Source organism: Phyllostomus discolor, chromosome 4, assembly GCF_004126475.2.
Source record: "Phyllostomus discolor isolate MPI-MPIP mPhyDis1 chromosome 4, mPhyDis1.pri.v3, whole genome shotgun sequence".
Lineage (NCBI taxonomy): Eukaryota > Metazoa > Chordata > Mammalia > Chiroptera > Phyllostomidae > Phyllostomus > Phyllostomus discolor.
Genome location: NC_040906.2, coordinates 197,995,614 through 198,139,792, shown reverse-complemented (window position 1 = coordinate 198,139,792; position 144,179 = coordinate 197,995,614). Strand labels below are relative to the sequence as shown.

The following is a 144,179-nucleotide window of genomic DNA, read 5'->3' as shown; positions in this document are numbered from 1 at the left end:
TCGAAAGAGTGGGTCCCATCACCCACCCCTCCGCACCAGCACCTGCCAAAGGGCAAAAGAGAAAGCAGGGCGGATGCAGGAGGGTAGTTTCATCATAACCTAAAATTAAAAAGAAAAGACAGTTATAAGATCTTAGTCATCTTTTCTGATTTCAGTTCCTCTCGGCAAAGGTGCCAACAGTAGTTTCATCTTCAAAAATGGTATGAAACCTGCCTCAAGCGTGCTATAAAGCACGCTTCAGTGACTCAGTCTTAGATAAAATACGCTAAGAAGAGAAGCCGGCTGCGGCTAGACCCGCTCACCGCTGAGAGGTGTGCTCCTGTACGTCAGCTCTAAGACACGCCCAGTTCCTTGCGTCACACAGCCTACCCGTGGCTACACACAGTGGGCTTTTAGGGTCACTTCAAAAGGGTATAAACTCCAGAGGTTTCCTTTGAGATAAAAGTATCTGGAAAAAATAGCCCTGGCTGGCATAGCTCAGTGGATTGAGCGTGGGCTGGGAACCAAAGTGTCCCAGGTTCGATTCCCAGCCAGGGTACATTCCTGGGTTGCAGGCCATAACCCCCAGCAACCGCACATTGATGTTTCTCTCTCTCTCTCTCTATCTCCCTCCTTTCCCTCTTTAAAAAGAAATAAATAAAAATCTTTAAAAAAATTTAAAAAAGATTAAAAAAATAATTGTGATTCTAATTAACTTCATTAAAATAAACCTGTTAAAAAAAGTATCTGGAAAAAATAATAATAATCTGAGTATTTGGGAAGAAGTATCATCCCAGACCCCATCCAAAGGCAGTCGATCCTACTGATCTCATCATCAGATACCACCCGTGAGGCTGGAGGAACGGAGGGGAAGGGGTTGGCCGAAGAACATATGTGTACGACCCATGGACTTGGATGAGAGTGTGGGGATGGCCAGAGGGAAGGGGGAGCGGGGGCTGGGAGGAGGGGGCAAAGGGAGGGAAACGGAGACACCCACACTAGTTCAACAATAAAAATAAAGGATGGGGGAGACAGTGTCCTGGGTGTTTCTTTATCTGTGCCCTGGAGCACAGTGGATCAGATACCATCTTCCTTTAAAATTTATTTTTATAGAGAGGGGAAGGGAGGGAGAAAGAGAGGGAAAGAAACATCTATTGGGAGAGAGATATGGATTGGCTGCCTCCTACATACTCCCAACAGGGTCCTGGCCCACAGTCACAACCCAGGCCTGTGCCCCGACGGGGAATCAAACTGGTGACCTTTTGGTTCGCAGGACAAGTCTCGATCCACTGAGCCACACAGGTCAGGGCTCAGATACCATGTTGATCACTTCCTTGAACCATCTGGGACCCTGGTCAAACAGCCCATGGTCTCCGGGAGTCAGGGTGAGTCATATTTTCAGTTCCTGAAACAATAGCTGTTTATATACATTTACTACTAAGCTTATTAACTGTTATTTAAAACTAAAATGTTCCAACTCTTGCGTCAGAATGATTCAGGAAATTTCTCTTAGTGAAATTTTAAATCAGCAGTCTAAGTAATATTTTGTACCACATGGTCTACTGAAGGAATTTGAGACAACTTAAAAATTAAGGTAAGTATAAAGATACAAAAAGATATTAAACACTGGGAGGAAAAAAAAAGACCAGATTGTACCTAAAGTAACGAGTACTCACTCCCCAGAGTAAAGCAACATGTTACCCTTGGTAACAATATTGGGTTTTAGCAAGTTTTCTGCCTACAACTTTTCTACCCTATAACTTATGGGCTTAAGCAAACAGGAAAGCCCACAAAAAATACAAATTTATTTCTCTCTAGAGGTAGAGTTTTGCCCATTCACCATATTTTTGAAAAGAGGTAAGAGATGCATGTAACACAAATTTAAAAAGACCAAGGCTTGCGTGAGGAATGTCCCCTCCCCAAAGACAACTACAGCCAACCAGTGTCTCTCCTGTTCCAGAGGTGCTCTGTGGTGACACAAGTACATAAAGTTCCCTCCCCAACCTCCTTTTCTCTCTATTTTATTTGGGTGGCATGCGCAGCCACTGAGTCTCAATGCATTTGCAGATTTTGCCAGCCCTGCTCTGCTTCCTCCGGAGCTGGGTCCAGCACCCAGGGGTCTCCCACCGTGCGTACCCAGAGGGATCCAGACAGAGGCTAACCCATTGATTCAGCCACTGGCCTTCTAAGGTCACTGCTGAGCTATCCCGCATCTCGTCCACATGGGATCACACGGCCAGTGGCTGAATCAATGGGCCCAGCAGGCTCTTTTGTCCACTCCCCAGCCTTTCTGGGACACGGTCCAAGACTCACCCAACAGGCCCGGCAGCTTCCCAGCTGGGGCATGGTTCAAGACCTGGCCTGCTGGCTGCCACCTGACTGGGACATGTTAACACCCATTACCCTTCCCCTTTCCTTTATCTCTCTTCCTTTGTCAGCCCCAAGGAATTCTTTTCTAGTCGGAGGGAAGGAGACGTTCTCTGTCTCATGACACTTCTCTGAACATTTCGCCTGAGCTCAGAGTCCCTTGCCTGCCCCTAACATTTGTATGGAAACCAAAGCCAGGTAGGGTCTTGTCAGTCATTTTCTGCTTTCCGCCTCGTCATGTTCCTCATCATGTGAGGGAGGAGATGAGATTGCCTGGGCATCCGAAAGCGGGGCATAAGAGCACAGCATCCTAGCCATTCCCTCCCCAGCGTGGTCCCGCAAGCCCTGCATCCTCCAGCTCCTACTCACCATGCACTGTCGTGTTCACTTTTCATGATCCCGCTATAGAACTTCCTATTAAGGCAGTTGACCTGATTACACGCTACTACACAACGGCGCATCCTGTCCCAGAGTTTTACATAAAATACAAACCCAGTGGCATCGATGGCCCCAAGGGGGCATGGTCTGCCCTGAAACGTGCTCCGTGAACGCTTGTTGAACTGAGGTCTTCATCATCAAGAGGACGCTTTGAATCCTGATTTGGCCCTGTTTGACCTAACTCCTCTCCTGGGTCCTTCCCTTAGTTAGGGGCTGTGTCCTTCAGGACTAGAGTACAGGAAACCCCTCTAGGCCTTGGTACCTGGGGGGCCTGGGAGACTGGGGGGACCATGTGCACTTGGCAGTCAGCAGACCTGCAGTTTGGTACTGCACTGGGCGCTTCAGCTGGAGGCAGGGGCGCAGCCTGGGTCTCTCTGGCTTTTGGTGTGGTCACCTACCGCCCTGCACCTCAGGCACAGAAGAAAATGCTGTTCCAGTTTAAATGCTGCTGCTGTTTCTGTGTTCAGCCCATAACTCACTGAACCTCCACAAGTCCTCACTCAGGATAGTGCAAAGCCTCTGAAACCCCAGCTCCTTCATGTGTGAGCTGATTCACTGAGGTACAGTCTTGCTGTTCTGAGTGTGGTCTGAGCCCAGTGGCAATGGCCCCACTGGGAGCTCCTTCAAGTGTCAGGCCCCACCCAGGCCTACTGATGCATTTTATAAGGTCCCAGGGAAACTGTGCAAAAGTTAACTTTGGAGAGGCTCGGAGACAGGCCTTTGCGGGCAGTGATCAGCCTCTCACATGAAAATGCTGGACTCTTAGGTAATTGTCCCCTCCCCCACCTCTCTCCCTTTGCCCTGTGGGCATCTAGCCAGGGGGGTCTTCACAGGTGAGGTCTGTCACAGGCGTGCACCTGGCCTACTAGGCCTCACCTCATGTTGCAGTGCAACCGACACCTCGAGGCCTGGCAGGACTCCCACCTGGCCCAGTGGGCAGCTTCTCCCCAGCCCCAACACAGGCCTGCTTGTCCCCTGCTCTACAGAACCTCCCCCAGCAGGACCCACGGGTGATTCCAGCAACTTGAAGGTTGTGCCTAGGTCACTTCCGAACCTCAAGGGAGCTGGATAGAACCATTCCTGAGAGCTTTCACCCACCCGACTACACCTCTCCCAGGCTCTCCAGCGAGTCAGAGGGCAGGATCACCTGACCTCCATGAACTCCTCAGCTCATCCAAAATATCTTCCCTAAAAGCTCAGAGCAGGAAAATCAGGAGGCACGCTGGGAACGCTTCCTATTTGCGGTCCTGCTGTTTAGTTCTAATCGTCCCAGATGAGAAAACATGGGTGAAATGGGATGTGGGTGGATGCCACACTCACGTGTTCAGGAAGTGTGAGTCAGACACTCATCATCGGTGCGGACTGGCACAGAGCTCGCGTCCCCACTGTGGATGGCACCTCCCTTCTCCTTGCTCGCGTTCCTTACATCAGGATCCTGGGCAACAGCAGGCACAGCAAACCCTCGCTCCCAGGGGTGCAGGGGAGGCTGACTGAGATCATGCATGTCGAAGCACTTTGTGGACTGCCAGCTGCCCAACGAGTGGAGCCACCTCTCGCTGCTTGGTGCCTAGAGTTTAGAGAGCAATTTCTCATGTTTATATTTCATTTGAGCTTTACACTGATTTTTGAGTTGGGTAGAACAAATACAGTCGATTCTTATTATTCCTGGTAGTCAGGGTCTACGATGTCTCCGCAAACGCTGATCTGGTGACAACTGAATGTTGCCCTGGAGGAAATTCTGGCCTAGGTTCCCACCGACCCCTGGTCACACTGTTTACACCAACCAGTCATCACATAAACCTGCTTTATGTATGCTTCTGTTCAACACCTTATTTAACATGTAGTAGTGATTCATAACGTTGAACTCTTGGCCATCAGCTCTCTCACTCACACCTGGATGACGCTTATCTAAGACACGCGTTTTCCTCATAAGGTTCATCGGGGCCTTCTTGCCCATAGGAACAACAGACAGCACTTCAGGCTAAAGCACTTGGGCCTCTTTAAACAGCAAAATCACCAAAACGCAAGCAAAAATTTTTCAAAAGAAATCTGGCCCAAAGTCAGCAGCGAGAGGGCCACTTGTTTACACCAGGGCACCAGGAACAAGACATGAGTCAGCCATGTATGCATCCGGGGCTCCAACTTCCCACAGCGCTGCACAGGCCCTTCCATGACGACAATAGGGCTGTAAGGGAGGGTTTGGGGGCTACGAATCAATTTCAGCCAGCGGGCAAAGTCAGAAACACGGAATCCACGAATAATGAGGAGTGAGTGCACTGGCATCCCCACTGCACAGTAGTAAAAGCTGAAATGGCAAGTGCCTTATGCAAGGTCATGTCACACGTGAGTGGCAAGACTGGGGCTTGCACCAAGCCTTTTCCGGTCCAGCTGCAGGTGTGCAGGTTTATCCACTTTGTTATTCTTCCCTCCAGCTGCCAGCCACCACTCACCAGGTCAGCAGTGTAACTAAAGAAATGCCTGAGGAACCGCAAGTCCGAAGCCCTGATCTAATCTTCCAGGAAAGGAACTCCTGTGGTCACCTGAATTCCTGCCTGGTGTGTGGCAGGCTGAGATAAGCCAGAGGGAGCCTCAGGGATCATTGTTCTTTGATTTCCTCTTGGATGTCCTATAAAATATGGGCTGAAGTTCTTATCTATAATCTGTGTAAGAAAAAAAAGCAGTAATCTGATGTTGTGCTGGTTCTTATTGTCTTTGCGTCCTCTTCACACCGATTCCTAGTGGATAAGAATATTCTGCCCCTCGAGGGAGAGCAGGAATATAAAAACAGATCAAAAGAGTATGAAAACAGGAGGACGAGAACCCCACAGAGAGAAGTCTCTCCCAACTCTCAGGCTCTGTGCAGCTATACACTCATATTTTCTTGCTGCTGTATAGAAACATTATCCCCCAGTCACAGTGTGGGGTGGGAATAAGCGATCGGGTATCCTACGACTTCGACCCCATGGCACACTGGCCAGTCTCAGTGCTGGCCCGACCTCCAGTCTTGTCTGGCCAGGGCCTGCCTCATCTGCCCAACCCTGCCCACAGGGAACTCCTGGCTCTTTCCTGCACCTGCTCCGTCTGTGGTCTTCCCCACGGAGGCTTTACCCAAGTCATCGCCCTCAGGCATAGCCTCCTAACTGTTCTTCCTTCTTCCACCTTTGCCCTAAATGCAATTCAGACAGCATTTATCAGTTCATGACAAATCAGCAGTGTGGAATACATCTTAGTAAACCTGGAGATAACCAGACAAGCCCCATTGCATCAGGAGCGGAAGGTGCTGACCTTGAGGGAGACCTCAGCCCGGGCCCTCGGCCAGGCCTCCTTCCCTGACGTAGTGGGCGGTACCAGGGCCACACTGAGCTTCCAGTTCTTGCACCCACCTCTCTCTCCTGGACCTGGAGAAGCTGGCAAATGCAACAGAAAAACCCAGGAGGTTTTTTTTTTTAAGGAACCACACAGCACCTGCTGGCCACACCTGCTGCTGCAGGGTCAGGAGAGGAGGCGAGTCAGCCCTCAAGGGCGATTTAAGGGCCTCGCACTTGTCCCAGGGCTTGTCCGCAGCAGGCCTCAGTAGCCAGCTTTGATTTTGTTCAAAGGACCACTTGGAGGAAGCCGCCTTTCTCAGAGGTCATAGCTCTTTCCTTTTATGCTTCTCAGCGGCCTTTGCGGGGTCATCTCCCCCAGGCCTGTTGCATAAGAATGCAATAGGAGTGTCTACATGACCAGAACTTGTACATTCATATCTTTTATCTGCTTGTCTCCGACACTGCACCTGACCCACAGGAGTGCCGATTCACGGGTGTTGAATGAAATAATGGGCCACCACTAGAGTCTAGTTGCCCAAGGAAATGGGAGCAAAGGAGAGCCGGTCCCTGCTGGTGTGCTGCTGATAAAGAGGAGGCTGGAGAGAGCTGAGTCACCGGCCCTCCCGAGACAGAATGAGGGAACCGAGAAAGTGCCTGTGTTTTCCCATGGCCTTCAGCAGAGTCCCTCAATTCAAAGTGATAGGAAGAAAAAAACAAAACAAAACAAAACAAAACTCCCTCTGTCCCAATATTGGAGGCTTAGTGCCTTTTGTGGCAGCTACATTTAAAAAATTCCTCCATATTTTAAATTATATGAACGCGTCCCACGGGCTTGTGATGAAGAGGAAAAGTTTTGTACATATGAGGTGCTAAGTGCCAGGTTGCTGGCCAGTGGCAGGAAGCCTGCAGTGCGTTTGCTTAACGCAGGCCTGCTCTGCAGCCAGACGCTGGGGACCACACCTAAGCCCTGTCACCTGTCCTGAAGCCCTGGGGGGTGGGGGGGGGCGGTGAGTGGCAAATGCTCCAGGCAGCGTAAACCAGTTCCAAGCAGGGACTTTTGCATTCATAGGACTGGGAATGTTGACACTTAGTTTTTATAGAAAGGGGGAGGGTTCCACACTCTTCTTAAGGATACAAATATAATGCAGAAAAAGAAACAGAACTATCCTAAGCATTGACCCAAAACAATAGAAAGTCCAAAAGTATTGGATACAGACTTAAAAAAAATTGCATTACAAAAAATAGGAACCTTTGTTTTCCTACAGTACTACTTAGATTCAGTAGGAGGCAGTTATCCTTTTTAAAACATGAGATTTTTCTCCACGCATGTAACCATGTGGTCCTTTCCCGTCACATAAATCAGCCCCAGAGTGGCCCAGGCTGACTCGGCATTAGGACGGGGATGGCGCAATCATCGCCTGACTCATTTACTGGTGCCAGGCCCCAGGGTCAGTTCTGAGGGAAGAGCTGTTGGCAAGGCATCTGCTCCTGTGCTATTTACAGCCTGAGAAAGGAAGAAACAAGTGAGCAAGCAGCCTGAGCAGGGCAAACCCTGGAAAGTGCCGCAGGGCGGAGGCCAGGGTGCCAGTGGCAGAGGGCCAGGCAGGCAGCCTGGGCCGTGAGGCCTGGGGGAGACAGTGAGCCAAGAACAAAGCACACGGAGAAGCAGCAGCGGGTTCAGAGGCTCCGGGCGCTCTGGAGGCCCCGCCCTGCGGCAGGACGAGGGCACCCTGGTCTGGGAAGAAGCCGGGAGGGTGTTTGGGGTGGGGGAGCTCGACAGTGTTCTCGAAGGATGGGATGCCACTGCAAGGTTTCAGCGGGGGAGAGGCCAGGACTGGCTTGCAGCCTGCCTTCGAAGATCATTCTCTCACTTGTGGCCCTGGTCACAGAAAACTACACATGTCATAGGGCTGTACACACACACACACACACACACACACACACAAGTGCACATAAAACTGGTGACACCAACCCTGGGCATTGCCCCTGAGTCCACTTCCTGCTTTGGCACGTCCCTGCTGGGGGACACCGGGGGAGGGGTACCTGCAATCCCCCTGGACCTCGTTTTTACAATTCCTATGCATCTATAACTATTTCAAAGTAAAAAGTTAAAAAACAAATGAAGAGTATTGTGGCTCCATCCAGTGTGGAGGGTCGACGGGAAGCTTTGCAGACGGTGCAGGAAGATATGGTTGGGCCTGGGGCAGAGGAGGGAGGAGAAGGATTTCAAATGTGTATCAGAAGCGCAGCCGGCAGGCCCCCTCAACAGATTTCATGTTGCCAGGGCCTGAATGGGAGGGCGGATCAAGTATAGCTCAGACGTTTCTGGCTTCCGCAAATGGCGATGGAGGTGATATTCTATCATTTTTCCTTCTGGGAAAAAAAAATTGAGAACAGAAATTCCCACCTGCTGTCACTTCAAATAAGAAGCCTAATCAAACACCTTGGAAACATCCGTCATTAGTAATATTGGGGACAAGATTTCAAATGAGCGGAGACCTTAGCCCAGGAGTTGAAGATACTCTGGGCCCTCATTAAGGTGGCGCTAGGACCTACGTGACCCTGGAGAAGTCACTTCGCTCCTCCAAGCCTCAAATTCTCATCTGCAAAAACTGGACTCGACAGAAGAGCCCTGAGATTCTGCCTTTCAATTCTGTGAAACATGGGCTGTTCACAGGGAAGCCCGCAACCCTATTTTCTGTCTTGACTGAACTTGGGCTTGGCCGCTAGCACGATAGTGTGTGCTTTCTCTACACACTGCTTCTCACAACACAAACTGCTTTTAATTTCGTGCCTATGCTAACTTTGCATTCCAGGAAGAGCCCCCATGTGGCTTCTCGTCCTAGAAAAATCAACAGCTTTGCAAGATATCACAGCCAACATGTGGGTGATAATAAAACACACCGTACACCCGGGAAGGCCCTTCTCTCTGCATGAGCCGTGCAAGCCCCACGTGGCCCGCACCAGAGTGAGCAGAGGGACACGGAGAAGCCAGTGCCACTGGGGCTGACGGAGGCGGTAAATGTGGATGTGGTGCACGGCCCGGCTCAGTGCCAAGGCACGCTGCTGCCTGCAGCCCTCGGCAGCTGTGACCAGACCACGTTCCTTCCTTCTCGTCCCAAACGATGGGCAGGGTCCTTTCCCTGGAGCCTGTGTTTAGAGCCTGATTTGCTGGATGCATTGCATGTATCACACTGTGTAGGTGTTCCCTTTCCATGTACATCTCCTTTGCAGAAATCAGCGCTCTGCCCTGAACAAAATGATGCACTTCAGCTCTCCCTTTACTCAACAGACTCTTATGGAGGGTCTGCTAGGTGACAGGCATATGCCCGGGGACCAGGGAGCAGCTGCTGCTTCAGCGGGTCTTGTGGAGGCTACTCGCCCTAGACAGAGAGACACCCAGAGAAACTCGGGGTCAGGAGCTCCTTCCCCCGAGAGCAATCACTCTTCACACTACACATAATTAGGTTTCGCAGGCGGGAGTCCCAAAGGACATTCACAGTTCCAACACAGCCCTCTGGGCGGGAGGCGTCACTCTCGAGCTTAGTAGAAAGAAACTCGGAGGATGAGAAAGAACCAAACCAGGATCCTTACAGTCCTAACAGCCCCACATACTGGTTCCCACTCATTTGTCTCTGATGTTTTTCCGATATGTTCCATGTTAAACACTTGCGTTATATCTGGCATAAAGTCCTTATTTCGAAAAGCCCTCATTACAATCCTTTGAGCAAGATAGCATTGTTACCCTGAGGAGGAAACCGAGGCACAGGGAGTTGAAGGAACCCACCCCCGGTCAGGAGGCAGCTGAGCGAGCATCTGGCTCCAGTGTCTGTGGATACTGCCCACCGGGCAGCCCCGTCGTTCTCTGGCAAAGCTACCTCTCACTGCAGCCCTGTGGTTTCCCGGGCCTGGAGGCAGATGGAATGCAAAGCTAAAAGCCTTTGGGGTTTAAATGCCGCCTGGACATGTGAAAACCACAAGCAGCTTGGGCTGCTCTGAGCTGAGCTGCAGAAACAGTGTTCCCTGGGTGGGTGCGGGGGTGGGGGCAGGGGCGAGGGGACCAGAGGTGTCGCACAAGCCACCAGTCACTGTGTGCCGGACTCCGTAAGTGCTTTGCAGCTTTTTTTTAAAAAAACATTTTATTTATTTATTTTTAGAGAGGGAAGGGAGGGAGAAAGAGAGAGAGAAACATCAACGTGCGGTTGCTGGGGGCCATGGCCTGCAACCCAGGCATGTGCCCTGACTGGGAATCAAACCTGCGACACTTTGATTCACAGCCTGCGCTCAATCCACTGAGCTACACCAGCCAGGTGCTTTGCAGCTTTGAACTACCAAATGTTCCAGGCTTGCCTCTAACCCTTGTTTCCAGCTTCACGTGCCCAGGTTTTGGTTAAATCCAGAGATGGCCCCCCAGGAGAGCTCAAAAGTAGGGGGACACTCACATAGCCACTCGTAGCCCCTGCTGTGTGCTGCTCACGGTGTCACCTCCTACCAGACATGACAGGGAAGACCCTGAGGTGGGAGGACTGGTGCATTTGGTGATTGCACAGCAAGCAGACCCCAGCGGCTCGGGGCCGGGCCTCCTGGAGGGAGGGGCCCAGGAAGGAGCCACTCATGAACTCCAAGGGGCCGGTACTGGCCACAGCCTGGCGTGCTTTTTTAAAGGTGGGGTTTCGAGGGCTGTGAGAGGGTAAATAGCAGGAGGTCACTGGGGAGGAGCCTGTCACCATGATGCTGAAGAAGCCCCAGGCAGCCCCAGGCAGTGAGGGCTCCCAAGCCCCGCCAGGAAGGCACAGGCTGCCCGCTCGGCAGTGAATTACCCCCAAGAGTCCTCGGACACGACCCCACTCTGATCAGCATAGCAGACAACCCGCATCAGGAGCGATGAAAGGAATCACGGGTGAGGTTGTTTACCCTGAACAAACACGAATGACATTCAGAGAGTTGACTTACCGGAGCTTTGGGACCCTTGACTCCTCAGAGGTTTTATTCCAGAAACAACCTGGGCAAGGCAATGGTTGGATTTTGAGAACTGGACACAGACACCCGGAGTCTGTTTCACCTGCAGCAATGACAGGGGTCCAGGAGCGCCAGGCTCCTCTCCAGGGGGCCACATGTCCTTTGAGCAAAGCCCAGGAGGCCTGGGGGACAGCTGGCCCACCGCGGGCCTCGGCTGCAGGTGATAGATTCGGCTGACCACGGTGAGGGCGGACCAGGGGATGTTCCTCTCTGAAGGGCCATCAGTGGGCCATTATCTTGAAAATGCTGAACACTCCCTGGCTGCTTCTGGATTTCATTCTCCGATTGGCTCCCCTGAAGGCCCGTGCCCTGGTTTTTAAAGCAAGAACAGAGAAAAACAGACAATGGCTCTGCAGCAACTTCCTGCGATTCTCTGATGAAACCGTTGCAGTTTCCGTTTCTAACCCGACCATTGCTCAGAATGCCAGCTTCCTAAAATTCTAAGCACATATCTACTCCCTCACACCCGCCAGCACTTTCCTTTTCTTCTAGACATTAACATCATCCCACATCCCTTTGATTAGTAATGCTATAGAAACACTAGTCATTAGCAATCCTGACTGGTGCTCGGGTCACATTGCCGAGGTGCTCAGGAACCCTTGTTGAACAAATGAGTGAATGAATTAATAGACAAACACCAAGTCAACCGCAGATGGACTCAGAGGCCACCACTGGCTGGGTATCAAGGAGTTGTTTCCCTCTTTGGTCCCTACTGTGTCCCCCCACCCCCAAATTCACATACTGAACCCTTTACCCCCAAGTGTAGCTGTATTTAGAGATGGGTCTCTAAGAAGGCAATTAAGGTTAAATGATGTCATAAGGTCTAATTGGATCTTATTGGATTAGTACCCTTTTAGGAAGAGAGCTCATTCTCATTCATTCTCTCTCTCTCTCTGTCTCTGTCTGTGTCTCTCTCCCCTCCCTCCCTCTCTGCCATGTAAGGATACAATGAGATGACGCCTACCTACAAGCCAGGAAGAGGGCCCTCACTCAAACCCACCCAGGCGGGCCCCTGATCTCAGAACCATGGGAGATAAATGTCCATTACTGAGGCACCCAGTCTCTAGACCCAGGCAGTCGCTGCCCCCTGCCCTTGCCGCCCCCCCCCCCCCCCCCCCCCGCTGCTGCTCTTGCACTGTGATGGCCACAGGAGCTGACTGAGGCCACCCCCCTGCACCTGTTTGCCTGTTTGCCTCTTCCCTCCAGCCTCTCTGTTTCAGTGCCCGGCCCTGACCTTGGGCACCTGGCTGTTGGTCCCTTGGTATCAGCCTGGAGAGGCCTAGGAGGCCTCTGAGAACTCTCAGCATGACTTCAGTGTGTTTCTCCCTGCAGAGTCTGGTGGGTTTTCTTTTCTCCTAAACCCCCAAAAATCACAGCAGAGGGAGAAAACATCGGTGAGAAGATGAGGAGCCCCCAGCCTGCCATACCCCACCCCAGGTGGGCAGAACCCACTGCCCTGGGGTCTCTTTGCTCACTGCCTCTCTTTGCCTTTTTCAACAACGTGATAATCCAAATCACAGCCACACTTTAAAACCCAGCAGAATTGCCATCTCCTCCCAGGAGCCTTCCTTGCTTGCTCTAGCATTCATTAATTTCTCTCTTTTCAATTATAGTACACATTTTGTCCTTGGTACTTTCTAATCTTGCATTTCTCTCTGTATTTTTTTCCAGTTGTTTCATATGTCATAGTTGTCTCTCTAACAAGATGGAAACTGTCCTGAAGCTAGGGGTCATGTCCAACTCACTTTTGTGGTCTCCTCTGCAGTTCCAAGCACAGGGCTGGATGCCACATGCTAATCAAAGGGTTAACAGCAGGTCCTCAATGAACAGGCAGTTCTTGTTTGAGACTGGGGCTTCAGTGATGGGGGACACCAATTTGTCCCAAGTCACTCTGGGTTGCTGTAACAGGTTCAGAAAGTTTCTAGGTTAGCAAAACTGCAGGACAATCATCTGGAGGTTTATAGCCTTTGGCAGGGAAACCCAGGAACTGTTCCTCCCTCCTCCCCCGCTCCCTCCCTCCCTCCCTCCTTCCTTCCCTCCCTCCTTCCTCCCCTCCCCCTTTTCCCTCCTCCTTTTCTCCCTCCCTCCCTCCCTTCCTCTCCTCTCCCTCCACACCTTGTTTTTAGATTGAAACCACTACCCACATCCAACTGGTATGGGTGAGCTGATGTCAGTTCCTGAAAAAGCATTACTCATTTACCCAGAGAAGACCATTCCATCTAAATCCTTTTCAGTTACTTATGAATTAAGGCTTCCAGTTTCCTAAATTGTATTTACTTTACTCCAAACACTCTCCAGTATCTAAAAATGAACATATGTTTTATGAAGCTATAATCAGTGTGTTCATGCTATTTAGAATTCTAGGGTTTGTATTTTTTTTTTAGCTTACATTATTTCAAGTGCCGTATCCATATTAATCAACATTTGCACGCAGCATCTTATTAGCTATCTCATATTCCATTATGTGTGGGCACCAGTGTTTGCTCAGTTGACAGAAATACCCTTTAAAATGTATTTTCAGCATGCTGAGTGGCGGGGCTGCCATCTGCAGGGACCCAGGGCTGGCCCTGCCAGGAAGGGAATCCTGATATTTCATTTCCCTCCCACAGTTGCTGCCACAGATCTTTTCCCGGTAGCTGTCCCCAACTGACTGCCCGATTGCACCTCAAGAGTCAGGGGAAGCCAATTTCCACTCCTGTCATTCACTCATCTCTTTGTGTTAGAGGTTCAGGGGAGGCGATTTTAGCACTGGGAAAAGGACATCAGGATGCTTGCTGGTGGTTTATTTTTATATCCACTCCTGCCTTTTCATGGTAAATGTCCTAGCAAGGCCTGGCTCTGGGGTTCATTTCATCACCACGATGCTGGAACACCCTGGTGCTCCTCTGCAGTGAGTAGCTGGGAGGCCCACGCCCTGGGTGTGCCTGGGAAGAAGAGCCCGAACCCAAAGGCCCGGGCAGTTGCTGCACCCCCTGCCACCCCCCACCTGTACTTTGTGTCAACACTGCTACTCCACCCGGACCTGAAGTCCAGGGTCCCTGGAGCAGCCGGGAGGCACCATCTGAAAGTGAAGAGTGCAGAGACATCTGAACACACCGACCACAGGACACCGCCCCTGCACACGCTGCATGCCGGGCCCTGGGAGTGCGGACCCAGGTCACACAGAGTCACGAGTTCTCTCTCTAAGAGGAGGACAGAGACAACTGCGCGTGAAGCAGGCAGCGGCGGATGCTGCTCACCAGGTGGGAAGGGGCTTGCGGCGCCTGCCCCTGCTCCTCTCTGTCACCTCGATATCTGAGAATTCACGGTTTCCTCATCCCCAGCCAGGGAGGTGGGTGGAGCTGAGCTCATCTCCAGCTCCCAGGAGGCAGGGAAGCTTGCGCAGCTCATGCTAATCATTGTTACTATTTCTCATCATCATGCTGGCCTTCGTGACTCAGAGGTTAGACACTTGACCCAAACAGTCAATATGGCAAGAGGTGTGCAGGGATTCCTGGGAAAGGAAGAGTCTTCCTTCCAATGGAACCGCGGGAGGAAAGGCCCTTGTTGCTTTTGGAAGTGACAGAGGGCGGGTGTAGCCACAAGATGCTGGCGGTCATCTCATGTCCACCTGTGAATGGGGCCGACGTCATGAGAGGGGAGAAGCTGGGGTCCAGTCATGTGGACCACGTGAGCCCCGGGTCCAGCCAGACCTCAGGCCCGGCCTACAGCTGGACCCTCACTGACACGAGTCAATCAGTTGTTCCTGAAGCGTACTTGATTTGAAACTTCTCTTACTTGCCACACAATGATAGAACCCGGTCACCGTTGGTCGGGAAACCATGCGGGCGAACAGCTAGCTCTAATGTGCTGTGACAGGTGCCATCCCGCAGAGTTAAAACCAGGCAGAAGAAACGACCGGCTCGGACTCCCAGGGGAGGGGTTCGTCCCTGCCAGAGGCCAGAAGGAAGAGTCCCCTGGAGCCATATTCCCTGTCAGGCGCCTTCCTGAGCAACCAGAACAGGTCTGGGCCCCCGCGCTGTGTACCTGTCGTGTCACACTCCCACGAGCAAGCTCCACGCCAGAGGGGCGTTCCTTGCCTCAGGAGTCAGAATAGAGACTTGAATTTGTAAAAGAATTTCCCTAATGTTAATCCAACAAAGCTTCAAATTGTTTATTATAAATTCAGAAAGTGGCTTGTTATTTTAAAATTATTATTATTATCATGGTCACTTGCTAGGCCCCCAGTGAAGCCTTTCTCTTTATCTGGACTCACCTCCGTCAGTGAACTCGCGCAGGAGGGAGGGCGGGTGCCTGGAGATCCTGCGTGGAGCAAAAGCAGCTGTCTGGGCAGCAGGTCCGAAGGACCCCACTGTGCCTCTGGCGGGGCTGCTGTTAGAGTTTTTATGTCTGGATGAGCCGGGGAGGAAGACTCCATATCCCAGAGTAGTGAACAGAAGGATGGTCTCAGTCCTGGAGTGCAGCCTGGAAGAGGCAGTACGTATTAGAGCCGAAAGGAGGGAACCGGTGGCTGTGGAGCATTCTCCCAAATCCTGGATGGAGGGGAGAGGGCCCAGTAGGGGAGGGCTACCAGAAGACCTGACCGGTCACCAGGCCCCAGGAAACATTCACTATGTCCCCTTCGTGTATAGTTTTATAAGGAGAAGGAGCAAGCGGAGGAGAAAGAGGAAACGAATCCTAGGAATAGCATTTACCACATCCCAGGGGACAGACAGGATGATAATGATGGAGAAAAACAATGGAGGGACCCAAGTTGTGAAAGGCTGAGAAAAAATGCAAGTTAGGATGAAGGAAAATCAGTGAAGGGCAGCAGTGTCTGCTGCCACAGGACGTGACCGCTGGAGTTCAGGATGTGCCAGCGCAAAACACACCGCTTTGGCATGTTGGTTATTTTGAGCTGTGGGCACTGGAAAGCAGCAATGCGGGAGAAGGCACTCTCTGGACTCCCGGCATCTGCCTGAAGACAGGTCTTACAAAAGGAACTCCGTGGTCATCGGTCCCCTCCCAGGAGTTTCATCACCCAGGGAGCCTTGGCTGTTATTGCAGGGGAGGACACCAGAAGTGGGCAGCACACCCAGACAGACTGTCACACACCGTCTCGCCTGCCTTATATTCTTCCAAGGCCCCATTCACCTTTCCTAAAAATCACTCTTCCCTGAGAAACCTACTTCCCCTCTCAAGAATATATGTAAGTTGGGATGCTAAGCCTCCTCAGGGAGTTACTCTTTTTCCCCGGGTGTCCCCCATAGTGTCCAGAGAGTACATGTGCTAAGGAACTTCTGTTTGGTTTTTCTCTTGCTAATCTGTCTGTGATCACAAACAAGGGTCTCAGCCAACAAGTCGGAAGGGTAGAGGGAAAGTTCATTTCCCCCTGCTGCTGAAGAATGTGTGTGGACCAGGTATGAGCCAGGGTTCTCCAGAGAAACAGGACCGATGGGACAGAGAGAGAAACAGATAAAAGGAGGCTGAGCCCAGAGGCTGGCTCACGTGGTCATGGAGGCAGAGACGTCCCGCGGTCTGCCATCCGCACGCTGGAGAACCAGGACAGCCGGGGCTGCAGTTCCGCCTGAGTCCCAAGGCCCAGGAACGGGAGCTCTAAGGTCTAAGGCCGAAGATGGTCCTCCCAACTCAGGAAGAAAGAGAGAGTTTGGTCTTCCTCAGCCTTTTTGCTCCACTTGCGCCTCCAATGCACTCCTCTCACCAGTGTCCACCCACTTTGGTGAGAGAGGATCTCTTGACTTGCCTTCTGAATCAAATGCTAATCTCGTCTGTAAACACCCTCGCAGACACACCCAGAAGTGTCTTAGCAGCTCTCCGGCTGGGCTCGAACCTGAGCCAAGCTGACACGTGAAATTAACATGCAAAAGCCTGAAATTAACATGCAAAAGCCTGAGACCTAGGCTGAAAGAAACACACACACTTCTTCCCTGAATAGAAAGTTTGTACCTGCTGGCCTCCATGTTTTCTTTAACCAAGAAAGTTCTTCAATCAACAAACGAAGAGTAGAGAGTTTTAAGAAGAAAACCGAAGGTCCAAAGGCCCCAGGTGAGTGATTAAAGAACACCCACCAAGGCCCAACAGCCCCACCCTGCCTGCACCTCCCTTGAGTGAATGGACGGAGGTGGGGGGTGGGTAAGCAAACCCTTCCCCGCCTCTGTGATCCTGGAACTCAGCGTGCAAGTCACGGGCATCTGAGATCCACTCAGAGGCCAGGATCTCGGCCACTGGGAGATTCTGAACTGGATACCTGGGGTGATGTCTGCAGGGCGAGTTCCCGGTGATACATGGTTTCCTAAAAAAGAAAACAAATCTGTAGCTTTATTCATCAATTCCATGCAGAAAGAGCCAAGCATTTGGAAGGAGCGTTACAGTTTCCAGAGTCCCACATCACTCTCCACATAAAGGAGACGCAGATGCTGCTGTGTGACACATACACACGCACGGAAGACAGAGCGGGCTCTGACTTCCCCCAGGCCCCTGCCTCCCGGGGGCCAGCCCCACCCCTTGGAGGGCCTCCCGTTGGGTTCTGTGTCCTCAGGCGCTGGCTTTGGCGGTGAAGAAAATGAACTCTGTCCAAGTGCCGTTGGGCGGAAACTGGCTACATAACTTGAAACATCTTCTCTCCATTGGCCACGGAATTGGGAGTTGTAATGCCTCAAAGTTCCAGCAGGTTCCATTCCGAATAAGGAATGAAACCCTCTCTGTGCTATAAGCTGTGTAAACAAGCAGATGGAAGAGAGATGCAATGATGATGCTAAAACCCTTGTTAAATTCAATATTTCCCCCCTCCAAGGATACAAAGCAAGTAATCCCTAGTGATGGTAGGTAAAGTATTCAGTTTTCTAAAACAAAGATAAAATGTATCATCTTTATCCTTGGCATTCAGAAGGCAGATAAAATGACCCAAAAAAGCAGCGTAGATGATAGCCCCCTGCGCCCTGCGGTGCTCCCGGGGGTCACAGCAGACTCTGACCCCGCTGCCCTGATGTGGATCCAGCACGTCCGTCTGCAACACGTACCCCGGGGGGTTCTGTGCAGGTGCACAGCGTCCATTCTCTGGAGAAAACTCACCCAGAACAGTCCCTGGGAGAAAATGTTAGCCAACCAGTGGACTGCGGGCTGGGGAGAACCCATCGGAAGCAGCACGCACCCTCATTCGTCCTCCCGGGAGTCAGTAAAGACACATGCCTGTGATTACATTGCGACGGTGTGCTCTGTTTTCCAAGCTGTTTTATTTAGAGTGACAGCCTCCCACCTTTTCATTGTGAAGTGTTACTTTTATTATTTCCTTCCGGACAACGTACTCACAGGCAAACGTTTGTCACAGGCAAACAGAGTCTCTGACCAGCATGACACAGGCAGTACTTCTGAGCAGCCTGACAGAAGTCAGGACCAAAGCAAAGAGTCTCGATTTCAGTTCTGGGTTGTAAACTCGGGTGATATATATAACCGATGTATATCACGAACTGCCAGGCAATATTATATGTAACCAAGCCTCCAAGGGTGTGAACCCAGCAGGGCCAGAGTCATAATAAATTGCAGCTGACATGGTCTTAGTGCCGGGGAGACAATAGGGAACAGTGGGGCCTGTAGCAAAGCAGCACAGCCTGTACCCCACCTAAAGAAAACTTCCATGGCCAGGCAGATTGCCCAATTTTTCAAGTATGGGAAAAAAAATCAGTCATTTTTTAGTGAAATCTCCTGTTTTGAAAATGTTGCTAATTTTTGTAAAACGCAGCTGTCTGCCCCGAGAACACATATCCACAGGCCAGATTGGACTCCGGGCCACCAGTATGACATCCCTGCTGTGGCCAGTCTCTGGAGCCATATCAGCAGGAAATGCCCAAAAATTCCCATTGGAGTTTGGAAATAATTGAAAAAAGCTGGTCCAGACTTCTGGCCAAGATGGAGGTGTAGGTAGATTCGCTTTGCTTCCTCACACAAGCAAAAGAAGGACAACAACAAATTTAAAAATAAAAAAAACAACCAGAAATGCCAGAAAATCAAACTGTATGGAAGTCTGACAACCAAGGAATTAAAAAAGAAACATTCATCCAGACCAGCAGGAGGGGCGGAGATGGGCACCCAGGGCAGAGAGGATGCGAGGCAAGGTGGCAGACCAGGTGGGCAAGGCAGCAGCTGGCAATCCAGGCAGTCCCACATGCGAGTGCAGACAAACTGGAAGGAACAACTGGGGAGGGAGACAGAGTGCATAACCCAGGGTTCCAGCGTGGGAAACGGAAGCTTTAAAACCTCTGGTGGCAAAAACCTGTTGGGGTGGAGGCAGCAGGAGGAACTCCCAGACTCTGGGAGGAGAGTTTATGGGAGAGACCCACAGGGTCCTAGACTATACACAAGCCTGCCACCCAGGAATCAGCACCAGAAGGGCCCAGTTTGCCTGTGGGTAGCAAGGGAAGTGTCTGAAAGCAGGGTGAGAGCCAGGCAAGCATCATTGATCCCTCTCAGACCCCTCCCCCACATACAGCACCACATCGCAGTGAAGTGGGTTGCCCCGCCCTGGCAAATACCTAAGGCTCTGCCCCTTACTAAGTAACAGGCCAAGACAGAGAAGTATGGTCCAAATGAAAGAACAGATTGAAACTCTAGAAAAAGAACTAAGCGATGAAGAGATAGCCAACCTATCAGATGCAGAGTTCAAATCACTGGTAATCAGGATGATCACAGAGATGACTGAAAACAGAAGCAAAATAGAGGAAAAAGTGAAGGCTATGCAAAATGAAACACAGAAAAATATACAGGGAACCAACAGTGAAGGGAAAGAAACTGGGAATCAAATCAATGGTTTGGAACAGAAGGAAGAAATAGACATTCAACCAGAACAGAATGAAGAAACAAGAATTCAAAAAAATGAAGAGAGGCTTAGGGACCTCTGGGACAACTTTAAACAATTCCAACATCCGAATCATAGGGGTGCCAGAAGGAGAAGAGGAAGGGCAAGGAACTGAAAACTTATTTGAAAAAATAATGAAGGAGAACTTCCCCAATCTAGCAAAAGAAAGAGACTTCCAGGAAGTCCAGGAAGCCCGGAGAGTCCCAAAGAAATTGAACTCGAGGAGGAACACACCAAGACACATCATAATTACCTTACCCAAGATTAAAGACAAGGAGAGAATCTTAAAAGCAACAAGAGATAAGGAGACAGTAACCTACAAAGGAGTTCCCATAAGACTGTCAGCTGATCTCTCAAAAGAAACCTTACAGGCAAGAAGGGGCTGGAAAGAAGCATTCCAAGTCATGAAAAGCAAGGACCTACCTCCAAGATTACTCTATCCAGCAAAGCTTTCATTTAGAATGGAAGGGCAGATAAAGTGCTTTCCAGATAAGTCAAGTTAAAGGAGTTTGTCATCACCAAGCCCTTATTATATGAAATGTTAAAGGGACTTATCTAAGGAAAAGAAGATAACCAAACATATGAACAGTAAAATGACAACAAACTCACAACTGTCAACAAGTGAACCTAAAAACAAAAACAAACTAAGCAAACAACTAGAACAGGAACAGAATCACAGAAATGGAGGTCACACAGAGGGTTATCGGTGGGGAGGGGTGGGGGGAGAATAGGGGAAAAGGTACAGGGAATAAGAAGCATAGGTGGTAGGTTCAAAACAGACAGGGGGAGGTTAAGAATAGTACAGAAAAGGGAGAAGCCAAAGAACTTCTATGTACAACCCAGGGGCATGAACTAAGGGGAGGGGGTGTGGAATACTGGTGGGAGGGTGCTGGGTGGAGGAGAATAAAGGGGAGAAAAAAATAGTACAACTATAACAGCATAATCAGTAAAATATACTTAAAAAAAAAAAGCTGGGCCTGAAACCAGTGCTCTGGGGCAGGGACCAGAAAACTTCCTTACAAGGCCAGATAATAAATGTTATAGGCTTTGCGGGCAGTTCTGTCTCTTATAACCCCTCTTCCTGTGTGGCTGGAAAGCAGCCTCATGTGGTTTATAGACCAATGGGTGTGGCACGTCCCAATGAAAGTTTATGTACAAAGAAGGGTCTGCAGGCCTGAGACGACAGTTTGCTCACCCTACTGTAGGGCGTCTTATTCTGGGAATCTCTGACATTGAATCAATCTGTTTCATCCTAGGTGAGAAAGAGAAATCTCTTTTTAATTGTCTAAGTTGAAATTCACTGTGATAGGGGTCTTCCAGAAGTAGCCTGGCTCCCTCAGCACCCTGTTGCTGATCTAGGTCACACAGGTGGTCCAGCAAAGAGGAAAGTCGGCCCCCAGAAGGGCCCCAGCTGGCCTGCCACTGGCAGCACCGGCTCAGAGACTGCTCATTAACACCCAGCTCTGCCTGTCTCCCCGGGCCCGGAGAGCTAGCTGCCCAGCTCCTGCTGTCTCTCCCACCTTGACACCGGGCCACCCTGCTGGAAACTCCTCTGAGCATCTTGCATCCTTGGGATGCTCCAGGTCAACACCCGTAAAGCAACACATTAAATTTAGCACAGCCCTGCACGAATCAGACAAAACCAGACTGATACTCAGTGATTGTGGTCTGCCACGCTTCCTAACTGCTTGATCCTGCTGGTTTCCCCAGGTGAGAGTGAAACTCACACTCTCAGTTGCAATAAACCTGCTACCACTGACTTCGATCGTTGTTCCCAGAGCTGTGCAGGCCAGAGCCCCCACCCCTTGCTGTGCCCAGGGGCAGACACCCCAGTGCTACGATGGCCACAGCTACACACAGAAAGAGCACAACAACTTGTTGGAGACAATACATGCCGAGACTCAGTTAGGACCACTCATTAAAGAGGATCTCAATAATTATCTTACACGGGATGCCAGCTTGAAGGTGAGAGACAAATTGTGGCCAGAACTGAGGGACAGTCGCCAACATCGAAAGCCACTGCCACCCTGCAGATACACCCAAAGGGCCCATCGGGCCGGAGCTGCATATACTGACTTCCTTCCCTGCTGGTCAAACCACCCAGGCCCTGACACAGGAGCAGCACAGAGAAGCAAGTGCTGTCACGAATGACTCACTTTTTAAGCGCTTGGTTCTATGTAGCCTCTGTTCTCCTGGCTCGGCCTTCAAAAAGCACGTTGTTAATGCCAGATTCACTGTGGAGACGGATGTGGCATGAACATGTCTTAATGCATTTCTGAGAAGCTGACACTAACAGGTCTGTCCACTCAGCCTTGCCAGGGCATAGCCTGGAGTCCCTGCCACCCACGTGAAGGCTTGGAAGACCTGGGGACGCAAAAATGGGGGTTCTCCTGGCAGCAACAGGGTCAGCCTGGCTGATCCGAGGTGGCCACGAGGAATGGAGTAATTTACATGGGCACCCAGAACCTGGGGCGGGGGGGGGGGCGGGGTCACAGGGAGGCTAGTTTCCGGAAAGCCAGGACAGCTAGAGAGCTGCTGTGTGCCCCAAGCCAAAAGCTTTTTGCACAAATCTTTATCCCTTCAGAAGGGCTTGTCGGAGTCAGCTGAGTCCTGGGTCGCAAAGCGAGCAAGGCGTGGCGTGTCTTGGGACACGCTAATGGACTTCCTAAACAATCCCTTTCCATCTTCGTGCCCTCAGGTCTGCTGAGAAAAGGGGGTTTCTGGTGATGGAGCAGCTGGCAAGGCCTGCACTGTCACTGGGTAATTGGAACGGGGCTGTCATTATCTTCTAAAACCTTGCCTGAGTCTCCCTAGCTATACAACGGACAGAGTGTCAGCCTCCAGGGCAGGAAACAGGATGTTCAGATTTGCCACTCAACTCAGCCTGTTAACCTCACAGAACCTGGGTTTCTTATTTACAAGATGGTGTTGTTTGGACAAGAATCATCCTTAAATGTCATACTAGGAAAAATTCTGCTAACATTCCAGGCCCGTTAATGCCCCTCCAGGGTTCCCAGCTGTGTGTCTGATACATAAAATTGAGAATATGCTGCTACATTGCACAGAACATAGAAAGCAACCGTTTAGTCCAGCTCTTTCACTCACCAGCAGTTTTCACTAAACTCCTTCTGGCAGGGACTTACACGCGGTTCGGCCTCTGCTCCGGGCCCACAGTTAGCTGTGAGTGGGGGACAAGGACGGTGGGTTCTTCTCAAGCTCCTGTTGCCGGTGTGGGGGCCTTTCATCACACCCAACATCCTCTGCAGCAGATCGCCAAACCTCTCGCCCAGGTGTGTGCTCTCACTTCGACGTGAGATGGCTCTGTGCCCGGGAAGACAGCAGCTTCGTGACGATGCTCTTCCGGACTGCCTCACCTACATTCATCCCATCGTCCCTCTCAGGCCGCCTGCACTGAACCCTGCCCTTCCCATGATCCATGCACCAGCGACCTTCCTCTTCTCTTAGATCCACCATGCTGAACCCTTTATTAGCCCTTGAAAGAGGCTACAGAGGGACACTTCAGTTTAGGTTTTCTTTCAGTATCAAAGCCCCACGATTGCCAGCAGTCACAGGGGGAAGCCCCATCAATCAGATTGCCAAGCAAGCCCAGGCCGACATCCTGACGGGAACGTCATGAGAAACCCTGAGCCAGAACCACCCAGAGAAACCACCCTTGGATTCCTGACCCACAGAAAGCTACATGCGATAAGAAACGTTTATTGCCAAGACATTTAGTTGTAGGATAATTTGTCATGCAGCAATAGATAGTGGATACACTCCAGTGAAACTTTTCAGAGGCTAGAATCTGGCCTCTTGCCTGTTGTCTAAGAATGTTACTGATAACACTAACTCCTCCAGCAGGGTGCAGCACACCTCTATTAGGGGGAGCCAGGTATTTCGAGTGAGAGTCCTAAAGGAGCTGGGCATGGGGGTGAGAATAGTGTGTAGCTGGCGCTCTCCACCAGCTATTACTTCTATGACTTCCTTTTCTGTGAAGTTGAGTTTCACAGCAGCTGTCAAGCACCCTAGCAGAGTCCCTGACAAATGCATTCTTGCTCTTAAGGTGCAGGTCTCTGATATGGCCTACTGAAGATTCCTGGCCCAACCATTTCCGGTTGTTACGGAAACTGAATCTAAGGCGGCAGCCCCAGGCCTGGGCCCTCCCTCCGAGGACCACAGTGGTTTCTTCCCACGACTCCCTGCCTGAAGCCCAGGAAGCAGATCGGAATGTGGATTTCACAGGTAGAAGAAAAGCGCAGTTGCATTAAAAAGTGTCTGCTCACACCATGTCAGGGGGGACTCAGAAGCTGCTCTCCTCCATCAGGATCTCCGTGAGAAAAGGAAAAGAAAAATATTTTTTTTCACACACAGCCATGAAGTGTGAATTGTTTTTGCAGCGTGACAGGAGGGATCAAGGGAAATGACAGCAAAAGCAATATTTAGCATGACTGAAGACTTTTTTTCTAGCTCTGGTGGTGTGTGACATTCTGGATACAACGGCTGACAGTCTTGTTTGGTCACTGCTGTCCTGTCCCTGTGGGCTCCCGTTGGCCTCTGGGCCCTGGGCTCTGCTCCAAGACACACAGAGCGTGCTGTGTGGTTACTGGCATCGGGAGAGGCTGGAGTACAGTCAATGAGCCCTTTTTCCTTTTTGCTCTCTCCCTCTACTCCCTACCCCTCCCGCCCAGAGCTGTCAGCCTGCTGTCCTTCTGTGAGTCTGTCTCTGTTTCACTGGTTAGTTCCGTTTGTTCATCTGATTCCACACGTGAGTGGAATCATAGGTATTTCTCTTTCTCTGACGGGCTTATTTCACTTGGCATAATGTTCTCCCGGTTCACCCATGCTGTTGCAAAGGGTAATATTTTCTTCATTTTTACAGTCGAGTAGTATTCCATTGTGCAAATGTCCCCTAGTTGTTTTATCCACTCATCTACTGATGGACACTCGGGCTGCTTCTGAATGCTGGCAATTGATTATAAATAATGCTGCAATGAACCCAGGGGTGCTTGTGTTCTTTTGAGTTAGTGTTTCAGGTTTCTTCAGATAAATTCCCAGAGGGGGAGTCCCTGGGCTGTAAGGCGGTTAGTTCCATTTTTCACTTTCTGAGGAAATTCCATACTGCTTCCCACAGTGGCTGCAGCGGTCCGCAGCAGTCCCACCAGCAGTGCCCTGGGGGCCCCTTTCCCCACGTCCTCTCCAGCACTTGCTGTCTGTTGATTTACTGATGAGGGCCCTTCTGACCGCTGTGAGATGGTATCTCGTGGTGGTTGTAATTGGCGTCTCTCTGATGGCCAGTGATGCTGAGCACCCCTTCATCTGTCTATTGGCCATCTGTGTGTCCTCTTTGGGGAAGTGTCTATTCAGGCCCTTTGCCCATTTTTTAACTGGATTATTTGGGGGTTTTAGTGTTGAGTTTTATAAGTTCTTTATAAATTTTGGATATTAACCCCTTATCAGATGTATTGATGAACACGTTCTCGCATTCAGTGGGTTGTCTTTTCATCTTGATGATGGTTTCCTTTGCTGTGCAAAACCTTTTTAGTTTGATGTAGGTAGCAGTGCGGTGATTGTGGGGGCAGGTATAAGGGGGGTAAATGGTAATGGAAAAAATACAATGAAAAATAAATTTAAAAAGAGAGAGAGAGAGAGGCTGGAGAAAAAGACGTTCTTCTGTGAACTGTGTTTTCCAGCGGTTACAGGGAACCGAGCAAACAGAGGGGCGGAGACGGAGGGAGGCAGGGAGCAGCTGCATAACTGACAACACGGCCTTCTCTCTCATCTCGGAGTTCCCTCTAGATCTCCCACGGGGCCAGGAGGACTGAAGGGTTGCTAGTACAAAGTGCTTATTTCAGGGGTCTGGAAGGGGTCTGGAGAGGGTCTGGGGGGTCTATATTATATAAATATGTCTTTTCTGACCCCCAAGAAAATTTTTAAATAGAGCCCCAGACTTGCTCTCAAAAAATGATTCTACAGTACAAACAGAACTGCCCTCACACCAAAGAGGGGAGAGCAAGGTAAAGGTGAGGAGTGATGAAGTCATGGAAACCTGAAAAGCACAAAAGGCATTTCAGAAATCAGTCCATCGGCAAATCTCTACCCTGAGTCTCCTATGCCTGTGTATGCACGTTCCTGTCTCCTGTCTGTACTTGCTGAGCGGTAGGAAGTACAGAGGGCAAAAGAGTCTGCTTTGGGGGAACGCCTGGCCACGTGTGTGCCCTCCAGTGATGACCCCCATAGCACCCCTCAGGTGCCGGCCTCTGCCTGTCTCTACCTTGCACCCGGGCTGTCCCACCATCTGGACCACCCTCCTCCTGCTGGTCAGCCAGTGGCCACTGCTGCTCCAGTCACAGCCTCCACGTGACTGCCTCTACCTGTCCTCCCCTGCTGCCCACAGACCTGTCTCATGGCCCCTGCTCTGCACATGTGCCCTGGCCAGAGAAGTCCTGCCCTCTCTTACAAGTACTTTTTAACCCTCTTCTTATGTCCCATTTGCTATCATCCTAGTAGCCAAACAAGTCACATGAGTATGACTAGACTCCCTTGGGAAAGACCCACCCCGGATGTGAACACAGAGGCCAGAAAAAGCTAGGGCTACTCAACAGCAGGCTGAGGATTTCCTCTCTTGTTTCTGAATCGCAAATGGCCCTCCCGTATCTCCTTAATGAATGCAGATGTTCCTGAGCTTACGATGGGGTTAGGTCTTGATAAACCCGTCCCAAGTTTACAATATCATTAGGTTGACAATGCACATAATACACCTAACCTGCCCACATTGTAGCTTAGCTCGGCCTCCCTTAAACGTGTTCGGAACACTTACCTCCGCCTACGGTTGAGGGATGATCTTGAACTGCCTTCCTGTTCTCCTTCTCGCCAGAAGCAGGGCGCACAGAAAGGCCTCCTGTAGACACGACGGGAAGAGAAAACACAAAGGGCCACGTCCAAACGCTGGGAACGCAGTGCCTGTGGAGTGTCTGTCGGCTGTTGACCTTCATGGTCACACGGCTCCCGGCCGCTACCCAGCATGGCAGGGGACAGCATCGCTAGCTCGAGAAAAGATCAAAATTTCAAGTATGGTTTCTACTAAATGAGTATCTCTTTTGCATGATCCTAAAGTAGAAAGCTCATTGAATAGAACCATTGTCAGTCAGGGACCCTCTGTAAATCTAGCTATAATCCAACAGGAGTAAACATGACTAATTATTTATTATAATTAAATACTAATGCTTCATTTGTGATTAATAACATCTTTGGAATCAGGTCAGATATGCTATCTATGTGCTTAGGACGAAGGGGATTGGCTCGATGAGGAAAAGCAGGACCTGTACTGGTCTCGGAGGGCGGACACAGGCTGAGGAGGAGGCGGAGCAGGAGGGCCCGGCCCCGGGGAGGCGTCTGCAGGCTCTGCCCACAGGCCGGGTCTAAGTGATGATGCTGTGTGTGGGACTGAACTTTGCTAAGCGAATAGAACTGAAGAGTTTTCACCCCTGGCCAAAAAAAAAAATTAAGGTAAATATGTCAGGTAATAAATGTTTTCATTAACTTGATGGTGGGAATCCTTTCACAATTATCATGTATGTCAAATGATCCCATTGGCCCTGGCTGGCATAGCTCAGTGGATTGAGCGCGGGCTGCAAACCAAAGTGTCGCAGGTTCAATTCCCAGTCAGGGTACATGCCTGGGTTGCAGGTAATGACCCCCAGCAACCGCACATTGATGTTTCTCTCTCTCTCTCTCTCTTTCTCCCTCCCTTCCCTCTCTAAAAATAAATAAATAAAATCTTAAAAAAATAAAGTACATTTGATTCTTACAAAAAAATGATCCCATTGTATGCTTTAAATGTATTACGATTGCATTTGTCAATTATACTTCAGTGGACCTTAAATATATAGAAATAACAATATCCCGATTTTAGTATTTTATTTGAGACTAAGCTATATTCCAATAACATCACCTCTAACTCTGTAGTGGCTCATTCACCTGCTTGGTTATGCACCTGCAGCATCTCCCTGCACCGTAGAAATGCTGCTGGTCATCTCCAGCAGGTCACCAGGGCCAGCCAGTGGCCTTCACGGAGTGAGGATTTCCCCTTTGTCTCTGGAAAAGGACCTGAATGTTCTGAGGTAAGTTTAACGGATCAACTTTTAGTTTCTGTAAAGAGATGAGTCAGTTCTTTATAAGCTTTAGCTCCCACAAATTTAGACTTGATACTGTCATCCACTGGGAAAAAACACCAGAGATGTGGGTTCTACCGACGTCACCATTACGTACGTGTTCTCGAAGCTCAAGACTTAGAATGACCAGAGAAAACCTTCGAGAAGCCATTTCCAAACTTGCAAGATTGACAACTACCACCACCACCGCCACTCCGGAAGAAAGCAACATTCTAGATACACCCTCTCTTCTCGTCGGAACGAACAAAGATGAGGCTCGGACTCAGTTTTCTGAGGCTGACCTGTGACCCCGCCTGGGCTTTCTGGGTGCCCTGGGCTGGCACGGCTCCACTTTGGGGAGGAAGTGAAGGGAATTTTTCTTCTACTCTAGGTTCACGTGGGACAGGCTTTTCACAAGACTCAGAAACCAGAGATGCAGCTAAAAGATAAATACTCACTTTTTTTTGGGGGGGGGGTCAGATCTGGCATGAGAAATTATAATTTAAAACAAGAAAAAAAGAGAGACGTTTTTAAAAGTTGCTAGGTCACACCACGAGAAATGCAAACTCAAAGGCTTAAGGCAGGAGCCCCACCAACAGCTTGGGGTCTCCCATCCACTCCTGCAGACTCATGCACACAGTTCTGAGTCATGGGCCTTCTACAGGGCCTCCTGCCCTTCATTTGCTCCTGTCTTGTCAGGAAAGGAAGACCGCATCTTCCCCACAAAATAACCCTGAGCAGCTCTGGCCTGGTATACCACAACACCGTCAAGTCCCTTTTCCTCAAAGTGCCAGGGACTATTAGATCCCATCCGACCCTGGCTGAGGCCAGAGCTGGACCCCTGTCTACAGCCCGGCACACGCGCTGCGATCCCAGCTCGTCCGCTTCATAGAAAACATTCTCTAACGCGATCCGAGTGTTTGTTGCTAGGCCATTACGTTCTAAGGCCCTTCTTCTGGGCATCTCCCTTGCTTCTAACACCCAAGCCAAACAGTGTGGTGTAACTGGAAAGGCCAGGGGCCACTCCACAGAAATATAGGTGTGTCTTACTGCTCAACAAAGTGAACATTTTTTGAGGACCTAATATGCTAGGTGCCTGTAAGGCACATAGAGATGAAAGAGTTAATTCTCCCCCCACCCCCCGCCCACCCACGAACTTTTATAATTGTGAGGTTTGTGTCATCCTCTCATCAGTCTCAAAACAGCAGCACACCAGGGGCAGATGGGAGTTCCTTTCCTGTAAAGGCTGGAGCCTGAGGCCCAGAGGGGCACAGTGACTTCTGGGGCACCTCCTGGACCGGAAGCCAGTGGCTGACTCCCTGAAACGCCAGGTGGCCTGCAGTGAAAGGAAGCATGCAAATTAATAGATTCATTGTTTGCTGTTTCTTTAGGCCTTTAGACCTTGTCACCTCCCTTCTCCTCATTTGTCACTACGTTTTGCCCACAGGAGTTGGCAAACCCATCAGTGCCACCAAATGCTTCGGTGACATGGGATTGAGCTCCTCAGGACTCAGTTTCCCCATGAGGGATGTTCCCACTGGCATCCCTATGGGGCTTCGAACAAATGGCATCAGGTTCCCAATAACTTCTGATGAAATCGAGTGGAAAATGACAGTTTAGAAAAAAAAGAGAGAAAGAAGGCATTTCATCATGCTCTTGATGGTGCTGAAAAGAGGAACCTCTGCTGTTGCCCGGCAACCTCCCCACCCAGTGAGCTTCAGGTTGGGGCCCCCCCTCCGCCCCCGACTGTGGGAGTGACTTCCTCTGCCCCCACACGTGCCCCTGTCACCGACAAAATGTTCTCTGGCTGCTGAGAGCCCGTCGAGCGTGACACCGGACTCTCTATCCTAATTCCTGCTGCTCTAGAAACGTCTCTCTGAGCCTCTTTCCTTCCCAGGAACCCAAAGCCCTTGTCTGCATGTTGTGACTGCTATGTAATCTATATGCAGACAGCGTACATGAACACATCACGCGTGCAGACTGAGCCAGCTCCTCGGATGTTCTCGGTTCCTTCCTTGCCGGCTGCCAGATTTGGCAGGCCAGCTGACACCCAGCCAGGCCATTTTACTCATCGCTGCACAACACCAGGGGCTGGCTCCTCTCTTCCAGAGAGTCATAGGATACAAAGGCTGGGAGGGGGTGGGGGCCCCTCAGTTCTCGGGTGACAAGGCTGAACCTTTCCTGGGGGCTTTAATCAAGCATTTGGCCCGGCTATTGTAAACCTGTCCTCCGGGTGATGGAGTACTTGTGACTGTACTCTCTGGGCGGCAGGACAAAGCAGGGTCCGAAGAACAGCTGGATGGAGGAGAGGAGGGGGCAGTCTCGCCGCTGGGGCAAATGTCCACCAGGACCCCAGGTGTCTGTGTGGCAGATAGGTGTGTGGCATGATAAAGGTTTCATTTCACAGGAAAAAATTATGGTGTAATTCAGTGTCTGCTCCGGATGTCAGTTCCCAAGTCTTTCTTCTGGGCATGTCACTCTTTCCTCTAACACCCAGGAAAAACAGCTTGAATCCACCCACCCACATTCTTTATGGAGCCCAGGAGCTGTGTGTCCAGGGCATCGCAGAAAGATTCATTCCTCTTGGATTTGCGTTTTTTCTCTCTGTCTCTCTCACATCCTCCTTTTCCACTGAATTCTCCACCCTCGTGTGGCATCACTTCACCCCATGCTGTCCCTCTTCCTTCATTCACCAAAGCATCAGCAGCACAAGAACAGTGTGTGTAGAAGGCTGTTAGTGAAGGGGGGGATAAGGGAGGAGAGTTACAGCACAGTGCAGACGACGTCAAGCTGGGCATTAGTCACCACGGTCCTGCGTTTCCCCAGCCACCCCCACCAGAGACCTTCTCACTGCCTGTTAGGGCTCCTGCCTGCTGACACTCACTGGGATCCCGTGGGCATCTGCTTGTCTTCCAGATCCTACCAGTTACATCTTCTCCCTCAGGTTATGAGGCCCTAATCCAGAAACCCTGCTACTTGCAATGCAGAAAACATTGGTTGTTTTACTGAGCAGTACATATTTTATTCCTACTTATTATCAGAAAAATCTATTCAATGAATGTATGATGTTTGCAGCATAAAACACGAGGCATGAAGCATGATGTCACTTGCAAATCCTTTGTTACACTAAACATAGCAATCCTCACCATTTCTTTAGATCTCAGGTATCTTGAAAATAATAGAAATTCTCTCATGAATGTGGAAAAGGGCTCATTAGAAAATAAACAAGTGAAAAATGCTTTTGAAAAGACAAGTCAATTTTTTATCTCAAAATGTGTTTTTCTAGTGTTTGTATTAGTTGTTCCTGCTAGATAGTAAATTACACGAACATCTGAGACAATACACATTTGCAGTCTCACAGTTTCTGTGAATCACAGGTCTGGGAGTGGCCTGGCTGGGGGGGTTCCGGCTCAGGGGCTCTCACGAGGCCACAGTCAAGATGTCGGCCAGGGCTGTGGTCCCGTGAAGGCTGGACTGGGGTGGAAGGATCTGCCTTCAAGTTGGTGCACCCACATGCCTGACAACTTAGTGCTGGCTGCGGGCGGAAGCTCCTCATCCCTTGCACGGACCTCTCCGTGGGACTGACTGAGTGTCTTCACAACATGACAGCTGGCTTCCTCCAAAATGAGTGGTCCAAAAGAGAACACAACGGAATCAGTAAGGCCTTTTCGGACCCAACACTTGGAAGTCACACTGTGTCATTTCCATAATGACCTGTCGGTGGCATAGATAAGCCTTATTCAGGAAGAGGGGACTCACAGGCTAAATATCACAAGGCAAGAATCGCGGGGATTAGGAGGCATTATGGACACTGGCTACCACACTGCTAGAAATGAATGTCAGCCCTCGATAAACACTGTATTTCATTGGATCTGAAATATCATTGACAGAAAGACACATCTTCATTTTATGTAACAATCAGAAAGAAAAATCTGTCCAATATTGGGAGAATCTTCAAACAAAGCTGGTTCACCAGAGGCTATGCCTTTGATATGGGGCCAAATAAGAAAAACTCCACTCCACAAAAAGTAACAGCAGAAGACTTGCCCTTCTCAACTTGTACTGGGTGAAAAAAATATTCCCTGGAGAATATGAATCCAAGCAGGTAGCACCCCCAAACAGAGACAACTTGAAATAGAACTTAAGAGCTCCTCATGAGAAACTTGATTTCAAGCCAGGTCGAATGCAACTGAAGAGTCATTTAAATTTTAGGGGATGTTAATGTCAGCAAGTGTGCACCTTAAAGTCAAGAAAATACAGTCATATCAGTGAAGACTGATGTAAAATGTACAGAAACAGTTCATAGTTAGCATTCTTTTGGGGAGATTACAAAAATGGAGCCTTATTTTAAGAAAAAGAAGAACAGAAACTCAGTCCATCTGCTATGAGTTGTTGGCCAGTACTGTGTCCTTCCTCGTATCCCTTAAACTCAGCTGATTACAGAATCAGAAAATGAAGAAAAGCAGAAAGGGAATCAGTGTAGAATCAGTAGAAATAAAATGAACATTGAGTTAGACCCACCTAGGTCTAGGTCTTTATAGCTGTGTGATCTTGAGCAAGTTGCTTTACCTCTCTTGGTCTCTAGTCATAGGACCTTCAGGTAAGGCCCAGGCAATAATCTACCTTGCCTGGTTGTAAGAGTTTAATATCACATGTATGAAACATCTAGCATGGTGCTTATCAACAATGATAGCTATTATGGTGATTACTATTTATCATTTCTAAGACTATACCCCTTTTTTTGAGACATTTTTTGAAAAGGCTCAACCAACAGGAAGACTAATACCCAGAGGAGATGACCTTCCTTCTACTGCTCATTCAATAATAACATTAATGGAGTCCTGAGTCTGAACTGAACACGGGTCCTGGATAGAGTAGTATTCCAGCTGTACCAGCTAGGCAGCCCTCTCTCCTTCCCAAGGAGCTGCAAAGAGAATGGATGCCTTCCTCAAACCATCCCCAAGGATGGTCACACTAAGTCTCCATCCTGGAGGAGGCAGGCAACCCTCACTGATGGGGAATTTGGAGTGAATGGTCCTTTCATTCTGCAAACATGTACTAAGCAGCTTCTGAATTCCAGACTCTGAGCCAGGTTGCAGGGACATGGAAACCAACAGAACACGGCCAGTGCCCTCGAGGGGGTGACGGTCCTGTGGAGGAAAGAGCAAGGAGAATGGTCAAGCGAAGGGTCCCACGAGATGTGTGGAGATTGTGGGAGCACCTAAAAGGACACATCGACTCCACTTGTGAAGATCAAGGAAGGCTTCAAGGAGGAGGCAATGCTTGGGCGAGCCTTAAAGGCTGAGCAGCATTTTGCCAGATGGATAGTATTGAGTTGTTAGATGGCATCCATTTATTTCTTCCTTTCTCAAGTGTGGAATCAACGGAAAAGTAAGACACAAGGGATAGACAAAATGTCAGCTTTATTGCTGGGAAAGCCAGTTGGAGAACACGGCTTTTTTTTATGGTTAAAAGAGCATGCCAAAAAAGTAATTTTACAGTGGAGAAAACTGACAGACACTTCCTCAGACAGGTGATCAAGGTCAGCAGGAACCGTCATAAATCATGCTGACAGCAAGGCAAGCCTCGGTACGATGGGAATAACACTCCACCTCTGTGTCTTATTCTGCAAAACCCATAATCCCAGCCTAATCATGAGGACCATTTCGGCCCAATTCTGGTCGACGGGCTTTCTGAAAAACACCTGACCAGTACTTCTCAAAACGGTCAAGGTCATCGAAAGAAGGAACATCTGTGAAACTGCCACAGTGAAGAAAAGCCTCAGGAGACGTGATGGAAAAATGCAATGTGGCACCTTGGAGAGAATTCTGGAACAGAAAAAGGACATTAGGTAAAAGCTAAGGAAATCTAAATAAACTGCGGGCTGCAGTTAACCGAAATACATCAATCTGGTTCATTAATTTTAACAAATGTATCATACTAATGGAAATGTTAGTAATAGGGAAAGTGGTGTGGTATGTATGGACCTCTCGTACCGTCTTCTCAAATTTTCTTTAAGTGTAAATGCAGTGTGACTCTCAGCACGGTGACACTCAGTTAATAAAGGAAGTAAAGAGAGGAATTAAGGACCCTCGCTGCTTGTGGCAAGTTTTCCAGGGTGTGACCAGAGGAGCCCTTGAGGGGCGTGTTGAAACGCTGATTTCTGAGATCTGAAGTCAGAGACTGCATCTAGAAATAGGACCCAAGGCAGTTGCTGGGGAGAAGCTGACTCAGAGACGTGGTTCTGTCAACACCCTCTACCCGTTCTATCCTCTTACCTCCCACACTGCTGTGTCATGATGAAACAATCTTTTTCTTAGGACTAAAGGGGAAATCCCTGAAGAGAGATTTTGTTTGCTATGGGAAAGAATCAAAGAAGGGCAAAGCGAGCCAGGAAGGGAAAGGGCGTTACCAGTTCAAGGTCTGTGTTGTCCAGTGTGTTGAAGGCCAATATTCAAAATGTCCTAATTTGGAGTAAGGAAAGTTTTTTGGATCGAGAAGGTGCCAGCTTGAGAAGATGGGGCCTGGAGGGCTTCCCCAAATCCATCTTAAGAGAGCCCAGAATTCAGGCTTCTTTTATGTCAACGGAAGGGAGAAGAGGCAGGGCAAGAAGGGTGTGCCCACCCACCACAGACATCTGGGTGCCAACGGGGATTTAAGGGAGTGGAAAAAATCTCTAAAGTGCTTTATTTCCCTTTCCTCAACCCAGGCTGCTCTAAATCCAGTCTTGAGGCTTTCCCCATGTGTCAAACTCTAATTCCTCTAATAATTAGGGTATCTATAGCAGGAACTATTAGTCTGAAGGCCGGGGGTTGGAGGGGGGGGGGGCGGGGGATGCAGGCTAGAATCAAGAGCCAGAGAAAGCCAGCACTTTGCTCTGTTACAGGAGGAATCAATCACAGGAAAGTCGGTCTCTGGGAGAATGCCAGCTGCTCCTCCCCTCCTCAGGCAGCACAGCTGACTGGGCTCCCGAAATTCAGAATGTTCTCCTGTGCCGTCCTGGTGGGTTACAGGTCTGTTCTCAGAAGTCTCACCTTCAGCTCATCCACTGCACCAGTGTGCCATCAAATATCTTTTTTCTGCACTTGCCGCGATGCAAGAAAGTGGAGACGTTTGTACTAAAATTAGTTCAGCACAAACATATTTGTCAGCCTTCTAATAATGCTGCACCCAATTTTAACGTGTGTGTGTGTGTGCGTGTAGCAGGGGGTTCCCACCACCAAAAGCGGGTTTATGCAATTCAGTTCAACTCCGTTCTCATGCTATCTGCCCCAGATAGCAGCCAACTGACTGTGCAGGTAGGCTGAGGGCTCAGCCCTACTGCTGACCCCACCACTTCTGTTGACAATCACAAGCCCACAGTGTCACGTGTGCTTCTGACCAACACGCTATAGATCAGAGGTGCCGATGACCCCTCCCCGGGTTTCATTCGTTTGTTAAAGCAGCTCCCAGAACTTAGAGAAACATTTTACTTACTATGTTATTTGCTTATTATAAAAGGATATTAATTCAGGAACAGCCCATGGAAAAGATACATAGGGCAAGGTACGTGGGAAGGGGCACCCAGCTGGTTTCCATGATCTCTCTCTGGGTGTCCCCTTCTCCCAGCACCCGCTGGTGTTCCCCAGCCTGGAAGCTCTCTGAATGCCGTTCTCTTGGAGTTTTCTGGGGGCTCCATTACATAGTTCCAATCATGGCCATTGAAGATCAGTTCAGCCCCCATCCCCGCTGTCCTCCCGAAATCAGGCGGTAGTCCTGAAATTCCAACCAGCTCACGGCAGGGTTGTTTCCCCTGGCAACCAGTCCCCATCTGCAAGTGACCTAGGGGCTTTCCAAAAGTCATCTCATTAACATAACAAATGAGCTTTTATGGCTCTCATCACTTAGGAAATTCCAAGGCTTGCAGGAGCCCTGTGCCTGACCTTGGGACTAAGACCAAATACATATAAGAAATCACAATATCGCACCTTCTGTTCACTGGCTGATTTGAGGGTAAAGCACCTTCCATTTGTTTGCTATGGAGTGGGACGAGGGAGCATATCCATGTGTCTTTTGTCCAGATCTCACCATCAGTACGGACTGGTTTACCACCCAGAACAAAGGCAAGGTTCGCTCGAGAGACTACAAAGCTCACAGAGCTAAGCTGAGCTGAAAACCACCATCTTGGCACCTCCCCTCATCTCCTGTTTTTCACTTCCTTGGGCGCTGGCCACGCTTCCTGAATGAATGGATGAATGAAAGAATGAATGAATAAATAAAAGGGAAGTATGGTGGAGGAATCAGAGTAGAGAGAAAGAGAATGGAGGAAAACACACATTTCATTTCAGGTCTCTCTCCTGGAAACACCCGTAAGGTCATTCATTTCGGATTTTTCATGTCAAGGCCAAGAATAGACGTGTTATTGTTCCCTGAGGGTATTATTTGATGACCAACTTGCCCTTTTAACCTACCCCAGTGTGGCTTGAAAAGACATTTGACCTGCAGCCCGGGCAAGTGCCCTGACTGGGAATCGAACCTGCGACCCTTAGGTTCACAGGCTGGCACTCAATTCACTGAGCCACACCAGCCTGGGCTGCAGGCCAAGCCCCCAGGAGGGGGTGCATGAGAGGCAACCACACATTGATGTTTCTTTCTCTTTCTCCCTCCCTTCCCTTCTGTCTAAAAATAAATGAGATATTTTTGAAATTAATTTTTTTAAAAAAGATGTTTGAAGCTTTAATTTCACCTCAAATGGAAACAGCAACTTTAGCCGCTGTGCTGTTGATTACTCAGCCCAGGAATTAGCCAGATTGGCCCTCTGCCCTTCCCCACACAGTCCCGGGCAAGCCTTCGGGGACCCCTAAGGAGACCATCCCCAAGCAGCGATGCCCCTGTCGCTCCTTCTTCCAGAGTGAGAGCTGCAGCAGGCTGCACAGACATGCTGGTGACCTGTCATTTTCCACTGGGGACAGAGAAGGAAAAGCCATATGCTAACTTTCTGCGGGTGTAAGTAGCAGAGTCAGAACGTGTGTCAAGGGGGTCGTATGGAGATGCTGCCTGTTTCCCACAGCTTTTGTCCACTCACCTTTTTTTGAAAACAAAAACCCCTTCTTCAGTGTGCTCCCTCACATCCCCCAGACTCACTGGCAGGCCTGTGGTGAGTCTGCCGTTTCTCCGTGGTCTGAAGGAGCCTGTGGGCCTTTCGCACCAGCCAGGTTGGTCTTCTCATGACCTCTTACCTGTCTGCGCTCAGATTAATCCTCAGACCTTGCGGGTTCATCGTCACCCATCAGAATCTGACTCCTCCTTCCTCTCCTCTTTCTCTGAATTCCTATAGCCCTTGGGGCCACACGCAATCTCCTGCTCAGTCTTCCCCACGTGAGGCTCCCCACGTGGGGCCCGTATGCTGTATGACTGTCACCCTTCTGCTCATCCCGCTTCACGGGCCCTTGGAAACAAGGGCTGTGCAGTAAGCACGTGACTGTCTCCAGGTAAGACACTGGATATCTGATTTGCTGCACCGTGCATCTGCTTATTGAAGAGGTTCTCACCCCTTGAAACAGGAGTTCAAGGAAGAGGGGAGATCCGTTTAAGGGTGAAGAGAGGACAAGAAGAGGCAGGGAAAGGGGAGGATAAAGCACAAGAAATTAAATGAAGATGGACAAAGAAATAATAACTTGCCTTCAGGCTAGCCAACACGTTTTGCTCTCCATCTGGTGGCATTTCCATCCTAGAAGGTACCAATTTGACTTCGTAAGCGCCTGTTCAGATTATAGGAGTCATGCTGGGTTTTTTGATGCTCACACGAGTGTGACAATAGAGTCCAAGTTCCCAGTGATACCTCCACATTTTAAAAACCTATCTGGCACCTGCCCTCCCCATAAGCTGGGTTGTGCAAATGACTGACATTTTATAAGCATTTGCTGCGTTTTCATTGTCCTAGTACCCAAAACAAAACCCTGTCTATCCTTTGCCCTGTGCCGTACTGCTGGGAAGACGGACCTGCCCCTCTCCCTCTAGGGCAGGTGGTCAAACTCATTTTCACCAGGGGCCACATCAGCCTTGAGGTTGCCTGCAAAGGGCGGAATGTAATTTTGGGACTGTAGAAATGTAACTACTCCTTATCAGTTAAGCGAGAGCTCGGCATTGCTGCCGGTAGAAACAAGGTGCCGGGCCGGATGAAACAAGGTGGAGGGCCGGATTCGGCCCTCGGGCCTTGTGTTTGCCGCCTGTGCTCTAGGGAGCTCAGGAAAAGACAATCCTTCTCCCAGGAGCAAACTGGGGTTTGGAAGGCTTTCGAATATTTATTTAACCTACTCACCCTCCAAAGGAGAGTAGAGTTATTAATTCACCTGTACTGAACCCCTCCATGTGCCACAGATCACTCTGATAACCTTGCCTTTTGACATAATGTTGATGAAAAGTCACATTTGGGTAAGTGAAAAAATAATTACAATCAGTTAGTGCTCTAAGAGGAGTTTACCTGGGAGCAAACTGAGGTTTGGAACACTTTGTAGTATTTACTTAATCTACTCGCTCTCCACAGTTTTCCATATGGAGTACAGCAAGTCCTCCAAGAGCATTGCTTTACTGCAATGTTGATGAGGTGCTGTAGGAACTTAACTCTTGTTTATAGCAATTAGCCTGTGGTAAAATTGGCGTTGCTATACATCATGTTGCTTAAAGTCGCAGAACCTATTGGTGATGTTAAGTGAGGACTCACTGTAGCACATTTGACTGATGAAAAGGTCTTGTCAGCAGCTGACCTGACTATGCGTTGAACAAGAATAAAAACCAATAGCACGTAGAGAGAGATGGCTCTTAAATGAATCCAAAATTTTTTAGGTCAGAACTCCATGGTTCTTGCTTTTTAAAAAATATATTTTATTGATCAAGCTATTTTCCCCCTTCACTCCCCTTCACCCAGCACACCCCCTCCCACCCACATTCCCACACTTTAGTTAATGTCTGTGGGTTGTACATATAAGTTCTTTCACTTCTACATTTCCTATACTATTCTTACCCTTCCTCTTTCTATTTTCTATCTATTTTCTATGACTTATTCTCTGTACCTTTTCCCCCTCTCTCCTCCCACGCCCCTGGTGATAACCCTCCAAATGATCTCTATTTCTGTGTTTCTGTTCCTGTTGTAGTTGTTTGCTTACTTTACTTTATGTTTTTGTTTTAGCTGTGGTTGTTAATGATTGTGTTTGTTGTCATTTTACTGTTCATATTTTGTATCTTCTTTTTCTTAGGTAAGTCCCTTTAACATTTCATATAATAAGGGCTTGGCGACGATGAACTCCTTTAACTTGACCTTTTCTAGGAAGCACTTTACCTGCCCTTCCATTCTAAATGATAGCTTTGCTGGAGAGAGTAATCTTGGATGTAGGTCCTTGCCTTTCATGACTTAGAATGCTTCTTTCCAGCCCCTTCTTGCCTGCAAGGTCTCTTTTGAGAAATCAGCTGACAGTCTTATGTGAACTCCTTTGTAGGTGGCTGTCTCCTTTTCTCTTGCTGCTTCTAGGATCCTCTCCTTAATTTTAATCTTGGGTAATGTAATTATGATGTGCCTTGGTGTGTTCCTCCTTGGATCCAACTTCTTTGGGACTCTCTGAGCTTCCTGGACTTCCTGGAAGTCTATTTCTTTCACCAGATTGGGGAAGTTCTCCTTTATTATTTGTTCAAATAACTTTTCCACTTGTTCCTCTTCCTCTTCTCCTTCTGGTACCCCTGTAATTCGGATGTTGGAACATTTAAAGATGTCCTGGAGGTTCCTAAGCCTTTCCTCATTCTTTTTAAATTCTTGTTTCTTCATTCATTTCTGGTTGGATGTTTATTTCTTCCCTCTGGTCCACACCACTGATTTGAGTCTCAGTTTCCTTCCCATCACTATTGATTCCCTGTACACTTTCCTTTATTTCACTTAGCATAGCCTTCATTTTTTCATCTAATTTGTGACCAAATTCAACCAAACCTGTGAGCATCCTGATTACCAGTGTTTTGAACTGTGCATCTGATAGGTTGGCTATCTCTTCACCACTTAATTGTATTTTTTCTGGACCTTTGATCCGTTTTCGTTTGGGCCATTTTTTTTTCCTTGTCACAACTGTTACATAGTGAGGGGCAGAGCCTTAGGTATTCACCAGCGTGGGGCAACCCAGTGGCTGGGTTGTGACGTTGTATGTGGGGGAGGGGTCCAAGAGGGAACAATGGTGCTTGCTCTGCTCTCTGTCGGACCTCAGTCCCTTCTGCCGCTCCCCCCAAGCAAACTGGGCCCTTCTGGTGCTGATTCCCATGTGGGTGGGTTTGCGTACGTTCTGGGACCCTGTGGATCTCTCCAACGAACTCTCCTGTGAGGCTGTGAGTCTCTCCTGGCACCTCAACCCTCACAGGTGTTTTCAGTTGGTGGTTTGAGGCTTTATTTCCACGCTCTGGGGCCCTGGTTTGTGTGGTCTGTCTCACTCCCCAGTTTCACCTGGTTTATCTGTGCACAAATGTGGGACTGCCAGGTCCGCTAGTTGCCCAGCTGCCTGTCTCCACCATTCCTACCGGTCTAGATGAATGTGTCTTCTTTAACTCCTTGGTTGTCAGACTTCCATACAGTTCAATTTTCTGTGTGTTCTGGTTGTTTTTTGTTTTTAAATTGTTGTTGTCCTTGTTTCGGTTGTGTGAGGAGGCACAGTGTGTCTACCTACACCTCCATCTTGGCCAAAAGTCCTCTCAGTGGTCCTTGCTTGCTTTTAACACAGAGACTTTTGCTCATGCTGCTGGCATTGGTCCCCAGGGAATGTCCCTAGACACCACTCACTCATCTAGCTGCTACCAGGATAGAAACTCTGCCTTTGTGCTGGGCACTTGGGGAAGGCATGGTCACTGGATGACATGATGCCACTGGAGACTGTCCACCACATGCTGCTGACTGTCACATCTCGGCATGGCTAGTCCACGTCCAAGGGTGAGGTGACCCCTCTCCCCACTGGCCCTGCCCCAGCTCCCATCACAGCCCCAGCCCGCTTCACCTTGCACAGCAATGGCACTTCCCGGGGGATTCTCACAGCCATCCTAGAGAGATACTTCCCACATTCGTCTAATGGCAGAAAACAAACAAAACAAAACAAACAACAACAAAATCCAGGCTCAAATACCCTGCCCAAGGTAACCCTGCAAGGCAGAATCCAAAGCCTCTTCAATGGCCCCAAATTTGGGTCAAGTCCAAACTGAACATGTATGTGAAGCTCTTTGTGAGCAACTTCACCCCTCCCAGCCTCCAATCCTGCTGAACAATGATGGTTGTGACTCACCCCACCCCAAGCCCATGCTTGGCCAGACCCCCGAGTTTGCCGTTACCCCTACTGCAACCCCCTTCTCTGCCTTCCGACCCTACTGCCTCCTAGGCCTCCTCCTGGCTCTTTCCCATTTGTCCTTGGGGTCCCAGCACCTCATTCATTCTGCTAGTCAGTCAGTTGACTGGCATTCTGCTAGTACTCACCCAAGGTGCTCCAGGCACTGAGGGCATTGCCACAGATAAGCAGAAGTGCTCTCTTCTGCCCCGCCGAGGTTACAACCCAGTGAAGGGACACAATTAAAAGGACAGTTTATATATATAAGAAGTTCAGTGGTATAATACAGGATGAGAGCAGGGTGTGTGTATTAAGTGTTCTCTAAGAAACAGCCAAATGGGCAATAGAAAGTGTGTGTGTGTTGTGTGTGTGTGTGTGTGTGTGTGGAGAGAAAGAGAGAGAGAGAGAGAGAGAGAGAGAGAGGGAGAGAGAAGAAGAAGAAGAAGAAGATTTTAACAAAGTTTATTATAAGTAGTTGGCCCACAGGATCATGGTGGTGGGCCAGTCTCAAGATGTGCAGGGTGAGCGGGCAAGCCGGAGACCCATGTGAGCCAGCCAGCAGGCCAAAGGTCCAGGAAGAGCCCAAGTTGCAGCCAGTCCAAAGGCAGAAAGTGATCTGGTGGCCCCATTCAAAGGCAGCCAGACAGGAAGAATTCTCCCTCCCTTACTCAAGGAAACATCAGCTTTTTGTTCTATTCCTACCTTCAACTGATTGGATGAAGTTGACCCACACTAGAGAGAGAAATCTGCTTCACTTAGTCTACCAGTTTAAATATTAACCTTATCCAAAAACACATTCACAGAAACACCCAGAGTAATGTTGGACCTCCTATCTAGACATGCAGCGGATAGTCAAGTTGACATAAAGTTAACCATCACAGGGTGCCATGGGGACACATAGCTAGAACCCCTACTCTGGAAGTGCTCCCATAATTCCCCCATCCCCAGGACTCCATTCAGTGTCCTTTCTCTCTGTTCTCATAGCCTTCATCACAGTCCTTACATCATATTCCTGTGGCACGGCCTCCCTCCTGATGGACCATAAGTGCCTTGATGTTTATATGGTGCTTTAAGACCTTGCTTTGAAGTCAGACCAAGTAGATTTAATTTTCTGGCTCTTCTTTTAACTGTATACCTGGACACATTTCTCACCAATCCCAAGCCTCATGTTCCTTATCTGTACAAAGGGATAGATTTAGCATCTACCAGCCTCACAAGAATGTTGTAAGGATTAAATGAAGTAATATTATACATGGGAAGTATTTAGAGCTGTGTTGGCACATGGTGGGGCCTTAGAAAATAGAAGCTATTACTCTCACTCTCCACTGAACTTGAGCACCCAGCACGCTTTCCAGCAAGTGATAGGCTTTTGATTCGACTTGGATGGCACCACTCGGACTCATTTCCTGCCAGCGACTGTGTCTGTGTCCAAGGGCATCTCAGGGACTCGTTCTTCCAGAACCCTGCCAGCGTGGCTCGGTTCCTCCCAGACAGGTGCTGTGGGAAGGGAGAGCGTCTGATCTTGTCTGAAGGAGGTGTCTTGAGGGTGATGACAAGATAGATAGTGGTGGAAGGCTGCAGAGTGCCTGGAGCAGAAAGCCGAGAACTATTCCCACAGGCGACCTGTTTTCTTTAGTGACCAGCACCTCCCAGCTTGATCTTCACTTAATAGCAAAACCGACTCTAATCAGGCAATTGATTTTGGGCCAATCGCTTTCCAAAGGAGGAGACCTCAGGACAACTCATTATCAAGCATTTGATTTCCACTTCAAAGATAAAGAGTACCCACTGGGATGAACTGACATTGGGCGGTTGCGTCTTTTGCTGTCAGTAAGGATTTTCCTGCCTTGCTGGGAGCTTTGGAACCAGTGCCTTGGACTGTCTGACTCAGCAGTGTGCAGACATGGCAGGGTTTTACTGTTCTCCTGCAAGGTCTTCCACCTGTGGCCGGGGGAGGCAAGCCCCGGCATGGGGCCTCCATCCAGGCCTCCCCTCCCTTCAGCAGCTCAGTTCCTGCGCCTGGGAAGTAGGGACCATCATCCTCCCTCTATACTGCAGGGTGACAGTGTGTGATATGACACCTAGATCAACCAGGTGATAAAACACTTGGAAGACAGAGCAGTGTTACACACCTACAGGGTGGCAGCCTGGCACGGAGAGATTTGGCCTGAGGGCCTTATGTAACCCACACTAATGTTTACATGGAAATACATGTAAAGTGGAGGAGTAACTTCCCACAGCATGTAAGCCAACAACCAGGTCGCCATGCTTTTTAAAAATTATCTTGCATCATCTTTGATATCTCGGAGAGCTCTCTCTCTTTGCCAGTTAACAGCATGAGGCATCACGGCGTTTGGCCTTCCTGATAGTTTTTATTGCTATTGATAGTTTTTATGCCAACCCATCTTTCAGCACCAGCACCACCAACTGACTGAGTATACTGCAAGGCATACAGTATAACATTAAAGTATAACAATAGCAAACATTAAAATAATAGCACAACGGCCCCAACGTCACTCTGGTGGTGGGGACTTCCCTGCACATACCACAGTGCAGGTAGGACCCGGGCATTCGGTCTGCAGCCACATATGCATCTGGCTCAGGGCCAGAGCAAAAGCCCCGTTTACAGTTCCCTGGGCCCAGATTGAAAGCTGGGTGTTCTGGGTTTAATTGTGTCCCTTGCCAGAAGATTTTGAAACCCTAACCCCCAGTACTTGCGAATATGACCTTATTTGGCAATAGTCATATTCCTAGGGGGATTTCTCTAACATAGTTGTGATGGTTCGTTTTATGTGCTGACGTGGCTAGGCTTTACCACCCAGCCACGTAGTCAGACAGTAGTCCAGGCGTTGCTGAGAAGGTATTTTGTAGATGTGGGTAATGTGGGGAAGCCTTGTTCAATCAGTTTGAGATCTTAAGAGGAATCCTTCCTCAAAGCTGCAGTATTAACTCTTACCTAAGTTCCCAGCCTGCTGGTCTGCTCAGCTGACTTTGAACTTGCCAACCCTTCCAATCACATAGCCAATTCCATAAGATAATAATAATTCCCTATTTATATATGTTGTGTACATATAACATGTAATATTTAAACATTTATGTATATATATAAAATTCTGCAATCCCTTAAATAACAAGTTTCATGTATAGTCACACACATGTATGTAGGCATATATGTGTACACACATATTCACTTGTATAGGTATATGCATATGTGTGCATGTGTGTGTGTGTGTCATATGGGTTCCGTTTTTCTGGAGAACCCTGATCTAAACAATGGTGTAGTTAGAAATGACAGGATTTTCCCAGAGTTCAGGTTTGGGTCTGAGTCCCCGATCCACCATGCTGCCAGCTCTGGGCACTTTTGAAATTTCTGGAAGGCCTCAACTTCTCTTCTTGCTTTAAATTTCTTTTTTTTAAAAGATTTTATTTATTTATTTTTAGAGAGGGAAGGGAAGGAGATAGAGAGAGAGAGACATCAATGTGTGGTTGCTGGGGGTTATGGCCTGCAACCCAGGAAATGTACCCTGACTGGGAATTGAACCTGCGACACTTTGGTTCGCAGCCCCCGCTCAATCCACTGAGCTACGCCAGCCAGGGCTCTTCTTGCTTTAAATTTCTCATCTATAATGTGACAATAAAAAACCCAATAATACTTGCCTCACCTACTTCATAGAGTTTCTTTGAGTATCAAATGAAATGGATGAAAATACTTAATACAATGTCACTAATATCAGCCATTCAATTCAAAGGGCATATTTCCTACAAAGGATAGGCAACTATCTCTTTTTTTTTCAGACTTTGCAAAATTGGCCTCTATGTAGGGCCATAAAAAGGAGGCGCTTGGCATCAGCTGGAATGCATAAAGACGAAGTGCTTGAGGTCACGTGAGTGAATTCAAGGAGGTAATCAATACTCTGCCGCCAGGGCTGTCCTTGCGGAGCTCAGGAAGGACAGAGAAACACAGACAGGACCTGTATGCTCCCTGCTGGCATGGGGACAGAAGGAAAGGAGGTGTTTCCACCCATCCTGCAGTCTCCGTAGGAGACGCATGACCAGGTCAAGGAACAGACAGTGTGGCTGCTTCTCAGCCCTGCAGTGGGAGGAATTACTCTCCCAGGGCTGGTGTTAGGGTGTCTGTAAGCATGGCTGAGCAGGCCGCCGTGGGATAGAAGAGGCAGGGAGGCAGCCACCGGGCCTATCAGAGCAGAGACAGACTTCAGAGATGTGCCTGCTGTTTTCTGTGTTAGGGGGCTGTCACCTGCCAGGAGTGCCACCCTGCTGCTGGTGGCTCCTTGTAGGTCAGCGGACATGGAAAAACGGGAGTGCAGAATGCTGGCAGAACCACACCGAGTGCACGCTTGTGAGCGTGGCACCCGTGCGTGCATTCAGCAGTGCAGGATGGAGCATGGAGCAGTGTGCACAAGGCGCTGCTAGACTGCCCAACAGCATCCCTCCTCTCTGTGTCCCCGTCTGGGACTCGCTGCAGCCTTTTCCCTGTCCACACGACACAAAGCCAAAGGCTGCTTTTGCTGAGTCTGCTCCTCATGCGTGCATCACCAAGAGCTCAGCAGCCACCACGGGTGTTCCCACAGTCACCAAGGGCGTTCCCGCAGCTTCCACCCCAGCCAGTCCTTGTTCACCTCTGTAACAGTTAAATGCCGCCACGCCCGTCAGGCCACAGGGTGCTCTTGTATTTCCCTGGTCTACCAAGTGCTATCCAGACCAACACATCAATTCAGAGAACAAAATGCTTTCTCCTGAAGTCCAACAGACAGCCCGTTCCTCCAATATTATAATTCTAACTTAAGAAGTATCCAGCGTGCCTGGCGTGAGCTTGTTCCCAGTCTCACTGACCATAGTCTGGGACCTCCCTGTTTCCCAGACCTCCTTGTGATACATCTTTCCTTACACATACGGGCTTTACCCTCACCCTCCCTCAGGATCTGTCATACTTTTTGTATTTTCAAGACTGCTCTGCATGAGTATTTTCTTCCTCTTCCAGGGTTCCTTTTATTTCCCATTTGTTTCCTCCTTAGATAACCATAAAAATCCAAAGCCTGAATTACTATGCGTCATTAAGTGGGCCACGTAATTCTAGCATGTTTATGGCCAGGTGTGCGTGAGCACCGCCCACTCCGCACACCCCCTGCCTGAGTGTCTGCCCTGGAGCTCTGGTTCCCAGAGGCAAGAAAGAGTTCCCACGCTGGCACACCTGCCCGGGGCCACGCCCAGGTCTCTGGAGTGGGATGAGCCTCATTCCGTAGGAGTTTTAGACAGGAGGAAAGACTGTGGCACTCTTCCTCCAGCACACTCCATACACACCTGAGTTCAAGCAAAAAGTCCCAGAAGTCCCATAAAGAAGGATAAAACCTTTGGGTGAGCAGCACCTCAAAAGCAAGGAAGGATCCACCCTGTTGTATTCTGTTGTACATCTGAAACTATTATAGCTCATAGAATATTTATAACTATGCTTACATTTACATACATAAATAATTTTTAAAAATTTAAAGCAAGGTAGGAGGGAGGGAGGAAGGGACTATCAAGGAGAAAGGGGATGGGACACCTTGCAGCTCTCCAAAGTCACCCGAGGTCATCTGACAATACCCAGTAGGGTCAGAGACTCGGAGACCTTCATTCCCCCCGCTGCGCTCAGAGCAAGGCTGGTGCACTGTGCCAGGGCGCCAAACAACCCCCTAGCACAGCAAGCGGTCCTCGGGTTAAAAATCATTTTTACGGGGTTATGAAGAAGCTGGCATGGTAAGGGGAGGGTGGGAGGTGTTAACAGACCCTGTTCAAATTTAAAATATTTATGATCTGGCCCTTTACAGGAAAAGCTGGCTCTGGAGCTTTCTAAACTTACCGGATCATCTTGGGACTCACCTGTGGAGACTGTCACACATACAGATCCCCACCTGTGGCCAGTCTACTGGAGCATTGTCCGGAATCACTAAAGGTCAGGGCCGGCCTAAATGTCCATCCATGGGAGAATAAATGCGGTGGCCACAGTTATTAACCCGGGAAATGCTCACATGTAAAAACCACACTGCAGAGAGATACACAGAGTATGATACCCTTCATACGAAGTTGTTAATGTAGTATTGTTCACGGATCCTACATAAGTAGTGGAAGTATCAGGACATTCGTGGGAATGGTAAATATCAAATTCAAGTTTGTAGTTATCTCTACAAAGGGAGAGGGAAGGGTCAGCGAGAGCACAAAGAGGGTGACGATTTTAACCATAATGTTTTACTTCTTATGCTTCCTGGCAAGCAGGTAGATAGATGAGAGGTAGACACAGATATAGAGACATATAATCTCACCTATAAGTGGACCCTAATCAATAAAATGAACAAACAAGCAAAACAGAACCAGAGGCATGGAAACAAGGAACAGACTGACAGGGGTCAGAGGGGAGGGGGGAGGCAGATAAGGGGGGACAGAAGGGAAAGGTCTAGTTACAGAACTAGTATAAATGACCCATGGACAGGGACAACAGGAAGGGGACTGACTGTGGGAGCAGGGGGAGGGGGGTGGGAGGGACAGGGGAGAGCAATGGGGGGAAATTGGGACAGCTGTAATAGAACAATAAAAAAATAAAAAATAAATCAATAAAGAGAAATATAGATATTTCAATATTACCCCTTATATTTTTTTGTATACCAGAAACATTTTATGGACACGATTTTTAAACATGGCTGCTAAGTAATCTACAGCTCTAAATAGACATTCCAGGAAGCTGAAGTCTTTTAGGGTTAATATATGGGTCATGCAAAAGAAACTCTATACTTTCTGGTATACTTTTAAATGGTTCATGTATCAAGTGATGAGGACTTAAAGCACCAACCGACTTTTTCTAACCATTTTAGGGGGAAGGGTCCGCAGGCCTGTGTTCCATTAAGCAGACTGTTCCCCCTCTTCTAGAAGTGTTTTCAGCCTTGGCTCTTCCTCTCTGAAGGAAGAACCGTGGCTTCCATGAGCTTCTTTCTGGAAGCAGCGGAAATGCTGGTCAGCAGATTCGGACCAGAAGCCGGGAGTGGTGGCTGCGGGGCGGCGATGGGCAGATGCGGGCAGGCTGCGGGGTGGTCTTGGGATGGAGCGGGCTGTGGCCTTGGCCGGGCTCCCAGCAGAGATGCACCTGCGGGGGGGGGGGGGGGGGGGGGGGGGAGCAGTGCAGCCCCAGGCGGCGCACAAAGAAACCCTGTGGATGAAGCTTCCAGAGAGAAACAGATGGAGCTGCCAGAGGATGGCGAGACCTGCAAATAAACCTGCAGGCCGGCAGAAAGGGCTCTGCTAATTGGAGTGTATGATTTAGGAGGTGAACCCGGCACACAGCCCTGGAGGGACTGACAGCAGATTTAATTAAAGATGATCTTCCGTAACCTTGTTCCTGTTTTAAAAATCATCAGCCCTGAGATGCGCTGGAAAACCACGTGCACCTTGTTAGCTGGGCTTCTCCTTCTTTAGAACCTAGCTGGGAAGGGCCGTCTTCCCACCTAGAATCTGACCCTCTGGGACAGCTATTGGATTTGGGACTTTTCCTCAACGGCTACCTGCACCCCCAAATATGACCCCGGGAGAGAGAAATGATACAAACACATTTGGAAAATCAAGAAGTCAAAAGTGTTATACACGGACAACAAAGGTTAAAACGTAAGTTTTTCAGGTTCCTACATGTCGAACGAGGGAACCCGAGAGCTTGAGAATTCTGAAGGCAGACACCTCTCCCAGAAGCAGGGACTCCAGTCTTGCTCCTGGAGACGTTGCCTAATTCTGGTCCCACAGCCTTGGGGGGGGTGCTGTCGGCTCCCCTGGACTTCCTGGGCTCTCACTTTTGGTTGAGCCGCATCAGGTGAATGATGGGGGAAGACCAAGAAGTACGTAGGAGGAGGAAGGCCTGCCCGAAGAGTCGCGATCATCATTTTTGAAACTAAGAATGAGGAAGAAAAGCATTCGAAGTAACCACATGCAGTATCTGCCTGTTATGTAAATAATATGCTGCTGTAGTGTGTGTATATGCGTACCCAGACTCAAAGTCTAATCCTGTTACTTTATCACTTTCCAGGCAGAGATAAGCGAGGGCAGAAGCTTAAACGACAGCGCCGGAAATCACACCCCACCCGTAAGCAGCAGCACAGCGGGGCGAGTGTGCGGGACTGGTTCCAAGCCCAGGGCTGTTGACTGACTGACCGATGGATTGGTGGGCGCCCTATCTTTGCAGCTACTCAAGCTTCCAACCTAATGAACAGGCTCCGTCGGTTCTGTCGATGTTGACACTGGGCCGGGCCTTCCACATTAATTGCTCATTTGCTCCTCTCTAGACCGTGGGGGAGTCTAAGCCGATGTTCTTAATTTTGCAGAGCAGGAGACTGAAGCCAGACGGATCCGCTTGCCCGAGGACACCAGGCCGGGTTATGACAGATCCCAGTGTCGTTTTCAGTCTGCCAACATCTCGGAGTCCACCTGGAGCCCGCGATGTCTTTATCAAAAGGAAGATCGTGCCTGTCCCCATCTGTGCCCTTGCAAGCTTCAGATTCACGGTCCCTCGGGGGCTGTTCTGAGCTTGACGTTTCTTAGAAATATTTGCATTGTGTGAAGCATTCTGTGGAGAATTACTCAGATCAGGGAGCCGGAATCACAGACTGCTTAGTATGTCTGTGATTATGTCGAGGGCCTGCCTCAAGGCACATACGTTTTGCTATTTTTTATTTTAAATACCAAGAGATGCTTATGTCCAAAAAATGGGAGCCACACCGTTGTGACTGTCCACACTTCCCCAGCCCAGATCACCGTCTCACCAGGAACCTGTGTGACCTGCAGCCACCAGCTTCCCACAGGCTAGCGGAGTTGCCTTTGTCATCGGATTTCCTGCTTTGATATCGAAACTTTGTCATCTGCTGGATGGTCTGACCTCAGGCCACTTAACCTCCCCAGGCCTCGCTTGCCTCGCCTGTACGGTGGGTAGAACGACAGCCCCGTAGCAAGCACAGCCGTGAGAATTCCCTGGCAAACGCCTCCCAGCACACCGTACCAGCACAGTGAGCACACAGGGACAGGTGGCTGGTGTCACTGTCACCTGCTCATGGGGGGTTGGGGGTCATGACAGCATCCCTAAGTAAAAGCACTTGGACTTGGAAAGGGTTTCTCTGCTCCTACTGCATGTAGTCACGTGAGCTAGACAGACAGATGGAGCAGAAGCTAGACGGACACCCATGATTCATAGTGCAATGGAAGGCCTTTCCTGGGCCCATTCTAGCTACCGCTGCTTTGGACCATTCTGGAGCGAAAAGATACTCCCCTTCCCCTTTCTTAAAAATGTTATGGGAACAAACCAATCCCAACTCCCCTCCCCCCTGCCCCCCGCAACACTTCAGCATATCTTTAAGGATATCTTTTTACCACCCTGCACTTCCATAGTCTACTTAGTTCTTCCTGCTGGAGTTTGACTCTGTCTTGTCCTTTTTCCACATTCCCCACAGGCCCCGTCTGTGGATGGGGGGACTGGGTTCCAATGTACCGTAAGCCTGTTCTCTCAGAGGAATAAGGCTCTGGCTAAACCTTCTCTGCCAGGGCCTTTTGGAAACTTCCAGACACTCTGTGCAGTCATGTGGGCCCCAGCACACAGGCCAGCCCGTGCTGACCACCCTTGGCCGGTGCTGGACACGAGCGTGAGGTTCCCAGAGGCGCCGGGCGAGGACACCTCCTCAAAATGTGTCTCCTTTCCCAAACTTTGTTCCCTGGCACAAAGACTGAATGTAACTCTTACTATGAAAAAGTACTCAAATGTTCCAGAAATGTAATAGCTAAGTGGTCTTCCAACTCCTCAGCCCATAGTTTCAACCCAAGAAAACTGCTGACAATAGAATATTCTCCCACTTTTTAAAAATGTATAAAATCAGACAAACACGCTGTTTTTAAAAAGTAGAATTACGTGCCATGCTGTCCTGGGATTTCCGTTCCCCTCTGCACAACCAACTCCATGTCGGTAGCTCATTCTTTTAAAAATTACACGTTTATTGATAGGCACGGGTTGGTTTCCGTTTTTCCCCGTTATAACCAATACCACAATAAAGATGATTTACTTATATATTTGTGCAGATACTGAGTACATTTTAAAGAGGGTCACTGCTGAACCAAAGGGTGTTAGCAAGTGATAGTTTAATCAAGACCTCTACGCTGCCCTCCAAAAATATGGTTCCAGCTGATACACCTGCTCTGTGCCGTCACTGGGCAGAGCTGACCCTTTCTCAGTCCAGCTCCTCATCGCAAATGTGGACACCACGCTGCTCACGTCAGAGGGTCACTCTCAGAGTTGACTCAATCTGCAAACAGCCTTATGACATTCAAACGACCTTTGTTATGGTTTTTCTCCCACTAAGTTTAACCATGGCCTCACAGCCCTCATACACCCTGACCCTCCTCCTTAATGGGGAGTTTGACCAAAGCAAAGATGATTAAAGCCAAAGATGCCAACCGGAAGTAGGAGCTGGTTAGCCTAAAGGAGGAAGAATGACCGAGAGTGGTGGGGCCTCACACTCACGTGGAAAGGGCTTGCGACTTGGTAGGAGAAGGAGGGCAGGGCGCAATCTCAACCCTGTGGCTGCTGAAACCTCACCCTAATAGGCATGTGCAAACTCCACCGCTCCTAATAGCCCAAGCTTTTCCCTTTGGGATTCTTTCCTCTAAAATCAGTGGCACTGTCGCTTGGCCTCAGGGCCACAGTTTAAAACGGGAGGAGGGAGGCCACAGGCAGCAGCATTTTACGAACCTAGGACGCTGCACAGCACAAGCTGCATCCACCGACCACCGTGAGGAGCCGATTTCCTCTGACAGCGACAGGTGACTTCAAAACTTTTCAGAAGCCTTGAAACTTCATAAAACCAATGAAAGGTCCCAAAAGAGCCAGTTCTGGATAAGCATATGAATGGTGAGTCTTGAAACACTTTCCTAATCCAAGACAAGCCTCTACATTAACTTCCCCAATCATCACCAGTGAAAAACCCACAAGGACTTCCCTAAAACGCAGATCCCCTTCGTAATGACGTCTGTCTCTGAGGGACGGGATTGCATTAATGGTGAGTTATGATTTTGAAACCCCTTCATTTCTGCTTGTTTCTCCCTGGACAATGATCACTGAGCCAACATTAAGTTTGATCCTTTATCGTTGGCAACAAAATGGGAATTTTCATTTGTAAAAAGGTTTTGCCCTCGAGTTCTAAAGTGCCTTAAAAATGTGGCTTTGCAGCCCTGGCTGGTGTAGCTCAGTGGATTGAGCATGGGCTGGGAACCAAAGTGTCCCAGGTTCGATTCCCAGCCAAGATACATTCCTGGGTTGCAGGCCATAACCCCCAGCAACCGCACATTGATGTCTCTCTCTCTCTCTTGCTCTCTCTTGCTCTCGCTCTCACTCTCCCTTCCCTCTCTAAAAATAAATAAAAATAAAATAAAAAAAAGAAAGGCTAAATCAGTTTAAAAAAAATGTGGCTTTGCCTGGCTCAACCCATGGTGGGTGAGTCATTCGCAGGGTACAGGGCTGAGCGAGCGCTGGTGCAGGGGCAAGGTCCGCTCCCGGGCTCTGCGTGCAGCCTGTGTGTAGGGTGGTACTAAAAGTGCCATTCTTGCTCCCTCCACGTGAAGATCAGGAATTACAGAGCAGCGCTTTGGGTGACAAGGGTCTCATGATAAAATGTGAGCTAAACGGAGCCATTAAAGGCATAATTCCTCCTAGAAGTTATAAAATGTTTTATAGAATTTAAATTCCCAGCCCAAATAGGACACCATAGCTTTCTTTCTTTGCACGCCTATGAAACAACAAAAGAATGCACAAAAAGTGGTCCGTCCCTTTTAGCAACCAGGGTGCACCCAATAGGCAAAGAAAGGGCCTTGCAATTGAACCTGAGAAGCTGACCAAGTTGGCGTTCAAACTGCGCAATCAGCTCGTGATCATCGTGAGACCCCCTGGGCGGAACCCATCACAGAGAGCAGACGAAGAAAGAGACGTGGCACTCACCTTCCTGAGCGAGCCAGGGTATGTGTGTGGGAGGGTGCAGAACCGGTCCATTCCAGGCTTCCTCGCCAGGCAGGCTGTCACTCACCCCTGCCTTGGGAGAAGTCGCCATCCATGGAAGGAATTCAGCATGGTGGAACATCTGGGGATAAAGTAGGGAGGAAGGGAGTCAGGAAATCCAGTTGGGGAGGTGGGCTTGTCCCCAGCTGTTTTGGGACACCTGGTAACCCTGGCTTCCTGCCCGGCATGGCCTCTAAAGTTCGAAGCCTGGCTCTTCAGCTGTTCTAGGTATGAATGTTTGAGACCCTGATGACAGAACAGACTCCCTCCTGAAATGTTCACGCCCGCCAGTCTCCTGTCTCGGTCCTTTCTGGCTCTCTCTCCCCAGCACACCATCCCTCTCCATCTGTTCTCTCTCCTGCAAAGCTTCGGAGCCTGTGAGGACCCCCGTGAGCCTACCTGAGTTGTAGCTTTAAGGACTCGTAGCTTACAGTTATGGGCAGGGAGTTAGCTGTAAGAGGGGCACAGATGCTTGAAACAGAAATAACATTCAAAGGGAGAAAAGCCTATGCTATGTTTTTCTAACACTTTGAGAAGTTTTGTTCAAATCGTCACCCATTTCAGAAGTGGGTGCTTCTCTAAGGCTTTGGGGGGATTCTCTGAAAGCCACGCCAGCCCACGTGATAGACCGTAATGTTGGTGCCCCACGTTGGGATTACAGCTGAGAAGTGAGGTGCGGTGCTGAGTGCTGTAAAATATTTTTTAAACATGAATTATCTTATTTATACCCTTTCCATGAGCTATCAGAAAGGGGGGTTGTGCCCTGGCTTGTGTAGCTCAGTGGATTGAGCACGGGCCTGCAAACCAAAGAGTTGCTGGTTCGATTCCCAGTCAGGGCACATGCCTGGGTTGTGGGCCAGGTCCCCAGTAGGGGGTGTGTGAGACACAACCACACATTGATGTTTCTCTCCCTCTCTCCTTTCCTTCCCCTCTCTATAAAAATAAATAGAATTAAAAAAAAGAAAGGGGGTTTGTATCTCCCTTTTATAAATCTAATCAGCACCTGTCACTAACAATGGAAAAACCAGATAGTAAATCAATCAGTGACAAGCAACTTGTGACACAGAAGGGGGTGTTGGCGCACGCTTTATATAGACAGGTCACTTTTTGACCTGACAAGAACCAGTCTGGTAACAGCAGATACTCCGTGAACTCACTTTCTGTTTCTGGTTTCGGCTTCCACTGGTGGACTGTGATACTGTAAATAAATTACAGTCTCAAAACTGCTTTTGGAGTTCAATTTAGAAACTTGAAAATAGCAAGTGAAAACAGACTGCTCATATCATTCAGGCACATGTTTTAAAGAGAAAGATGCATGGCGAGAATTGCCATTTGCTTGTGTTCTCCAGCTCACTCTGGGGTGGCACTTTTCTGTAAACTAGGTGTGTCTCTCCCATCACCCATGTGCCCAGATCTTCAAAAGGCAAGTATTCCTTTTTTGTTCCTGACACGGAGAAAAAGAGAGAGTGGTTTTTGTCAAAGTAATTTCAGCCCATGGAACAGTCATTTCCAGGCATGAATTGCTTTAAAGGAAACTTCTGACCCTATATAGTTGAGAATGATCCGTCAGAATAGGATCTAAACAAAAGAACGTACCTTCTAGCTATGAGAACGCTACAAGTCATACTGAAAGAGACCAAGATGCGGATATGTTCTAACAAATGTACGGTTAGGTGATCATGTCATCCTGTGAACATCATTCCACAAGCCTAGATGGTACAGCCTATGACACACCTCAGCTGTGTGGTAGAGCCTCTTGCTCCTAGTGTTCAGTACACGTGACTGCACTGAATGCCGCAGGCAACTGGAACGCAGCAGCAAATGTTTGTGTATCTAAACACGGACGAGGTACAGTAAAAATACGGTACACAGACAGAAATGGCACACCCGTACAGAGCACTTACCATGAATGGAGGCGGCAGGACCGGCAGCTGCTCCGGGCGAGTCAGTGAGTGAGTGCTGGGCAAGTGCGCAGGCGCGGGACGCGACTGACCCCCTGGAGACTTTATAAACACTGTACGCTTAGGCTACACTCCAGGAATATATCTTTTGTGTGTCCTAAATAATAAATGAACCTTAGCTTACTCTAACATTTTTACTTTGTAAACTTTTATTTTTTTTCACTTTTTCATTCTTTTGCAATAACACCTAGCTTAAAACACAAACACACGGTACAGCTGTCCAAACATATTTTCTTTCTTCCTCTCCTTATCCTATCAGCTTTTTTCTATTTTAGAAATTTTTAATTTTTTTTCACTTGTAAAGCTTTGCTTGTTAAAAACTAAGACGTGTGAAGAACGACAGATTCAGTGCCGGCCGGCTGGGTGTGCAGCGGCGCCCACTATGGGGCGGCGCCGGGGCCGCGTATCTGGCTCCTGCCTGCAGCCTCTCCTGCACCGTGCAAGGGAAAAGGGTCATGCATCGCCCACCTGCTCTCGCCCACCTGCTTCTCCAGGTGGTGGGCTTGGTGCCTGGGCCAGTCTGGCTCTAGCTTTCCTGTGGCTCCCCCAGTCAGTGTCCCTTGAGGAAGGGGTAATCATGATTCAAAAAGACCTCGTGCTCCCAGCCACTGCATGTTCGTGGAGAGAGCCAGAAAGAACCACATACTCTTACTGTTGAGAAGCTGATTCTGCACAGTCTTTCACGGGCACTCTGGGTGGTAAACGAGAACCAGATGCCTGTGTGTTACAGGGATTGAGCACCAGCTTGCCCTGAGCTGCTTTTTCTCCCCAGGTCGCCTCCTCAGGTAACTGATGAAAGGATGCTTCATGCCCAGCAGCTAAGGCCGCGTCCAGGAGCTTTTTGTTCGGGGAGAGGGCACGAGCCTGGGAACAGAGCGGCGGCCTTGCACAGCCAGCCACACTACAGCTCAGGAGCAGGGAGCTCCTCGGGTCTCGGTCTCGGGGGTGAGGGAGAAGCGGCAGGTGGCCAAGGGCCTTCTCCAGTCACAGAGCACCCCAACCCCCACCCATAGGCTTGGGGGTTGGCTCCCCTCAGACGCAGCTCCCGTCTTTCACTTGTGTGGGTGGGGATGGAAGTAACCCCCATAAGAGGCAGGAAACCCCAGTGGTCAAGGGGTGTGGAGGCCAACAAGTGTGGGTTTGAACCTCAGCTCCTTAACCGTATGGCCTCGGGTAAGCTGCTCGACCTTTCTGAGTTTATTTCCTCATCTCTAAAATGAGAATCATGCACTTTACTTGGTAATATTAATGTCGAGATTAAATGAGATAAGGCATGTAAGCCCTTAGCGCAGTGATAATAAATGGGAACCATTATGATTGTTGTAAATGGACACCAGTCTGCAAACTTTAAACCTAGATCACTCAGCGATCAAAGGAGCACGGGGCTAGAAGCTGGAGACATGAAAGTCATCCCCCAGGGCAGCGCTCTCACTCCTCTCCAGGAGAAAATACAACGAGAGGCAGTCAACGTGCCGATGTCAAAGCTGCCACCTGCTGTAACAGCATCAACATGGTGAGCTGAGGTCAAGCTCGTGCATCTGGGGACACAGGAATGGCCCCCCAGCCCAGTGGTGCTCAACCTGGTAGCTTGTAGAGATGGAGGCCTGAAATCTGCTCCTACGGCTTCTGATGAAACTGGTCAGTTTGATGAACTTCCGGCCAAGATGGAGGCATGGGAGATACACTGTGCCTCCTCGCACAACCAAAATGAGGACAACAATAAATTTCAAAACAAAACAACCAGAAATGCCAGAAAATTGAACTGCATGGAAGTCGGACAACCAAGGAGTTAAAGAAGAAACATTCATCCAGACTGGTAGGAGGGACAGAGACAGGCAGCTGGGGCAGAGAGGACTCAGGGCAAGGCAGTGGCTGGAGGATCCAGTGAGGCAGAGGCTGGTGGAGCTGGTGGTCCCACATTTGTGTGCCAATAAACCAGGAGGAACAAATGGGGAGCAAGACAGCTGACTCAACCCACAGTTACAGAGCAGGGAGACAAAGCCTCAAACCTTCTGACTGAAAAAACCTGTGGGGGTTGAGGTAGCAGGAGAAATTCCCAGCCTCATAGGAGAGTTTGTTGGAGACACCCATAGGCTCTTAGAGTACACCAAGCCACCCACCTGGAAATCAGCACCAGAAGGGCCCAATTTGCTTGTGGGTAGAGGACGAAGTGACTGAAAGCTAGCAGAGAGCTGAGCAAACAGCATTGTTCCCTCTTGGACCCCTCCCGCACATACAGTGCCACAGTGAACACCTAAGGCTCCACCTCTTACTATGTAACAGGCACGCTGAGACAAAATAAGTGATGAAGAGATAGCCAACCCATCGATGCAGAGTTCAAAACACTGGCAATCAGGATGCTCACAGAAATGGTGGAGTGTGGTTGCAACATAGAGGAAAAAATGAAGGCTATGAAAAGTGAAATAAAGGAAAATGTACAGGGAACCAATAGTGACAGGAAGGAAACCAGGGCTTAAATCAACAGTTTGGACCAGAAGGAAGAAAGAAACATTCAACCAGAACAGAATGAAGAAACAAGAGTTTAAAACCATGGGGAGAGGCTTAGGGACCTCCAGGACAACTTTAAACATTCCAATGTCCAAGTCATAGGGGTGCCAGAAGGAGAAGAGGAAGAGTAAGAAATGAAAAACTTGTTTAAAAAAATAATGAAGGGGAACTTCCCTAATCTGGCCAAGGTAATAGATTTCCAGGAAGTCTAGGAAGCTCAGAGAGTCCCAAAGGAGTTGGATCCAAGGAAACACACACCAAGGCACATCATCATTACATTACCCAAGATTAAAATTAAGGAGAGGATCCTAGAAGCAGCAAGAGAAAAAGAGACAGTTACCTACAAAGGAGTTCCCATAAGGCTATCATCTGGTTTCTCAAAAGAGACCTTACAGGCAAGAAGGGGCTGGAAAGAAGCATTCCAAGTCATGAAAGGCAAGGACCTACATCCAAGATGACTCTATCCAGCAAAGCTTCCATTTAGAATGGAAGGGCAGACAAAATGCTTCCTAGAAAAGGCCAACTTAAAGGAGTTCATCATCACCAAGCCCTTATTATATGAAATGTTAAAGGGACTTATCTGAGAAACACAAGAAGATCAAAAATATGAACAGTAAAATGACAACAAACACAACTATCAACAACCAACCCTAAAAAACAAACAAACAAAAATAAAAGCAAACTAAGCAAACATCTAGAACAGGAACAGATTCACAGAAATAGAGATCACATGGAGAGTTAATAGCAGGGAGGGGAGAATGAGGGGAAAGGTGCAGGGAATAAGAAGCATAAATGGCAGGTACAAAATAGACAGGAGAGGTTAAGAATAGTATGGGAAATGGAGAAGCCAAAGAAGTTATACGTATGACTCATGGGCATAAACTAAGGTAGAGGAATGATGGTGGAAGAAGGGGTACATGGTAGCAGGGAATAAAAAGGGAGAAAAAATAGGACAACTGTAATAGCATAATCAATAAAATATATGTTAAAAAAGTAATTACTTTTAAAAAAATTGGTCAGGATGAAGGTCTAGGCTTCAGTTGTTTTTAAAGCTTTCCATGTGAAACAAATGTCCATTCAGGTCTAAGAGCCACTACCCCAGCTGGGAAGGACATAGCTGAGTTTTTCTGAAGAATCTTTTATTTATTCAACTGGCAAACACATACTGATCCCTTTGACAGGCCAAGCACAAGACCAGGTGCTTGATTTATAAGCCCCAGACCCGACCTCAAAGATTCTAGAGTTTAACAGAAGGGACGAACAGGGGAAAGGACCGTAAGAGTACTGTGGATGCAGGAGCCACAAGGGGTCACCACTGGTAGGTCTTGGGTAGATCCTGTTGGTGGAGACGGTGCACCAGACTGAGGCAATAGTTTCTGCAAAGCCCCAGTGGAGAAAATACATAGAGCATTCTAGACACCCCGAATAATTCTGGCCATTAGTGCAAGACCAAAAGGTGAGGCTGGAGATGCAGAGACCAATTCCTCATAACACATGTAGAGATATCTGGGTTTTTTGTGGGGAGGTAGAATGATCAGAGCGGTCTTTCAGAAAGATTATTTTGGCTACTGTGTTTAGATTAGAGAAAAGCAAGACTGGGCACACAGAAACCAGTTCCATGATGGCTATAGCAACTGAGGCGAGATTTAACAAGGTGCAGACCTGAGAGGTATTAGCAGAAGGGCATGGTGACTGCAGGTGTGTGGGGGGCAGAGATGGGGGGCAGAGAGGAAATCCAAGCTTGTGGTTTGAGCACTCAGAGGAAATGGGGTAACGCCAGGCCCTGAGCAAAGGAAGTGGGGAAGGCGGGGGTGGTGTTGCATGGGAGAGTCAGAGGCCTTTGGGGAAGAGCTCACTCAGGCTTCATCTGAGGACCATGACTTGGACAAACCTAAGGAAAATCCTGCAAATCCCCAGTTTTCCTCTACTTACAGGGTGCATGGCCCTAACAGTAATGGAAATACCTGATTAATTTGAAATCTCAAGGATTCATAGCAGATGGGTCAAGGGTCGTTTTAATGAAAGGAAAGGGGGGCACGGCCTAGGAGAGGGTTGGAATAGAAGGGGGGTGGGACCAGGTGCATAGAGCTCGTCCTGTGTTTCCCGCCCAAACCAGGGGCGTGTTCCAGCTCCTTTGCTTTTCTCAGGGGACCCATAGGATCAAACGCCTGAAAAGGCAACACTGCACAGAGCAGCTTGGGATCCTCCCCTGCAGGGCGCCCGACCGAGCCACGTCAGCAGGTGAACCTGTATTGTTGAGGTGAACAGGTAAGCAGGGTTGTAAGCAGCTCCATTTATTCGAGTAAATAGCTTGTCAGGAAATCATTGGTAAACATTACAAAATTAAATACGTTTTCAAAAGCTTGCCAGTATACGGAAAATTCACAAACATAGTTCTTTTAAAAAATAAAATATGTTCGGAGCACCCTTTGATAGACAACGCCTGACCCCTGTGCTTGGACAGGGCCCCGCAGAGACATCTCCCCACAGGTGGGGTTTCCATGGGGGGGCAGCGGGGCCCTCCTGGGGGGGAGGGAGAGTTGCTGCTCTGACCTTTGACCCCACCCACTTCCATCTGAAGGTTGAGCCTCCCCCAAGGAGCTGGTGTATCATTGAGAGGGGCAGGGCAGGTACCCCAGGCTTAGCTCCAAGCAAGAAGACCGAGGTGTAAAGTTAGGGCTAAGAGCCAGTGTCCGCACCATATGCTGCTGAGAGAAGCCAGAAATGCAGTCTCCACCACGCTTCCCAACCAGCGCATGCTCCTCTATCCGCTCTCCCACCCTGCCACCGGCTCACCACTGCATTCACCCCCTCGGGTCAGGTGCTGCCCAGGCACAGAAGTGACCAGAACCTACTTCTAAGAAGGAAGATGCATAATCTGCTGATTCCCTTAGGACCTGCTTTCGTGGAGAGAGGACAATACACAGTACTTGGTTGAAAGCAGAGGATTAATTGCTACACAGTGCTTCCATTTCCCGTTGCAAAACACTGCTCAGGTCGCCTGGGCCCTTCTCTAGAAATCCTACTCGTTCTTCAAAGGAAGGGTTCCTAAAACTCGAAAACACCACAAACGAGGCAATAAGTACATCACCTGGCAAAGCATCCCAATTAATGCAATAATATAAAGTCCATAAATTAAGCCCTTGACCAACTGAACATTTCTGTAGTGCAGCTCACTCAAATAACGGATACACTGAATTCTTTCACTTTGGTGCATAAGGTGGAAGTCGGAGGTCAACAACACTCACGCGAAGACTACCCAGTCGCCTCTTCAAAATATGTGCGCGGTGACGCCCAGCTAAAGGACAACCACGCGTTCATTTCATCAGTGTGAAATAAAACTCACATCTATGTTGGAACTCGGTCGTGTGTAGATACATATTAACGTATATACAAGTAGGAGAAATTCGACATCTGAGTCCAATGAACAACTGAAGATAAAAGGATTATGAAACTAGTTGTAAAAAAACCGTCATCCCTGTATTGTTAGGCCCTAAACATCAGATTTCTCAAAGAAAATCCTGCCTGGCCCCGTCCATCCTTGGAAGTCTGCCTGGTTTGATAATCGCTCGTTGGGCTGAAACCAGAGTCGTGATATCTTGCTATTAAAATAGTACACTAATAAAACCTTTAAAAACAAAAACACTCTTGAATAAGTGTCTAATAGATGTGCATCCTCCCCCCCCCACCAAAAAAAAAGTTCCTCGTAAGGACAACTATTCTTTAATAAAAGTCCTCGTGAAGTCCAAATCCCAGGACCTGGTCCTGGTCTCCAGGCAAGTTCTGCCCTGCGCCAGAATCACACAGACTTCTTCTGGGGGGGACTCAGTTTCCTCATGCCTCTGATCCGAGAGAGCAGCTCCTTGATAAACTCCTAAAAGAGACCAGAAGAAATTAATATTGGGGGAGGGGGGTCCCTTTATCACAATTCGGGTGTAAAATCTGCTTGAAGTAACAGATGCCAAATGAAGTTAACCTTCATTGATGAGTTTGTAAGGATGGATTCATCCCAACTGGTAAAATACAGGAGCTTTTTGAACAAATGAAGAGTGCTTAAATTTTATACCGCAATGCCTTCCAACTGCTATACAGATGCTGCTGGGTGTATGATGGGTTTATGTGGAAAATTCTGTAAGCTGAAAGTGCACTGAATACACCTAACCTACAGAAGATCGTAGCTCAGCCTGGCTGCCTTACACGTGCTCAGAACACTGACATTAGCTACAGCTGGGCAAGGTCATCTGCCTGCCGCTGCCCGGCACCACGAGAGTGTACAGTCCTGCATATCCCTAGTCGGGAGAATATCAAAATTTGAAGTAAGGTTTCTTCTAAGTAAGTATAACTTCCGTAAAGTGAAAAATCATAAGCCGAACCTTCATGAGTCAGGGACGGCCTGTACACTTCAGGGAGAAAACCAGGCTGCCTTCATTCACTGACATTGTCTACCTGGCCCCTGCCAGCAGGCATATGTGGTTTGGATCAATGCTTCCAATCCTTTAATACACCTTTAATCCGAGCCTACAAATCACCCAGGAACATGTCGGCTCTGATTTAGTAGGTCTCAGCTGGGGCCTGCAATTCTGCTTTTCCAGCCAGCTGCCAGGTGATGAAGTGTTAGTCTCTGCACCACACCTGGAAAGCAAGGCTGGACCAGTGGTTCCTGAATTGGAGCGTGCACCAGAATCACCAGGGGGCCTTGTCAGAGCACAGAAGGCGGGGCCACCCCTGGAGTGTCCCATTCAGCAGGTCAGTTGGGGGTGGGGGCCTGAGAACTGGCACTTCCCAGAAGCTCCTGGGTGATGCCTATGTTGCTGGTCCTGGGGTCTTACTGAGAACCACTGGTCTAGACCACAATAAGAGTCTGGTTTTCTCTTTTTACTGCAAATCATAGTTTAAAAAAGCACAGACGTTTAACATTACAGTCTAGTACAGTAAACACACACCTAAAATAAAACTTTTAAGAACAAACACTATATACAATGTACTCCATATTTTCTATGTATTCTAATTTCACTGACCAGGTAATGCTGGGGAAAACCCGCTAAAATGATTCTATGATGCATGGATGAGAACCCAAAGACTGAAGGACAGTCTAAACAGCTTTCAGTTTGTACCATCATCACATTTTACAATATTTGGTATCAACTGACAGAAAAATTTAATAAATTAGCAATGAAACACATTTTACAATGCTTGTGGTCTTTTTCAGGGCAATTTCAGCAGGTGAAGAACTTGGAAGAGAAAAAAACATGCCCATAGGTTGCATCACTCGTAATGAAATAAAAGCCAGAGTTTGAGCTCACACACACACAAATATTTAGCTGTTTAAATAAGTCACATTTCTTAGATAATAATTACTTTGTCTTCCTATCTAGTGTTTGTAAAAGATGAAGCTGACGGCCAATCAGACCTTTTGGTCAGCAAGTGACAGCCGGTGAGTGGCAGAAATGAGCAAAAGTACTCAGAGACCCTCCTCCCCATCACGGGTAGCCTCTGTGGTGATACAGCCCTCGGGTGACCTCCTGGACCAGTCACAGCCCTGGCCACGGGCTCCCCGCTCCTGATGCTGCCCGCACCTACTCTCTGGTCCAAACACAATGAGCTCAGATATTTCATATTTCATTAGACACCTCTATTTCCCTCTCTAGTCATCTTTTCTCTAGTATAAAAGTAATATGAGCTTTTCCTAGAAGACCTGGAAAATACAAACTAGCAATAATTACTCCTCAGAATCAATCACCATTAACATATTTTCTTTTATGGAACATTTTTTTTTACCTAATCAAGATCTTACCATCCTTTTTTCCCACTTAGCATCACGCCAAAGCTTTTCCCGACAACATTAAATTGCCTTTGTAAAAGTTAACTTTAATAGTAATACAATCCTTTATTGCATAGATTTCTACAGTCTGCTTAATTCCCCCATCAGTGGATATTTGATTGGTTCGTGGCTTTTCAAAATTATAAACAACGCCACTGTTGACATCTTTGTCAGCCTCTGCCTTCAGTTTGGATTATTCCCCTTGGAGAGCAATCCGGAAGTGGGTCAAAGGACAACAACATTTTAATCACCACCATTTTTGTTTTTTAATAAAGATTTATTTATTTACTTTTAGAGAGAGGAGAGGGAGGAAGAAAGAGGAAGAGAAACACCTATGTGTGAGAGATACATCAATCAGTTGCCTCTCATGTGCCCCATACTGTGGACCTGGCCTGCAACCCAGGCATGTGCTCTGACTGGGAATTGAACCCGTGACCCTTTGGTTCACAGGCCGGTGCTCAATCCACTGAGCCACACCAGCCAGGGCAAGTCACTACTATTTTTGAACTTGGACAGAATGAAATCTGCACGAGGAAAAGGAGACCCTATTTTACATCTCTGAACATTATTTTATTTAACTTAAAGAATTTTCTAGGATAAAATAATGCCAAATATTCCTCCTGACAGCCAGTTTCCACGTTGAAAAGTTAAGTGCATTTCCTATTGCCCCTTTTACTATGTGATTCAAACAACACGTACTGTGCTGCACATACAATTTCTAATTTTGTGGTTTTTGGAATCTGTTACTCAGCTGACCACTGTGAGAAGTTCCTGTATTTGGGTGTAGATTTCCTTTCTCTCTTTTTTTAAAGCAAAAGTCAAAATTACAAACTCTATCATTTATCTTGGTAATAAGGCTGGTAATTTTTTCTTCACTATTTTAATAACATTTTTCATAAAGATCATTATAAAAATAAAGACTAAAATCATATAAGGACTAATGTAACCTAAATTACAGAACTTTCTTCTTTAAGGCAAGAGCAATTTGGTAATTTAAATCAAATTTCCTCAAAATATTCATTACAATGTGTATAAATCTCAGTGATTAAAAAGTTAAAGTAAGTAACTCATCTTATACTTATGATACGTTAACATTAATGAGTTTCATTTTAAAATTTATATTAACATAATTTATGTCTATAACTTAATATAGTCTATTGTGCATATTTTAAACTGTTCATTAAATTTGCATAATGAGGTGCTCAGCTAAGTTAAAAAATAGCAGGATCAATATTTATTTTCCAGATAGAAACTTGACAACACCACTTGCAACAGAAGGATTTTGTTGATTGCAGATGATTCACAAAGAAAATTCAAGGATCTCTAACCAAAACTACTGGTTGATGGCTCTTGGTTCCTATTATTCAAGAACACTCTATATTTGTAACAGCAACACATCTGATTGACTTCCAAAACAGATCACTCACACTTGGGTCAGGGACCCTCATTCAGTCAGAGAAGGGCTGCCCCTTCAAAGAAATGACACCTGAGTTATGACCTGAATTGACAAAACGAAGCCAGTTTGGAGAAGATCTGGGGGCCCAGGTCTGGGGGTGCATGTGCAGAGGCCTTGCAGAGACACGCGTGAGAAAGTGGGCATGCCTGGCAAAGAAAAGCCCAGGTGAGCATGGTGGGAGCCTTAGTGGAGATGCTGGGGCCAGGCCGCTAGGGCCTCCGTGGACACAGATGGTGAGAGGTCATTCCTGGTGCAACAGAAAGCCACCAGTGGCTTTCGAGGAGAAGAATGCCACCTGGTTTGGGTTTTCAAAGATCCCTTTGGCTGCTGTGTGAAGAACGGCTTTGTGGAGACAAGTGTGAAAGGAAGGGCAGGCTGGAGCTGTTGCAGCGGTCCCGGCCAGGGATGCCGGTGGCTTGGCGTGCAGTGGGCAGAAACTGAAATGGAAATCAGCGGGTGGATTTGGGATCCATTCCCGAGGCAGAGCCCGGAGACCTTGCTGGTGGGCTGAGTGTGGGGGTAGGGTGCAGTGGAGGTTGGGGACAGGAAGGAAGGGAATTAAGGACTTTCATCAGAGGGATATTAGGAGAAAGGTGGTGGCATTTGGTGAGACTGGGGATAACTTCAGGGAAAAAGGGTTTGCAGGTATGAGATGCCTGCTAGGCCCCTGAGGGGAGATATCATGGGACAGATAAATGTGACTTTGGGCTTCAGCTCATGGCTGAATGCATTCATCTGGGCCCCACCAGCACCTAGATCAGTGGCTTTTAGCTAAAAACAAACAAACGAGATGAAAATATTACATGTGACCCACATGTAGTTATAACAACCTAGAAGACAGAGATACAAGACAAAAACAGAAGTTTTGTGGAAAAAAAGATAACTCTTACTATATGTAGTACCTCTTGATATTTTCCAGTCTACTTTATTTTGGCGAAGGTGGGGGGGAACCCACAGGCCATAACCAGCTAATGGCTCATCATCCATAGTTTATAAACAATAATCTAGACCAGAGCTATTCAAAACAGTAGGCCTTAACCACGGGTGTCTATTTACATTTAGGTTAATTAAAATAAATAAAATTTAAAATTTACTTCCTTAGTCATACTAGTCACATTTCAAGTACTCAGTAAACACATATGCCTCCCGGCTACCATAATGGACTCTGCGAAACAGAACATCACATTGTCTCAGGAATTTCTATTGGATAGAGCAGACCACAACATTCTGCATCACAGGACTAGACGCAAAACGTTGGAGGAAAGCATAACTAGAGAGGGAAGGAAGGCCAAGACCAAGGCCAGAGGCCCTCTGACAAGTGAGATCTGGTAGAGCAGTTTGGGCCAGCAAAGGCTAGGAGAAAAATAAGGGAGAGAGACGGGGAAAACCCAAGAGAGTGTGCTATTAAGAAGCCAAAGGAAGTGCTGTCTAGAAGGCTTTCTATTGTTTTGGGAAGAAAGACATGCCCAGTACAGTCAAGATCTGATAAAGGCCGGGTAAGTCAAACATGGACGAAGCTATTAAATTGGCAACAAGGGGCCATTGTGTGTCCATTGGGGTGGGGGGTGGAATTGTGCAAGTGACCGACTGGCCCCAGCTACTATGGAGGCAGCTTCTGGAGGTTTTCCTTTCAGACCTAAAAAACTAGCTGACCTGGGGAAGGTGGGGAAAAGGAGGAGCATTTGGGGAAGAGTGGAGTCTAGGATGCTTGTGCACGTGTGTGTACGCATGCGTGATCAAAGGGAACACACATTTCCAGTGACCTTGGAAGCCCGACTTTGCATAACATGCAGCCACCTGACTCTTGAGAGATTTCTAAGAAAGGAAGAAGCCAAAGCCGGTCTCTGAGGGGACCTGGCAGCCGCCGTGGAAACAGAAGGTCCTTCCTCGCTCCGCAGTCTCAGCCGTGCAGCACTGTCGGAGGGCTCGGCACACACGGGAGAGGCCACGCTCTGCCCTGAGCTCCCACCCCTCCATCCCTCCTGGGCCCTGAGGCTTTCGGGCTCCCGCCCGCCATGTCTGTGCCAGAGCGGCAGATGGACACGCGTTTTGTAATTATCGCCAGAGCCAGGCGTCTGGGAACCTTCCCTAGCCACTCCGAGTGATTCAGCTGTCACCCTCATTGAGGCTCCTGCCCTGCTCAAATGAAACTGGCCCCATCAGAACGCAGGAAAAGCAGAAACCATGGCATCAATGAGAATCGCTGCTTGGTGCATAAACCGCACTTGGGCCATTCCATCAGCTTTTCAAATCACACAAAAAGATAAAATAAATGGACATGACGTGGTAGCCCTTTGATTAGAAATATTTTCTGACAAAAGAACTTTTGAAAGGAATGTGGAAACCGCTACTGAGTGACCGGTGTCACCAACAAAAGTAATTATATAGGCCACACCGGCTCCCATAAAGTGTGCCAACAGAACTCTGGATGCTCAAGCTGCTTTTCAAAAAAAAAAATTACCCACTCCCTCCACAGAATACAGGGTGGAGTGAAGAGAAAGAGCAGGTGAGGGTTCTACAGGCTGAGATTCACATGCATCAGCAACTTCTCTCTATCCTGTCTCCTCTTTGTCACCCCAGTCCACACACTGGCCATTTCCTTAAAAATCCATATTCACAGGGACCATCTGCTCCTGGTCCGAGTCTCCTTGCTGGATGACAGCAAATCAAGTCAGCTTGCAGTCCTCCCACCCCAATGTCACTTTGTGTTACTTTCAGGTGCACAGCATAGCGGTTAGAAAATCGTATGCTTTACAAGGTGGTCCCCACGATATTTTCAGGACCCACCTGGCACCACACAGGATATTATTGACTAGGTTTCCTGTGCTGTTACTTTACATCCCCCTGATTCTTCTATAACTGCCCATTTGTACTTCTCTCTTTTTTAAAATATATTTTATTGATTATGCTATTATAGTTGTCTCACTTTTTTCTCCCCTTTATTCCCCTCTGCCCTGTACCCCCTCTCCCACCATCATTCCCCTACCTTAGTTTATGTCCATGGTCACACATATAACTTCTTTGGCTTCTCCATTTCCCATACTATTCTTAACCTCTCCTGTTTATTCTGTACCTACCATTTATGCATTTTTCCCCCATTCTCCCCTTCCACTTCCCTGCTGATAACCCTCTATGTGATCTCTATGTCTGTGGATCTGTTCCTGTTCTAGATGTTTGCTTAGTTCGCTTTCGTTTTTGTTTTGAGGTTCGGTTGTGGATAGTTGTGAGTTTGTTGTCATTTTACTGTTCGTATTTTTTATCTTATTGTGTTTCTTAGATAAGTCCCTTTAACATTTCATATAATAAGGGCTTGGTGATGATGAACTCCTTTAAGTTGGCCTTTTCTAGGAAGCACTTTATCTGCCCTTCCATTCTAAATGGGAGCTTTGCTGGATAGAGTCATCTTGGTTGTAGGTCCTTGCCTTTCATGACTTGGAATGCTTCTTTCCAGCCCCTTCTTGCCTGCAAGGTTTCTTTTGAGAAACCAGCTGACAGTCTTATGGGAACTCCTTTGTAGGTAAGTGTCTCCTTTTCTCTTGCTGCTTCTAGGATCCTCTCCTTAATTTTAATCTTGGGTAATGTAATGATGATGTGCTTTGGTGTGTGCTTCCTTGGGTTCAACTTCTTTGGAACTCTCTGAGCTTCCTGGACTTCCTGGAAATCTATTTCCTTGGCCAGATTAGGAAAGTTCCCCTTCATTATTTTTTTAAACAAGTTTTCAATTTCTTGCTCTTCCTTTTCTCCTTCTGGCACCCCTATGATTTGGACATTGGAATGTTTAAAGTTGTCCAGGAGGTCCCTAAGCCTCTCCCCATGTTTTTGAACTTTTGTTTCTTCATTCTGTTCTGGTTGAATGTTTCTTTCTTCCTTCTGGTCCAAACTGTTGATTTAAGCCCTGGTTTCCTTCCTATCACTGTTGGTTCCCTGTACATTTTCCTTTATTTCACTTTTCATAGCCTTCATTTTTTCCTCTATGTTGCAACCACACTCCACCATTTCTGGGAGCATTCTGATTGCCAGTATTTTGACCTCTGCATTTAAAAAAACAAAACAAAATAAAATAAAATAAAATAGAATAAAATAAAATAAAATAAATAAAATTAAAATTAAAATTAAAATTAAAATTAAATTAAATTAAATAAAGAAGTACCAATGGGCCTTTACAGGAGAGTCAGGGAGATGTAAAGTAACAGCACAGGAAACCTACTCAGTGATAGTTGCATTTCTCAGTCCCTTCACCTCTTCCACCCCGCCCCCAGCCCGCACATTTTGTGCAGCTACTGGATACTTCTTCCAAAAAGCCTGACATTGAGCACATGACTTGAGAATGAGGCAAGTTGTGATCAGGCAGAGGAAGAGAAGAATTTTTTTTAATTTGTGACACAATGGACATACAACATTAAATTACTTTCAGGTACATGCATACAACATGATTGATACAAGTATATATTGACATAATCACCACAAAAATTCTAATTAACGTTGATCATCAGGTAGTTACAATATTTCGTCTGTGGTGAGAACTTTTCACACCTCCTCTCCTAGTGACTTTCACATAGACAATACAGTAGTAACTATAGTCAGCAGGCTCTGCAAGAAGAATTTCTACATCCAAGGAAGTTTAGATAACAGCAAACTCACAATCGCTAACAACCACACCTAAAACAAAACCAAAAGAAACTAAGCAAACAACTAGAACAGGAACAGAACCACAGAAACGGAGATCACATGGAGGGCTAGCAACAGGGAAATGGGAGGAGGAGAGAGGGTGAAAAGGTAGGGAGGATAGGTAGCATAGATGGTAGGTAGAAAATAGACAGGGGGAGGGCAAGAATAGTATGGGAAATGTAGAAGCTAAAGAACTTATGACACATGGACATGGACTAAAGGGGGGAATGTGGGTGGGAGAGGGTGTGCAGGGTGGAGGGGAATGAAGGGGGGTAATGGGACAACTGTAATAGCATAATCAATAAAATATATTTAAAAAATAAGATAAAATAGAAAAAGAATATGAAAAAAGTTGACATAAGTGAGGACAATGGAAGTGTATTAGGTATCTCTTAAAGCATGACAGCAACCCTGAAAGCAGTTCTAAAGGGCAGAATGTCCTCACCCGAAGAACGTGCTAAGCATTCGAAACCACACTGTAAACTTTCATCAGCCTGAACATTCAGTACGCACAGGAGGCCAACGGGGCAGGCAGTGAGTCAGCACCAATGAACACAGCTGGGGGCTGTCCCCAGCCCAACCTGACACTGGGGTTTGCTCCCTGCAGGCACAGGCATTCAGCACCATAAGCACCATCATCACTCCCCACGGAGACATTTAATTTCTCCCCTCTTGGGGAGGGGGCAGACAGTGTTGTTTACCGTGGGAGAGGTGCGTTTGCTGATCCAGCACACCAGAACTGATCCTATTTTTCATGATCTGCAAAAAGGCCTATGAATCTGTTATGGGTCGGGGTTTGTGCCAGCCGTGGGTGTAATCAATTCTGTCAACAGAAATTCCTGCAGGTCTTAACTGCATCCTGGATGATCTATACCCCACCCCATGTCCTTTAACTTGAAACCACTGACACTGTTTTGTCCATTTATTTTCTTGACTATCTGCCTTTGAAGATTAATTTGTTCTGCTGCTGAGAGCAGTCCCCATAATCTATTTTAGAGATTCGGACCACTGCTCTTAGGCTAATTTATTTTGTACCCAAATTCATTTTTCATTTGTATGCAGAACAACAGATCCTTTGCCCTCACCGTATTCAACCTTACAAGGATTTAATTCTTCACTTACTAATAGGTTTCTCAAAATCCATACACTTGCAATTCAGACAAGATAAAATAAAATCCACACAAGTAATCCAACCAATGCAAATAATCAATGGAGTTAGTTCAGCAAAATTATAATCTCCCACATCAAGTATCTCATTATCAATGAGGGGCAATAGCATTTGCAATGAATACCTCCATCTTATCTAAATAAAAGAAATCCATCTGCAAACTGTTTGAAATTTGGTTTTGTGACTCCATTTGCTAAAAGATGTAGAGATCCAAAAGTCATTTGTGGAAGTGCCCTTAACTCACATGGTTTCTTCTGTCTAGATAAGCCTAAACACAAGAAGAGAATGTGGAGCATTTAAAACATGATCATTCCTTTTGAATTTAATGGAGGAAAAAGGGCCAAAACCAATCACAACCAATCCTTTAGAAATGCCAACCTTTTTAAAGGGCCACCTCCCTTTAAGGCCTGCATCCTCCTCCATCTCTTCCTTAAAAAACCGAAAATCATTAATTCCTGGAAGAAAAGCATTCCAAAGGCAGGATGCACGTGGCTCTTCCTACAATGGCATCTCCTTTTTCTTATGTTACACCACAATTATTGTTCTCAACCTCTCCGCTATTCTCATGGTCCTCCTGCTTCTAAGACTGTGGAGTAAGGAATTTAACCTTGCCCAGGAAGAGATCTGGTCTTTGCCTTCAGCTCCTAGGAGGCAAGCTCTAAGCCCCTGGAATGTCCTGCCTAATGAAAGTGTCTTTGTTTACCTGGGGTCTTGGGGCATGCAAAACAGTCTCATGATGTCATTAAGGATGGGGGCTTTGAGTCGTATGGTACTAGCTCAGTATCCCGAGGGGCTGCAGACTCAAGGTTACCGAGGTTACCGTGGGCAGTCAACCATGACCATGAAACCAAGTCCCAGTGAAAAGTGTGAACCTCCAGGCTCAGGTGAGCTCTGGTTGGCAATGCTCTCTACATACTGCCACACACCATAGCTGAGGGTGAACACTGTCTTTGACCCCACTGGGCGAGGGCAGCAGGAGGCTCTGCATTTGGAACTTTCCTGGACGCGGTCCCATGAAGCTCTTCCTTCGGCTGATTTTAATCTGCATGTAGCCTTTGTCTATAATAAACCGTAACTGTGAATATGACAACTTTCAGTGAGTTCCGTGGGTCCTTCTAGCCAAATATGAAACACGAGTATGGTCTTAGAGACCCGTGAACTTGCAGTTAGTGTCAGAAGTGAGGATCGTCCTATGGCTGGTTCCCTACCTCTGCAAGAGTGCTGAATAAAGACCAGGAAATAAATGCAGTTTTGCTCCATAACTACATGCCTTTAGCAGCCTTAGCTAATATTTCTTGGTTGATTTTTCTCAATTAAGACAATCTTTTTTTTTAGGCTTTATTTATTTATTTTTAGAGAAAGGGGAAAGGAGGGAGGAAGAGAGGAAGAGAAACAACGATCGGTCATCCCTCCTATGTGCCCTAACCAGGGCCTGAACCCGTAACCCAGGCATGTGCCCCGACCGGAAGTCAAACTGCTGACCCTTTGCCTTGTGGGACGATGCCCAAACAACTGAGCCACACTGGTCAGGGCAGTGAAGACAATCTTGATCAGGTCTATAAATATTCCCAAGTGGAGCTAGTGCTCACCTAGTAAGAATTCAGAGAAAGGCAGCGAGAAGTCGGCAGAGCACAGGGTGTCGACCCGCTCGTGGGTCCAAATGCCAGCTGCACATGTCCTGGCTCTTTTTCCTGCGCTGAGGAGGCTGGCGTACAAAGAGCCCTAATTTAAGTGCGTGAGCAGTTGGCATACTGGGACCAAAATCTTCTTGGCTACTAGGTAAGTTTACTCGTGTTTCTGGTCAGTAAATCTCACCTGCCTAATCACACAAAACATAATAAGGCTCTCGAAGCCAGTGGCTACAACCACGCAAATGGCGTTTTCGTCTGATTGCAGTCTTTCTCTGGAAGCTCCCAGTTTTCTCACTATTCAGAAATATTGTTCTGAAGGTTGTATTTCAAGTCGCTAATCTAGTGTTCAGGCTCTATTCCTCACCCCAGCCCAACACTACGCTCTCTTTGGAGGAAGCCCCATGAAGAGCCAGATGGAAAGGCTCCGCTATGTGCAGACACTCAGACCCACTAAACTGAAGCTCAGCGGCTGCCACCTGGGCTTTTTCCAGCGAGTCCAAACGCCCTAAAATCACATTCTGTTAAGTAGTTTGGTTCCTAATTTAGAGAACCATGGGAGAAGCTGACATTGCTGTCCTTTTATATCCTTTCATTTTCATATTCTTTGAGCATTCCAATTCTGACCATAGTTAGCTGTGGCCTTACAAGAGATTGTTTTCTAAATGGACATACAGCCCTGGCCAGTGTGGCTCAGTTGGTTGGAGTGTTGTCCTGCAGCTGAATGGTTGTGGGTTTGATTCCTAGTCAGGGCACCCATACCCAGGTTGCGGGTTCAAACCCTGGACCAGTCGTGGGCACATGGGACCCCCAAATCCAGATGTGTATGATTCCTTTATTGGGGCACCAGTCCCAAGTCTGGGCATATACAGGAGGCAACCAATCAATGCTTCCCTCTCACACTGATGTTTTTCTCCCTTTCTGTTCCTCCTCCTCTCTCTCTAAAAGAAATGAAAAAAAAAATGTCCTTGGGTGAGGATTAAAAAAATTAAATAAAATGGGCATACAGATTCACTGCTTTATGTAAGTCCCTATATTAGTCACAGGTACATACGATGTTCAACAACCATTCATTGAGCAAATGAATAACAAGAATACATCAAAATGCCAAGCCTTGTCTCCCCAATCACCCACACAGACTCTCTGGGTTGTAAACACCCAGTTCATTTTTTCTCTCCTCTGCAACTGACTCAAGTGAGCAGGGGCTGTGGGTACTACCATGCATGCATAAACTCAAGAATACTTTAAATGGGTGAACGTGCTAAATGGATGAAGAGCTTTAGTGATCAGGAAGAGTTCAGAACAGTTGCCGCCAAAGCATGTCAGAAAAGTGAGATACAGTCACCATGACACTAAGGCAAAAAGTGGGAAATCTGCCTTCCTACTGTCACCCAAGGAAGAAGAGCAAAGCAGGCCCGCCTCCTCAAATTCTTAGAAATCACGATCAGCGTCATCAGAATCACTGAGAGTTTCAGACATCCCTTTCATGTGGCCATGACATTTTTGTGACCTGACAGATTACAGATACCCAGAACACACTTCTTACCAAATCCTCCTAGATTTAATCACCTACACGAACCGCTGATGTGCCGTATTTTACTGTGTATAATGCACACTTTTTTGCCCAAACTTTTGTGGAAAAAAATAAGGATGTGCATCATACATGGGTTACATACCCATGTGCATTATACATGATTACATACCATGGGTATAATAATGGGTATAATAATCCCGTGTATAATGTGCTAAAAAACATGGGTGTGCATTATACATGGCAAAATACAGTATGTCAAGTTATACACTTTGATTGCTAGAGGGGTAGGAAATACCCCAACTGCTATTTCACAGAAATGGAATAAGTGCACAGAAAGAAAAATCTGGTTTTTATCAGAGAACAATGGCATAGCCGCTTTCAATTACAAAAAGAGATTTCTAAAAATCCTTTGATTGCACTGGTAACTCCCTCAACAGATGCCCTCCATATTCAATACATTTTCTGTTCACCATCCCAATACAATGGAGGCAATCTTATGTCATCCAGAGATTTGAAAACCATGCAAAGTTAGAGTGAGAAGCAGGACAAGAAGCTCCTCCCCATACTCCCGGCCCTCATTGCTACCATGTCCACTAGGGCTGCTGCTACTGATATTTCAAATTCAAGTAATAACCCAAACAAAAATACTCCTCTTCTTCTTGTGTTACATAAAAAATACCCTTTTTCTACCTTTAAATCAGCCCTCTTTTAATACCAACTACATCAGAAATGGCATTCACTCAATTATACCGCTTGTTTCAAAAAGTCCAAGTCTGAAAAAATTGACATGTCACTCACTGACAGTTTGGAAAAGGGGAAATCACAACTACTTTTTTTACTAGTCCACGACTTCTGTATATGACAGAAGGTCAAAAGTCAGTTCCATTTTCAGTTTTCTGAGGAAATTCCATACTGTTTTCCACAGTGGCTGCACCAGCCTGCCTTCCCACCAACAGTGCACTAGGGTTCCCTTTTCTCCACAGCCTCACCAGCACTTGTTTGTTGATTTTTTTATGATGGCCATTCTGACAGGTGTGAAGTGGCATCTCACTGTGGTTTTAATTTGCATCTCTCTGACACAAGTGAGAGAAAGTGATGCTGAGCATCCTTTCATATGTCTCTGGGCCCTCCGTATGTCCTCTTTGGAGAAATGTCTGTTCAGGTCCTTTGCCCATTTTTTAATTGGATTGTTTATTTCCTGGTGTGTAGTCATGTGAGTTCTTTATATATTTTGGAGATCAAACCTTTGTCCAAGGTATCATTGGCAAATGTATTTTCCCATATGATTGGTTCCCTTCTCATTTTGCTGATGCTTACTTTAGCCATGCAGAAGCTTTTTAATTTAATGTAGTCCCATTTGTTTATTCTTTATGTCCCTTGCTCTAGGGAACATATTGGTGAAACTGGTAGATTTTTCAAAGTCTACTCTTCACTTGAATAATTCAAGAACATCATTGTTGGTGAAGTTTGGCATTTTGCATATTTACTACATCATGGAGAAGCATTACCTTATATAGAACCAGATTAACTAGCATGTGTCAAGCTTCATGTTACCGTATTTTTAGGACTATAAGACACACCTAGGTTTTAGAAGAGAAAAATAGGAAAAAAAATTTTGAAGCAAAAAATGTGGTAAAATATTTAATAACCTGTGACCCCACTCTACTGCCAGCCCCCACACAGTGAGCCAGGTAGGCTATATTCGGACTATAAGATGCACCACCCTTTCCCTCCCAAATTTGGGGGGAAAGTGCATCTTATAGTCTGAAAAATACGGTATGTGTTTTATTTCACACCCTGACTTCTCCATCAGTTATTTTACTTAGATGAATTACAGAGCTTTCCTATGTTTCAAATTCCCTGACAACAATAGTGTCAACCTCATAGCTTTGTTGTGAAGATAAAATGAGTTAATACGCGTGATGTGATTAGATTGGTGCCTAACATGTGCTTAGTAATGGTTTAGAAATTTTATTGTTGTTGTTACTATCACTGAAATTATTATGATTGCAACTAGTCCTTGCTAAAATCCAGGGAGGTCATTATTAGCTCCGTCTTCAAGGCTTGGAGAGGTTGAGAACAAAGTCACACACACTGAGTACTGGTGCCGGCAGATAAGACTCTCGATTCAAACTCTGATCTTCTTTCTACCACCTGCCCTGCCTCTGCAATAAGACTATAAAAATGTATCTGAATCAGTAATGATATCTTCCTTATGTTTCTAACTTCAAATCAGCATAATTGTATATAAAATCCTTTTGATCAAAAAAAAAATAGCACTCCCAGAGAAAGCTACTTGAAAAAGAGCATTCCTCATTATTAGGCATTTAGTTGAGATAGAACAAAATCCTTTAATGTCCTGAAAATATTACTGAGTCACGTAGCTTTGGAAAACCAGCAGGATGGAAAGAAAGGGTACACGGTCAGCAGTCAGGGCCTTGGAGTTAAGTCCTGGCTTCTTTGCCTACTTCTGTGAGGCCTTAGATAAGTTACCCAAACTCATCAAGTGATGATTGTGAAGATTAAGTAAGAGAGTGCTCATTACCACATTGTGAACTATAGAGCCCTGGGAAAATAATGGCTATTTTTCAAAATCATCACAATGCAGGTGCCAGTAAAATTGATTTCTTATGAACATCAGCTCAAAGGCAAAATTATCCAACATTTTCTGAAATGATCCTTTAATAGGCAGATATACTTGGCTGAAAAATTGGGGGGAACAGGGCTCATTCAGATGAGAACTTGAAAATGACTTCTTACTGCTTCCTGGCTGAAGAGCCAATCAGAAGAGAGAGCAGCAAGTCCAACCTTTCCCACCTAAATAACCAAAACATGAACTTCTCCATCTAGAAGAACTGAAGAAAGGGGAAATAAAAAGTGAGTAAATGGCAGGACTACACCTACCAGTTCAGCCTCACTCTCAGCCATAACCCTCCCATCCCACATTGCATACTGTCATCAGCATAATCTTATTATTCTCTGTCTAATCCTTCACAATAACTTAATATGATTCTCCAAATAAATAATTGTTTCAATTCTTACATTAATCCCCAACTGTAAGTAAAGAAGTTCTGTTTCCAAAGAAACTAAAGGGCATGATCTCTTGCCTCCTTCCCATTCTTGGTCCAGGACAAAAAAAAAGGTCCAAATAGCAACATTTGAGTGGTCCCCTCGCTCCATACTCACATGCCATAAAAAAGTCTTGTTTGTAACCTAGTGACCCCATGGGGAGACCCACCAATGGACAGGCTGTGCTCACACATGCAGATTTTAATCAGCTTACTGGCTCCCTAACGTTCAAACATGAGTCTTCTCCTGAAAACCAGCAAAGACAGATGAAAATGAACAGAAAAAAAAGGCAGATGCAGGGAAAACAGAGACAATATAGAGAGCACAATATTCTTAAAATGTGAAAACAACAACAAGAAAGAAAACATCTGATTAATGTCCTAAAAGCAAAAAAGAATAAACTGCATCAAGGAAACAAGAAGAAATACTAAACCAAAATAATGACCAGAGATCAAGAAGGAGCTCTTCGATATAAAAATAAAATAGCTGAAATTTTAAAATAGCAGTAAAAAGGCCAGAAGATAAAGTCAAGGAAATATTTCAGCAGGGAGAACAAAAAAAGATTAAGAAGATGTAAAACCAAATAGAAAAGTTAAGAAATTAGACACTCCGTCCAGAAGATGTACCATCTAAATAACAAGAGAATGAAAAATACAGACTTCTGAAGAAAAAAATAATACAACATAACTTTTGAAGAACTGGAAGATATGAATCTTCAGACTAAAACAGCTTGCAAACTACCCAGCATATGAGTAGAAAAAGACCCACACTACAGCATATCATTACAAAATTCAACATGCAGAGAAAATCCTAAAAGTTCACAGAAAGGGGAAAAAGAGGTCACATACAAATAAATGTCTGAGGATAGAAATGGCATCGAACTTGTTAACAACAGAAGTACTACAACAATAGAGTAATGCCTTTGAAATTGAGTTTTAATAATGAATTTTATTCTGGAGTTCTATATCATCCCAACTATACGGATCAAGATTTATTTTCATATATAAAAGGGTTCAAAAGAATTACTTTCTGTGTGTTGTTTCCCAAAAAGCTACTGGGCGATGCACTCCAACTAAACTGAGGATGTCTGGGATTTAAGAAACAAAGCATCTAATATAGAATAGCGGTAAACGGAAATCTCAGCACAGTAGCTACTCAGTAAATCCAGAGAATAACTCCTCCAGATTGTTGCACAGGGGCTCCAGAAGGCAAGTCTGGAGTGGGGGGAGGATAATGATGTGGTAGAGCATACTTAAAATTCATTATTACATGTTTAACAAAGATATTTGAGAGTTCAACAAAAAATAGCAGTAGATAGCACGAAGACAAAATAAAGACAAGGTAACTGTCGACTCCAGGAAAAACAAAGGGCTATATAAGAAAGGGGCCACGGTCATATCTTACTGTTTGGTTTAATCACATTATGATTATACTTGACTATTAACAGAAAATGCTAAATAACTTTACAAAGGGGATGAAGGGAAATAAGTTGTGTGGAGAGTGACAGGGCTGCTACATTTCCCCTTAAGTCATAAATGGAAAAAAAAGGGTTGCAAATGCATAGTTAGAAATATAAGAGTAAATAGCAGGGAAACAGCCAAAAGTGTTGTTACATAAAAAACATATAAATATAATAGATGAATATGAAGTACATACCTCTAGGGAAGGATACTGATGGGTGGGAGAGGCACTGCTATTTTTTCTTTATAAGCTAATGGTATGTTTGACTTTCAAAATTATGGTTATGTATGACATAAAGTATATTTTCATAACTAAAATTAAAGTTAAAAACTCTATAACTGCAAGACATAATCAATATAAATATAAACCAGAGATAGTATGCAAAAAGCTCAAATAAGTAGCAACTGGTTGCAAACCAAATGATCATAAACATCCCAGTCATTTAAATCTTAAACCCTCTTCTAAAAGCATGCTTTCCCCCACTTTGTAATAATACCGCTTCAAAAACAGAAGTCCTACCACTAAATAGACTCCAAAGCATCTGATGAATCTTCCAACTTCTCTTTTACCAATATTTTCATAACTGATCAAACTCTTAATTCTGCCCTGGCTGGCATAGCTCAGTGGATTGAGCGCGGGCTGGGAACCAAAGTGTCCCAGGTTCAATTCCCAGCCAGGGTACATGTCTGGGTTGCAGGCCATAACCCCCAGCAACCACACATTGATGTCTCTCTCTCTCTCTCTCTCTCTATCTCCCTCCCTTCCCTCTCTAAAAATAAATAAATAAATAAATAAATAACCTTAAAAAAACAAAAACAAAGCATTAATTCAAACTCTTAATTCCTACACTGTTCCTTCAGGCATTAGCATATACATTCAATGCTTTGGTCTGATCAAATTAATATTCTTTGTTTTTCACATCAGTATTTATACACTTAGTAAATATCCACACAAAGCAAGCATAAGTAATTGGAAGTATTCTTCCAAGAAAAGCAACTGTTCAATGTTGAATAATAGAATTGGCTCTAAGCTTTTTAAAAATACATACCTATACACTATTAGAATGTATTCTCCAGTTAAAACCTTAGACTTTTACTAAAATGATTCCAAAACCTCTCACAATTACCTTTGAAGTTTGGCTTTTACATAAAAGCAAGCATGAGATTCCATTAGCTTTAAGTCTTCCTAAACCAGACATGTGTAGGCTTATAAATAAGGAAGGTAGTCCTATTCAAACACAGGCACTTCCCTTAGGATAATAATTGCTACTTAGTATGGACTTAAACCCATTTATTGCGGTTTGGCTTTAAAAATAGACAGGCTGATTTAATAAAGAACGACTCAAACACGGCATTTAGGAAACATGATTTGTTTACCTCGGTTGGTTTGTAGCAGTCTACGAGAGCTTCCTAGAATGAAGCACACAGAAGGTAAGTTTTATTGTTTTGAAATTCAACTGCATTTTAAAAATGAAATTAAAAACGATCTCATCTGTAGAGCACTACTCTAAACATGGTGAATCAACATTTCCTATCAACTCCCTAGAATCACACTTTCTATCTTTGGAGGGCTAATGGGTGCTGAAATGAAGAGTTGTGTCGTTTCTACGCACAACAGCCACACCCTCTCCAGAACACACACACACACACACACACACACACACACACATTCCTTTGGGCTGCCAACTTGGTTAATAACAAACTGGACAGACTCGAACTGAGACAGCCTGTAAAAGACGGTGACAGTCACACTGGACAAGGAGGGGCCTGGCTGGGAACCAAAGAGGATGACCCAAAGCCCCTTTCAAGATTCTCACTTCTAGGAAAACTTTATGTCATCACATTCTGCATTGAACGGATGCCTGCTTTAATTTTTTGACTTTCATCTCTCAATTACATTTACTCGCAAGGAATAATCATTACACTGAGACTGTTCACCACTCAGGGGACATTAGTAATTATTAACACATCAAACACACTAATATACTAAAATGTGCCCCTTGATTGCCTTTAGCGATCATTTGCCGCTGGCCACAACCAACAGCTATTAACAGTAATTATCGGCGAACATTAAAAATGTTGGCAAGTCCAGAGGTTTATTGGTTTCAGAAACTCCCAAACACAGATTTTAAATAGATTTGACCCCCTCTGGGAAGGAAGATAAACAGAGCCTTACTCTGGACCAAGGGACCATGAAACACCTCAACATCCATAGCTGTACCGGAATGCTACCAGGTGAGCATACTCTAACAAAAGGTATTTTATTAAACAGAATTATGTTGTAAACGACCTTTGGTAGAAAGGAATGTCATGAATGACATAATCCACAACTGCGAGACCGGAGTCCTGGGTTTCGACACTCCGGTTCTCGCTTAGCCCTTCTCCTTTTCATGCACCTGTGGGGTTCGCCTCCTTCTCTGGCGGATGGATCTCTGGAGGCGGGACCAGCTCGCCCTCTCAGGAAGATGAGGCTGGACAAATTTATATCCATAAGGTGCTTCGGGAACTGCTGGTCATCGAGAACCGCTTTATCATCAGAGGTGTATTTCATGAGGGTGAACACCTAGCATCCCATCACTTTCCTCTCTGCACACTGCCGTTGCCCAAGAGCTGGTGCCCACACCTCCACAGGCGGAGTCAATGCATGCCGAGGTCTGGAGACCCAGGTGGAGTCACCTCTCTATGGCCGGAAGGTTCCAGATTTTGAAAGCGGCTTACCCGTAACTTTAAAGCTCTCTCCTCTTCACTGTCTGCATCGAGAAGGTCATCAATGTCAATTTCTACATCTGGCATTTCTTCTTCCTGGGGGACAAATGGAAGGCATTCTATTTAGTGAGAAACTACATTGTACTGAACCAACTTAGCTGACTTAAATAAATTACTAGATCGCCCATTTAAGGGGGTTGACAATGCGGGCAGAAGGAGAGACTAACAAAGGGGGGGGGGAGGAGGAGAAGGGGAAATGGGAGAGAGAGAGAAAAGAGGGGGAAAAGGGAAAACAAGAAGAAGGAGGAAGAAGGGGAAGAAGAAGGAGAGAAAAGAGAAGCAAGCAGGTAGAGGGAGGAGGGGAACAAAGGAGGTCAAAGAGTCACAAAGCAGTAAAAAATAAAGTTTCTTCTCTGGCAGAAACCTGCAATTCTGAGTACACAACAGGGGTTGATTGTCAAATAGTGGAAAAAGCAGTGAGAGTAGTGGTTTCCTGACCAATGGTCACCTTTCTCTTGGTGTCTGTACTGATCTTTGACCTTATTCAGGGATTGAATAACTCCTTTTTGGCTCTGGGTCTGGCAAAGCCTTGACTCTACTACAGATTTCTGAGGCTGAGCGCTTGGGTGAGTCTCACCCAGTTACTGGCTCAAGAGAGGACTCCTGACCCAAATGAAGTCAGTGAGGGGCTCTAGCAATAGAAGCTCTTCGGACAGAAGCGTCCCTCCTCTGATCTGAGATGGGGCTGAGGAAGCTCTCAGTTAGCCTGGATTTCTCACAGTGAAAGGATACATGGGGACTGAAAGACCATCTGAGACACTCAGTAGCTTGCAAGACCCCTGGCAGCCTGTGGGCCTGGAGTGCAGCTGGGAAGCCCCCGTGTGGAGAAATCAGTCTCGGCCCTTCCCAGCCACAAAGGCTGAGGCCGTGACCACTGGGCCTCCAGAGGGGAGCCTCCCACATTGTGTGTGCATTCTAGAAAACACCGCTCCAGTCCAACTCACCTCTGCGTCAGGCCACAATACCTACATGACCAGTTCCTGCTGACTCGGTTCACCAAAATCCTGGCTAACGGAAGACTAGTTTCAGTTACGGTCATTTCAGTAATATCACTAACAGTCATTTCCCTGCTCCTCTCTTAACCACTCATCTAATGGCACTGAGCAGAGGACGATGATTATACGAGCTTCTCAGGGAATCACAGGTAAGGGGAACTCCGTGTCTGTGCTTCTTAAAATAAGTAAAAATATATATAAATAATGCCTTTCTCAAAACAGCACAGGCACAGGTTTCCCTGCAGATACTACTGTGTTGATGCCCTACCAAACTGAATCAAAGGGGTTTTTACTTGTGTGGCAACATCAAGTCCCACCCACGTCCAAGAAAGGCCAGGCCTGGCAGGCAGGCAGGGCTGTTCTCGCTGAGAGCACACGGCTCCCCCTCAGGCCCTGCGTAACTCAGTCCCCCAGCCCTCAAGATCTGGGCTGCCCCCTACAGCAGCCACATGTGGTACTTACATTTTAATTATTTTAAAAAAATACTTCATTGTTTATGCTATTAGAGTTGTCCCCATTTTTCCCCCTTCACCCTCCTGGCCGCCCACCCAGCTGGCCTCTCGCCCCCACAGTCAGTCCCCACACCGTTGTTCAAGTCCACGGGCCCTTTGTATGTGTTCTTAGACTAATTTGCATTTAAACTCAGTGACACGAACTACAACTGAGAATGTAGTTCCCCTGTCACACTAGCCCCACGTTAGTGCTCCGTCACAACATGTGGTGGGCGGCTACTGCCCTGGACTGTCTGATGTAGGACCTTCCCTTCCTTTGGTCAGACTTTCCTAGAGTCCACTCCCACTCGAGACTCAGAGTTGGGAAGCACAACTCCCTCCCCTCTCAGAGGGCCTTGAGAGGCAAATAGAAATTACAGTGCAAGGTCACTACCATTACCCAAGGCACGGGGCTGGGAAACCCGGGCGTGGCATCCCCGTGGGGAAGCTGATGCAGTTCTCCCCTGGCTGCTTACAGTTACCGTTGAGCACCTGCACTTTCTACCCACCCAGGCCGCTTCCCATCGCCCCCGCCCTCATGTATCAGGGGCAGGAGGACCCCGAGCCCAGGGTGCACACCGAGTGTGGAGCCGAGGTGGGTTCGGATGGTCCGTGTGCCAAAACCAAGGCTGATGGGGAGGACACAGAGACATGGGCCATGCAGGTACAGGTGGGAGAGTCCCAGGAAGCAAAGGCTGATCTAGGATCAAGTGTGGTATCTTGTATATATTGGCATTTAATATCCCCAGGAAGGAGTATGGAAATAGTCTAAATTCGACTGAAGTCCTCTACCTTCTTCATGAAGCAGCATCTCTGAATACAACCCTAGTGACAAATCAGATCCCTTATAAGTGAGTGGCTACACCCACAGCCCGGTCTGGTGTACCTACCAGAGTTCAGTTGTATTTGGGGATTTCTCTACGTTAAAAACAGATCCCTAGACAGTGGCTCCAGTGGCAAGAAGTAAAACAGTCTCTTCAGGGTCATTGTGATGAGTCACCAGCTAACACCGTGGCTTCTGTTGGGACCCCCGGAACAAGGCACCTGATCATTTTATGCATCCGTCCGGTCCTTCCTCTGCTGCGGACCCACTACGTGTGAGGCACTGCGTGTCAGACACTGTGAGGCTCTGCGCTGGAGGGACGGTCCGTCTAAGCCCGGAACAAGACAACACACAACGGCACCGAAAGGGAGACCAGTGCAAGTGCCTTGGTAACTAAGGAGCAGAGGACTCCCACCTGGGCCTGGCTGGGAAGTTTCACAGAGGAGAGTGTATGTGAGCTGGCCTTGGGGAACTGGCAGGATTTGGACAGATTTAGAAGCGGAGCACAGGGTACACAGGAGGCAAGAATACAAGGTGTACTCTAAATAAATGGTGTAAAAGTTGTTGGAGTTGAGTCAGACAGTTCTGCACTGCAAATATTAATAGAGGCTACACAGGGAACAGAAATGAGAGATGAGGCAGATTGGGGCTCTATAAGGAATGGTAGGGAGTGTGGCATGAAAACAAGCTTGAAGGAAAGGCAGCAAAGAACACTCCATTCCTACCTATTGTAACCTTTTTGAACTGTGCTTGGTGCTGTAAGATTTTACATGTTTTCAGCAAGAGTTAAAAATACAGATCGTTAGTATAAAAATATCTTGATTTTTAAAAAAAGTTGGTTAACAATTCCTTCAAATATTATGAAAGACAAACAAAATGCATCGGCCTGCAGCCTGCCAGGCTGCCTCATCCTGTAAGATGGCAGCCGCTGAGGGTCCAGAGCAAGGGTGGGAAATGCCGGGGGGGGGGGGCAGCCGGTCCAACTGCAGGGCTGGGCGAAGGGAGGAGGTGAGGAGTACCACCGAGAGGTGCTAGCTCATCCTGGGGGGGTCGGGGGGCAGGGGATGGGGCTTGAATGTGAGTTGTGGCGAGAACGGAGATCTCAGACAGTGATACACAGGGAGGGCGAACCAGATGGAATTTGGAAATGACCTGGGTACTGGATGAGGGAGACAGAAAAAGTAGAGAAGACGCAGGTTTCAAGCCGAGAGGTTTTGAAGAAAGATGCCATCATAGGGGCACACCTGAGACCTTACAGACATTTCACAACCCAATAAGCAGTGCAGAGCTAAGCCATCTCCAGTGCCCCACCCCTAGATTTGTAAGCAAGGCAGGACCCCATGCTGCCGCCTCCAAGGGACGCACTGAGTGACAGAGACACAGTCCTTGCAGGCAGAGCCGGTGGCCTGCGACCAGGCCTGCAAGAACCAGGGGCGGGTGACAGGCCCAGGCACCAGGCTGCAGTAACGCAACTGAGGCAAGTTCCCGAAACACAGTCAGCCTGGGGTGTCAGCACACACTTACACGAACTCCCTTATATACACATGTACACACACACACTCACATGCACATGTGCACACTCACACACACGCACATACACACACACTTCTAACTAGCCAGACATTTTACACTGTGGAGCCTATCCAGTGTGGTGTCAGCTTTGAAACAATACACATGCTCACCTCTCCCCACAACAGTGAAAGGGGCAGGAATGCTCAGGCTCACACAGCTGGAAAATGGGTTATGGTTTTCAAGCTCTATGACACCCAGCCTTAGAGCTCCCCGACAGTGACAGCGGCCCGCAGCACAGTCTCCATGTTGAAATCAGGGTCTGAGGTCCCCTGGTGCTAAAGCACTGTGCACACACACCGGCCGTGGTGGCTGAGAGAGACTCAGGGGCAGCAGGGGCCAGGGGGTGGGGGATGACCTGTTGCAGCAGCCAGCGCTTCTGAGAGTGCCAGAAATGCAGTCTGGGAAGAGGCTAAGGAGCATAGAGGCAAACAGAATCTTGGCGATTCTGTGAGTGCTCTGGGACAATATTTACATTGCATGTTCTCACTTTCATGGCCATCCAAAAGTGTTCTGTAAACAAGTCTATTTATTCTAAAACAAATCATCTGGGTGACCATCCTCCAGCCAAGCTGGCTCTGTGTTTACACATCGGCATCGAGCAGAATTACACTGTCGCGGGCTAATGAGAAAAGGAACAAAGGGCGGATTTAGCACATCGGTCACTGATTCACGCCAAGGGAAACCGGAGGACATCGCTCAAAGGGCACCGAGCTGCAGCAGTCCGCCCCTAAATCCTAACGCGGGAAGAATGACATCAGCCATCCCGGTGAATTCACGTTGTACGGGTGAGCTCCACCGGCTGGGGGCTCATGTTTGATTTGCAATTCTGATTTGATGTTATCATTGGAAGAACAAGAAGCAGAAGGAGTTTACGCTTGGTTGTAAGGGGTACATAGTTAAATATTATAATATTCAATATATAGCCCTGGAATTTGCAGGACATTTTTTCCACCCAGAGAGGAGCCCGGCTGGCCCTGCAGCACTGCACTGTGGGACGTCAGAACACCGTGGTGACGGGATGACAGAGGACCAGTGTCGTCAGGCTGCCCAGCAGCAGTGGTGCCCACTGGAAGCCGAGGAAGCAGCGATTCCAAAATGCTGCAGGGACACGATTAACAACCCAGATGCCCGTGTTCCCCCAGCCGCCAACCAAGACTTAGAGAAAAGCCATAGACATTTTACACCACATCAGCTGGTCTTAATGCACAGGGTGGGCGAAAGTAGGTTCACAGTCATAAGAACACAAAACAGATTATTGTCGTATCATTATTATTCGTTATTTTGTTATTTTCCATATGGACAACTGTAATCCTACTTTCGCCCCACCCTGTACTTACTTCCCATTTGGGGAAGAAGTGTTCCAGCAAAACAAAGGAATGAACTAGGAGAGTCACCTGTAGCCGTGGGACCTGAACCCAGAGGGCACGCACCGAGGTCGGGGCTGAGGAGGCGCCTGCAAGGCCGGGATGCGAAGAGCACAGCGAGTGGAGGTGCAAAGAGCAGGGACACTGAGCGCAAGGGGTGGAGATGAGCCCATTTTTATTACGGCTGCTGGGTCCAGCTCCCGATGGGCATACGACTGCATGGACGGCCGAGCCATTCAGGGGCACTGGGCCAGGATGGCCGCACCTTAGGCCTTAAGTGGAACTTAAATGGAGTAAATAAGTGTAGGTCACTCCAGTTTCAACATCCTTGGCAAGTGGTGTGTCCCCATGTCACATGTCACCAGTTTGTCCCCAGTACACATTTATTTTAAAAGTCAAATACCTTCAAATGTCTGAAGCTTGCTCAGAGCCCAACAGCAGAATCCTCCCAAAAATCAAAATTAAACAAAAAATCAAAATCTTTTCACTGACCTTGATCCTCTAGGAAAGTGAAGGGGTGTTTTACGTACTGTCCACAGGGGCTGCTGTCCTTGCACCCGGGAGAGGGTCCCAGACCTCTCCGTACCCGGCACACGCCGCCACAAAGGTTTGTCTCTGGGACGCTCAGAGCACATGCCAATGGCAGCTGCGGCAGACAGGAGAAGAGCCACAGGACAGAGCTGTCCCCAGCACCCACATGGAATGCCGCCCACGTCCTATGGCCCAAGAAAACACACTGTGCTATCCGTGATCAAGACTGACATTATTTTACGAAAACCCTAGACCATGGACTCGTGATTGATAGTCCACCAGCTTCATGCAGTACTTTCATGACCACCACTGGACAGATCGCTGGTGGCACACCCGTGTGTCACAGCCGCCCACGGAGAAGGGCCGCCCTGTCAGTCGGCGGTCTAAAACAAACGCCAGCTCGCAGGCAGGAAGATCCCCATCCCTGGCCTGTGGGCATGTCCTAGAGCTAGGCCCCTCTCCGTCGGGCTGTGAGAACACTGGGCAAGTCCAGGCCACATCTATGTCTTCCAGGCACTTTCTAGATGCCAGGGGTAAAGAAGAGACAAACAACTGGCAAAAAACACTTGCTCTCATGGAGATTCAACCCCGATAGGGAAGACAGACAGTAAACACATTGGTACAATGCATTGTGTAGCAAATGGTGACAAATATTTTGGAGGAAAAAAAATAGGCAAAGGCGAGGGGCCAGGAATAGCAGGCCGGCTGGGACTTGGAACAGGGCGTTCGGAGCAGTGAGAGAAATAGCTGAATGCGAGGCGTGAAGGGGGCGAGGGCGGAAGCCGCGATGACAAGGGTGGGGCGCCGTGCAGAGCTCCGCAGCAAGTGCCCAGGTGTGTGTGAGAGCTGCGAGGAGCCAGGGCCCCTGCAGAGACTCTGACTTAGATGCGAGTGACGAGGAGCCACTTTGAGCAGAGGGGTGGCGTGATCTGATTTACCTTTTGGAAAGGGTCGCCCTGTCTGCTTTGTGAAGACCGGGCTGGGGCAACACCGGCTTAGGCGAGGGCGGGGACACAGATGTACACGCTCTGTTTTCAGTCACCACGGACCAGCCTCGAGGGGCACGGGGGTACGTCTGCAGCTGCACAAGCTGCTGCAGCTGGCTGAGCCAGAGCGTGTTACAGGTGGCGTGTGCCAAGCGCACATCTACTGAGCGGGGCAGCAGGTGTGCGTGGCAGTGAGCGTGAGCCGCTGGTGACGGCTGGTGACGTGGGCTCGGCGGTGAGGGAGGACACTTGGCGGGAGGGTGCCCAGGACCAGAAGTCAGGGAAGGACCTCGGGCCGACTGAAACAGGAAGCTGCGTGAGAAGGTGGCAGCGGGGCGACATGGGATCAAGCTGAGGAGGTGCTTTTCCAAGTCTGAACCCTGTTTCCCCTCCACGTCGGGTGCTCCCCTTCTCCAGGGCACGCCAGGCATCTCCACCCCGAATCTCTGCGCTTCTTGAAACCCAGCATTTAGCAATTCGTTTTAACAAATGAGTGTCTCTGGAAAGATAACTGTAGCACTCCAGACACGATTTTTTTAAAAAACACAACTCAGGGTCGGGGCAGAAATGGTGTTAGATATCCCACTTTTAGTATCAATGACTCATGAGGCCACTTCCTTCCATGATAAAAGGGCCCTGGGCGTGGGCCAACAGGGTGCAGACTGGGAACCCGGTGATCAGATCCTCCATCTTCCCGCCCAGGCCCCTGCTGACCTGCCGCTCAGCACAAATGAGACCCCTTGGGCGGGGACCAGGTACTGGCCAAGGGCACGGAGTGTAGAGAGAGACGGGCCGTGTTTACATTCCATCTCTGCCCCTCACAACCTGCGTGGGCTGAGGCAAGACCCCTCCCCCCCCCGGCCCCCCCCCCCCCCAACGCCAGCAACAGGGGACGACTGTCTGATTCTCGGGGCCAGACAAGAAGCTGGCACCAAGTGCACACTCAGCGAAAGGTAACATCACTGCGGAGGACGCTAAGTACTTTGGGCACTGCTGGTGAGTTGATTCCTCTTAAAAAAAAAAAAGGAGTTCAATGCAAATATCTCTTCCAAGGAAACTTTCACTCCTCTCACCTGAAAATGTCAACTTACCGCATCTCCATCTGGTTCAAAATCACAAGGCTGGAACGAAAGGGTGAGCAAAAACCCCCAGACGCGGGGCTTCTGAAAACAGTAGCAGTGCGCTCTGCATGTCCGCGTGCAAGCGCTAGACCTGCACGGCTGCAGGTTAACGCCAAGGTGATGGGAAAATCGGGAGGTCGTTCCTAACCAGCTGTTTGAAAACAAGTGATAGCTGAGGCAGTTTATGAAGAGGGCAAGGACAACCTTCTTAGCCACGGCACAAGGGATGACAGTGAGGACAGCCCAAAGGCTGGGCTGCAGCGGACGGACGGCCACCACCCTCACTCAGGCCCCTGCGCCAACACACAGCAGTGCCTCCCCTCGGGCCCTCACTCCTCCGTGAGGGCAGCGCCTACGGAATGAGGAAGGCCACGCATAAGCTCCCAAGCGGGTCCTGCGGAAGCCGGTGGGCCCGGCCATTGGGATGTGCACCATAAAAAGACAGGAGGGGACAGGCGGCTCAAAATGATGGATAAAGCAACACAGCAGCGGGCACGACATGGCGCGGTGCTGTGGGCAGTGAGTAGGACACTGGGGCATGTTCCAAAGGAAAGGGCTGGTGCTGCCCAAGGAAAGCAGGAGGCAATGGCCACCCAGCCTCTCTGAGGAGTCACACTTGGCTATGTCCTGCTTCCCATCCATTTAGTGAGCTGCCAGGGCTGTCTTCTGGTAGGAGAAGGTAGACACCAACCCTTTTAGTGAAACTGCTTAGAGGCCAAGCAGGGCTCTTTAGGATGAAAACCCCCAACTTACTCCCAGGCGGCCATGAAGGCAACAATAGCTCAAAGCGTATCACAGCCCACTCCTTAGAGAGAAGATAATTATTTCCCCACGGTACCAAAATATTTAGCACACTGCTCATTGGGATGAAAACACGGATTCCCCCGGTGTTGGATTTCCTGAGCACAGAACAGCAAATCCGGACACTGTCTACTTCCTGCCGTGCAGAGGCTCCTGAATCAGCTGCACCCTGAACACCGAACCCTGCGTTCGGAGATCGCCCACCTGTGTGGGGAGGGCTCCTGACTGAGCACGGACAGGTTCACGGAAGAGTAAGGCTGAGTAGACAGTGTGGCAATGCCTCTTGGAGGAGGAGCCAGGCACTGAGGAGAAACGGTGATCCCTGCGTACAGATCTCATGGTGCAATTGGAATTTGAAAATCTCTTGTTAAAATGAGCTATCAAGCCACGAAAAGAAATGCAGAAAACTTACATGCATATTGCTACACGAAAGAAGCCCACCTGCAAAGATGTCCTTGGTCTCCATGGTGATGAAACCAACCTCCTCACCCAGAAACCACGTTCCCAAGGCCACGCACCTCTCCTCTGGTGCGTATACCACGCAGACAACATTTTACATTTGTGAGTCTCCCTCCCTAAATTCCAGGGCAGTGTCTGCACAGGACTTTGCCCAGTAAGTGCCTGGCACACAGTGAGCCCTGGATAATCATTTCTTGAGTTAAAGAATAAACAGTTTCTGGGGGTGGGGGGTGGTACTATTATCACCTCTGTTTTACAGATGGAATGTTGAGCACAACTTAGTTTAGTTTGAAGCCCAGACCATCTGACCTCAGCAGGTACACTGTATGCTGACCTGTGCTCTGGGCCTCTTGGGGTGCAGCGCTGTTGGGGAGAAGACCTGACCCCCTGGTTTCAGGGACTGCTGGAACAAGCCAGGGTGCATGGCAGAGCCCTTTGAGTAGTGGTGTGGGGACGGCAGCCAGGGACCCCTCCTGGCCCTGCCGTGGCTCCAGGCACCAGCCACATCAGATGCAGCTAACATACCCGCAACGATCTGGAGCCTGGGAAGCGGCTCCAAGTTTCCATGGACCACACCCTCCGTGAGCTATGCTTGCATGCACTCAGGGTTTCAGGGCAAGTTTGGGGATGATCAACCATTTCCAGGGAACATGTTAATTGAACACCCGGCTGGGAACCTGGGCCTCACCTGTCACAGAAACAGTAGAGGTGGTTGATTTATATATTGCCATTGTCTGGACCTGTCAGAGGGAAGAAGGCCACATCTGCACCTGAGAGGACCGTCCAGAGAGGTGGGGAGCCAGCAGCTGGGCCAGTCCCTGCCCCCCTCTGCTCAGTGGAGAAGGAGCATCCCCCGTATGGAAACAGAACTGGATGGGTTCACCTTAGAATGCAAAAGATACAGCTAAGTCTGCGCCCTCAGGTAGAAAAGGCTTCAAGGTTACAGGGGAGAGAAGCAAAGACAACTGTTCCCAAGAAGCAAGTGGTTAGGACCCTGACACCGTGGAGGTGGCTGTGAGGTGTCACAGTCTCCTGGGGCTCAAGTAGAGTTTTTCTGATACTCAGATAGTTAACTGGCTTTTAAAGGTACATTCAGTAATTTATTTTGTTGTTGCTGCTGTCCTATAAAAATAGTCCGTTTTTGAAATGTCAACTGGTTTCAGTCCTACCATGGAAAGTGTAAAATGTACTCTAAGAGAACTTTGGAGTGCACCTGGGGGACTCAGTGGGGTGGAACAAAGGAAACCAAAGGGGCGGAAAATGTCAGGGGCTGAGAAACGTGGTGGCGGTGAGCCAGAGTCCCCGTCTGCAGGTGGAGAGCCTCCCTCCGAGCACTGCCCGGCCGGCAGCCTGGAGGGCTCCTTCCCTGCCCCGACTCCCGGAGCACCTGCTGCCCCAGCTGCGGCCTGTGAAGACACAGACTCCTGGGCGCCCCCCAGCGCCACTGGGCCCTAACAGGCAAGGAGGAGCTCACAGGTCTCCACTGGTAATGGGGCCACGGGGCACTCAGGAGCCAATGCAAGTTGGCAGACCCCTGCTTCAGAAGGTTCCGAGTGTAAAGGAAGCCATTCCATTATGGGTGGTGACAACCAAAAAGGAGGAGCCACTGCTCAGTGCGGTCACTGACTCCCACAGCCCTTTAGGGCCTCCACCCTGAGTTTGCTGGCCACCTGCCACGGCTGGGCACTGTGCTGGGAGCTGAGGGTCCAACCGTCAGCAAGACATAAGACCCACACCTGCAGGTCGGGGGTAAGACAGAAGTTCACAGAGACAGCGGTGACACAGGCACATGGCGGTGACACAAGGATGCTGCTTCTTGGTTGTGGATGTGGGACTCACTCAGCTGCTCGAGTGAGAGCTGGCCTTGGTGACCTGACTAAATCGGGGGCCACAGGAGGGTGTCTCCCTGCCCACGGCCACCGCTGATCATCGTTGCTTCCCCAGGGGCCCTCTGCCAACACATGCAAAAGTCACCCGAGTCCTGCCCAGAGCCTGCAGGAGCCTCCACTTTGAAAATGAATCAAAAGACCCACCTTCCCCAGCTTTTGTGATTGTACAGGGTCTTACACACAGGCGAGGTGAGATCAGTGACAATGCCGAGGATAAAGGAAGTTCTGGCAGGGAAACTGAGGCATTCACATACTGCTCACCAAGGAACAGCCAGGCCTCTCCCCTTGGGGTACAGCCAGGGCATGGCACACAGAATCCCTCCTCGAGTCCGCCTCCTCATCAGCTGCGGCAATCGGGGACAGATGTCATCACCAGCTTGCATCACCAGGTGGCAAAGCAATGCTTCAGCCTCCCAGATACCCACCACCAGACATGCCATAACAGTCTGCAGCCAACAATTCGCCAGCCTATAAAGCAATGCTTTAACTTTGGGGCCAGCTGCCCGCTTCTCCCTAATCTCATGGATGCCAGGCAAGCGACGAACATCAGATGTGATGCAAACTCTCAGTGCCCCCACACGCACTCCAAGTGCTCTCTGGAGCCAGAGGCCCCGGGGGAGCCTTCTGGGAGCGGCTGCTGGTGGTGAGAGGCCCACCTTGCAACTTCTTCTTTCACAAACGCCGGGAACGAGACAGCCAGCGCTCACAGGAAGCGGCCCCCCCACAGCAGGCCTCGCTGAAATTCATCAGGCCGGAGCTCAGCCTCTTCCCCTGGTCTCCCCTCCCAGCTTTCTCCTCTCCCACCCACATGCTTGTAATCCTTCTGCAGGCCTTCGAAGACTGAGATATGCATCATTTCCCAAGATTACATGTCCACGGGGTGAAGCCAGTAGCAGAAGTTCAAGTCTTGGTCAGCAGAGAGTGAAAAAAGGATTTTTGTAGACTAAACCGTACTCAGTCTACTCTTTGTAGACTACACCTACACCGTACTCAGCCCTGGACACTCTCACGGGTCTCCAGCAATCACTGCAAGCCCGAGGACAGCAATTTCGCCTTTGTAGCTTGGCCTCCAGGCAAGCAGCATGCAATCCGACTCCTGTAATTCCCAAAGCTCCAATTTTGTGACTCTGAATCTGTCAAAAAGTCAGCTTCGGGGAGAAAGCAGCACATTGGTTTCTCATCTACATCTGTGGCTTTTGCTCCTAGAGGAGACTTCTCATCATTTTAGATGACAGGTAATGGCAGATGGAAGGGAAAAGGGGGTGCCGGGCTTTATCTTTAATTTCAACAAGTGGATTGATTGGAAGGATTTATTTTTCAAAGGGAAAAATAATTGGTGGCCAATAACAAGAGGGCAAATTCCTTACATTAGCGACTTTCAAACTTTTTGCATCTTGTGACACACTAAATGAATTACCAAAATTCTGTGGCACACCAAAAATGTGTAGTTTTTGCTGACAAAAATATAGGTATAATTTTGATTCATTCACACCGGATGCTTGTTGTTGTGTTGGCTGTGATCATTTTTTTTTAGCTGGAAAATCTAAAAATTCATGCCCTTGACTAAACAGTCAGGTTTGAATGCTTCAGAAATTCTTGAGGCACACCAGTGTGCCATGGCACACTGGTTGAAAATCGCTGCCTTACACTAATCTACATTTTTATTCTCAGAAATGGGTGCTGAATGGTCAAATCTTCCCCAAAACTTTATTGGTTTTTCTCCTGAGCAGGAAACAATTTGGATTGGAAGCGACATACTCAAAACAAACTTGCAAATTTAAAAAAAGCACAGGGGTGGGGGAAGTGTTGGGACAGAAATTAGATTCAAGAATCTGGTGACTAGCTCCTCCTATTTTGCTAAATACTGACAACAATGAAAGGAAACAATGCCTCACACCCAGTGGGCCCTCCATAGTCATCTGCTGAGTGGCAGACGGAATGATTCACTTTAAACCCCAGGGGCTCTCTGCACTGGCAAGCTAACTCGGTTGTGAGAAAGGCGGGCCAGGGTTGAAGATTCATGACTGCCCATTGCCCCCGATGACCATACATCATTGCTGGCCCGGCTAAGAGTGCAGCAGGCATAACAACAGTGTGTTGTGCTGACTCCTTTCAGAAGGGCCTGGTGGTGCTCCTATTTATAAAGAGAGAGTCTCCCTGGCTGGCGTAGCTCAGTGGATTGAGCGCGGGCTGGGAACCAAAGTGTCACAGGTTCGATTCCCAGTCAGGGCACATGCCTGGGTTGCAGGCCATGACCCCCAGCACCTGCACATTGATGTTTTTCTCTCTCTCTCTCTCTATCTCCCTCCCTTCCCTCTCTAAAAAAATAAAATTAAAATAAGTAAGTAAAGAAAGAAAGAGAGTCTCCCAGGACCAATTCTCAGTCTCTGTGACACAGGACAGGAGAATTCCATCTCTCCACTCACAGAGGCAGGTTCTACGGCCCAGATGATGATGAGGCTGCAGCATCTCAGGCCTTCTATCTTCAAGGTTCAGAGTACATCAGGAGATGGGATACGGGCCAGTCATGCTGACCACTGCCCATGACATGACACTGCATTGGCACCCAACTTCCTGTCCCCTAGGCTCCCCCAGCTCTGTGGTCCTCAGCACACTAACTCTCATTACAGTCACTAGCACATCAGAACCCTTCTCAAGATGTGTATCTGTGCCCCTGTCCCCCCCACCCCCCAAGGACACTAACAGCTCCTTGAGGACAAGGATTGTGTTTCATTTATTTTCGCAACCCCTAGACATAGCGTGGCACCTAGCCCCCACCCTTACACAGTGAATGTTTTACTGAGTGAATAAATGGAAGCTCTCTCCCAGGCACAATGTTTAAGCCTAAAGCTACCAATAACACATTTCCTAGAATATTCAAGTTAACAATAAGAGGAACTCACATAATTGCATGGGTACTTAATTTCCTCTTGAAATTGAGCAAGGGATGGTTGTGCAGGTTATATAAGAAAGGCTATAAATAGCAACTGCTTTAGGTATGTATGTAAAGAAAGTCCAAAGGGAAAGCGGAGATAAATTCTTTTTATAACGCTCGCCTTCATTGATCGATTCATCCCAGACGGAGAGGCTCTTGAATCAATTGTTATATTTATGAACTGGCTCAATCTCACCTTTGAATTCCATGTCAATGATTGTATTCAACGCGCATAAGGACTTGAGTGGACTCCCCCCTTTATTCATTGAGCTGCTAAAGAATGAAAAATAGCAAACACCTGCCACCAAGCAATTTAAATAAACAAACAGGGTCTTAAGCTATGAAACAAATTGTAAGAGTGATTTTTACACTTTCCAGTCACCCAAGTCAGGCATTTTATCAGCTTAATGAATGACAGGACTGTTTGTGCTAATGGTAACATGGGACAAGAGTGGCCAGGCTCCTTCTGCATAAAAAGATCAGTGATTTCAGAGTGAGGAGAGGTCAGTGCAATTCAATAAAACGTAAAATATCTTAAATGGGGAGTTATTTCATCACTTAAAAATAACATTCAAAAAGCCACCCTAGGATAATCAACTGTTGCTTGGTAGACAATTGGATAATTCTTTAATGGGAAAAAAAAGCAATTCGTACTTGACATACAAATGGTGGTGGAACATTATTTGATTCTCTTCACTAAGTTACACACACCATTTAAACTTAACAACCCTGTATCATTTTGCACATATTCCTCAAACAGAAAGCAAGTAGGGACAGGCAATACAAAGATAAACCTTGGCTCCAGCTTTGTCCAGATCCTCAAAAGGGTAATGAATTGCTTAAGTAACCATTTGGGGGAAGGTGGGGGGATAAGACAAAGGCAATCAAAATAGAAGAGGGATTTGGAGAAAAAAGGGAGATAAGCAAACCAGGTATTTAATAAACACCTGCTGAAGAACTGGGGGAAAGCCAGGGTAAGGAGGCGTGGGACAGTGGGTCGGGAGCCACACCACAGGATGGCCGTTGAAGGAAATGGGGGCTCAGCTCTTCTCGTGATGTTCAGAGTCTGAACGGGCTGCCTTGGGGGGACATTCCAGATCCAACTGACCCAGAGGGGCTGGTGGGGAATCAATCCCCTCCCTCTTCCGCATCCCAGTCGGTTTCTTTACGTATATAAAGGATGTATCACTGGGCCTAGTCTCTGGAGATGTTGGCTGAGGAGGCCTGGAGGGGCATTTGGAAGCTCCCAGGTGACTCGAATAAGGAACAAGTTTGCAAAACCACAACCCAGTAACCTTAAAGCCTCCTTCTCTCCATGAATCAAAGCATGGCCCATTCCGCTGGTGGCAGCCTCCAGAAATGATTTTTACTTTGTAGTTAAGCATGACATTAGGAACAAATCTTGCAGAAAAAGAGAAATGAAACCTCAGAATGTTATAAGGTCTATCTCCTTCCCACTAAAAGGTCAACCAAGCGTCTTGTGCCCATGTCATCCAGTAGCACACTCGAGTACAATATGAATGAGCTGGGCCAGGTCTTAGAGACAATTAAATAACTACATCCAAATCAAGTCCACAAAATGGGTGAGAAAAATGAAAATGACTCAGCTTAATTCTGTAGCCAATCAAATCTCCAGCACTGAATGTCTCTACTTTGTGAGGACCCTAGGCAGGGCATTCTACACTCCTCCAGGGACACACTGTGCTTAGAAACAAAGGAAATTGCAAGACCAAGTGACTCATCTCCCACACTGAGCCTAAGGGTTTGAATGAAATTTTAAAACCAAGTGGCTTACTCTCTACACCAGTTCCTCTTCTTCTGTCCCCATCTACGCCTCTCATTCAGCTCAAGATCACTCTGACACCTGAAACAGTTCCTTCTAGATTATTTGAGGAAGCTACTCAAATAATCCAGGCAGGAGAACTTGGTGTGAGGGACCAAGGAAGAGGCAGTCAGACTCCGGTGGCAGTGTCCACTCTCTCTCTCTCTTTTAAAGCCTCCCTATTGCCATGACACTTAATGACAGTAAGAAGTAGGTGTCAGTGCACGTCTTCTGTCATACTATGGAGAACACTCCAAAAGCATTACACATGTCTGATTTATTTTGTGTCCCTCCCAATTCTAAGCACTCTTCTTTGTGCATAGTTCCCATAAATAAACATTTGGTGGATACATTCATTCGATCCATATTTACTGAGTGCCTACTATATGTTAGGCATTGTTCTAGGGACTGGGGATACAGTTATAAATGAAGCAGAGATTCATTTATAAGTGGAAAAAAACCCTTGTCCTTTTGGAACTTTCATATGCAATAATACTGTTAGATGGACACAAGTGCTATATAGAAGATTAAAGGAGAAAGGGGAAGTAGGATGTGTTGAGCGTGTTGCAATTCCAAAAAAAGTTGGTCGATGGAAGGCTCCTTTTGAGTAAAGCTGTGAGGGAAGTGAGGGAGTAAGCCGTGCAGATATCTTGAGGGAGAATGTTCCAGGCAGAGAGAACAGCAAGCTGTAAAGGCCTGAAGAGGAAATGCTCATGGCATGTTTAAGGAACGAGGAGGCCCATGTGGGGGAGCAGGGGGAAAGGAACGCAAGGCTGAGAGGTAACGAGGAGGATGGTGGAGATCATGCAGATCACGTAGACCAGTGTAAAGACGCGCACTGTATAACTTGATTTCCATGACTAGTATCACTCCGGCTTCTGTGCTGAGAATAAAGTGGTCAGGGTTGAAGCGGGAAGAAGGGAGAGCAGGTGGAAGCTACTCAAATAATCCAGGCAGGAGAACTTGGTGTGAGGGACCAAGGAAGAGGCAGTCAGACTCCTGGATTCATCAGTACACAGATAGCAACTTAAACCAGAAGACTAAGAACAGAACCCCAAGAGGTGGAACGTAGGAAGATCAGAGAAGAGGTCTGAAGGCGAATCCCTCAGGCACCAAGGTGTAGAAATTAGAAAAATGTGAGAGAACCAACAAAGGGAATGGGAAGAGTTTGGTGCCTGGGGAGCCAGATAAAGAGGAACATGTCTTAAGGGAGGAGAGGCTGATCAGTTCCATCAAACCCACAAGTGAGATAAGAACCGAGAATGGTCACGGGCTAAGGCAATACAGAAGTCACAGTAACTGAGCAAGACAGCGATGGTGCATTGTTGATGGGAAACCCAGGGTCATTTCACAGGAGAACGGGCAGTTGGGACTGGGTGTGGTGTCCAAGAATACAGGGAGTTTTTCAGGGAGTTTCATTTTGGAAAAAGGGGGTACTAGTTAGAGGAGGAGGAAGAAAGTCAAGAAAGGATTTTATTTTTAATTATATTTTATTGATGATGCTATTACAATCGTCCTGATGTTTCCCCTTGGCCCCCCCTCCACCCAGCACCCCTGACTCCCTCAGGCAATTTCCACACCATTCTTCATGTTCATGGGTCATGCGTATAAGTTCTTTGCCTACTCCATCTCCTATACTGTACTTTGCATCCCCATGGTTATTCTATAACCACCTATTTGTACTTTGTAATCCCCTCACCCATTCATCCATTCCCCCCTTAAACTTATGTCCTTTGCCTAACCCAGTGCCTGCCTTACAGTAAGCACTTCACCAATGAGACCTGCTATAAGTCTGAAGAAGTCGACAAGTACACCTGGGCCAGAGAAAAGATTAGTCTCTGTTCAAACTCTTTATCAGATCTGGGTGACACCTTTGCTTACGAAGCTCAAAATGTAAATTGCATTATGCAGTTTTTAAGGGTTACTGGCCTCTGTCCAGAAGACTGCTGAGCAACCCACCTGGTCTACACCCTCTAAGAATCAGTGTATCAGTCCCAGAGCCGGGACTGTTCAGTCCATTGATTAATATAAAGAGGCAAAGCTCCTGAACCAGAAATCAGCTTTGAATCAGTGAGTCACAGCCAATGTGTTTGTTTTCTTTTGAAAAGCCTGTGTAAAGCCTGTACAAAGTGCACTCCTAGGCCTGGTCAAGAAGTACAAATCTGAGTAACACAGTCCTCTTTTACCAAAACAATAACAGCTGATATTTGTCAGGATCGTTGAACCAAGCTTTTACAATCAAGACTTTAATTACTTCTCATCTCAACCCTAGTAGCTGGTGCTATCATTCCCAGTGGTTCCCTGGCCCTCCACAAGAAGACCAGAATGTTGGCTACATTCAATCTGGGGCACACAGGTGTCTTCCTTATCCGATCAAGAGACCAGTGTCTTCCTCAAATCCAATAACTGTGACCATGAAAAACGGGGCGACGATGTCAGTGAAGCCATCAAAAACCACTGCAATCTGCTGTGTTGAAGAAATATATTAAGAAGTGGGTGGCATGGGAGGTGGGCAGTAGACGCAAACATTTAAAAGGCATCACTCTTCACCTGGCACTTTGGAGGAAAAGGATCGCGCAAACCCTGGAGCATTAATTTTAGTTATACCCAAAAAAATAATTCCAAGGAGGAAGAATTTAGTGAGTGAACAAAGGGTACTTGAATAGTTTGTCAGAAGGTGGCACTTTTTGTTTTGTCTTCCAGTCAAGCTTCTGAGTTCCTTTGTCACACCCCAGGGCATCTGGGTGTGCCCTGACTACTGTCACCTTCCTGCTAGATGTCACACCCATCCATTGTCAAATTCTGTTAATCCTACCTCCAAAAATAGCAGCTGCACTGCCCACCCTGGCCCACCCCCACTTCTGACACCCTGATCTGGGCCACACAGTCCCCTCTGGTTGTAGTTGTCGAATGTGTTGTGTAAGCCCTTGTCTGACCGTCTACTTAAGCTATTACCAGAAGAAGAAAGGTTCAGGTAACTAGATTATCTCACCACAAAAGCAGAAATAGATGAACCTGTTCTAAATTAGAAACCCTTTGGTGCTTTGAGTACATATGTCCAAAGTCAAATGTTGACATGACAACAAACTGTAGTTTGAAGTAAATAAACCTAATGAAACAAACAAACCCCGATGACAAGTATATCTCTCTCCACAGTGACTGAATCTATGTTAGAGTATAATATTCTACTTTGATTTTCTCCCATTGTCGAATTTTCTGTGCGAGTGAGAAATATTGGAAAGGGTCAGATTTAAGTGTGGTCACTCGGTGTACAACATAACTTTTGATTTCAAATAGAAATACTATGCACAGAAATTCATTGTGGAAATATAAATCAGACCAAGAAGGGAAGTATAAAGAAAATAATGAACAAGTCAAGTGTAGCAAACAAAACAAAGCAAATGTAAGGAATTCCATGTGGAGGGAGGCATCTTGGATCTTGCCAAGGAAACCCCATGAACAAAGCTCACCCTCCCGAGTTGAAAAAAGAATTGTGGCCCAGAGGTTATCATTGAAATTAAATGGTGGCAGACATGTCCGGGGAATACTGGGGGGATCTGGATCTCTCGTGAGTCTTGTCATAGACGAGGGTGCGGAGAGGTAACTAAGTGGGCGGCAACAACAGTGGACGGTGGGAATAGGGGGAAATGGGGTCGTCACGTCGGAAGCCTTGGAACCGGCACACACAGCGGCTCTGCCGGCCAGAGTCGTCACTGCTTCCACACGCCCCCTCTCCACAGCACCTGTTTACCACGACCTAAAAATCCGGTTGTGCCCATTTGCACACTGAACTTTTGTTGCATCCACTTTTGTAACATTCACAAAAATATTTCAGATCTGACCACCTCACTCCCCTGCTTCAATGACCTCTAACTAACCTTACAACCCTGACTCCCCAACTTGGCCCACAAGGTCCTTGTGGTCTGACCGTGCCCCCCCTTTTCCCCCTGACTAGCAAACTTCTCAGCCTTCCCACCTTGCTAGAAAGGGGCCCTCCCCAGCCTGCTCTTGAGTGACCTAACCCTCCTGTGCTCTCAAGCACAACAATTTCCTTTCCTCTTTCGTCTCTCAGGCTGCCATCGTTCTGTGTATTAACCACTCAAGCACAAAGCACGCCGTCGTTAGGCCCCAGCGCCTAGCTCAGTGCTGAGCCCGGAGGGGTTCCTCTCCCAGGGCTGGTGTAGCCTCCCACCCAGATTACCGAAGCCGCTTCACTGCACACGAAGCTGCTCGTACAGTGACAAGCTACATAGTAGGTCAGGACAAGGCCCTGTAAGGAAACCCTGAACACACTGAAGAGGCTCGGCGACAGTGCGGTCGAACGAGTGAGCTGACTGAAGGGCCTTCTGTGTCAGCACTCGCCTCCGGGGCCTGGCTCTAGGTCCCGTAGCACGTGTGCCCTTTAGACAGATGGCAGAGTTATTTCCTTCAAAGTGGTTGGGGAAGCTGTTCCTGTGGGCTTTGCAAGACCACCACAAAGGAAAACCGCATTTGCTAAACCTGCAGGGATTAATGTGCTTTCTCCCTGACGAAATAAAATAGTGATTTCGAATGAAGGGAGAGAGGTGGCAAGGAACAACCCTTTAGAGGAGTGATGGTAACAGTTAAGCACAATATCCTGGTGGCACCTTCCTGGCACGTGGGTAGGCCTGAGCTCCCTCTGAAGATCAACACAGCCGTGTGACTGGCTCTGGCCAACAAACTGGGAGGTAGAAGTGATGCATGACCTCCCTGTTGCAAGCTCTAAGAGCCATGGGTGCTCAGATGGCCCTTGACCTGCTTTGGTAACCATGGAAGCACATCTTGATGAACCTTCATTGGCCTGGGTCCCTGGGTGACAATGAGGAGAGGAGCACCCATGTCAGCCAACTCTGGATACATAGCATGACTGAGAAATACAACTTTGCTGTTATAAGCCACTGAAATTTTGGGTCACCCTTGACTATAGCATAACCTAGCCTATCTTTACTGATACACTGAGCTGATTATTGTCACCGACTATTGGAATTATAAATGATCATTAGATTCCTATTATAGACCCAGGAGGCTGAATTTTGTCAAATGACAAGATTAAGTTTTGCTTTTCTTAAATATTGTTTACACCCAAGCTAGTTAGCTATACAGCCCATGTCAAACTCAGCATTTCCAAAAATACTAATGCTTATTCTAGCCCTGCATGTAATTTCCCACTCCATCTAGCAGTTGCTATGGAAGGAAACAAAGTGGATAAACAACCAGCAAACCATTTACTGCACAAAGGAATTTTATTTCAAGGCTCAAATTAGAGAAGCAGTGAAAAAGAAAACCTGTCGTAGCCCCAAATCAAAAGTACATCAAGTCTCGTTGCCGAAAGATCTTAAAAAAGACACACACAGTGTGTGCTTTTTGCCAGGAAGGTGCTCACAGAGACTGCCCAAACCACAGTGGCTGAGCTCTCTCCCACGTGCTGCAATCAGGCAGAAAGACACAGCGTCTTATCAGACTTGGAAACTAGAATGTCAGACCCTTAGGGGACAGTTTTCCTGATTAAAATAGAAGCTATATAGAGAGAGATGCAAGAGATCATTTTTTAATCTGAGAAGTGAAATGCCTGGAGAAACAGGAAATAGCGTAACAGAGAAAAGCTGGGATAACAGGAAAGGACGATGCTAATTAAGAGCTCAGTATTCAATACGAGATTTTTAACATCTATTTTTTTAAAGATTTTATTTATTTATTTTTAGAGAGGGAAGGGAGAGAGAGAGAGAGAGAGAATGAGAGAGAGGGAGGGAAATATCAATGTGCACTTGCTGGGGGCTGTGGCCTGCAACCCAGGCATGTGCCCTGACTGGGAATCGAACCTGCGATGCCTGGTTCACAGCCTGTGCTCAATCCACTGAGCTACACCAGCCAGGGCCAAGACGAGATTTTTAAAATGGTCCACCCTACTGTGAAAATGTCCGCTCTCGGGACAACCCGAATCCTAAAGCAGAAAGGAAGAGAGAGGTGCAGTGCCCCCTCCCGGAAGGTAACCCTCAATCACTCCCCTCCACAGAGGAGCCTGTGGCCACGCCAGGCTGGGGCGTCCCTTCAAGAATCTGTCCTCAAGTGTGGGCCTCCCAGGAAGCGGCCAGCCACCTACTGATATGTAAATAAAAGTGAAGGGAACAGAAAGGGTACTTCCAGAGACAAGTCTACTCTGATTCACATTTTGCAAGCTGATACCACTTCCTGCTCAATTTAAACCCAACCGTTAGTTCCTGAGAGAGAAGCTAGAGTTCCTCTCACCCAACTCAACCTCCCCGCATTTTGCCATGTACAATGTACATGTTTTTGCCCAAATGTTTGAGGGAAAAATATGGATATGCATTCATTATACATGGGTAGTCCTAATTCTGTATCTATAGAAATGGCTTTAATTCTTTTATTTATGCTTCTGCATTGAAAGTGTAACTCTAAGCCCTGGCTGGCGTAGCTCAGTGGATTGAGCGTGGGCTGCAAACCAAAGTGTCGCAGGTTCGACTCCCAGTCAGGGTACATGCCTGGGTTGCAGGCCATGACCCCCAACAACTGCACATTGATGTTTCTCTCTCTCTCTCTCTATCTCCCTCCCTTCCCTCTCTAAAAATAAATAAATCAAATATTAAAAAAAGAAGTGTTTAAGCAGCAAAAGAGAGTCTCGTAAAAAAAAAATAAAAAGAAAGTATAACTCTAGAAAGCAATCACAATATCCATATGTAAGACCGTACCCTAGAATACAATAATCAGTTTTGTTTCTAAATATAAATAAATAAATAAATTGAATTAGAAAATTAAGATGAGAGATTTTTTTCCCCTGAAAGTGTGTGCCCAAAACGTGGGTGTGCACTACACACGACAAAACACGGGGAGCAGTAACTGTCAGTACTTCAGACGCACTCTGAGTGGCAAGTGGCAAGTCTGGACTTCCCCAGGAACAAGGCACATTCGCACCGAGTCACCGCCGGGCAGGAAAACCACAACACCTGCAGGGTCCAGGCCTCAGAAGTCGAGCCCGAAGTTCCCGCGTTTCCCTCACTCCTACCCCCGGCCACCCGCCTGGCAACGGTCCCATCTCCGCAGTCATTCCGGTGTTACTCTTTTCTCCACGTTACAAGTTCCCGAGCTGCTGATGCAGACTGCTCCCCCTAGTCACTACAGGGAGGTCTTTGAGACACGAGCTTAAAATAGCTCTTCTGAGAAGAGGGTGTGCCGCTGACCCCATTTATATCAGATAAAACACCCAAAGGCACACCGAGGAGCTCAGGAGCTTTATCTCCACGTACAGCGGTCTTCATGCAATGCTGGATGAAACCTAAAACTCCAAAGTGCTTCTGTTTCATTAAAGCATCTCCCCCAAATCCTGTGATGCACAACTGTCATGACAACACTTTCACATGGGTGGCACAAATATCCCCATTTTACAGGTGCAGAAGCTGGGCCTCGGAGAGGGGTTTCATTACTGGCCCTGGAGGAGACGCCAAGATTTGTGTCAGCCTCGACGAGTCTGTCTCAGACAGGAGAAGAGCTAGGATGTACTGTTTGTTTTCTACCAGATTCTTTGCTAAACACTTTAATACATGGGTCACCTCAGTTACTTCTCGCATCCCTTTTGTCACCCATGTTGTATGTATGGCAGGGACCAAAGAACAGAAAGACTGAGTGGTTTCCCGGGGGTCTCCCAGGGAGCATGTGACAGACTCGGAACTCCAACTCTTGTCCTTCTCACGTGTTGTACGCATGAATGCTGTTCTTTTTTTTTTTTTTTAAGATTTTATTTATTTATTTTTAGAGAGGGAAAGGAGGGAGAAAGAGAGAGAGAGAGAGAGAGAGAGAGGGAGGGAGAGAAACATCAATGTGCGGTTGCTGGGGGCCGTGGCCTGCAACCCAGGCATGTACCCTGACTGGGAATAGAACTTGCGACACTTTGGTTTGCAGCTCACGCTCAACCCACTGAGCTATGCCAGCCAGGGCTTTTTTTTTTTTAAGATTTTATTTATTTATTTTTAGAGAGGGAAGGGAGGGAGAAAGAGAGAGAGAGAGAAAATGAATGCTGTTCTTACATCATCACAACCATGCTAAAAAAATAATGATAAGGTTGTCCCTTCTCACATCTATAAAAGCCTCATCATGAAAGTTACCAATTATCTTCAACAGTCCCTGAACCACCGTGAAAGGTTTAACATGAGACGCGTACTTGGGGATTCAGAGTCTGATAAAGGGCAAATCAGCAGAATTAGTTTCCATGCAAATGACAGGCCTGTGTGTCCAGGTGCCCAAGTCTAGGCACTTACTGAGACTCTCCCCACCGGGAGGTCCACTCCCCTCACTTGTCCCTCGCTGGGTCCCCCCAGCACACCTCCCCACACTGACTCTGGTCTCAGGACAGGCGGACACCACAGGCCTCCCTTCCACCCAGGAGAGGGTGATTTGGAGGGTATTTCAGGAAGTCAAGCAGAGCTTGGAATAGCTTCTGTACTCACAGGAACAGATAGCATCTAGAAGGCTGACAAGTCTAGCTGGCGGGCTTTCCCTGGAGAGCTGGCTTTGCCCGCAGCAGGCCCGTTCTGAGTCAGTCACACCGGAGCCATGGATCTCATTTTCTCCGCTTCTTTGTGGATAAAGAAATCAGTCACCCATGAGATTGAAAATCCGCCTATCAGAGAGCACACCTAGCTGCTTCCACATCTCCCTAAGCCGGGTAGGGATATGAGAGATAAACCGGAGCTCTGTAGCTATCTCTTCATCTTAGATTGTAACCACTTCCACTCAGAGTAATATGATCATCAATAGCAAAAAGACCCTCTTTAGTATTTTTTTAAGATTTTATTTATTTATTTTTAGAGAGGGAAGGGAGGGAATAGAGAGAGAGAGAGAAACATCAATGTGCGGTTGCTGGGGGTCATGGCCTGCAACCCAGGCATATGACCTGACTGGGAATCGAACCTGCGACACTTTGGTTCGCAGCCCGAGCTCAGTCCACTGAGCTACGCCAGCCAGGGCTCCTCTTTAGTATTTCTGATACAGTATTTTGTATCACCATGATAATTTTGAAAGCCAGGTAGTAATTTATCTTTAATGATTTTTTTTTTTAAAAAAGAGGAAACAGGAATCAAGATAATGTATCTATTACACATTTAGGTTAGACACAGTCATCTCTTTGGTTGAGATACTTGCAGTCAGGTCTGTAAATTCATTATGTTGGGTTTACTTAAAGAGCTCAACTTCAAGGGCTGGTCGTGTATATTAGGAGAATGACAAATATTATTCTGTATCCTCTCCCCGCTCCGATGGTAGCCTGGAGTCTCCAGAGATTCTTGAGCTGGTCTTGCCCCCTGTCAAGCTACACAGGGCTTTCATCATTCCTGGGGGCCCCCAACATGCTCCTCTGCCCACATTTGGGCCTTTCCTCCCGCCTCCCACATGGGCTAGGTTATCAGACAAACCAGATGGACCATTAGTCCAGACCTCCCACCACAGCTCCCAGGCGGGCCAGAGACAGGTCGGCACAAACCTTTCCAATGTGGTACCAGCCCTGATGCCAGGGTGCAGGTAGACGGGGAGGGCACAAAGCCTCTGCACAAAAGCACCGCGGTGTGTGCAGGTGGAATTGTGGGGCTGCCCCAGAAGCCAGGAGACACCCAAACAAAGCCTGCTGGGAGGTCATGGCCACAGCACTCAGCCCGCTCACGAGTGAGATAAAACATTGCACTGATGAGTAACAAGACAATATTTATTCCACAACCCAGGCTAACACAGTACGGCGAAGAGAAAAGGCACAGACAGCAAGGGGAAACCCATCCTCCTTGCCCGGGAATAAAGTCTGCCCCCGGCTACTCAGTGGGCGAGTCACTGGGCAGAACCGGGCCCTGGGTTCTGACACAAGTCCCATTGGCCCAGTTGCACTAGCTCACCCCCACCCGCCCTCTGCCTCCCTGTACTGGCAGAGAAAGACAACCAAGCAGTGTAGAGCGGAGAAGGGAAGTCATGGCTACCTGTGAGACCACTGAATCTTCACAAAAGCTAGCCTCACAGCCCCTTGGGCACCCCGCACTTGACCCTGGTTGACCCTCTTTATTGTCAACAGACAGGATCCAGTCCTCAGGCGCAGGGGTGAGAAGTTTCACTTCTTATCTACCAAGAACATTTCATTCCCAATATAAATCTGGCCCGAAAGCACCATTAAGTGAGAGCATAAATGGGCTCAACTATGATTTCATTTTCTCTCTCTTCTCTGCAGATCCCTTCCCAGAAACAACAACAGGAAGAAAAACAGCCCCTCTTAGTGCTCATGCGTGTCCCGCCCTTTCCGGCCCACGTGGGGTAGGCAACAGCCCGCACCCTCTGTGCTGGGCGTTAAGATTGGCTGAATCCTATTCAGAGGGCAATGCAGCTTTTAAAACCACCCAGGACAACACCTCTTGGGAGCCAGGGTGGGGCTTGCAAGCTGGGAAACACGGATATTGACATTTCTGGTCAAGGGAAGGCAGCACACAGGGCATGGAGGCAGGGGCGCAGGAAGCCAGGACACGGGGTAAAGCCACATGGCTTTCCCAGTGCGACCAGCTTTAAAAACTTGGCTGTCCCCAGCAGTGTCACTTCCTGCTTTCTTGAGTGGCCTCGTCACTCAGGGGAAGCCCACCGTCTCTCCCACGGTCCCACGCTCGGTGAATGGGATTCTCCTGACTCGGCCACTCCTTCACATCCTCTGCCAAACCCAGACCCCTGTCACCGTGACAGGCCCCCTCCTTGCATGGGCCTCACCCCCAATAACAGAGTAAAAGAAAAACCTCACCTCTGCGGCCTGAAAGAGGTGTTGGAGTGTGAACGAGTGGGAGAGAATCATAACAACTCTCTGGTCCCCGACACACCAGTCTAATCTGTGAAAACGTCAGGAGAAAGAAGCAGACGAGAACTGGACAAAGAACAATTCCTTCCGTTGAACTAAGGAAGTTCTCGCGTGTATTGCGCCTGAATGTATTTGGGATGTCACATAAGGTAGCAGAGACAGAAACAGAAAGTTGCTTCTCTATGGTCCCTTTGGCGCTAAAACGTGTAACGAGGGGCAAGTCCGTTTAAACAGGAAGATGCTGCCTTGAAACAGAAAACGAGACAAGAGGCGGTTGCCAGACACAGGCTGCACCGTGGGCAAGCTTGATGTTCTGGAGCAATTGCTGCCTTGATGACCCAGGGAGGCCATGGTGCCCCTGCAGAGAGGGGACGGCCTCCAGGCCCGAAGATCCAGCCCCGCTGGCAGGGCAGGCGGTGAGCCTGATATGGGCTCTACCCTCAGGCCCACACACCATCACCTGGTGGTGCCCACGGGCTTCCCCTGCACACTCCAATCATGAGAACCCCTTCACCCCCCAAACAGGTCATCGATCAAAGGATAAACTCCTAAGGACGCAAAAGGAAAGTAAACGGCCAGTATTGTAAATGTCCCAGTGGAGCTTTGAATTCTTTAGTGGGGCAACTTGTGACTTCCCTGTGCGGGTGGAGACACCTTGTCGCCAGAGAGAGAGAGCGCTTCAGAAACTCCAGGACCCAGTGTGGCAATTAGGACCAGCAAACCTAGTAGCAGTGAAAAACCCCATAGGTATGTTGCACTGGTGGTCCAGAGGGCATTTCCCAGACAGCCCGGGGGCATGGTGTCAGGTTTTCTTTTGACCTCGCTGAGAACACCACTGGCATTCACTCAGTGCAGCAGAGCCCAGCGCCAGGTGCTGTGGTTGCCCAACCAACCTGTGGCTGGTTGGGTGGCACAAAACGGTTAAACACTGAAAAGGGGGAAAACACATGAAGAGAGAGTTCTGGGCGTCTTCTCCGTCCTGGGGCATCCAGGACATACCAGAGCCAGGACCTGACAAAGTCACCCTCACAAGCGCCGTGCCCTGCAGCTGCCTTACTCTGTGCTGCTGGCTGTTGAAGTAATGCTCTACAAAGGCTGTTACTAAGCATCCCGAAGCACAAGGAGTTAAATGTCTATAAAGGCTCACAAGATGAACAAACTTGCTTTTCCCAAAATATGCTCATCATATCAACGTTCTGGAGCGTAAGGACATGACCACTCTGATTTCACAAGAAGAGGAAGTGAGGTCTGAGACCTCCTGTGACCTCTGCTGGCAAACCCCCTGCAGGAGCAGATCCAAGAGGCCTGGCCCATGGGCACACTCCTTCCTGTCCCACCAGCTCCTCCCTGGCTCTCAGTGAGTGCCTGGACCTGTCTGTGCCTGCGTCTCAACCTTGTCACGGGACCCGGTGATAGCAGCCATCTCGCAGGCTTGTTGAGAGGATCAAGAGTTAATGCGGGAAGGCCTTAGCATAGAGCCCCGCCACAGTGAGCACTGTGTGAGTTACTATTCCTGTGGCTGCTTACGGTCTTATTATAGCCAACGGGGATTAAATGCCAGAGCAGCCCCATAAGCCACAGTCAGGCCACTGGTACTGTTTCAGATAGAACGAGACCAAAAGGAAACACTCCCTGCAGTTTTTATCAAATTATATTCCAAGAAATCACACTTGTTTAAAACCTATTTGCTCGACAGAGACTATCTGCTGGAGTGTTTGAATGACACAGTATATGATAAACCCAAGTTCCTACCTTCTAGCTGCTTGCAGTTGAACTTGGAAGATGCACCCACATGAGAAACCTCAGGCAGCATGGCAGTGCCAGCTGAGTGAGGCTGTAGCACTTATTTTTCACGGATTTATACACAATAAGAAGTGCTGGGTAAGCAGGTTGACTTCCGCCTGAAATGGCAAACATCATGGAGATGGGATCCAGGTCTGGTTTCAGAGACTGGAGAGGATCCTCACTGAGAGGAGGATTTGGGGAAAACACGGGGGATGGGATGAGCAAAGCTCACAGGGCCATCTTGAACTTGAGATGAGAGACTATTAGGGGAGCTTAGGAAGCTAAGGTCTACGGTCAGATGGCCTCTGCCCAAACCCTTCTTCAACCACGCATCGGCTGTGTGGGTCCATCCATGGCCAGATATTTATCGGTCTCTGTGCCTTCGTTCCTGACTGGTCCCCCTCATAGGTGCTCCCCTGAAGACTGAATGAGATGCAGCATGTAGGAGCTTCACATAGTCCCTGACACACAACAGGACTTGAGGTGACGCACTGTGTTAGGGATGTGGCCAAGAGATCCGTCTGTCTGTGGAAGGGACTGAAGTGGTTGCATGTTGGAAGGTAAGAAAGGAGTCTGGGGGGAGCTCAGCGCTCATTCAGGGGGAGATTGGAGTCACAGGAGAAGAATCCCTTTTCCGATGGTTCATCTGGCAGCTGTGGGCAGCTCCAAGGGAGGTGGGAGAACCTGGAGACAGGTGTGCGATAATAATGTGCCAGGGTCCACGTGTGAGTGGGAGGGGGCAGGGTGGGGCCGTGGCACCTGTCACAGAAATGGAAGAAGAGAAGAGCTGGCATGAAGAACTGGGTTAGGGGGCTCAAAGAGCTGGTGGGAAATGAGAGGAGTCAAAAACAGACTCTACAAACTGCAATGTGGTATCCTGGGTCAGAAAAAAGGGCATTTGCAGAGAAACCAGGGAAATCTAATAAAGACTGGAGTTTAGCTAATAGGATTGAGCCCCTGTTGATGTGACATTAGGGGAAGCTGAGTGAAGGGGATGTGGGAAAGCTTGGTACTGTGTCTGCAACACTTCAGTAAGTCCAAAACTATTTCAGAGTTAAAAAAAAACACTCCAGGTCTTCGGAGGTGATTCATCACATCATCAATAAAGACAGGGAGGCTGGGGTGAGTGGGTGAGTGGTGGTTTGGGCTTAAGGTGATGAGCTGATTAAGCACCTTAGACCAGAATATGGCTGATGGCGGACCAAGGAGACACCCAAGCCTGACATGTGGGAGCATGACCTGTGCCCACCTCCAGACACATGACAAAGCTGGCTGGTTAAGGATGTGGAGTGGCCTGGACTTGTCCTCTCAAGTGACTGTGCTCACGTTCCGCGTCACGAGCCACCTGCCCACCCCAATCACACAGAGCACCCCGCACACCCACGGCTCCCTGTTACAGCAACTTTGCCCACAAGGAGAGGCGTGAGACCGCATTTCCAAAGAACTTTATCTCCTAGTTTGGGGCCCATAATAAACTAAGGTTTCCTGAGGAGCGGAGAAATATCCATAATGTGAGCTCTCAACAGTCCAAATGAAAAACAATCGCCAACTAGTGAGCAGCACAGAGCGGGGTTTTAGGCCGAGGGCTGCCTTGCTCTGCAGGCTGTGTTCCTACCACCACGCTACAGGCCTCACACCCCAGGCCAGGTGTGGTCTGCCACCTCAGCAAACACACACAGAACTGCGGCTGTCCCGAAGAGCTTCCCCGTGTCGTGACAGCACCATTGCCCAGAGCTATGGAGATCTTCTAGAAAGCTGTCCAGCCTCACTGGCCCGAGGGAATCAACTGTTTCCAACCTACAGTAACCTGAACCATTAGTTCTAAGTGTCAAAAGTATCATACAAAGAATATACATACATATACAGGGTGGGGCAAAAAGTGGGCTTGCAGTTAGTCACATGGAAAATAATATAATAAATAATAATGATACAAGAATAAACTTGGTTTCACATACTCACAACTTAGCAGTTGCCCTACTTTTTTTAGGGCAAAACCTACTTTTGCCCTAAACCGTATATGTTTTATATATATACCTGTGAATGAATATACCAGGTAATAAACTTAAGAACCTCAAGAGCACAGATAAGAGAGAAATGTAATACAATATAAAACCTATACAATGCATGTTTTTTATATATGGGCGATCAATCAGTAAAATCAATCCTTTGGCAAGAAGTAGGAGGGACTCAGAACACTGACACGTAATAACCGGTAACAAGCACTTGTTGATTTTACCAAGTGACATGACTTGGTGCTCTTTACATCAGTCCCTACAAATAAAATGTCTGTGCTAAATTATGAAATTAAGAATGAGGTCATTTTCATGAAAATGAAACAAGAGAGCAACAGGAGAAAGAGGTTACATTCTGGGCGTGGTCTGGAGCCTGAGGAACTCCCCCTAACTCAGAAATGTTTGCATCTGTCGTTGATTCTGTGGTGAATTCCGAGAAGCAGAAGCCCTGGGCTGGCTGCCCTCCCGCCAGACTGCAGGTGGAGTTACTGTGTCAGGCGGAGAAGTCAGAACAGATCCTCTCTTTCTAGCTAGGAGCTGCTGAGACTCTTGGGTAGAACTCAGGTTGCTGTGCTCCAATAAGATGGTGAGGCATCTCTTGGCTGGAAGGTGTTGGTTCAGTGCAGGGGTGTGCTGGGGCTGGCTTGCAGCAGCTCACCAGACAGATGGCTTACCTTTCCAGGGGTTTGACAAACCAAACCAGCTGTTCAACCCAGTCATTATTAAAAATTAAATGATGTGAATTAAATGATGTGCAAGGAAATTAATGATAATGAAAACAGAGTTCGTAAGTACTCAAAATATTATTTTCTACCCATTTTACTACATTTCCCTCTTATTTGTGTTCTTGAGGTTACTCAGGTCCATTGCATCCACAGGGAGGAAGCTCCATCGTGGGTGGCTTCACAATGGTAGCCCCAAATTGACCACAGTGGGAGTATTTCCACCAAGGAAATGGGCAAATGCTATGAACAGGGTGTTTTTTTTCTCCTGAGAGTCAGTTGTTAAATACTTACAAGCAACCCACTGGATGCTGCCCTCCTTCACAGAAGAAGACAAATGGAGAACTGTATCGTGGTTGAGGGGAAAAGAGGTGGAAGAGAAAGTGAAAAGGGGAAGAGAAGGCAGTTGGGGCAGCATGCCGTGGGAAGGAGGTGGGGCTAAAGGAGTGGGGAGGGGAAGGAAGGGGAGAGAGAAATAGAAGAAATCAAAGCGGGCACAGAGTAAGAGGGGGGAGAGAGGAAGAGAGAAGGAAAGACGGGGAGACAGGGAGAATTATTTTATTTCTTTAGTATCCTGAGGAAAATGGCTCTGTAGAAGAAATTATTGCAGATAACCAACATTTAAATTCTTTTTCTGAAAATCTTTTACATGTATGGCTCATGTGCCTGCCTTCTGAGGCAGGGGCTATGGACACAAGTCAGTATCCTGTCAGTGACTCGGGTCGGCCTGGTGGCCTGGTGACCGGCCGTGCCAGTGCTCCGCGTCACCCTCCAGGCCGATGACGCGCCCAGGGCTCTTTCTGTTTCACACAACATGGCTCCGGTCTGCTGAGCTTTTTATAGACTCTGCCAGCCCCTTACCGGCAGGCTGTGAGCTGTGCCTTCTAGAGGTTCTCGTACTGCTCATATCTAGCAACCCAGTTTGTTGCTACTGAATCAGAGTGAACTAAGAAGTGAGAGAACCAAGCTCTCCAGAATTGTCACGAAAGTAAAGAGTCAATAAACTATGTTGTACACCTGAAACTAATACTGTATGTCAACTGTAATTGAAAAAAATTTAATTTGCATGTGAAGTACAAAGATTTTTTTAAAAAAGCCTATGGCTCTCTGTAATAAAGAACAAAAACTCCAGGATGGGCCCTTACATTCTCAAAGGTACCCACCCTGCTTTCTTTTAGGTTCTTCCCTGTGTTGCAGATGGTTGAGGTTGGTGGCCTCCGGACAGATGAGGTTCCACTCAGTACAGAAGACATTCCATTGAGGCAAACGGCAGCGAACGGAGCTGGTGTTAAATAATAAGAAAGCCCTGTTGTGTGAGTGAGAGTCAACCGCACAGATGCCCTGTCCTGCGGCCGGGCTCCTTCCCCGTCCTGAGGCAGGGGCCGAGCTCCTCGGCCAGCACCACGGCGGCCTCTCCCAGAGTCCACACCTCGCTCTCAGCAGCGGGGCCTGGCGACCACCGGAAACAGGCAGCAGTGACAAGGAAGCTGACAGAGGCAGCCCCACACTCTAGCTGCGAATGCTGGGGGCCGGCCCCAGCTTGGGGTGCCTACCCTCACGGTCACTCCTCTTCCACATCCCTGAGAGAGGTCCAGGGACATGAACCAGGGCCCTGATGTAAGTGGGCATGATGACAGCCAAGGAGAAGTCATCCACGGACAGGTCCCCTGATAGACAGGTGCCAGCACCAACCGTGGCGCCCAGCACCTGGCCCAGTTGCACCGCCTCTGCCAGGACACTAGTCCCTCCTGAGCACCACACCGACCTCTGGAAAATGCATGTCTGTTTCTCTGAATGTGGTCTTTGGGCTGCCACTAGGTTCTGGAAGCAAGAAAAGGATTAAACAGATCATTGAATCCACCAGATAAAATAAGATGCAAAAATAAAAATCCCCTTTCTTGTGCAGGGTTTTGTTTTGAAATGTCCTGATAACAACATAGAAGCTCTTGTTCTTAGGCCTGCTGCCTGTTTACCCAGCCTGTCACCTAGAAAAAGTTTGAAAATGACTATCCTAGAGCAACAAAGCTCTACCAGAAGTAAAAGAAAATTCTAAAAATCGCCCTACTGCACTGAGTGTTCAATTTGTATAGAAAGAAACACAAATGTTCTAATATTAAAAATAGAAACTAGGAAAAGAATTCCATTATTTCATAGCCATATTTTATGCTTAGCACATAGTAGGCCAGCAGCAAATATGTGTGGGGCTGGATGGCTAAATAGATGCACTGCTCGTGATGGAGTATTCCGAAGCTGACAGGCCTTCTTTAGGCATTCAGCCAGCAGAACCCATCCAAAACCACAGTTGGGCCTGTTGAACAAATATAACCAGTCAAGTCTTCTCTGAAATGGAACCTGAGTATCTTTACTTTGAGCCTGAGCCTAGGAATTTTAAGCACTTATGCCTAAAGGTAAGTTCAGACCAGTCCATCAGCTGGCTAATATTTACTCACCACTTACAGCAGCACCTGGGGCACGGTGCCAGGAAATGGAGGCAGAGCACAGTGAGCAGGACAGGAAGGCCCCACCCGACACTAAAACTCTCACCAGAAGCTGTACTAGACCCACACATACAAGGTCCCCTGGTTTGTGACTACAGTGTAGTGGGGGGAGTATGAACTTTCAATGAATGACTCTGGGTCAACTGGATACCCTGGTGGGACAATAAAGAATCTTCTTGCCCTGCTGGTGTGGCTTGGTGGATTGAGTACCAGCCTGTGAACCAAAAGGTCGTTGGTTCGATTCCCAGTCACGGCACATGCCTGTCTTACAGGCCAGTCCCCAGTAAGGGGCAATGAGAGGCAACCAGTCATTGATGTTTCTCTCCCTCTCTCCCTCCCTTCCCCTCTCTCTAAAAATCAATAAATAAAATCTTTTTTAAAATCTAAAAAAAAAGAATCTTCTTGCCTACATTATACCATATACCGAAATCCATTTTAGACAGACTACAGATCTAAACATGAATGATAGAACAAGGAAGCATCCAAAAGACAACACAGAGGAAGAGCATGACCTTTGAGCAGACAAAACTTTCTTAAACAGGATGCAAATTACACTAACTATAAAGGAAAACACTGCTAAACTGGACAAGACTAAGAACATCTGTTCAGCAAAAACCACTAAAGATTAAAAGAGTAAAAAAGGCAACTAACACAGTGGGAGGAAACACACCTTTCTGACAAGAGACTGACACCTAGGGTGTATGCATAAAAATTGACATCCAGGATATAGAAAAACCTGGAACAGCCTGACAGCTGTGAGAGGGAGGGAGGGAGGAGTCTGGGACGGATTGAAAGGAGGGGAAGGGAGTAGTCACAGAACATGTATGCAGGACCCTTGGGCGTGGACAACGGTGTGGGGGTGGACTGTGGGAGTGGGGGGTGCTGGGCAGAGGGGGGCAAAGGGAGAAAGTTGGCACAACTGTAATAGCATAAACAATAAGACATTAAAAAATAAAAATAAAAATCAGTATGAACAAGGCAGACAACTCAATCCAAAGGGTGTTTTTTTTCCTCAAATGGGAAAACAGTTGAACAGGCATGTCACAGAGGGGATACCCTAAAGGCCAATAAACATATAAAAAGGGGCTGGACTTCACTGGTCCTCACTAAATGCAAATTACAGCCACAATGCAATGCCACCACATCCCTAACAGATGGTTAAATGGAAAGGATAAAATACCAAGCACTGGTGAGGATGCAACGCTACGGGGCTTTCATTACTGCAGTGGGAATGCAAGTCAGTACAATCACTCAGGAAAATTCTCTGGGAATATTTAGGAAAACCGAATGTACCCTAAAACCAGTAATTTCACCACAACGTGTATAACCCAGCAAATACAGGCATTTGTTCACCAAAAGACATGTGTACTAATGTTCACAGCAGCTCAGTCCAGAGTACTCCCAAACTGAAACCCTCCCAAATGCCCATCAAAAGCAGAATGGATGAGAAATAATTGCAATGTATTCATACATGGAATATTGTATGGCTATTAAAACAAACAAACCTCAATGGCATGCAGTAACACAGGTATATCTCATACACTTAATGTTGAAGGAAAGAGACATAAAAATTATATTTAAAAAAAGGCCAAGTCTGTCAGGTTACAAAGGAGTGGGGCGGGAGGCCAATGATGGGAAGAGGGCAGAGCAGGGACTCCAGTGGCCCTGGCAACGTTCTGTTTCTTAATCTGGACAGTGGTTACAGGGTGGGCTCAAGTTGAGAAAATTCATCAACCTGTACACTTAGAGTTTGTGCACTTTGCATGTTATACTACAGGGAGAAGGTGGGGCTTTTAAAAAATACTTATTTTTAGAGAGAGGGGAAGGGAGGGAGAGAAACATCTATATGAGAGAAACATCAATCAGTTGCCTCTTGCATGGCCGCCACCAGGGGACCAGGCCCACAAGCCAGGCACGTGCCCTGAGCAGAATCAAACTTACAACCTTTCAGTCTGTGTGACAACACCCAACCCACTGAGCCACAGCAGTCACGGCAAAAGGGTTTTTTTTTTTAAATGCTTTCATTCATGACTCATCTCATATCTCTTTCTGTCCCTTATCCCTTGTCCAAGTCAAGGCCTGTTCTGCCTCGGGGTCTCAGCATTAACTGAGCCCCTGGCAGGAAAGTCCGTCCTCCCAGGCCTTTGAGCAGTGGGTGTCATCTCTCGCCATTTAAGTCCCCACAGAGGCCTGCCCTGGTCCCACCAACCTGGCCAGTCATTCAGCCCTTGTCCCAGTAGCCTGTTTTCTTTCTTTCACAGCACTTCTCAGGAGCCGAATGTGTATTGTTTTGGAGCACAGGGACTTTGTCTCTGATGAGCTGCTGTAGCCCTAGCACCTAAAAGTGCATCTGGCATAGCTACCCAACTGATTTGAAACGTATAGCCACACAAAGGCCTGCCAGAAAATGTTTACAGCAGGGGCATTTATACAATGGAATGCTATTCAACTATGAAAAGAAATGAGATACCAAGTCATGAAAAGACAGAGATGAGCCTTAAGTGCACATTATTAAATGAAACAAACCACTGAGAAGTCTACGTACTGTATGGTTCCAATTATATGACATTTAAGGAAAGGCAAAATAATGGCAATGGTGAAAGATCAGTGATTGTGAGGCACTCACAGGGGGAAGTACAGAGGATTTTTTAGAGGATGAAACTACTCTATATGATATTCTAAGGGTGGATACATGATGTTATTCATTTGTCAAAACCCACAGAACTTTATTCCGCAGAGAATACATCTTATGTGTGCAAATTCGTAGTCATTTAGGAGAGTAGGGGATCCCAGGATGGAATGCAGAATGTGACAAAACAATCCAATTATATTACAAATAAAAGAAACAACTGCACTGAATGAGGTATGGGGAAAAGGTGCTCACCCGAGTGACTGGAAATAAGCGGAGTCTAGGAGGCCAAAATCTGCCTTAGTAGGTAAAGTCGCCTTCCACGGGGGCCTGGGATAAGAATTCTGATACTGCTATCCGCATAGTCTGCAGCTGAACAATTACGTGAACGGATGGAGGGCAGTGGGAACCACAGGCTTCTCACTGTGGGCAGGAGAATTTATAAATGTACAAGGGAAGGAGGCTAGATGGTCCACGTGACAATGGATTAGAGTTGGAGGCGCCAGCTTGAACTCATGTTTAACTTAATATAGATACTGATGGTAACATATAGAAATATTTATAGGTATGTGTGTAGACACAGGTTAGTATGCACACATACATTCCTTTGCTCTTCAGCTCACAGACCCAAGAAACAGTGACACCCTAGTAACAACAAGCATACCTAGCATTCATGTCTTGGTCCCTAACACAATTCTTCAATAAAAGAGCATAAGAGCAGAGGGTTGCTTACAGAAATGGCCAATTCTAGGTCTGGAGCAAGAAATCTAGATAAACCTGGGACATCTTGAAGTTCCAGAAAGTAAGGAAGTATTATACCCATATACAACTACAGGAGTGTGTCAAACAGACAAAGCAGTCGACTGAAACAGCTTCCGATGGCCAACACTGGAACAATTCGAGCAACAAAATAAATACAGAAGCATTGAATGATAACCTGAGCACCTAATAAATATCCATGAGTCCATACTGGCATAAGTAAATCCTTGACTAAATACACAAATGGGGGAGAAGAGACAAATCTCCCATGCAGAAGAATTCCCCCCCAAATTATATAGAAACAGCAGGAGGTGGAGCATAACTCCCATTCCCTAGCTGTGGGCTGTACATAGGGATTTCCTTCCAAAGAGGACGGTATGGAAAGAGGGGAAGGGAGTGACTTCACAGCAGAGAAACCTGACAGAAACTTCCTCAGTCAAGTGGTCAAGGTCAACATCAGTGGTGATAAATCTTGCGTTCACAGCAACACCCTTGGAGAAGATGTGGTGAGCATGGCTGCTGACCTCTATGGTTTTTCTTCGAAAAACACACAAGCCCAGTCTAATCACGAGAAAAACATCAGACAAGTCCTATTTTAGAGACATTCTACAAAATACCTAAACTGTACTCCACACAACCTTCAAGGTCATCAAAAACAAGGAGAGTCTGAGAAACATGACAACTAAATGTAATATGGTGTCCTGGGTGGAACAGAGAAAGGACACCGGGTAAAAACTAAGGAATCTGAATAAAGTATGGATTTTAGTTGTTGCTTGATCCCATTCACTGTAACAAATGCACCATACTAATTTAAGATGTTACTAATCAGTGAAAATGGCTGGAAAGTATATGGGAACTATCTTCAAAATTTTTCTGTAACTCTAACTAACCATGTAAAAAATATAACATTAATTATTCTTTTAAAAATGGGCCTGGCAAAAGGTGGAATGGAGAAACCAGCAGATGGATACTGGAGGGAGGAAGAGATGGACAGCGCAGTGGCTGATGGGAAGATGGAGAGAGGATGGATAACACACACAGTGGCTCTGCAGAGCAGGACAGTCAAACACTCCTGAGGGCATGAAGATGACAACTGGGATGGGCACCAGGGACTTAACAGCAGAGAGCATGCAAGCCTCCTGATGGGCCAGTAAGGGGGCTGACAGGGGGGCAGGAGGGGACAGAATGGGGACAAAGCACGTAGGCAAGCTAACTGTGAAATCTGGCTGAAGAGGGGGAAAAGGAAGGAGAGCTTGGTGTGTGCGCCCCACTACTGTATTGAGGTGTAACTTACACACGTGAGATGCACAGACTTAGGGCGCAGCTGGATGACCCGACACGGAGGAAAGGCGGAGGATACAGGAGGGGAGAGACCCCGCGCAGATGCAGGGGCCGGGCTCCTGGGAGCAGGCAAAGGGTGACGCCACCTCCCGCCTAACTCTCCTCTGTCCTCCGGGCGGTGCCCCCATCCTCACTGGGGATGGACGGACTTTTAACCCAAAAAGGCAACGAGGACACTCTAACTTCCAAAAGTGTTACCCGTGCTCATTTCGAAAAAGTAAAGAACCGAATAGGAACAAAATTATTGGCCACCTTTTCCTTATTTACAATTAAAAATTTTAAAGGCCCTGGCTGCCTCAAAAAGAGCAGAAGGCAAAGCCCCGTGAAAGGCGCTTGCAACACTGTTGAGACCTGGGACAGGTGCGCTCGCGTCGTTAAAGAGTAGGGTGGCCCTTCTCTCTTTGTATCCTCACCCGAGGACGTTTTTTCACGCTTTCTTTTTAAGAGAGAAAGTGGGAGGGAGGGAGAGAAACATTGATTGGGTTGCCTTTCCTTGTGCCCTGACTGGGGATCAAACCCACGACCTTGGTATGTGCCCTGACAAGAAATCAGACCCGCAGCCCTTCAGTTATGGGATGACGCTCCAACCAACTGAGCCACACCGGCCTGGGCAAGGGAGCCCTTCTTACCGCAACCACAGAGGCGCAAACCCACACCCACCTCTTTCTAAAAATAACCTCAGGCTATTCCTTCTCTTATCAAAGGAATGCACGGCCATTGCACAAAACATACAGTTGCCCATAATGACACTAATAGTAATATTTATTATGTATCTTTCCAGTCCTTTTTTAGGCAATTAAAAAAGGTATCTTATGGAAAAGATTTGTGACCTGTTATCACTTAAATGTCATAAATCTGTTGAATTAAAAAATCTGTTGAATTCTGTTGAATTTAATTCTCTTGAATCAACCCCAGATCTTTCATTCTGAGATACTGACTAGATTATTTTATATTCACAAAACCTAATGTGTGACCAAAATCAAACCCTAAACCCTACCAAAAAAGAAAAATACACATTAACAAACTCCAAAACCTCTGTTTTCTTTTTGGCTAAAGAATGTAACTTTAATTGGAATCTATGTGTTCATTAGGCAGAATTAATTGTTGCAAAAAGATCACAGATGTTGTTAATGGTGCTTTCATAAATATCCTGGGCTTTTCTTGGGATGATTGTTATGATTCTTAACATTATTAATGCTCCAAAAATGCCCAGGAAGGGCTATATCATTTCAAAGGGGCATTAAAGGAAGCCAAGGACGGTGACTCATGAGCACTCAGAGCGGAGAGCCTGCCTCGTCCTCCTGGGTGGACGGAGCCCACACCTACCCCGGGAGCAGGGAGGGTCTATCACGTAAGTGATTCCCTGCACCTGGATAGGAGGATGTAACAAGAACCACTGACCCCAACCAATAGGGATCTCTGAAATGGGACACACTATTTCCTACAACCAGTAAAGAGCCTTATCTAGGAACTTTTCCGTTTATTTTGATTTTGCCAGGCGGGAAAAAGAGGCACCTGCATTCCAGGAGGAAAGCAGGTCCGCGGCCCCACCCACCCTGCCTGCTCAAGCCTTGGCCCCCAGGGGAGTGGGTGGGTCTCAGTCCTACTAGTCACGACATCTGGCTGGAGAACACGAACTTCACTTTACTCAGTGTTTTACGTGGTCTCTATGTCTCATTTTTTGGCCTCCTTCCACGGTTTTAAATTGCTTTATGCAAGGCAATTTACGGAAAGTGTCAATGATTGATAAATGAGTTCCTCATTTTCTCCTTCTTTGGAGTAGTAGGTTAACTCGAGCTTGAGGTCTCCACTTATGAAACACAGCCCAGTGTCGGCCTCAGAAGTTTGCCATGGGAATATCCCAGAGGTCGGAGGCAGCTGGCCACTACATGCTTTTAGAGTGTCAAGCTAGCTCAGGCGGTAGTCTGTTTACCTAGGTACGCAAACATTTTCGCTGTCTAAACATCTCCCCATACAAACTGCTCTGGCAGGAGATCACTGAACACTGAACCTCCTGGGGCTTGGTGAAGAAATGGAACATTGCAGCTGCACAAAAGGCAGTTGTCTACCAGAGAGAGTACGTGTTGTTATTTCTGGGTTGTAATATTTGTGAGGTGTTTTCATCACAGCAAGCGTAATCATGTGTTAGCACCAATTCCATGATTCACTCTCTTGGGACTTGTCGGAGAGCTTCTACACCCCGGAACAAACGGAAGAAAACCTAGTGACTAATTAGAATTGTTACGTAGCGTATTAGCTCACAAGAACTCAGCAGAAAAAGCCATTTCGGCCCTTCTGAAAACTCGACACCTTATCAAGTTGCCTGGAAACAGATTTGATTCAATATTTGCAAAAATGAATGAAGCAGCGAGGTCAGCTGCACTACTGACAGATAAAATATGAGACCAAAGATACTAACAGATGATTGACCACAGTGCTCAGCACAAAAACATCCTTTTACAGATGCAGAACAGGTGGCTAAGGGGTTTTCTCATTTTGTTTAGAAGAAGCATTGTTTTTTTTTTTTTACTTCTAGTACTTTCAAACACGTAGAATAAAAACCACAGTCTGCATCCTCTGGCTTATTTCAAGTGAGCTTCTAACTTTTAACTTCAACATTCTAGCTAAGTGGATAGAGGGAACACTCAAAGGCCCTGGTGGCAAACACAAGGCCCGTGGGCTGAATCCGGCCCTCCACCTTGTTTTATCCGGCCCGGCACCTTGTTTCTACCTGCCGGCAACACTGAGCTCCCGCTTAACTGTTAAGGAGTGGTTACATTTATACAGTCCTAAAATTACATTCGGCCCTTTGAAGGCAACTGCAAAGCCGATGTGGCCCCCAGTGACAATGAGTTGGACATCCCTGGCCTAAAGGCCCTAACCTAATACTAAGCACTCATGCAAACCTGGCAGTCAATGGACTGACACGCTCACAGGGATATATACTTGAGAACTAATGTGTTTGGATTTTTCTAAAGAAGTAGCTGAATCCTATAAATGGCTTCTCTAAGAAATAAAGGGGTCCTGTAGGTTATTAAAGATGGAGCATATCTGAAAATGTATCAAGTAAATTAAGCAAAAAAGCCTTGCCCGGTCAAGCACACTAAAATTCACGGCAATGGTCGGGCGCTGAAGGTCAAACTGAGGGTCACTGTTCCCAGTGTGAGTCTTCTCTCTCTTCCCCCTGGCAGTTAAACCTTGGGCTTGGTACCAAGGCCCTCTGAGCCTCAGGGCTCTCGGTTAAAAAATTGGATAACAAGCCCTGGCTGGTGTAGCTCAGTGGATTGAGTGTGGGCTGCGAACCAAAGCATCGCAGGTTCGATTCCCAGTCAGGGCACATGCCTGGGTTGCAGGCCATGACCCCCAGCAATCGCACATTGATGTTTCTCTCTCTCTCTCTCCCTCCCTCCCTTCTCTCTAAAAACAACTAAATAAAATCTTTTAAAAAACGGGATAACTACTTACTTTAAAGAACTTTAGTGTGGATCGAATGGGATTATCTGATGGTGCTTTATGAATTCTACCATCACACCAAATAAACAAACGTCATAAAGAGGAAAAAATTCTGCCTTTCACTTTCTACCAAAAGTGTCCGTGAGAAATCTTCATTTCTTGTTTCTATTCTGTCATGGCAGTTCTATAACTACAAAGGGATGTTCTAGGAATAAATCCCCCAGTGAAAATTAATTTGTTTAGGCAGATTTATTCGACCTCTTATTTAGGCTAATTTGTACCCTTCACGGTGGTTTTTAAAATTTTATTTCCTAAAGCTACTGTGATTTTACTTCTCAGACACTCATTTGATATCTCAGCCCAAATGTTCCTCAAGTTAAAATAAATACCACCATTAGTTAATTATGAGCTGTCAAGCTCAAGGACAAATAATAAGCAAGGAAAAGGCCCCCGACAGCCACTCTTATAAATTATACCCTGAAAGTGTTTAAGGCAAATATGCCAGCTCTTCTTAAAGGTTAACCCAATTAGAGCAAAGGAAAAGAAAGAAAGCAGCGTAGAGGGTAGCTCTGAGTGTCTGCTTGTCAGATTTCAGATTTAAGTTGGAAGTCAAGAGTAGGGAAGATGTGCTAGAGGGGGTTAGGAGGATTTTTCTAAAGGCTTCTCGGTCTGGTATTTCCCGAGTCTCATCACACCCGAGACCATGCCGGGAAAGGATGGAGAACTACGGGCTCACTGTCGCTGCTAAAATTAACTATGGAAATCAGATGATGCTTCAGTGAACTAGCCCTGCTCCTGTCTCAGGTTTGCCTACAGAGCAAAAGACCTTTCTACTGCTGCTTTGGATATCACCCTCTCTGTAATGAATCTCATTCTCCCCCATGCATGGCCAGCTTTATTACAGAATCTCTAAAGCCTGGAGCTTGAAAGCCTTAGACCATGCTCATTTTTTTTTCAGCTGAGGAAAGAAAATCGAGAAACAAAAGTCTATTGGGAGCATTACTGGCCAAGTCATTGAGCCAGAAGAGAGGTCCACAGACGGGGGCCCTTCCTGCAACGTCATACTGGGAACAGTAGGCACGTTTTGATTGCATAGAGTCCAACGAGGTGCCACCACCCACAAATAAGATAGTTATTTATAAACCTGCCCAGGTTTATTAATCCCCAAAGTTTAGCTGTTAAGAGATGACTTGCTCTTACTTAGTCCTTGCTTCTCATGAAAACGAAAAATACAGTGTTTTTAGTTGCTGATATTATAATGTCAATGAATTTATCAGACCCCTTTGAGAAAACAGGCTCTGAGTAAAGGAATGTGCCCCCACTGGGTAGTGAGTAATTTACCGGATGCTCTGTGAGCCCGAGGGGGTTGCGGGGGGGGGGGGGGGGGGGGGGTTGGCCATGCCCGGAAAGGACTCGCACTCATACGGAGACCCACCTTCTTCTCCTGCTAGGGAAAGTGTTCCTTTACTTTTCCCACTGCTTCTCTTACTCAGATGTAAAGAATGAGTCTTTAAAGTTCCCCTTGAGTGAAAAGGAGAACTAAAGGGGAACAAGAAGACTTCATCCTTCGTTCACTGTCATCTACGTCACTATCTGCTGAATGAATGAGTGAACATCCCTGCCTGCCAGAGTGCCTTCCACAGCTTGCCCGAAGTCTTCTTTCCAAATAGGAAAAAAAAAAAGCCCTTCTTTGATCACCTTTCCTCAACCATAAAGTGATTCTTTACGGCCTAAATCCACATTCTGGTCTTCTCTGTTTTCTAAGCTTCCACGCAGTGGCACGGATTCCCAGACTGCCAGTGCTGACGAACACCGGGTGAGAAGGGACCCGCCCGGACTCTCGAGCAGACGCAGAAATCCTGGCTTTCGTGCCCGTTCTGGCCAGGCTTGTGTGAACGCACCTCCTCTGCCAGTGGGAACCACGCACCACTTCCTGGCACGGCGAGCATTTCCGCTCCCAAGGCAATGACTCATTTTACTGGGCAAAGAAACCAGTGCTCGTGTGCATCCCGAAAAACTAAAATGGCAGAAAGGAAAGGTAGTAGCCTGTGATCACATCCTTAGTGGGTTTCTATCACCCGTGCACCTGCACTATGCTCCATAACAACTTCCTTTTAGTTCACAGGTTCAAAGGCCTGCAGAGACACCGTATTTTCAGACTATAAGACGCACCCCCCTCAATGTGGGAGGAAACTGGGGGTGCATCTTATAGTCCGAATGTAGCTTTACGTTTACATTGGTGAAATATTGTTATTTACGTTATTAAATATTTTACCACATTTGTTGCTTCAAAAAAATTTTTTCCCTATTTTTCTCCTCTAAAACCTAGGTGCATCTTACAGTCCAAAAAAGACGGTCATTCATAACCATGAAAAAGAGTTAACACTTCCAGTCAACAGTGAAAGGGCAGAAAGTGTTTTTAATACAGTTGGAACCAAATTACAAGAATGCCGCTCATTTGCAGTATCTCTGAAAAGTACCACACCACGAAATGTGCCAGCTGCCCCCGAGGGCCAGTCTGCCTCTGTTGGGGACCGCCCTGCTGGTGTATGCTCATGTCTCACCTGACGGGGCACCTGGGTGCAGCCAGGCATGCAAGGGGCACGGGGGGGGGGGGGGGTGCTGCAAAGATCACACGGCTCTGCCCTCTGGGAGCTGCAGCTAAGGGGACTAGGGAGGGGGGTAGGGTCACAGGTAGGGTGCCAAGGACGGGGAAAGAATAAGCCGGCAAAAGTCCATGAGCCTGTAGGTGAGGAGACATATCAGAGAGGCTTCCTGGAGGAGGCAGCATAAGGGTGAGGCTGAAGAACAACAGGTCACAAGCACACAGGTAAGGTGGGGAGGCAGGGAGGGAGAGAGGTCCCTGGTGGGGGGGAAGCAGATGGGAAGGGGTCCCGCATGCCCTGTGTGAGGGTCTCAGTTCATCACCGAAGAAGCAGGTGGAAACGGTGGCTAGGGATGAGACCGGAGCGGCGGGCAGGTCGATCCCCTGAGCCCTTGTCACTGGCTGAGGTGCTCACGCCTCACCCTGAAGGCGGGGGGAGGGGAGTAACAAGCTGCAGTGTGGACTCTAGCAGCACTCCAGCAGTGTGTCAGGGGCTCTGAGGACCAGGGCTCAGAAGAAGGGGCTCCAGCCCCAGAATCGGAGGGAGGACAGGCGTCCACCCCGACTCTGCCATTTCAGAGTCATGTGGCCTCCTCACCAGGGACTGTCTGGGGCCTAAGCTCTCCATCCCTCAGTTTCTTTGCCTACCTTGAAGACTTCATTAACTCTTGCAAGGATTCAACAAGAGCTCAGGAAGGATGGGGTATGCAGCAGGAGCTTAATAAATGTAGCCACAGGGATCAATGATAGCATTATGGCTATGCGACTTTGGAATCAGCGTGATCCTGCACGAGGACAAGTAATGCCTTCTCTGATTTCAGTTTCTTCCTCTATAACACGAAGACATAAAGGTGATACCAGCCACTCTATAGAGGTATTGTGAGGTTTGATGGTAGGAGATAAGACGTATACATCAGCTGGCCCTCACAGAGAGCTGTGTTAGTGGCTGAAGTAGCAGTAATGGCAGCAAGAGTCTTGGACTGCTAGTAGGAACAGAACTCTAGTACTAGCGGTAATGAAACTGGAGTGTCTATTAAACGCGGGGGATAAATTATAAGGTGCTGGACTAAAGCAGTGGCTGTGGGACTTCAAGGAACCGGATTCCAGAACCATAAGGAGCAAGACTGAATGAGACTTCATGACTACTGGGTGTGGCGGGCGGGGGAGAGGAGAGAGAGAAGGGTGCCAGCGCAGTCGTTGGCCGGGACCCCTGTGGACCACAGCACCTGTCATTCACTGAGAGAACTGAGGGAGAGCCGTCGGTCTGCAGAGGAAGATAATAAGCTCATTTTCAGACAAGTTGAATATGAGGTTCACTCCCATTCCCCCATGGGACGTCTAAGGGATGTTGTCCATGTCAAAACTCTCTGAATATGCCCAATGCTCAGAAAACAGACAGGGGCTAAAAATGTGGACTGCAGGGCTGTCTGCACACGGACAGCAGCGGCAGTCACAGGAATATCGGAAGCACCCAGAAAGAGCACGCAGGAGCCGGGGGGAAAAACCACAGGGAAGATAGAGCCAAGGTCCAAAGGCAAGGCCTGTGTGACATCAGCACCAGAGAGGCGGGCAGAGAAAGGAATCGGGAAGGAGGGTGAAGGAGGAGCTAGGGAACAGGATGAGGACCAGGAGGGCACAGCCTCAGAAGCCACAGGCCACGTAAAATAAAGACCCAGACAAACCCACTGGACTGAGAAGCCATGGTGGGAGTTGATATCAGATTGTGGTAGATAAACAGGGTGGGTAATGAGTGGAGAAAGATCCGGAAAGACAGGCAGTAAGGGAAGAAGAAAGACAGGGTGGCAACCGGAAGGTACACAGGATTGAGAAAGGGAACGGTTTTTGCTGCAGGAGGTTAGTCATGAACTGACGTGAAAGTCTTCCATTTATGTGTGTGCCAGGGTCAGGGGGGAGGTTGAAAATACAGCCAGGAAAGGAGGGTGAACAAGGGGAGGGCGTGCTGTGAGGGTGGCTGGGACAGGGCGAAGCTGCCGGGACACCCCTGAAAGGAAAGCCAGATGAGAGCAAAGGTGCCTTGAAAAGACAGGCCAAGGGCAGGGAACTGGGACACAAAAGAGTCAAGTACAAAATGACATCGCGCACACACCACAGGGCGAACAGAACAAGCAGCCTTTGTTCTTCCCGCCACCTAGAAAGAGGTGGCTCCTTTGAGGAGACCTGTGAGGGAGGCCAGGTGTGCCGTAGGCGGCCAGGTGGTTTCAAAGGCAGGAGGAAAAGAGGCGAGGACACTGGAAGCAGGCACAGGTTGGACAGGAGAACAGCAGCAGAATGAATGAGTGTGGCAGGGGACCCAGCAGAAGCGAAGAAAAAGGGAGTGAACAGGAGACTCGGGGAGGAAAGAATTTTCAAAAGAATGCTCTTAATCTAAGCTTAAAATCAATTAACTACCACTACTATCTTTACGTTCCTCTGTGGAGCATAAGTCACTGAAGGCAGGTATATACATTTTTTAAAGATTTTATTTTATTTTTTATTTTTAGAGAGGGAAGGGAGGGAGATAGAAGGAGAGAGAGAAACATCAATGTGCAGTTGCTGGGGGTTATGGCCTGCAACCCTGGCATGTGCCCTGACTGGGAATCGAACCTGAGACATTTTGGTTCACAGCCCGCACTCAATCCACTGAGCTATGCCAGCCAGGGCTATAGGTATATTTTTTAACAAGGCTGACATAAAGCAGTAGTGATGTAAGAGTATGATATGGGTTATTGTAACAAAATCATGCATCAATGTTGTTTCTGTGACAAAGGAACACCACCAACTAATTCAATATTAAAACACTGGTGGCTTTTCAAAGACTTTCTGAAGACTGACCCTTTTTCATTCATTCAAACAAATGCTTAATGGTCCAAGAACTGTGCTCTACTGGAGACATAGACAAAGAAAATCAAGACAGATCCTGCCTTCCATGGTTGAAGTCTAATTTTACTACACATATATAGAAATCCACAGGAATTTCCAGAATGAGGGAAACAGGGCTCTAGGGAAGAGGGAAATGATACAGATAATGTTTGCCCATGTTCAAGTTCATATATACACCACCTCTGATCCACATATCCTTCTCCAAATTCTGTCCCCAGGTAGATGTGAACACCTGTTTTCTCCCCCCTCCTGCCCTCTCTTCACCTCATAGAGAATAATGGCTGGTTTAGTGGCTGAGTAGGGTTCAAATGACAGTACAACTGCACACCTACTATGTTCCAGCTACCAGGTTCTGTATTGTACCCATTCAGTCCTCATAACAACCCTGCAAAGAGGCCAGGGTGATTCCCTTAAACAGAAAGTGAGGTTAACATAATTGCCTCATTTCTAATTCCCACTAAATGCTGGGGTCACGCCATACCTTCAGGTTCATCCAGCGCCGAAGCATTTATGCTTGCAACCCTGCTTCCACACCTGATCTTCCTAACTGTCATTCCAAAGGGCAATGTGCTAAGTCCGTTTTCTTCCTTTGGCAACTTAACATTCTTTAGTTCAGAGACTTTTAGCATGTTTAACTTATACCTTAATATTTTACAGATTGACTTCATGGAGATTTTTTTCAAGCAGTTTTGTTTAAAATACTATTCATTCTCAAATAACTACATAAATGATGGCTCGCCAAATAATCCACGAGCCTAATTCTAAGCACCACTTTCCACCACTGGCGGAGGGACTCACAAAGTAGCATAGCAGGCTAACTCGATGTTGTAGAGGGAGGGTCTAGATTCAAACCAAGGACCTGAACTCAAAACCAGAGAGCCGATCCCGGTACAAGAACAAACCCACTGACAAGAGCTGTCCCCATATAGCAGTACCAGTTAGCGTAGAAATTACAATAATCACACCTGGAGAGGAAGGAAAAGGCAGGGTTCACAGAAAGTACTAGGCCTGCCGAAACTCCAAAAGCAATAAGGTGCAGTGGGTTAAGGTACCATCTGACTTCCTAGATACATCCCAGCTCGGCCATGTCCCAGCTGAGGGCGCTGCAGCAACTTCAAGACTTCCCTGAGCCTCAGTTTCCACATCCATAAAATGGGAATGTCCGAGGTTGTTACTCCAACTACATGAATCATACCCGATACAATAAAAAGCACTCAGTAAAGGCCAGCTGATTTTATTACATGTATTTAGATGTTTCCCTTCCTGGGGCAGCATTTTTAAAACTGTAGGCCATGGTCCAAAACTGTGTTATGGAATCAGTCTAGAGGGTCACAACCAGCAATTCGGGAAATGAAATAGAACAATATCAGACTGAACATTACTAAAGTCAGGGACTTCCAGCCAAGATGGAGGCGTAGGTAGACACACTGTGCCTCCTCACACAACCAAAAGTATGGTCACAAAACAGAGGAAAAAGTGAAGGCTATACAAAGTGAAATAAAGGGAAAAGTACAAGGAACCAACAGGTTCTTGGACCAGAAGGAAGAAAGAAACATTCAACCAGAACAGAATGAAGAAACGAGAATTCAAAAAAAAAAAATGAGGAGAGGCTTAGGAATCTCTGGGACAACTTTAAACATTCCAACATCCAAATCATAGGGGTGCCAGAGGAGAAGAGGAAGAGCAAGAAATTGAAAATTTATTTGAAAAAATGATGAAAGAAAACTTCCCCAATCTGGCAAGGCAAATAGACTTCTAGGAAGTCCAGGAAGCTCACAGAGTCCCAAAGAAGTTAGACCCAAGGAAGCACACACCAGGGTACATCATCATTATATTACCTAAAATTAAAGATAAGGAGAGAATCTTAAAAGCAGCAAGAAAAAAGGAGATAGTTACCTACAAAGGAGTGCCCATAAGACTATCAACTAGTTTCTCAAAAGAAACCTTGCAAGCAAGAAGGGGCTGGAAAGAAGTACTCTAAGTCATGAAAGGCAAGGACCTACATCCAAGATTACTCTATCAGCAAAAGTCTCATTTAGAATGGAAGGGCAGATAAAGTGCTTCCCAGATAAGGTCAAGTTAAAGGAGTTCATCATCACCAAGCCCTTATTATATGAAATGTTAAAGGGACTTATTTGAGAAAAAGAAGAAGATCAAAAATACGAACAGTAAAATGACAACAAACTCACAACTATCAACAATAGAACCTAAAAAACAAAACAAAACAAAAATGAAAACAAAGCCAGAACAGGAACAGAGTCACAGAAATGGAGATCCCATGGAGGGTTATCAGTGAGGAAGTGGAAGGGAGGGTGGGGGAAAAGGTACAGGGAATAAGTAGCATAGATTGTAGGTAGAAAACAGAGCAGGGGAGGTTAAGAACAGTATAGGAAATGTAGAAGCCAAAGAACTTGTCTGTACGACCCATGGACATGAACTAACAGGTGGAGGAATGTGGGTGGGAGCGGATGTGCCGGGCGGAGGGTAATAAAGGGGAGAAAATAGGACACCTGTAATACCATAATCAGTAAAATATATTTAAAAAATAAAAAATACACACTACTAAAGTCACCCTTTGTGTTTCTCTTGTAATTTTTTTCTTTAGCACATCCAGTAGCGTTAGGCAGTACTTTGTGGGTCTGCCCTCACACACCCACGTGTCTGTGTGTGCATCAGGCAGCAAGCGGAAGTGAGGGTGCTTCTTCCTATGAGTCACCATCCAAGAAACTGAAAAATACTGATTTGCAGGCTAAGGATGGTAGGTAGCCAGGGGAGGGGAAAAGGTGTGATGATACCAGGAACCACTCTGTAAAGCGTAGACAGCTGCAGCAAGGGGAAGGCCCTCCTGAGTGGCAGCCGGGAAGGCAACCCAGGAAACACCCTGGGTGCACAAGCCTGTGTGCGGCGAGGCTGCCCAGGGCATGGCCGTGTTCTGAGGTTAACGACAGGCTCTCTTTCCCCCCGGAAGCAAATGGAATTGCACCACTGGAAGTACAGATTTCATCCTGATCCTGAGATGGGGACAAAACTGGCACGACTGATCCAGTAAGGCGTCTTGCGACACTTGTCCACAGAGGCACTGTGCCAGGTTTCAAATGCTCTTGAAAACCTGTTGGAGTTTGGAGGAGACAGGAGAACGTCTTAAAACAGAAAGCCTTAAATGGGGATATAGGTTTAACCAAACGGTTCCATTGCCACCAAATTCCTAAGTGAAAATTTAACAACCTGTAGAAGAAGGTGAGATGGAAAGTAACTATAAACACGTAACAAAGCGTTTTAGAAGCTATAAAAGCATTTATCTTTGTAACCAAAAGTTTGTAACATGTGGGTGAAATTGTAACAGGGTGTAGCCAAGAGGGGGGCCCCAAATAGGGATTTGGAATGGGGTCCAGAACCCAAGGTGTCCAGGAAATTTTAGAAAGATATATAGGATGTCCTCACCTGCCTCCCCACCTGCCCCTTGACACAGGTGTGAGTTGGGGGAAAGGACCTGTGGAGCAGGGCCATTGAGAGCTGTTTTGCATAGCAACAGCTTTGCAGCTAACCTCTGGTGTGGTCATTTAACATGTCTATAACCTTTAACTGGTTTCATAGATATGTTAAATAGCTGTGGCCATGCTTTGAGCCAGGGGGATGGAGGTGATTTCCATCCAAGATGTAACTGGGAAGCAATTCCCCCTGGTTACAGCACCTGCGTGAGAGCTTCGAGATGATTGGCTCCACGCCATAGGGCCACACCTGCCCAGACTCACTATGGCAGCTCCATAAAGCTGGAAGGATATGGGAATGCTGGCATGTGTAACCAATTGTAGGAGGAATCCGAAATGGGGCTGCAGAGGAAGATTGGCATGGGGATTTAAACCCAGACTTGGCAGCCATTGAAGAGAGAACCACACAGTTTTGGCAGAGAGGAGACTCCCGCAGGTTTGCCAGGAGAGAACCATGTGGCTTTGGTCAGGGTGGAAACCCCCACAGCTTCGGTGAGAGTGAGGACCACGTGGCTTTGGGGTGCTCCCTTTTGCCATGTGACTTAGGAAGCAGGAGAGACTTTGCCTGGAAGAAAAGGGGTGAAAGGACTCTTGCTGGTGGGCCATGAGAAGGTGCCACATGGTTTTGGATTAGCTGGAGATCCTGGCAGTGACACAGCTGATGGTGCTGGGAGCCTGAATCATGGACTTCTGCTTCTTTTCCTGAGATGCTGTACCCCAGATTAGGGCAGAGGGAGAAGGAAGGACTGTGTGCATCGGTGCATATCCTAAAAGACTTTAATATTTTAATGAAGACATTGGGTCACTACTTTAAGTCTCTGTAGCTTTAAATAAATATTCCCTTTCCTTTTCACAAATCTCTGGCATTGAGAGACATCTTTCCTCTGGTGGTGGGCATAACGAACCCAGTGGAGGGTCCTTTCAGTAAGAGCATATCGTACCGCCACCTTGGCCCTGTTCTGTAACAAAAGCACACACCTTCGGCTGGGTGAGGGGGCCACAGTCTGCACCACACCCATTTTCCTGCCACCAGGTGAACCCACCCAGCCAAAACTGGTGGTTGTCCATCTTGTTTTAGGCTATGCTCCAGGTCCCCAGAACTGCCTAATTAAATGCCCAGCCATTTCCAGGGCATGACCTGGCTCCTCCTAGACTTCCCAGTGGGGGACTTGGCCACTCGTCCGAGCCAGAGGCACGGTAAAGGGGTGGCAGAGGGTGCGGCCAAAGACCGGCCACGCACACAGACACTATACCCTTTGCCAGGTGGGACTGCGCCAGGGGTGGGAAGCAGACCCCAGACCCAGGTCCTGTTCTCCCAACCGCAGGCCAGCTCTGAGCTCTGGGAAGTCTGAGGATCCTAACTCCAAGCCTGACCTTCCAGGCCATTCTAAAAATATTGTTGTCAAGGTAGGTAGATAAAAGACGGTTTGGTTTGTTAGCTTCATTCGTAACTTTTAAATATTCAGACCTACGCTACAAGGTCCTCCATCTGTTCTCTTGCGTGGGGCCCTGCAAAGCTACAGGCAGGCCTGGGTTCAAAGCCCCACCCTCTGCCTGTCATTCCCCCAGCTACGTGAGCTGTGAAAGCCTCTTAACCTCTCCGTGTCTCCGTTTCCTCATCTGTAAACACAGGCACTAGGGGCACCCTCCTTGTAGGGTTGTTGTAAACACTCAAGGAGTGAGTGCGTACAAAGTCCCTAGAACAGCACCTGGCACCTAATAAACTCGCCCCACATGCTGTCTTTATACTGTTCTCCAAACAAAACTGATTGGCAAGTGCAAACTTCTAGATCAGACCACAGCCAGGCCATGTAGTTCTTCTTTCCCACTCCGTTCTCATTTAAAATATCATGCTTTATGCCACTCCAAAAGATCATTATTTTCTACTCTCTAAAAGGACAAGTCCTCTAACCGCCGACCTGCCTGATAAAAGTTCTGAGATTAAATCTGTGCTCACACCCTCCCTGTTCCCCCAGCCTGGCGGTTAGCTCGGGCCTCTGACCAGTTGGACGCCTGGCCATTTGGCTTTCTGTGTCAATGTCATGGGATTAAACGTTTGAAAAAATTATCTGCGTGAAGTGTTTAAAAAAGGGGGACCTTTCTTCATCTTCATATTCATGAGATTCACAGCTATAAGCAGGGGTAGGTTCTTCACGATTCACATAGCACAGGCCGAACTATTTGACGCTATCAGCAAGGAAAGGCTACCAGGCTGGAGAGGCTGAGCTAAAAATAGGGCCCGACAGTGGGGAAGTAGGTGGAAGAAGACAATCCTTTATATGGCTACTTATTAGTCCACATGCTTTCAATCATTAAACAGCGTGCCACCGGCATAGTAACTACAAATCGGCAACAACCTTTTCAATGATTTCTTATTCCTTCAGTCTAAAATGACAGAACAAACAACTGGAAAAGAAATCCTTGCCACACTTTAATGACAGGCGGGCGTATACCGTGGCACCTTGTATTATTTCACCACAAAACCTTTCTTTCAAATCCACGCCGTTCGCTACACATCGGAGGTCCACAGTGGGAGGAGAAGAGCCCAGAGAAAACACTCAAGGTCGTATTTACCCTTTTAAAAACACACCTACATGTTCAGCACCGTAAACACTCAACCCACCGCTTTTTCCCAATTGTTCTGAAGAATTTTTAAAATATATGAACTGCCAACCTCCTGAGAGGCTGGAACTCTTCCTTGTTTCCCAAGCTCCTTCTAATTAGTCTCCCACAAAACAAGCATTGCTAAAGCATTGTGAAATCCAGCAACTGTGTTCCCGCTCACTCAAGCCTTCTCCAAATTCAAAATGGAGTAGGAAGCCCAGTATGAAATGAAAATTAATTGGATTCTACAGAGGCAAGACAGAGCATATCCCCTGCCCAGGAGTAATCCCATCGAAATCACACATATTGTTTCTTTGGAGAGTTCTGCCAACTTCCTACTTTAAAAAAAAACCATGAACACTTCCGATGTTGGCCCATTTTTACTCATGCAGTTAAAATGGCTTTTCATAAGAGCTGGGTTGGAGAAACAATATATTTTTACAAGCCCATTAGTCATATAGTCGAGCCTCATTGTGTCATAACCATTCATCAGTAGTCCGTAATGAGAATCCTGTTTCCTTGTGTGATGAGAATGTGGAGGAAGAGATGTGCTCGCAATAGGCCGTAAGGTGTGTGAAAAACAGAGTACCCCCGTCCAGTAGAAAAGCCAGTGAGTTCACCTGGCCTTCCTTTGCGCTGAAGAGCATGAACAGTTATGCACACAAGCCTCGCTTCAACTTAGAAGTCTCTCCTAAATTATTAACCCCCTCCCCTCCTCCACCCTTTCCAAACTCCACTCCTTTAAGAGAAGTAGAAGGCTTCGTTTAACATGACTGTTATTAAAGGTGGGAATGGGAGGTCGTGTTGGCTTTGGTCATGGTTCTAGCCTACCTTTGTTACAGCTTATTGTAAACATCTGTCCTGTCGGTCAGAGTGCTGCTGTATATAACCTGAGCCCCAGAACTGTGGCGGGGGGGGGGGGGTCACAGTGCCCTGACCACCCGCTGAGCCACCTTCCTTCCACCCAGACACTCTTCCAGGCTGCCCGAGGCTCTCATTCTGCACCTATAGGCAGGAGTAGCCAACGTGTGCAGCTTTGGTAAATGAAAGGACGAATGATGGGGACACGCGTTGGGGCTGGCTGGAAAAGGGAAAGCATTTTGATACAGAATTCCGGGAACAGAAGGGGCCTCTGAGATCCCCAGAACCTCTCCTTCCTGTGAAGCAGTGTTCAGGTCCCTTCCCTGTTCCCTGCCCCTCGAAATCGGGGCTACCAGGATCCCAGGAGCGAGTACTGACACTGCGTTCCCTGCAAAGCCGTGGGGTTCGGCGCAGCTGGGGTGAGTCCATCCAAGCCCCGCTTCTTTTCGCAGCAGCCCCGGGGACTCGAGAAATGCTATGCGCATAGCAAGACCTCACCCCACACCGTCGTCACCCACAGCCATCAAGGGGGCCTGCAGCTCTTCGGGCAGCGGGCAGCTGAACCCGGGCTGAGGAGTTCCGAGCGCTGCGCCCCGGGGCCAGAGGGCACCCTAGAAAGAAGAAGCAGTGCGCCTGGCTCCCAAGCTGGGTCCCCGGGAGTCAGGACGGTGCGCACCCGGGAGCTGGAGCCCTGGAGAATTCCAGTGTGGGCACATCGGCTGAGGGAGGCCCCCGACCCTCCAGGCCCCGTGCCCAGGTACCTCGCAGCCGTACAGCTGTCCCAGCTGCTCCACGATCCACTCCTCCAGCACGAGCCGCTTCCGGAGCTCCTTGCGATCGTATTTCACTGTCACTTTTCCCTGCTGGTGGCGACGCTGCTGCTGAACCTGCCCAGCCGCGGCTGCGGTGGCCACGGGCGTCGAGTCCTCCCGAGAGGAGCCTGAACCACTGAAGAAAACCCGCGCGCCTCCGCCGCCGCCAGCCCCACCGGCCGCCTCGCCGCTGCCCGCCGCCACCGACATGTCCCCGCGCACCGGAGCCCGAGTGCGGCCGGGAGGAGGGGCGGGCGGAGCGCGCCTGGCGCCACTACCACCCCGGGCCGGGCAACGGCATGCGAGAGGCTCGCCCGCACCTGCTCGCGCGCCACGCACGCCCTGCCGCTGGGCTCTTGGGAGGTCGAAGGAGCCGCCGTGACACGAGGAGGGCGGGGAGGAGTGAGAGGCGGAGACCGCAGCCTTAAAGACGCCGCGGAGGACCCTCTGGATCCAGTCCGGGAGGCGGATCTGGCGCCTGGCCAGGCAGGGGGCCTGGGGCGTGGGAGTTGAGCACCGAGGCGGAATGTGTGCGTGTCGACACGCGCGTTGGTGGCTGTGGAGACACCGAAGAGGACCCTCGAGAGTCTGGTGCCAGGGATGGTCCTCTGCGCGGGTGTCCTCTTCTCCCGGAGACCGGGAATTGCGCTTTGGTCCGCAGTCCCAGAGCGCACGGAATTCGCTGCCTCCAGCGGCCTTGGCCAGGCTCTGCCCCGGGCACCGACCTGCAGGCAAGGGGACGAGGAAAGGAACCGCACCGCAGGTTCTTCAGGAGGGTCTTCTTCTTCCTCCCGTCTCCTCCAAGTGTGGGAAAGTGTCTCTTCCGCCCATGGCCCCACCCCGCTGCTGCTCCACACACAGGAGTTCCTATTCCAGCCTCCTCCTCTGCCTGGGAAAAAACTGAAAGGCAATGTTTGTGCAATTGGGTAATCGCTGCGCCTGAGAACCTCTCTCCAGACCAGTTCTTCGCTCCTTACAAACTGTTTATTCATAGGCAGGTCATCAGGATATCTTTATATCTAAGGGGCGGAATGCTTGGTTGTCCCTTGGGATAAGGGGCTGGGGATACCCAGCCAGCAAACATGTCGGAGAGTCAGGGCCGGTTTACTGATCTTGGGTGCCTTCCTGGTACTGCACAGCCAGCTTGTCTCTCCAAACACCGTCTCCAAACAAACCTCTGTTTACCTGCGAAAGCACTGCCCCACTAACTACTTTAAAAACATCGTGCAGCCCCGTGGAGTTAGGAATGAATGAGCTTATTCTACGGTTTAGGGCAAAGAGATGGGGAGGGAAATTATAAACAGAAAACCACATGTGTGTGCGCGTATAAAATTATAGGGAGACACGAATGTATTTCTGTTGTACATAACATTACCTTTCAGTTTAGGCAACTGAAAGAAACCGCAAAGATGCTCACACACAGTAAAGGACTTTTATGAATATTTTTTAAGCTGGTAAAGGCTCCTGGCAGGTACAAAGGAAGTTTCTCAGAAACAAGGTAGATAAGCGAATCACTTTCTTCTGAACACTTCCTGTGGCGAGGGTTCTGTGTGAGGGTCTAGACCAACCGCTGCAAAGGCCCAGAAAATGAAAGAAGTGACCAGCAACTTCCTCCTGGCTCTTCCAGCTCTCCAGCCGGTGGTGCCCAGGCCTGCCCTTCCCAGGTCTGTGATTGGCTCTGTTCCTCCCTGTGGGGGTTCCCAGCAACAGCTTGAGCAGGGATTTTCCCAAAGTATTCCACGCCCAAGGCTCGTCATCAGAACAGGTCAGGCCATGAATAGTGAAAGGAAAGGAGCTAGTGAGAACAGGGTGGCTGGTATGGGTCCCGGACCTCTGTGATAAATAAAGGGGGTCGAGGCTAAAGGGTCGCTGCTCCGTGGAAGGGGCCAGCAGTCCATCAGCAGGTGACTCCCCCCCACACACACAACCTTTCCAGGACTAGGGAGATGGAAATTCTGTGATTGGGCCCTAAAGATGGATGCGAACTCTCTCTCTGGCACCTCTGCCCCCACCTGTGTGGGGGCATCTAGATCATTTTAAACCTGGAACACAACAGCCAAGAGGGTGAGCACCTCGAGGAAATGGGACTCTGGGGGCCGGGGGGAGGAAGACGGGGGGTGCAGAGGTGAATCATCTCCCCACACAGAATAAGCTTGACTCTCCCAGACCTGTGGCGCATATGCAAGCCAGCCAGAACCAGCTTCTTCACCCAGCTGGACAGGAGAATGCCAATCAACGCAAACACAGCTAAAATTTCAGTAACACAAACTGTCTGAAATCTCTGCCTCATTCTGGCTCTGGGACCTGGCTTTACCACTCACTCTGAAAACCGTGCCTGTGATCCAGGAGTGGGGTAAGGAGCGGCGAATTCCTGCTCCTCTCTTTGAGTCTTGGGGCAATGCATTCAGTCATTCAAGAGAAACTTCAAAGAACTTATAAGAATTCACTAAGTTCAGGTGTGGCCCTGTTGGATAGGCATTGTTCTGCAAAGCAAAAGGTCACTGGTTCAATTCCCAGTCAGGGCACATGCCTGAGTTGTGGATTCTGTCTCCAGTCGGGGCATGTACAAGATGCAACCAATCGATATTTCTCTCCCTCTCCTTCTCCCTGTCCCTCCCCTCTCTCTGGATAAAAATAGATAGGATTCATAAAAGAGGAAAACAAAATTAAACTTTTTAAAAAAGTTCACTAAGTTCTCTCTGAGAAATTATTGTGTTAATTTTTTCACACTGTCTAACATACTTTTTCCTTCATGCTTAAAACTCAGCTTTCTCTTATGACCTCAAAAATGACAGGTACTAAGAGACATAAAGGAGACGTGGGGTTTTCGGCATATTAACTTAAAGAAAAGTAACCAGTCAAGATTAAGTCTCTCCTCAGATACCTTGACCTTCGAGTGCGCAAATGAATCACCTTGATGTGCAACTAGGAGTTGAACTCACATGAGAATTCCTCTTTCTGTAAATCTGCTTGCTCCACCCTGGACACAACTCACATTTGCAGTAAACTCTGTAGTCCACACACAAACACACGTACTTAATCCCATGTTTCAAAATATTTGGGAATAGGGAATTATTCCCAGGTTAGAGACCCCATCGATGGCTGTTTAAATTCAGGAAAACCAGCAATATTTCTCCTCTAGGAGACAGATGTAGATATTCAGACATTTGTTCAAGGGAAATATTTTTATTTCTAAGCCATAAAGGCAGGTTTGTTATCATGCTGCTTCATCAAAAACAGTGAATAGTTTTTAGCGCATTGAATGGTCTGAAAATATTCTAGAGCACGAGGGATGAGCTTTGACCTCAAGGCGGTCATGCCCCTGCCCCGTGCGAACACAGCCTGAGGAAGCTTCATCTGCCTACATCGTGTCTGCATAGCTTTATGTTTTCTTAACTGAACGTGTTAACTTGCTTTCTCTTTGGGGAAGAGTTTATTTTAGGAATTATATAGGTCCTTCACCTCTGACAACGATCTTTCTGCCCAAAGTGTGTTAGACAAGATGACTTAATCAGGGGTCTTAAGGCTTTCTCCACCTCCCAGAGAAACAAGGATTAACTACAAATGTTTACACTCAGATACAAATCTCCTGACTCCTTCAACACCAAGTGTTGCAATAACTGGGCAACACCTGGTTATCTTCCTGGAGACCGTGGTAGTGACAGCCCCAAGGCCCACAAGCCTCAGCGTGGAATTCTTACCTTGAGTAACAGTGAAGGTGATAAGGTGCCTACATCCAAATTCCCTCAAAGAATCAATAAAGCAAAAGGACAAATCAAAGGTCATTTTAATTCTGGTTTTCCTCCTAAAAGTAGGAGAAACTTAATCTGTCCTTTGGGATTGTATCAGTTGCCCAGAACACTTGCAATTTGCAGAATACAGGCCATTACTTCAATGTTCTCTATGGAGCCGCAGGAGCAACGCTGCGGACAGCACATCCCTGTCGTTTTCCTGTTAGCTACTGTCTCACCTCCCTTTTTCCTTCCTCCTCCTAATTCTGAACCTTCGTTTGCATTGTGCCCTACAATTTGAAATCATACTTCCAAAATCAATTTAGCCATTACTTGTAGAAATAACCGAAGCAACAGCTGTCGTTGTCAGAGTTGTAAAATTTTGTCTCAGCGATTAACAGAAATTTTCCCCTGGCTCTTCGGAACTAATGAAAAGGCAGGGGGAGAAACACAGCTTCGCCTCAGTCCTTCTAACACAGATCGAGTATTCCTGGGCCGTCGTGTAGAGCGAGCCTGTGGAATATTGTCTTTTTCTGTGCACTAGGGTCAAATCTGTTTGCAGAGGAGACTATCCCCATCTAACCAGTAGCCTCTTGCCCTCCCCCTTCACTGCCAAAGGTTGTGGAGGAGCTGTCCACTGCTTCATGTCTCTGCCTTTCCCTCCTACCAGCTCTGCCTCCTGCATCCACCTACCCTCACTGGACTGAAGGTACCGCCCAAGGTCACCATCCAACTCCATGTTGCTCAATTCAGTGTGCACTTTTCAGCTCTTATCTCGCTTGACCTCCTGCCACCGTTGACCATCTTGAACCTCTCCCTGCTCTTTGGACACTCTCCTCTCTTGGCTCCCAGGCCGACACCCTCCTGGTTTGCCTCTCACCCCTTTGTTCCGTCCATTGCAGTGGGTGTGTGAGCTCCTTCCCTGTATCCCTGCCTTAAAGGTAGGTGGTTCCCTCAGTTTTCATTCTGGGCTCATCCACAGGCTCCCCGGGGTGATTCCGTCTCCTGCTGAAGCTTCCGCTTTGCACAGACTCCCCAGATCACAGCGGATTTCCGGTCTGAGCTTCCAGTCTCCAGGTAGACTGCCTTTAGTGCCAATGCACTACCCAAATATGTGTATAGCTGAAGCACACAAATACAGATACAGCTTTATCAATCCATTAGAGAGCAAAACAGCAGAGCGAGTATATTTTTGGTCGTGGGTAGTCAGCACATAAAGGATGCTCTGCTTAGTATCTTTTTGACTATTTTTTTAACCACAAGCCATAATAAGAGATACATTTTATGTTGTGACCCAAATATATATCCACACACATAATGCACTCATATCACATGTGACACACCCTGACATATCCTATTCTATTCTGTTGTGTTCTGTTACTTTTAAGGAACGCTGCCCCCAATCTGCTAAACCGATTTCCCAGCCACGAAAGGGCTGTGGCCCAGAATCCGGAAAGTGCTGCTGTCAGCCGGAACAGCACCTACGCGTGCCAAGCCCGGCTCTCCTGAGTCTTAGCGGCACACTCCAGCACAGCTATTTATTTCCCTGGCACCCTCTGTCATTACTACGTGTTCCCATAAATAATGTTGACCCAAAATGGCTGGCCAGGGCACGCATGGGATCCCCCGGAGGTGCCCCCAAAGAACTCCAGAAGGAGAATAGTGGGCGTTAAGATGCGCCTGTGCTGGACTTCCGTGCTCCCCGGAAACGGTCAGGGCCTGGAGGATAAAGATCAGAAAGCTGTTAGGGAGCATCCGGCTTCAGGACAAATGTACAGTGACGGGCTCTAGCACAGACCCGAGATCCCAGCTGTTTGCATCGAATCTGGCTTCTGCCACTTAGGCACTGTGTGACCTTCGCAAGTACCTTAACCTCTCTGTGCCTCCACTTCTCCATTGACATGATGATCCGTAGAGCTTGTCCACAGGCTGATCTGAGGGAAAATGAGTTGCTAGGCCTGCAGCACCTAGAACCGTGCCTGCTGGTGCGGGTGGGGATCCCAGACACAGCGGAGAGGACTGAATCGGCACGGTGCCAACAATGTCCCAAAGAATGCACAGCCACACACATCCTGACTTCAGGGATACGCAGAGAACCCACCACACAGCACGATTCAGTTGTCTTTTCTGTTGACAAGTCCCAACAAACGGAGGTGACGTCAGCATCCAACTGTGCGCTCAGGCGACACCGGCACCCAGATGCCTTGCAGTCACCTGGAATTAACAGTTTACACTGAAATCCCCACCTTCCCAAGATGAACGTGCTTCACTTCTTATCTTCCTTTGGCCAGGACTGTTGAATGCCATCTGCTTCTTTGTCCAGTCTAGAAGCTTCATCCACTAATCCACAAGCAAATCCTGCCGATCCCACATGTGTCTGGATCCCCAATCTCTCCCCTCCTGTCTGTCCCCAAACTCCCGGATTTCTCCTGTGCTTCCTTAGCCTGAGTGCATGCCCGGCTTTCGCCCATTCTCTGTATTGCTTCCACAGAGCAACTTCTGAAAGTGAATGTGATCACATTGCTTGCCTCGCTATTCCACATTCTTTTTAGGCTGAAGCCCGAACAACTGAGCATTGCACATGAGGCTTTTCTTGCTTTGGCCCTTGCTTCCTGCTCCAGCGCCTGTTTGAACACTCCCCACCCCACCCCCTACAATACACATACACACCCCTCGTGCTGCCCAGTACTGCTCTGAACTTGTAGTTTCCAAACACAGAACTACCACTGCCTACTTCCACCTGGGCCCGCAACCTCCCCAACCAACCTCTTTCTGATTTCCTAGCTAGTGTCGCTCACATGTTGGCCCACTGGCCACCATCTGTCTCTCTATCACATCACCCATCAAGCCTTTTTGGGGTCGGGTCTGTTCTCACATGCCACCTCCTCAGACGGGCCTTCTCTCAGCATCCTCTATCCCCTCATCCTCTACTTCTCCTCCTCATTCATATGACGACTGGGAAATGACATAAGTGTTAACTGCCTTGCTCTCCCATCCGACTATAAACTTCCTGAGGGCAGGACCCTGTTGTTCACCTTGGTATCTCCGCTTCCTGAAACAGCATGAGGCCATCGGTAGCAGGAGGCATGCCGCTGTGGACGGAGGAGTGTGTCAGGCCACCTGTCCCTCCCACTGGATGGTGAACTCCTGAAGACAAGGACACGGCTCATTGGAATTTGTGTTCTCTGGACCAAGAACAGTGCTTCCCACATGGCAGGTGACCCAAATAGTGAATGAGCGAAACCATCTCCATTTCTAGCTGCACACATTTTTTTAAAGATTTTATTTGTTTATTTTTAGAGAGGGGAGGGAGGGAGACAGAGAGAGAGAGAGAAACATCAATGTGCAGTTGCTGGGGGCCGTGGCCTGCAAGCCAGGCGTGTGCCCTGACTGGGAATCGAACCTGCGACACTTTGGTTTGCAGCCTGAGCTCAATCCACTGCCAGGGACTGCACACATTTTTTGTTGCTTCTCCAATGCAGGTACACCAAAATGCAGGCTTCTCTCACCACCCCGCCCCCCACCTCCCTAGTGCCCCATATGGTGGTGGTGGCTGCCCCTTGGAATCACAGGAAGTCACAACTCTCCCCTCTTCAGGTCCCTGGGTTTTTACCACGTTTCTGCAGTAAACAAAGGAAACAACAGTCACCAACTCTCCCCAAGGTCCTGCACGGTCACCTTTTCCTCCAGCGTTCAGCTTCAGCTTTTCAGCACCTGCCTGGTTCGAGGCTGTCCTGAGATGGTGGCTGAGGAATCAGGTGTAAAGTCAGGTTGTGATTCCACCCCTCCCTCCTCCCTCCCCAACTCTGCCACCACCCAGCGGTGGC

At 47.8% G+C, this 144,179-nt stretch overlaps 1 protein-coding gene across 1 annotated transcript; it reads right to left on the bottom strand.

Moving 5' to 3' along the window:
* Positions 1–60,222: 60,222 nt before the first annotated feature.
* PPP1R14C (protein phosphatase 1 regulatory inhibitor subunit 14C) lies at positions 60,223–137,374 on the bottom strand. The gene is made up of 4 exons (XM_028510793.2): positions 136,571–137,374; positions 81,490–81,573; positions 80,149–80,181; positions 60,223–61,841 (listed from the first exon to the last, which is right to left on the bottom strand). Exons 1-4 carry the CDS (start codon positions 136,829–136,831, stop codon positions 61,767–61,769), a joined length of 453 nt encoding a protein of 150 aa, XP_028366594.1. The 5' UTR covers positions 136,832–137,374; the 3' UTR covers positions 60,223–61,766.
* Between the last annotated feature and the right edge of the window lie 6,805 nt (positions 137,375–144,179).

Bases quoted from the DNA above. Each gene is read 5' to 3' on its own strand.
- PPP1R14C (XM_028510793.2), bottom strand. From the start codon at position 136,831: ATGTCGGTGGCGGCGGGCAGCGGCGAGGCGGCCGGTGGGGCTGGCGGC. The intron at 81,574-136,570 runs GTACCTGGGCAC...TTTGTCCCCCAG, and splicing joins GACAGCTGTACGGCTGCGAG to GAAGAAGAAATGCCAGATGT. The intron at 61,842-80,148 runs GTAAACAAATCA...GGTCTCTTTTAG, and splicing joins ACTGCTACAAACCAACCGAG to GAGTTTATCAAGGAGCTGCT.